Source organism: Mus caroli, unplaced genomic scaffold, assembly GCF_978045245.1.
Source record: "Mus caroli unplaced genomic scaffold, Mus_caroli_1 scaffold_6, whole genome shotgun sequence".
Taxonomy (NCBI): Eukaryota; Metazoa; Chordata; class Mammalia; order Rodentia; family Muridae; genus Mus; species Mus caroli.
In genome coordinates, this window is record NW_028227261.1 from 38,372,557 (window position 1) to 38,511,306 (window position 138,750).

At 49.0% G+C, this 138,750-nt stretch overlaps 6 protein-coding genes across 13 annotated transcripts; 3 read left to right on the top strand and 3 right to left on the bottom strand.

Moving 5' to 3' along the window:
- The first annotated feature begins 5,369 nt into the window (after positions 1-5,369).
- On the top strand, positions 5,370-19,139 carry Mpl (MPL proto-oncogene, thrombopoietin receptor). 3 transcript variants are annotated; one of them, XM_021160625.2, is made up of 12 exons: positions 5,370-5,448; positions 5,600-5,732; positions 5,986-6,164; positions 6,927-7,222; positions 7,587-7,749; positions 8,394-8,520; positions 13,584-13,765; positions 13,961-14,103; positions 16,035-16,194; positions 16,401-16,497; positions 18,460-18,547; positions 18,888-19,139. In XM_021160625.2, the coding sequence occupies exons 1-12, from the start codon at positions 5,370-5,372 to the stop codon at positions 19,137-19,139; spliced, it is 1,899 nt and encodes a 632-aa protein (XP_021016284.1). The 3 variants fall into 3 exon arrangements, with proteins under 3 accessions (XP_021016284.1, XP_021016285.1, XP_021016286.1); XM_021160626.2 differs by having other exon boundaries at positions 6,927-7,198; XM_021160627.2 differs by having other exon boundaries at positions 7,107-7,222.
- A 5,038-nt stretch (positions 19,140-24,177) lies between these two features.
- Cdc20 (cell division cycle 20) lies at positions 24,178-28,655 on the top strand. Its single transcript, XM_021161602.3, has 10 exons — positions 24,178-24,599; positions 24,698-24,846; positions 24,934-25,030; positions 25,138-25,266; positions 25,361-25,557; positions 25,655-25,749; positions 25,825-26,053; positions 26,652-26,777; positions 27,951-28,068; positions 28,415-28,655. Exons 1-10 carry the CDS (start codon positions 24,419-24,421, stop codon positions 28,591-28,593), a joined length of 1,500 nt encoding a protein of 499 aa, XP_021017261.1. The 5' UTR covers positions 24,178-24,418; the 3' UTR covers positions 28,594-28,655.
- A 298-nt stretch (positions 28,656-28,953) lies between these two features.
- On the bottom strand, positions 28,954-33,500 carry Elovl1 (ELOVL fatty acid elongase 1). 5 transcript variants are annotated; one of them, XM_021161606.3, is made up of 9 exons: positions 33,372-33,492; positions 33,023-33,138; positions 31,017-31,076; positions 30,667-30,857; positions 30,431-30,511; positions 30,252-30,308; positions 30,060-30,165; positions 29,841-29,977; positions 28,954-29,670 (listed from the first exon to the last, which is right to left on the bottom strand). In XM_021161606.3, the coding sequence occupies exons 3-9, from the start codon at positions 31,060-31,062 to the stop codon at positions 29,449-29,451; spliced, it is 840 nt and encodes a 279-aa protein (XP_021017265.1). In that variant the 5' UTR covers positions 31,063-31,076; positions 33,023-33,138; positions 33,372-33,492; the 3' UTR covers positions 28,954-29,448. The 5 variants fall into 5 exon arrangements, with proteins under 5 accessions (XP_021017265.1, XP_021017262.1, XP_021017266.1 ...); XM_021161603.3 differs by lacking the exon at positions 33,023-33,138 and having other exon boundaries at positions 33,372-33,500; XM_021161607.3 differs by lacking the exons at positions 33,023-33,138; positions 33,372-33,492 and adding an exon at positions 32,926-33,014.
- A 12,303-nt stretch (positions 33,501-45,803) lies between these two features.
- On the bottom strand, positions 45,804-51,527 carry Med8 (mediator complex subunit 8). 2 transcript variants are annotated; one of them, XM_021159881.2, is made up of 7 exons: positions 51,470-51,527; positions 49,832-49,950; positions 49,029-49,173; positions 48,339-48,479; positions 48,085-48,166; positions 46,978-47,226; positions 45,804-46,185 (listed from the first exon to the last, which is right to left on the bottom strand). In XM_021159881.2, exons 1-7 carry the CDS (start codon positions 51,473-51,475, stop codon positions 46,121-46,123), a joined length of 807 nt encoding a protein of 268 aa, XP_021015540.1. In that variant the 5' UTR covers positions 51,476-51,527; the 3' UTR covers positions 45,804-46,120. The 2 variants fall into 2 exon arrangements, with proteins under 2 accessions (XP_021015540.1, XP_085695159.1); XM_085839033.1 differs by lacking the exon at positions 51,470-51,527 and having other exon boundaries at positions 49,832-49,956.
- A 78-nt stretch (positions 51,528-51,605) lies between these two features.
- On the top strand, positions 51,606-96,973 carry Szt2 (SZT2 subunit of KICSTOR complex). The gene is made up of 72 exons (XM_021159279.3): positions 51,606-51,693; positions 55,483-55,608; positions 57,239-57,412; positions 57,661-57,831; positions 61,070-61,201; positions 61,965-62,106; positions 62,512-62,618; positions 66,581-66,791; positions 66,995-67,165; positions 67,529-67,763; positions 67,905-68,034; positions 68,732-68,874; positions 69,080-69,232; positions 69,358-69,472; positions 69,651-69,865; positions 69,942-70,157; positions 70,492-70,570; positions 70,759-70,853; positions 71,087-71,255; positions 71,383-71,497; positions 71,595-71,708; positions 71,917-72,087; positions 72,229-72,323; positions 72,491-72,614; positions 72,724-72,888; positions 72,976-73,171; positions 73,403-73,518; positions 73,642-73,888; positions 74,602-74,743; positions 74,896-74,988; positions 75,113-75,191; positions 75,296-75,589; positions 75,767-75,908; positions 76,024-76,131; positions 76,375-76,438; positions 76,629-76,814; positions 77,143-77,310; positions 77,386-77,473; positions 77,591-77,662; positions 77,852-78,053; positions 79,091-79,190; positions 80,453-80,582; positions 82,159-82,311; positions 82,391-82,493; positions 82,587-82,692; positions 82,784-82,895; positions 83,841-83,959; positions 84,065-84,229; positions 84,435-84,519; positions 84,671-84,835; positions 84,939-85,106; positions 85,439-85,572; positions 86,193-86,359; positions 86,476-86,573; positions 86,656-86,788; positions 86,977-87,107; positions 87,226-87,326; positions 87,399-87,575; positions 87,749-88,016; positions 88,092-88,171; positions 88,254-88,379; positions 88,482-88,681; positions 90,551-90,641; positions 90,839-90,919; positions 91,014-91,088; positions 93,391-93,604; positions 93,929-94,082; positions 94,239-94,361; positions 94,465-94,870; positions 94,992-95,108; positions 96,030-96,098; positions 96,243-96,973. The coding sequence occupies exons 1-72, from the start codon at positions 51,667-51,669 to the stop codon at positions 96,384-96,386; spliced, it is 10,287 nt and encodes a 3,428-aa protein (XP_021014938.1). The 5' UTR covers positions 51,606-51,666; the 3' UTR covers positions 96,387-96,973.
- Hyi (hydroxypyruvate isomerase (putative)) lies at positions 96,972-99,691 on the bottom strand. Its single transcript, XM_021159278.3, has 8 exons — positions 99,441-99,691; positions 99,252-99,363; positions 97,986-98,100; positions 97,764-97,842; positions 97,627-97,676; positions 97,457-97,526; positions 97,219-97,353; positions 96,972-97,132 (listed from the first exon to the last, which is right to left on the bottom strand). The coding sequence occupies exons 1-8, from the start codon at positions 99,637-99,639 to the stop codon at positions 97,059-97,061; spliced, it is 834 nt and encodes a 277-aa protein (XP_021014937.1). The 5' UTR covers positions 99,640-99,691; the 3' UTR covers positions 96,972-97,058.
- Positions 99,692-138,750: the final 39,059 nt, after the last annotated feature.

Consider the following 138,750-nt stretch of genomic DNA (forward strand, 5'->3'; position numbering starts at 1 on the left):
TTCTTCTTCTTCTTCTTCTTCTTCTTCTTCTTCTTCTTCCATTCATGTGTATTTAGGGGGGTTGCACCAGAGGCCAGGTATCAGATGCCCCAGAACTACAGATAGTTGGTGAACCATGTGGGTAGTAGGATCTAAACCCTAGTCCTCTCCAAGAGCAGCAAATGCTCTTAACTGCTTACTCACTCTGTAGACCAGGCTGGCCTTGAACTCAGAAATCCGCCTGCCTCTGCCTCCCAAGTGCTGGGATTAAAGGTGTGTACCACCACTACCCGGCCCTGGCCCTCTTTTTTAAACAGCCTCATTATAAGTAGCTGGAACATAAGAAAACGACTCTCAAGAAGTAGGACTTGAGACCAGGTCTAGAAGCAGAAAGGACTCCTAGTAGTAGGCTGTTAAGTTGGGAAGGCTCTTTGACTGGAGAAGCCATAACAGTGGGGCTGGGGGCAGTCCTTGTTTTGGACTGGATTTAGGGACTAGAAAACAGCACCTTAAGAGGGAGAGATCCCAAGTATGGAAAGTGCACAGATGAGAAAGGCCTCGGGTTCTAGCACAGAAAGACAGGTTTAAAGACCATGTTGAGGTCTGAAAAAATTCTAAGCAAGGAAAGAATAAAAGGCTGTTTGAGCATCAGATTAGACACCATGTAAGGAGATACCATTTGTAGATTAGCAGAACGGCAAACTTGAAATGCCCTTGACAGGACTAGGGAGATGGCTCAGTGGATAAAACCCTTGCTGAGGACCCAAGTTCAGATCTCCAGAACCCATGCAAGAGCCCGGGCTGTTGTAGTCCCAGCATTTATGAAACAGAGGCAAGGGTTCCCTGGGGAAAGTTGCCTAGCTGGATTAGCTGAAATTGGCACGCTCGGGGTTTATCTAGAGATCCTGCTTAATAAATAAAATGGAGAGTGACCAAGGTAGATACCCAACATCAAGTTTGAGCCTCTCTATGTTCACATATGCAGCTGTACACAGAAGAACATGCATGCACATATGAACACAAGGCAAACAACAATTTGAAATCAATAAAATGACGAGAGGGGAAGATACAACGTTCTGATGTGCTAATATAAATGGACTCGTTGCAGGATGTCTGACAATGTTGGGAAACAGATGGAGAGATAGAGAATTCTGGAGCCTAGAGCTACCGACACTTAAGACTTTCTGATTTGATACAACTGCCCAAGGTTGGGAAATCTGGACCGATAGGGAAACAAAGAGGGCTCAGAATTACAAGAGCCAGTTCTCTTCCCAGCCCTCTATTTAATGGCATCTTTAGGAGCTTGATGTGCGGGTACACACTTGTGTGTGTACTTGGAACCAGGGAACAACAACAACAAAACAAAAATCAAACAACAACAACAATAATAACAAAAACAAAAAAGTGTCGTTCCTCACATGCTGTCACGGTTTTTATTGAGACAGGGTCTACCAGTGGCCTAGGACTTGCCAAGTAAGTTAGGTGGATCCCAGGGATCTGTTATCAATAAGTCTTTGGTACTGGCTTTACAAGCATGCACATATACCATCTCACCTCACTTTTTAAGAATCTCTCTATGTAGTCCTAAATGTCCTGGCATTCACTATGTAGACCAGGCTGGCCTCGAAGTCATACAGAACTTCCTGCCCCTGCCTTCCAAGTGCTGGGAATAAAGATGTGTATCACCCCGCCTGGCTAGACAAACCTTTTTTCACATGGAACCTAGGGCTCAACTCAGGTCTCCAGGCTTGCACAACAACCTCTTTACTCCATGAAGTATCTCCCCAGTTTGAATACCAGCGTCTGTAAGCCAAGTCTGCTGCTTTGGATTGGACCATGGGGTCTGCAGGACTTTTTAACCAAAGAAACCTGAACCACATGGCTTCTGCCCCCTGTGCCAGTTCCTGCTTGATTTTCTACAGAAATAAAGAACTGGAGACAGTAGCTCTTCCTAGTTGAATAAATGCAGAGGAAACTGAACAACGACAGGGACAGGTAGCTGAAACTCCTCGAATGCAGGAGCCAGAGGCACCCATCTTAGCCCTGTGACAGTCAGAAAGTCCCTGTGGACTCTGCTCAACCACTTCTGCACTGCCTCCCTTAGAAGTCGTAGAACTTGGTAGGAACTTGGATGCTGGAGTAGAGGGAGAAGGAAGATTTGAGAGTTGCCCTTGGGTTTCAGGCTCAGATGCCTAGCCCATGTAAGATGCAGAAGATAGGAGAAGATGGTCCACAGGGTATCTGAGGGTAATAGTTCTGCTTGGGACATGATGGACTTAAAGTTTCAAGGAGAGACAAACCAAGATAGATGTTTAATAAAAACTAAGCTTGATGAGGTCTCGGGTTTATAGAAGAGTCAAAAGCAGTGTGACTCAGACAACACGGAGGGCTAAGAATGGACGCATGGGAACTGCAAGACTTAAGAGAAAGAGAAGTCACCGGAGACTGTGGAGACAGTGCTACAGCAGACTTGAGGAAACGGAGAGAAGCTGCCACTGTGTACTAGGAGGAGGAGAATGGGTTGATGGCTGCAAACAGCTTGAGACTGAACAAGGTAGGGCAAGGGATACAGTAAGGTTGTCATGGCTGCTGAGAAAAGGAGGGAGGTAGAGTTCAAGGCTGCATGTGCCGGTCAGGCAGGACCTCACGGGCCACAAGGAGGCATTTGAGTTCTATTCTAAATGCTATGGGACGTTGTCCAGGGATGTTAGCGGGGATGAAGACACAGCGTTAAACAGACAGTGAGATGGAAAGAATATTGCCTTGAAAGTTTAGTGACCTGGCCCTGAACGCCAGATCCCGGGGTAGAAGGAGAGAACCAATTCTCGAAAGCTGACCTCTGACGTCCACATACACACTGTGACATGGGCACCCTTTATACTCATGTAAATAGAATAAGATATAAATTACTTTTTAAAAACATATGTGCCTGCTGTGCAGGATACAGGGGAGAGGATAGAAAGATGGGGCCAAAGAGCTAATGGAAGCCAGTGCAGTGACCGGAATGTAGAATAGAATGGGGATGGGGGTGGGGGGCTGGAGGGGATTAAAGTGCAGACTCAGGCCGCAGTACTTGCTAAGCAATTGGATGTAGGAAAGATAAGAGAAAGATAGCAGTTGAGGAGTACTAAGGCTTAGGGCTTGAACACTGAATAGGTAGAAGATGGGAAACAAAGGAGATGGGTTTAGGAAACCAGAATGCAAAATCCATCCTCTCTCTCTCTCTCTCTCTCTCTCTCTCTCTCTCTCTCTCTCATATGACTAGGTCTCTCTATGTAGCCCCGGCTGGCCTGAAGCTTGCTTGTAGAACAGGCTGGCTTGAACTCACAGAAATCCACCTGCCTCTCTCTCCCAAGTTCTGGGATTAAAGGTGTGAGCTATTACACCAGGCTCCCCACCCCCACCCCCTTTGATAAGGGTTCTTTCACTGTGTTGCCAAGGCCAATCTCAAATTCATGGGTCCAAGTGATCTTCCCTCTTCGGTCCCCACCCCCCTACCCCCAAGCAGCTGGGATTTGAGGAAAGCAAGCCCATGGAGCCTGGCCATTTGTTTTGTATTTAGCTTTTTGAGATAGGTTGTCCCTATGCAGCTGAGACTGGTCTAGAATTCCTTATGCAGTCTAAACTGGCCTCGAACTCACAATCCTCCGTGCTTTCCACCTTCTGTGAGCTGGGCTTTATGGGCATGCAGTGCAGCTTGGGAATCTTTTTTTTTTTTTTTTTTTTTGGTTTTTCGAGACAGGGTTTCTCTGTGTAGCCCTGGCTATCCTGGAACTCACTTTGTAGACCAGGCTGGCCTCGAACTCAGAAATCTGCCTGCCTCTGCCTCCCGAGTGCTGGGATTAAAGGTGTGCACCACCACCACCGCCTGGCAGGGAATCTTAAATATTAAACAGGCAAGTAGAGAAGCCACGTGAGCAGTTGACTACCCAAGTCTGGAGCCCAAGAGTGAAGTCATTACTCCCTTTGACGTCATCAGCATTACCTCATGCTAAAGCCTAGGGCTACACGAACACAGAAACTGTGTGTCCCCTCTCACTCGACTTGATTGAAGTCGGGTAGCTCTATATTTGGATAGAGGTTAGAGGGCATTTAAAGTGTGACCTCTGGTCTTTGTTACCTGAGAGTTAGTAGGACTACAGACCAGACTAGCTGACTCCCTACAACTGGCAAGGAAGTGGAGCCAGAATAAAAAAAAACGAAGACTGCAGAGAAGGCCTGAAAGATTTCTCTCTCCCCATGCTCAGTTCCTGGAATTCTGTTTGAGTCAATTACATCCCAAGAAGGAAGAAAGGAAGGTGACACTGAGGCCATTTAGTTTGCAAAGCCACCACTGGGAGCCCCAAGGAAGCTAAAGGGACAAATTTAAGGCCCCCACATACTCCTCCCTTCAACCAAGAGTCAGAGCTTTCAGAACCCGTATAGGAACCACTGGTCCAGCACAGCCAGGAGGAGGAGGCCTGGCTCCCATGAAGAGATCATATACCTACACACACACACACACACACACACACACACACACACACACACGCACACTGAAATGAAGCAGACACAGCCAAAGAGCTGAGACCCAGCACTCCTCATTCTGAGCGAGCCAGACAGAAACGCCGAAGGCTGTGCCTTTTGACTTTTACTCTGTCCTGAGTCATATGGGGAGTCTGGTAAGCATGCTTGTGTGAGTAGGTCTGGGAAGGGCTTGGGATCCTGCATTCAGTCTCTCTGCCACTGCTGTCTATGGAGCACACACCAAGGTTGCTGAAAATGTCCTGTGATGGACAGAGCATTCCTATCCAGGAACGTGTATCTGTTTATATCCAGAGCCCCAGAACCTGGTAAGCTGGAGAGAGCCACCATCAGGCACATCTGTGAGTGGGACAAGTGCTTCATGACAGGTCACTCCAGGAGCGTGGCATGACTGCTGAGCACTTGCGTTCTGAGGCTTGATCTCCTGAGCCTGTCGTTTTTTCTGGGCACGTGACCTTGAGCAACCTTTAAACCTCATCTTCCCAATAGAAATAAGACTACTGGACAGGCGTTTAGTCAATACATGTAGCGTGGTTAACACTGTTCTGACAGCCATATGCTCTTCCTCAGTAGTCCACACACCCACAGGGTGTCTCCATTTGATTCACAGGCGAATATATACCTCTGTGTCCCTGCCAACAGAAGGCTCATGGCTTCTCTTTCGAATTCCTCTCACCCTCCTGCCCATTCCCCCTCCTCTGGCCCCTGGCCCCAGTGTGGTCTGGATGGGCCCCAGAGGGGCAGAGACAGGGACAGGACGTGGGGCTGTATCTGACAGGAACCTGAGGGGCTGGCCCCCGGGGGGGATTGGGGCCCAGCTTCCTGAAGGGAGGATGGGCTAAGGCAGGCACACAGTGCCGGAGAAGATGCCCTCTTGGGCCCTCTTCATGGTCACCTCCTGCCTCCTCTTGGCCCTTCCAAACCAGGCACAAGTCACCAGCCAAGGTGAGGTGGATAGAGGGTGGATATTACCTATTCACAGGCAAAGGGAGCCCTGGGAGGGGATATAGGGTAAGAGACTCTCACTGGTTCCCTTCTTTTACCCAACAACATGACTGGAATGATCGAGAGCCCAACTCACCATCTCTGTTCTCAGATGTCTTCTTGCTGGCCTTGGGCACAGAGCCCCTGAACTGCTTCTCCCAAACATTTGAGGACCTCACCTGCTTCTGGGATGAGGAAGAGGCAGCACCCAGTGGGACATACCAGCTGCTGTATGCCTACCGAGGGTAGGTTCTGGGCTGTACCCCAATCCTCATTTATCTGTTCTTATATTTAGCTGAGTCACATTCTTAGCTTTCCTGTCTTTGGCCCTATCAGAGGATTCCTGTAAATGCATGCCCAATACATAGCCACCCTATAAATGGTCCCCCTCAAGCCCCTACCTCCAGCAGTGAGAAGAAAACAGCAATGATGGAGACAGAAATTGGGCATGGGTTCAGCCTGGGTTCTCAGGGCTGAACATGATGACTGTACCAACAGAGAGAAGCCCCGTGCATGCCCCCTGTATTCCCAGAGTGTGCCCACCTTTGGAACCCGATATGTATGCCAGTTTCCAGCCCAGGATGAAGTGCGCCTCTTCTTTCCCCTGCACCTCTGGGTGAAGAATGTGTCCCTCAACCAGACTTTGATCCAGCGGGTGCTGTTTGTGGATAGTGTGGGTAAGGGCATCTCTGCCACACTGCCTCTCTACCTGCTCAAGCTCCCAGAATCAGGCTTACCTGTAGTCTTTCAGGACAATGTGGGAACCCTTCTCTCTCAGGTTCCCAGAGGCACCTCAGAACCCAGCTTATCATTCCTCCTAGCCTTGGCATCCGGGACTAGACTTTTCCCCTAAATCATTTCACATCAAGGACAATTTGCTCCTCTCATTAACATATACATGTATTTACCCACCCAACTATCAGGTCGTTGACGTGTGCTGGGCGACAAGGAGACTGAGATGAAAAGAATGTGTGTTTAAGAAACCATTAAGAAACCAGCTGGAGAGATGGCTCAGCGGTTAAGAGCACTGACTGCTCTTCTGAAGGTCCTGAGTTCAAATCCCAGCATCCACATGGTGGCTCACAACCATCTGTAATGAGATCTGACACCCTCTTCTGGTGCATCTAAAGAGAGATGTACTTAAATAAATCAAAAAAAAAAAAAAAAAGAGAGAGAGAGAGAGAGAAAAGAGAAAGAAATGACTTTAGAAACTTCTCACACACACACTCACAAACATTACACATAGTGAGCTCATTATTATCAAGAGGATAGAAAGCAGGACAGGCAACCTCCTCCTCTTCCCTCCCTCCACGGAAATGAGAACGGCATCTTCGGGAGTTCAGAGTTGCTCTCTACGGCCTTCGGCACCTTCTCTGTAGCCCTTGGGTTGAACCATAGCTTGGCCCTTGGTGATTTGATGTGCCTTGTTTTGACCTCAGGCCTGCCAGCTCCCCCCAGGGTCATCAAGGCCAGGGGTGGGAGCCAACCAGGGGAACTTCAGATCCACTGGGAGGCCCCTGCTCCTGAAATCAGTGACTTCCTGAGGCATGAACTCCGCTATGGCCCCACGGATTCCAGCAACGCCACTGCCCCCTCCGTCATTCAGCTGCTCTCCACAGAAACCTGCTGCCCCACTTTGTGGATGCCGAACCCAGTCCCTGTTCTTGACCAGCCTCCGTGTGTTCATCCTACAACATCCCAGCATGGACCAGTGAGGACCTCCCCAGCTGCAGAAGTACCCTCCCCTTCTACTCTCCCCTAATACATCCCCTGGAAAAGAAAGGCCATACTTAGGGGACCCCAGACTGGGTTGGTTTGAAGAGTCAGTGTAGACTCTGACTAGCTTTCAGGAGCCCCATTTAGGGATCTCCCACTTAGGACTATTCACACCAAGGTAACTGAAGGCTTTCAGGCTTCCAAATTGGGACTTTGTAAGAACCCCTGAACACAACCTGAAACTCATCCACATGGGTCCTCGTCTATGTGCATACCTATCTGGCAAGGAGCTGAGTTTTGCACAGTGGTTCAAATGCTAGGTGTGTGGGCTATCCTAGCTGAGAAGCAGGCCTAGTTTCCCGTGCTGGGATTTTTCTCCCCAGGCTCCATCTCTGACAGTGAAGGGTGGAAGCTGTCTCGTCTCAGGCCTCCAGGCTGGCAAATCCTACTGGCTCCAGCTACGCAGCCAACCCGATGGGGTCTCCCTTCGTGGCTCCTGGGGACCATGGTCCTTCCCTGTGACTGTGGATCTTCCAGGAGATGCAGGTAGTAAAAGAATAAGAAAATTTTAAGGAAAGAAGGAAGGAAGGAAGGAAGGAAGGAAGGAAGGAAGGAAGAAAGAAAGAAAGAAAGAAAGAAAGAAAGAAAGAAAGAAAGAAAGAAAGGAGGAAGGAAGGAAGGAAGGAAGGAAGAAAGAAAGAAAGAAAGAAAGAAAGAAAGAAAGAAAGAAAGAAAGAAAGAAAGAAAGAAAGAAAGTAGAAAGAAAGAAAAGAAAAGAAAAAATGAGGGGCTGGTGAGATGGCTCAGCTGCTAAGTGCACTGGCTGCTCTTCCGGAGGTCATGAGTTCAATTCCCAGCAACCACATGGTGGTTCACAACCATTTATAGGGGGGAATCTGATGCCCTCTTCAAGCAGGCATATGTATATGCAGCACAGCACTCATACATTAAATAAATAAAATTTAAAAAAGAAAAAGAAAAAAGAGAAAAAAGGTCTCCATGGAGGCTTAGGTGGGATGCAGAATCCCTGGGAAGTGTGGTCATTTCTGATGACCTCAGACCTGTCATTGCGCAGGACAGCTATGTTCAGGAAGAGAACGGAGAATAGTTGGGGACATTCTGCTGTGGGGGGAGAGATGGTTTAGAGACTCCCCTGAGTAAGAACTCGTGGTCCTCTTCTTTGACCGCAGTGACAATTGGACTTCAGTGCTTTACCTTGGATCTGAAGATGGTCACCTGCCAGTGGCAGCAACAAGACCGCACTAGCGCCCAAGGCTTCTTCCGTCACAGAAGGACGAGGTGCTGCCCCACAGACAGGTAAGGCTGGAACAACGCTGACTATGTGAACTGCAGTGTGGCTGTGGTTCCTCTGTGCTTGCCTAGCCTGTCCTTTCCAGGCTCTAGCCTCTGGTCTCTCATGCTCCACTATTTCCACTGCCTCGGCCTCTTCGTTTCTGTTGGGGATGGCTTGGCTTCATCGGACTTAATCTGGACCTTTGGGAAAGTCTGGCAGGCATGTCCATGTAGAGCCCCAAGGCTACATGTGGCCAACAACAATGACTGTGCCCCAACACAAAATTGGAAACTTAAAACCTGCTGTTTTAAAACCCAACTGTGGAGCACACCTTTAATCCCAGCACTTGGGAGGCAGAGGCAGGCGGATTTCTGAGTTCAAGGCCAGCCTGGTCTACAAAGTGAGTTCCAGGACAGCCAGAGCTATACAGAGAAACCCTGTCTCAAAAAACCAAACCAAACAAACAAACAAACAAACAAACAAAACCCCACAAAACAAAACAAAAGCCCAACTGTGTGGCCAGGTGGTGGTGGTACACACCTTTAGTTCCAGCACTCGGGTGGCGGTGGCAGGTGGATCTCTGCAAGTTCAAGGCAAGCCTGGTTCCACAGAATGAGTTCCACAACAGCCAGGGCTGTTACATCAAGAAACCCTGTCCGGAAAAACAAAGACAAAAACAAGCCCCAAAACATGTACTTGCTTTGTGCAGGCATCAGTGGCGCATGTGTGCCACAGGGGTCAGAGGACAACTTGAGCAGGTTGGTTCTCCTTCCACCATGTGGGGGTTCTGGGGATCGAACTTCGTTTGCTTAAGCTTGGCAGCAAGTACCCTTTTTAGCCGAGCCATCTGCTGGCATGTTTATACATGCTTGTTGTGCTATGTGCGTCTCTGTTTTAAACACTAATCTTAGACTCAGTTTTAACCTTTACACCTCATGTGATTATTTCATTAGAAACCTTGAGTACAGCAGTACATGTCTATAGTCCCAGGACTAGGGAAGTAGAGGCAGAAGGAACAGAGGTCAACCCTAGCTACAGGGAAAGCGCACTGCTTGCCATGCAAGCCTAAGGATCAAATCCTTAGAATTCACACAAAGCTGGGCACAGTCAAAGGCATCTGTGATCCCAGTATTACAGCAGCAGGAGAGGATGGAGAGAAGGAAGCATCCTTGGACATTCAAGGGCTTCCAGGCTGTCACACTTAGAGAAAAAGGCCAGGAGATCCTGTCTCAAACAAGGTGGAAGTGAAGGACTAACACCTGAGGATGTCCTCTGACCTCTGTGAGCACTCACACACGTATAGATGTGCACACACACGTGCACACACATATACAAGGACACATATGGAAAAGAGAGCCTAAGTGGTGCCCGGGGGGTGGTGGTGACACCTTTAATCCTCATTCGAGAGGCAGAAGTAGATGAATCTCTGTGAGTTCCAGGCCAAACTGGTTTACAAATCAAGTTCCAGGATCACCGGGGCTGTTACAGTGAGAAACCCTGTCTCAAAAAAAAGGAAAAAAAAACTAAAACGAAACAAAACAAAAAAAAATAAGTCACTCTTAGGAGCTTTGTTATATTCTTCAGATTTTTCAATGTATTTACATATTTGCAAACAATATTTGTTTTTGTAAGGGTTTTACTGCTGTGAACAGACACCATGACCAAGTCAAGTCTTATAAGGACAACATTTAAATGGGGCTGGCTTATAGGTGCAGAGGTTTAGTCCATTATCATCAAGGCTGAAGCATGGCAGCATCCAGGCAGGCATGGTGCAGGAGGAGCTGAGAGTTCTATATCTTTGTCTTAAGGCTGTTAGCAGATACTGATTTTCAGGCAGCTAGGATGAGGGTCTTAAAGCTCACACCCACAGTGACACACCTACTCCAACAGGGCTGCACCTTCTAATAGTGCCACTCCCTGGGCTGAGCATACACAAACCATCACAATAGTTAATCTTTAAATATAAGTTATACAACACTATATCTGTATGTGCACATAATTTATTTGTTTATCTATGTAACTAACTCATTTTGAGACAGGGTCTCACTGTATAGCTCTGGCTGGCCTAGAACTTGCTACATAGAGTAGGCTAGCTTTGAACTCACAGAAATCCACCTGCCTCTGCCTCTGGAGTGCTGGAATTAACTCTGTCCAGCTTTGTTCTTGCTTTTTTTTCTGTGATGCTGAGGACAGAATCACAGCCTGGGTGAATGCTGTACCGCCAAGTATTCCCCACGAACCCTAAGCGGTTTGCTAACTTACCTTTTTGCTTAAACATTTTTTTGGAACTCAGTCCAAAAAAGAAGCCGTTCATTCTTTTGAATGTCTGAGCAGATTTTCATAATATGGAGGTCTGACTCTTGCATGGATTTAAGATGACAAAATCAGCTGGGCAGTGGTGGCTCACACCTTTAATCCCAGCACTTGGGAGGCAGAGGCAGGCGGATTTCTGATTGGGAGGCAGAGGCAGGCAGATTTCTGATTGGGAGGCAGAGGCAGGCAGATTTCTGAGTTTGAGGCTACAGAGTGAGTTCCAGGACAGCCAGGGCTACACAGAGAAACCTTGTCTCAGAAAACAGGAAAAAAAAATGACAAAATCAAATAGATCAGTTCTTTTTTTGTTTGTTTTGTTTTGTTTCCTTCCTTCCTTTCTGTCTTCCTTCCTTCCTTTCTGTCTTCCTTCCTTCCTTTCTTCTTCTTCTTCTTCTTCTTCTTCTTCTTCTTCTTCTTCTTCTTCTTCTTCTTCGTCTTCGTCTTCGTCTTCGTCTTCTTCTCCTTCTCCTTCTCCTTCTCCTTCTCCTTCTCCTTCTCCTTCTCCTTCTCCTTCTCTTTCTCCTTCTTCTTCTTTTTGAGACAGGGTTTCTCTGCGTAACAGAGTCCTGGCTGTCCTGGACTTGCTTTGTAGCTGGCTTCAAACTCACAGAGCTCCACCTGTCTCTGCCTCCAGAGTGCTGAGATTAAAGGTGTGGACCATCACCCACCATGTCCGGCTAAATCAGTTCTTTTATCCAGTTTTTCTCTTGCTCTATTTTACCATGAACGCAGCTCCCACACACACGTTGCCCCGTCTTCACTCCTTTCTATACCTTACAGGTATAGGAATCCTCAGAATAACCAGAAACGCTCCTGCTTTTCTGCCCCTTCAGTATCTCTTGCTGGGTGTGGCACACACCTGTGAGCCCAGTGCATGGGAGGCAGAGGCAGGCAGTTCAGAGGCAGCCAGATCTACACAGTGAGTTCCAAGCCAACTAGGGTACAGAGTGAAGAGTGTGTCTTCCCTGCAGCACCGCTTCCATTCCGTCTCCACCGTAGTCTCACTTTTATTACTTTGCACGTGGAAAATCCTGACAGTGTCCTAATGGCTTTCTCTGCTTCGCCCCTCCCCTCCCCCCCAAATCCTCTCTATATAGACAGCAATTAGAGGAGTCTTCTGTAGTACAATGTAATTATGACCCTTCCCTGTTTAAGATACTTGTAAGTTTTCCTAATTTATGAGATTACGTTCAAGCTCCTGCTTTAATCCTCATAGTTAAGAGACTGAGGCAGGAGGATCACCTCCAGCTCATGGCATGCCAGGGCTAGGTAGTGTGGGACCCTCTTACCTTCTCTCTTGCACAAAGGTCAGGCTTCTTAAGGAGGCTGTCTGTGACAGTCTGCAGTCCAGTTTACCATTTCCTAGCAGACCCTCGATCCTAAAACCATGTTCCATTCTGAGCCCTTTAGAATTTTCTCCCAAGCACAATACTCCCTTTTCATCTGCACAGCCTGTGCCTGGAACGGCCAATTGTCCCCCACCTAACTTACTTCGAGCTTGAGCCTCCGTCTATAGCACAGTCTCTAACACTGCCTCTCTCAACCAAGAGGCACTCTGTGACCCTCCCTCCTGGGTAGATACTCTGCTGAGATCATCCCAGTCAGTCGGTGTACAACACAGATAAACATGGCTGTTTGGTTTTGTGACTAGCAGGCCCCTTCGAGATGATATTTTCATCTATGTCCTCTCCAGGCCTGGCACAGTGCTTGGCACATGAGTCTGTGCGGTTTGTTGAATAAGTGGGTGGATGTGTAAGCACAAGAAGGATCATTTTAGGAATGACAAGTCACTGGGGCATTCAAGAGGAGGCATTTGGAAACCAGCCTGAGCCACATGAGACCCAGCCTCAAAAGGGGGGAGTGGGGCGTGATCCTGGAACACACCTTTAATCCCAACCATCAGAGGCAAGTGCATCTCAGATTCAAGGCCAGTCTGATGTACATAGCAAGTTCTAGGCAACCCAGAGCTATACTGTGAGACCCAGTCTTTTAAGGGTGTGGGGGAGGAGCAACATGGTCACAGCTTAAAATTTACTTTAACCCAGGCAATAACAGTGCTTTCCACTTTCCGTGGCAATGGAAAAGATCAAAATTGTGATATATTCTAGCTATTACCAGGTCAGTGTTCTTGGAAGCAATCACTGTAAGATGGCTGCAGAATGAGAAGAAACTTAAAAATATAAAGATGTTTGCATCTAGAAAGGTAAAAAATCTCTTTCATCTTGGAAAGAGTTTGCAGGTAGGTGTTACACCACTTCAGAGGAAGGGAACTAGAGCAGAGATAAACCATACCATTGGCCCCAGGTATGTACTGGTAGGCTGAGGTCAGAACTCTACAGCAGCCAGGCGTGGTGGCACACGCCTTTAATCCCAGCACTTGGGAGGCAGAGGCAGGTGGATTTCTGCATTCGAGGCCAGCCTGGTCTACAGAGTGAGTTCCAGGACAGCCAGGGCTATACAGAGAAACCCTGTCTCATGAAAAAAAAAAAAAAAAAAAAAAAAGCAAAGAAAGAAAAAGAAAAAAGAACTCTACAGACTTCGTTCTTTTAGTTCTATGACATCACCACCACCATCATTATCATCTAGTACACAAAGTAACGGGTTTCACCTACTAATTCAATACTGAATTATTTCCTCATAGCATGCGTGGACCTCATTCAGGCAAAGAAAGTCCTAGAGGCCCAAGGCACATAGGGAGGACTTCAGTCATGATCCATGTAGGACAGTGTCTGAGGTGAGCCTGATTCAGTGAGTCTCTCTGGGTGATTCTTAGGGACCCCACCTGGGAGAAATGTGAAGAGGAGGAACTGCGTCCAGGATCACAGCCCACTCTCGTCTCCCGCTGCCACTTCAAGTCACGAAATGACAGTGTTATTCACATCCTTGTAGAGGTGACCACAGCGCAAGGTGCCGTTCACAGCTACCTGGGCTCCCCTTTTTGGATCCACCAGGCTGGTAAGAACCTTCCTTCCATATTCCCACATAATTGCCAACGTCACCAAATCTAACTGGTAGGCTGAGACTTGAACTCTGTTCATGAATCATCATCATCATCATCATCACCTCTGACATTTCTGACCCATGGCCCTGGTGGCATGGTGCCTAATTCACTGTGGTGCATAACACAGTCCCTGTTGAAATCCCCTGCAGTGCTCCTTCCCACCCCGAGCCTGCACTGGAGGGAGGTCTCAAGTGGAAGGCTGGAGTTGGAGTGGCAGCACCAGTCATCTTGGGCAGCTCAAGAGACCTGCTACCAGCTCCGGTACACGGGAGAAGGCCGTGAGGATTGGAAGGTACTGTAAGGGAGCAGGTGTTCATGGGAAACTGCACACGGCATTCCCAGGTCAACACTGTCTCTGCTTCAACATCTGGGCGTGTACATCTATGCTTGTACATCCATTGTGTCAGCTGGGGCATGTGGCACCACTGACTGCTCTCCCTAAACTGTCCTCTCCCCTGGAGCTCAGTGGCATGGCACTCACCTGGCACACAAGAGTCTCCCCCCCCCCCTCCTCCATTCCATCCTGGAAGCATTAAATCAAGGTTTCCTTCCCTTTGCCTAGCGGATGGTGGCCTCCCCACCCCCTTCCCACCTCTTAGACTGAGTTAGCTCCCCTTTCCCTGTCTCTTCCTTCTCTACTCTTTCATGGGGTGTTGTTCTTGCCAGCACCCCATCCAAAAACCATCTCTCCTAGATAAACGTCTGCTCTGCCTAGGTAAGTGGTTCAACCCTGTGGTCTTAATGACTTAAACTATACACTAACAGCCCCAATTTTACCTTTCCACAAGGAAAGGGCTTTAAGAACCACATGCAAATTACCTAAAATTTGAAGTCTCCTCATTGGTGAAATGGGGAGAAAGTTATCGGTCTTGGAGTTAGATAAAAATTAAATATAATTTTTCTTTCTTTCTTTCTTTCTTTCTTTCTTTCTTTCTTTCTTTCTTTCTTTCTTTCTTTCTTTCTTTCTTTTAGCTGGGGAGATGGCTCAGTAGTTAAGAGTACTTGTTGCTTTTGCAGAGTACCCAGGCTCAGTTCCCAGCACCCACATGACAGCTTATAACCATCCATAACTCCAGGTTCAGGGATCTGAGGGCACCAGACACACGCCTGATTCATATACATATATGCAGACAAAACATATACATGGTAAATAAATCTAAAAACATTTCGTATATCAATTCCTAGCATACTTCCTGGCGTATAGAGATACTAATTACACAATTAAACAATGTTTTTATTCTCCGTTAACACACACACAAACACACACATCTTCCTGCCAGACAACCCAAGCAAACAGCTTCATTCCTAGACAGACCAGATACAATTATCTGAAATAAATTAATTTTCCTCCTGAGTTGTACTTTTTTACTATATATAGTTCATAAATATAGCATTAAATTTCCCTGTGTATACCATTCATGTAGCCAAATTGTCAATCACCCAGATGTATATATAACATATATAATCTCCCTTCACTCCTTCTGTCTATACACTGCATAGTAACCAAAGATGACGGCTGTCTTACCATTGCCATCAATCTGACTGACTGGAGTTAAACTTTATAAAGTAGACCCATTAGTATTCTCTTGGAGCTGACTTCTCAGCTCTGTCAGCGGCACCACAGCCACCTCTTACCCAATACCCAAGCCTAGAAACATTCTTGCTACCTTCTTTCCTTGTTCCTGCTATTTACCAATGGGTAATTTGCATAATGTGTTAACACTCCTCATTCCAAGTCTTCCCTTTGACCTTCTGTTCTCTTAGCGCACTAAAGCAGTATTGTTTCCTTGTGCTCCCTCTGTGCCTTGCACTAATTGTGATTTTTCTGCTTCCCTCTTTAGATGAAACGATGTATTTCACTTGTCTAGGACCTAGCTCAGTGTTTGGCATATCCTAAGCAACTGGAGTGTTTGCTAAGCGTATAATAGTATCCCTGCTCGCACAAAATAACGTCTGTGGTCCTGGTACCTAGCACAAATCTGGTGTCCTCTGCAGTATAGTACTTATGGCACGGTCTGTGTGTCTTTTAGAGTGTCCAAGGCCGGATTAGTGGGGATGGTTTGCGCTTGTAGCTGTATCCTCACATCTTGTGGAGGAATGCATAGCTATGTGAGCGAGCGACTGGCTGTGTGTATTCCTCGTGTGATCTTGATCTCAGGCAGAGCTTTCGATCATGCCAGCTCCAAGCCTGGGCTCAGACCCACTCCACGTTGCTCCTCTCAGGTGCTGGAGCCATCTCTCGGAGCCCGGGGAGGGACCCTAGAGCTGCGTCCCCGAGCTCGCTACAGCTTGCAGCTGCGTGCCAGGCTCAACGGCCCCACCTACCAAGGTCCCTGGAGCGCCTGGTCTCCTCCAGCTAGGGTGTCCACGGGCTCCGAGACTGGTGAGGATGGGCAGGGCTGAAGCTGGTCTACACTGCGTGGGGACCTGGTTACACTATAGGTGGGGCTCTGGGCAAGCCTCAGAACTCAGCGCAGCCCAGTGCAGTGTTGAGTTTACCGGATGCTGAGGGTGGAGCCAGGGCTAGAGCCAGCACGCCCCAGGGTGGAGCTGAGGGTCAGCCGTGGTCAGATGCTTTTTGTTTCCTAGCTTGGATCACCTTGGTGACTGCTTTGCTCCTGGTGCTGAGCCTCAGTGCCCTTCTGGGCCTACTGCTGCTAAAGTGGCAATTTCCTGCGCACTACAGGTACCGCCCTTCGAAAAGGATGGTGGGGTGTGGTCCGTGAGGACAGTGGCCTCTGAACAAGTATTCTAGGGTCACTTGCTGACACCGCTCTCTGGACCACAGAACATCCACACCTACCTCTTCAGCTGCTTCCTGCTCGCCTCTGGGAGTGGAGTTCTTCCACTGTAACCTGCCCACTCCTTGGACGCCTCCAATAGCCCCATCTCCTGGCTGCTCACTTAGTGACAGGGCTACTGTCCAACTTTGGCCCAAATCAGAGTTCTTGTGTCTCTCCATCCGCACACCATCCAGTTGGCTTTGAAACCTGGTCATTCCGACTCAGGCAAGCCGATCAAACAATGCTTTCTTTCTCTGGCCCCACACACTACCTGACTTTGAAACAGTGCCCCTTCTCTCTCTTCCTGGCGAGCTTCTCCAAACGCACATAATTCTATGGCGACTTGCCTACCTTCCCAGGATAGAACAAAATCTCAGCCTTGCCGAAGCCCTGAGTTACTCCAGTTGGGTTGTTTTTCTGCTCAGTGCCTTTGCACATAACGACCCTCCTGTGTGGAATATCCTCTTTGGCTGACTACACATTCATCTTTAAATAACTTTCTTCACTAAACTTAGCCTTTCCTGGCCTCCTCTCATTGGCTGCTCCTTTGTGTCCGAGTGGTGTTTTCCTGCACTAATCTATTTGGTGCAGGGTGCTGTACCTAGGGCTCCCACGTGCTAAGCACGCGCTTCACACACACACACACACACACACACCCGTCCTACGCTCCCAGCTCAGCTTTTCTCCCTTCGCCTGTCCTCCCCATCAGACCTTACTCTGCCATTTTTAAACCCTCAGCACAGTGTCTGCCAAGTAGAAGTCCCTTAAATAAGTTCCCTAATGAATGACTCACTTATGTGAGGGCTGAGGAGACATTATAAACCTGAGGAGAGAATCCATACCATCACAGTCCTTCACTTGGCACTGTCTGCTGAGTCTTGAGCTCAGAAGTCAAAAGTATAGAAGAGCGTGTTTTGGTTAGAGGCTAGGCCAAGCGACAGGACCCCGCTCCTGGACTCCACTCCACACCTCACTTTGAACATGGTTTTTTGTTTTGGGTTTTTTAAAGACAGGATCTTACTTGTAGCCCAGGCTGGCCTGGAAGTCTTTGTATAGTCCTGAATGACTTCAAAGTCACTGTAATCCCCATGCCTCAGCTCCACCCCCTGCCCCACCCTGAGTCCTAGGATTACAGGTATGAGCCATCACACCTGACTTTCTTTAAACTTTTAATCTGCCTTTGTATAAGAGCAGTCTAGAATGGAGCCTTTATTCAAAGGTAGCCATTTATCTGAAACCCCCCCCCCACCTTCCCACCCCAAAATGTTGATGGAGAAGAAGGAAGTGATGTTGCAAACTGGGCTATTTTCTACAATCAGAAAGGTCTCGGAGGAGGCCAGTCTCCTTTGGCTGAAGTCCTTCAACTTGCCAATAAATCTGCTGCCCAAGAGTTGGAAGTCTCCCCAGTATGCCTTCATTTGCACTCTTCACAGACAACCCCCTGCAGTAGCATCCAGAGCTAGACACAGCACTGGTTTTCTTTTTCACTCATTCAGTTTCCCAAGCACCTACTGTGGGCTCAATGCTGGGGTAACAGGAGTGGGACAACCTACTGTGGGTTCAGTGCTAGGGTAACGACTGGAACAACAGACAAGCTTTCGAATGGAACCTATGTTCTCATGGACTAGGGTAAAAACAAACGAATGTAACAATGAAAGACTCCAGCGCATGGGATAGTTAGCGATGGGGAACGAAGACATACTGTCTTTGGCAGAGTGGTCAGGCCAACCCACCTTGACTATGCCCCTGTCTCTTCACACTTATTCCTCTGCCTTACTGCCTCCCCTCCTGGCCCACTTTAGGGCCCTCCTTATTGGTCCCAACTCAATCCCGAGTCATGTTCCTCTCTCTTCCTTCTCTGATAGGAGACTGAGGCATGCTTTGTGGCCCTCGCTTCCAGACCTACACCGGGTCCTAGGCCAGTACCTCAGAGACACTGCAGCCCTAAATCCTGTGAGTACACCCTAACCCTCCCCTCCTCCAATCACCCACCACCAATGACTCTTATCCCCACAGTGCAACTTGCTCATGGTCTTTGCCTCCATATTTACTATCCCTAAGTGTTACTCCCTAACCTAATTTGTATTAAGCAAACCCAGCCCACTCTATACCCTAAGAACTCTAGCTATTTTATTTTATTTTATTTTATTTTATTTTATTTTATGAGATAGGGTTTCTCTGTGTAGCCCTGGCTGTCCCTGGACTAGTTAAATAGACCAGGCTGGCCTGCTCTGCGTCCCAGGAGCCTGAGCCACTCCTGGTTAATCTAGTTCCTTCTGCTCGTCTCTCTCAGTCTAAGGCCATGGTTACCGATAGCTGTGAAGAAGTGGAACCCAGCCTCCTGGAAATCCTCCCTAAGTCCTCAGAAAGCACTCCTTTACCTCTGTGTCCCTCCCAGCCTCAGATGGACTACAGAGGACTGCAACCTTGCCTGCGGACCATGCCCCTGTCTGTGTGTCCACCCATGACTGAGACGGGGTCCTGCTGCACCACACACATTGCCAACCACTCCTACCTACCGCTAAGCTATTGGCAGCAGCCCTGAAGGCAGTCCCCATGCTACTGCAGACCTACAGCTTCCTGCACACTACCTTACCCATCCTCAACACCATCCATTCTGTTGCCACCCCACTCCCCCTCAGGCTTTATAACACTGATCACTCCAGACGGCTGCTCACAAATCCAGAGCTCTGTCTCTGCAGCTGCTTGGCTCCTCTGGCTCTTTATTTTTATTTTTTTCTATATTTTAGACAGTGTTTTATTATATAACTCTGATGGCCTATAACTTGCTATGTAGAAACGGCTGGCCTCGAACTCACAGAGATCTGCCTGCTGTGACTAAAGGTGCCATTCCCTGTAGCTCCAAACACTTGGGGGGCGGGGAAAGTCTCTGTTTCCCCATCTCCTTCAGACTTTAAAGAGTTCTTCAGTGAGTCCCCTAGCTTGCTGTTAAGGGAACTGTGCAAGCCTTCTAATTATGAGACCCAGTGGGGTCTTGCTGTCATCTATTTATTCGATCTCTCTTGGCATCCTCCTCCACCCTGGGTTCCACAGTATCACCTTCCTTCCTGGTTCTGTTCCTGCCTCTCTGAGCATACTAGCAGCAAAAGAGCCAACTCTGGAGCTAGAACCAGGTTCTGGTGCTGTCATTCACACCTGCTAGCTGTGCAAACTTAGGCAAATAGCCTTTGAGCCTTTCCCTCTCATCTACGAAGTGTGGGTAATAACAGAACCCCACAGAGCAGTGTGAACAATTGAGAGCACACTGGCTGGGACAGTCAATGCTTAAAATGCCCCAGTTAATGTCCTAAGTATTTCTTCTCTTCCTATTCTGGCCTTTGATGCATGATGACCATCAGAAAGTTCTTATCTCCAGCCCAGACTTCTATAGATCCCACAGTGTTTTGTGTGGGTTTTAACATTTGTTTCTTGCTCCTGGGTAGTGAGTTGAAAGGCAAGGGTTAGGATCTGTCCTTACCCCCAGCACCTTCAATACTATTTCATGTATGATAGGTGGCAGACCTCCAATAAATATCGTCTGAATGAAACCTTTCTGAATGATGTTGCCTTGACTCCGTGCCCGCTTCCTTGACCTTGCATGCCACACTTTGCAGTGGTAAATGAACTCAAACCACTCAGGTTACAGAGTTCTCTGAGCCATTCAAACTGTCAATCATGTTACCATGTTTGGGTCTCTGCTAGCTCCAAATATACCCACTTTGTTAGGGTCTTGGCAGAGATGGACAGCACGAACTGGGTAAGTTGACTAGCTTAATACAGGACAGGACACATTCCCAAAGGTGAGGGTGAGATTTTTGGAAAGCCATCAAGGAACAGCATTGTGCCACAGAGCTTGTAAGGAAGCTGGGACCAACCTTAGACGTGAAGCAGTAAGGACGACCCATCAGACCTAGAGGGAAGAACTACAAGACAAGTTCACTTTCAGCAGGAGGGCGAATTAGTTCTGAGTCTCTTGGAATAGAGATTCTTTTAATGGCAGAGGATGAATTATGAATATGCCGTATGCCATCTGTTTGCTACCCCAGACCCACGTCACCCTTCTCTCCCGTGATGGACAGGGTTGACTCACAGACTCTGTATCAGAGGGTTCCTGAGAGCTTTGTTTCTGTTTGCATTCCATGGGAGGATAGTGTTAAATTGTGTCCCCTGTCTCCAAAATGTCGACTTTGAAATCTTAAATTCAAGTACCTCAACTGTGATTTTTTTTTTTAAAGCAGGGTTATTACATTCAAAATTAGTTAAAATGAGTCACTGTGGTTGGTACTCTTAGGGGGAAAGGGAGGATTTTAGACCTTGATGGGGAAAGGAGAAAGAAAGCCAAGTGAAGATAGTCAGAAACCAAGAACCACCATCAAACCACCAGAGAAGCACGGACTGGATCCTCCCTCAGAGTCCTCCAAGACAACCACCCTCTACCATTTTTGGTCTGGCACTTGTAGCCTCAGCATTGCGAGCCAATGGGTATCTGTCCTCTAGGGCACCCATCTTTTGGTACTTGGTTATGGCTCAGAGGCTGGGCTCACAAGTGAGCTCCCAGACTCCACATCTGGCTTGCTTTCTGCATGCCCTTTGAAACAAACCCCATGGGCTCATTGTCCTTATCCTCTCCCCCAAAGTCTCCAGTGACTCCATGTTCAGGTGGCCAGATCCCTTGTCTCTGTTATAGCTTAATTGTCAGGTTCACTTCTCTTTCTTTTAGTGGCAAGGTCTCGACTCTACATCCACCTCTGGCAAGGTCTCGACTCTACATCCACCTCTGGCTGACTGCTGGGCTTCAGGCATGCACACTTTCCAGTGCACATGTCTCCTGTAGCTGCATTGTCTTAAAAGTTCTCTCAGTCCAGAAGTTGAAAACCACTTGACAGGAACTTCCACTGTTCCCACAGTTCCTGGCAGATAAAAGCCAAACTCCATAGCTTAACATTAGGCTCCCCTTTTCTGTCTTCTGAGGTCCAGGAACTCACTAAGGAACTGGAGAACATTAAATCTCTAGTTTTCCAAGGCAATTAGAAATGGAAGAAAGAATGCCGGGCGTGGTGGCGCACACCTTTAATCCCAGCACTCAGGAGGCTGAGGCAGGCAAATTTCTGAGTTTGAGGCCAGCCTGGTCTACACAGTGAATTCTAGGACAGCCAGGACTATACAGAGAAACCCTGTCTCAAAAACCTTAAAAAAAAAAAAGAAGAAGAAGAAAGAAAGAAAGAAAGAAAGAAAGAAAGAAAGAAAGAAAAGAAAAGAAAAGAAAAGAAAAGAAAAGAAAAGAAAAGAAAAGAAAAGAAAAGAAAAGAAAAAAGAAATGGAAGAAAGACAAGTGCTTCAGAGCTAGAAACTACAGTGAGTGTGGCTAACAGCTGAAGACCCTGCCGTCATTAGAGGTCATTTTAGGCTAAGGACTGAGCGTCTTCCAACTCCTTACTAGGCAGCATATTGCTGTGACTACAATGCTGTGCCTTTGTTAACATCTCTTACCTCATTCGGACCCAATTTCTTTCTTTCTGTTTGTTTTTTTGAAATGGGGTCCCTCTATTACATAGCCCTACCTGTCCTGGAACTCACGGAGAACCACCTGCCACTGCCTCCCAAGTGTTGGGATTACGTAAAATTAAGGCAGTTTGCTTATCTGCCTTAAGAGATCAGTAAATTTGCCAGATGTGGTGACACACACCTTTAATCCCAGCACTCCGAATGCAGACGCATTTGAGTTCGAGGTCAGCCTGGTTTACACAGTGAGTTACAGGACAGCCAGGGCTACACAAAACCTTGTCTCAAAAAAAAAAAAAAAAAAAGTTCAAGGTCATCCTAAGCTACGTGGAGTTCAAAACCAGCCTGGCTACATGAGAGTGTGTTTCCAAAATATGTGTGTAAACTGTTTTAATGCAATAGTTAGCAGATGGTCAATTAGTAACACCCATTATTATTTGTATTAATGTTGTTTTACCTTTGTGCATATTCACTAAAGCCCTGGACTAAATGGGAGTCACCTAGATCCTAGATCCTTCTTTTTTCTTTTTTTCTTTTTTGTTTGTTTGTTTGTTTGTTTGTTTGTTTGTTTGTTTTTCGAGACAGGGTTTCTCTGTATAGCCCTGGCTGTCCTGGAACTCACTTTGTAGACCAGGCTAGCCTCAAACTCAGAGATCAACCTGCCTCTGCCTCCCAAGTGCTGGGATTAAAGGTGTGTGCCACCACTGCCTGGCGCTTTTTTTTTTTTTTTTAATGTTTTTTATTGTCACCAGAAGGAAGAGGTGTGCTGTGGGTGCAGAGATCAAAGGGCAACTTTTTTTTTTTAAGTGTGTTTGTGTTTTGCCTACATCTATGTACCTCATGCACACCTGATGCTAGCAGAGGCCAGGGAAGGCACTGGATCCCCTGGGACTACAGTAATAGATGCTTGAGAACCTATATTGGGCGCTGGGAACTGAACCCTAGGTAATCTGGAAGAGCATCTAGTGATAACAGCTAAGCCATCATCTCTCTAACCTCCCTTCCGCTTTAAAATTATTTTTATTGGGGAGGAGGGGTGTGTTTGTGTGCCATCTGTATGCTGGTTCCATAAGGAGGGCATCGATGCCCTGGAGCTGGAGTTAGAGGTAGTTGTGCGCTGCCTGACAAACCAAATTCTGGTCCCGTGGATGAACAAGAAGTTCTAACTGAGGCATCTCTCCAGGCTCCAGACCTGGATTCTTACCAACCTCTTTTTATGACCTTGGGCTAATTTCTTGCACTGCACCTTGATTTTTCTATCAGCATAACCAGGTTCTTGGCCCGGCGTGGTGGCACACGCCTTATATTCCACCGCATCGCTGAGATCCAGGGCAGTTTTTTTCTACAAGGTGAATTCCAGACCAGCCCGGACTGCATAGTGAGACCCTTGTCTGAAACAAACAAAATGGGTGTCGCTCTGGCAGGTTATGTACTACGGAGGTAAGGAGATCTCTAGGTCTCTGAAGAATCCAAAGTCCCACGGGAGTCCCGCCACAGGATGAGATGTCCCCAAGAACAGCCTAACCTAATCTTCACGACGAAAGGCTGGAATTCTGATCATTGTTTTGACACCCCCCTTCCTCTCACTTTGTGTTTGCTGAACCCCACACTGGCCCGCATACTTCCTTCCTAGCAGGGTTTCTGGCGTCCTCCCCATTCAGACCGCCACCTCCCCACCGTCTCTAACCAACTGGGTCCTCCGGATTGACTCACTCTCTCTCTCTCTCTCTCTCTCTCTCTCTCTCTGTGTGTGTGTGTGTGTGTGTGACACCTAAGTACCACACACAGGCTTCGATGTGACCTTTCAATGATTCCCAGTGCTCTAACTGCCGGGTCCAACCCAGAGAGATGCCCAGCGGAGAGCGGATCCCGAGGACTAACTGTGCGGGACCCGCCCCCGCGCTCCGATTCGGGCTCCGATTCGGGCTCCGATTCGGGCTGGGACGAAGGCTCCCAGAGATGGGTTCGGGACTTCCTTCCAAATGCTTGGTCGTCGCACTCTCGTGAGACTTGCTCCCGGAAGACCCGGCCCTCTTCAGTGTAGCGACCAATCGGCAAGGGCGACGGTTAAGACAGTTGGGTTTTGAAGGAGCCAATGAACGCTAGCAGCGGAGAGTTTAAGAACAACAGTCCGGCGTGCCCTTAGCTTGTCCGGAAAAGAACGCGTTCGGCAGTCGTACAGACGCGCTGCGAGGAGCCGGGGGTTTGTGTTCGGGAGAGCTGAGTACGGAGAGGGGCCGGGCTGGTGCGAGCTGTGGCAGGCGGAGCCCAGGAGCCCGGCGAGGATCGAGCTTGGTCGCCTCTCGCCCCGGTAGCCGTGCCATGGCGCAGTTCGTGTTCGAGAGCGATTTGCACTCACTGCTTCAACTGGATGCGCCCATCCCCAATGCCCCGGTTGCGCGCTGGCAGCGCAAAGCAAAGGAAGCCACAGGCCCAGCCCCCTCGCCCATGCGGGCCGCCAACAGATCACACAGCGCCGGCCGGACCCCAGGCCGAACTCCTGGTGAGTGGGTGGAGGGAGCTGGAATCGCTGAGAGTCCGTCTTCATGCGCCCTCCGGGAGCCTCATCGGGCTGTCTGACTTCTCTCTCCCTGCCCCCAGGCAAATCTAGTTCCAAGGTTCAGACCACCCCTAGCAAACCTGGAGGTGACCGCTTTATCCCCCAACGCAGTGCTTCTCAAATGGAGGTGGCCAGCTTCCTCTTAAGCAAGGAAAACCAGCCGGAAGACAGGGGGACACCCACCAAAAAGGTATGATTCCACAGGGGTCATGAGACTTGAGGTGTCTGTCCCCTGGCTGATACCGGTCTGCCTCCACTCACTTGCCCTGTATTTCAGGAGCATCAGAAAGCCTGGTCTCTCAACCTGAACGGTTTTGATGTGGAGGAAGCCAAGATCCTCAGGCTCAGCGGCAAACCTCAGAATGCCCCAGAAGGTAAGGAGTGACATCATGGAGGCTGGTGTCCGTCCTTCCTAAGTGGCTGCTTTTCCACATGTGGGTGGGTATCAGTTTCCAAGTCCAGACCCACTCTCTTGCCACAGGCTACCAGAACAGACTGAAAGTACTGTACAGTCAGAAAGCCACGCCTGGCTCCAGCAGGAAGGCTTGCAGATACATCCCTTCTCTGCCAGACAGGATCCTTGATGCCCCTGAAATCCGGAATGACTACTGTGAGTGCACTGTTGTCTTTGTGGATGGAGAAAGATGGCCTAGGAATGGACCAGTCCAACAAAGGACCTCATGTTTTCTTCCTTCCCTTGGCAGACCTGAATCTTGTAGATTGGAGCTCTGGAAATGTATTGGCTGTGGCACTGGACAACAGTGTGTACTTATGGAACGCTGGTTCTGGTGACATCCTGCAGTTGTTGCAAATGGAGCAGCCTGGGGACTACATATCCTCGGTGGCCTGGATCAAGGAGGGCAACTACCTAGCAGTGGGCACCAGCAATGCTGAGGTCCAGGTGAGCCTGCTTGCCTGTATTGTGGCTCTGTGGTCACTGGGCTCAGGGAGGAGCTTGCCCACCTTCCATCTGTGACCCTGTGGTCTTTCCTCTGCAGCTCTGGGATGTGCAGCAGCAGAAACGACTTCGAAACATGACCAGTCACTCCGCCCGAGTAAGCTCCCTCAGTTGGAACAGCTATATCCTGTCCAGGTTGGTGTTTTTCCCAGTCTATAGCAAAACCTTTCCGGTTTCTGCCATCTGGAACTAAATCTCTTTTCTTCTCAGTGGTTCCCGGTCTGGCCACATCCACCACCATGATGTTCGGGTAGCAGAACACCATGTGGCCACACTGAGTGGCCATAGCCAGGAAGTATGTGGGCTTCGCTGGGCCCCAGATGGACGACATCTGGCAAGTGGTGGCAATGATAACATTGTCAACGTGTGGCCTAGTGGTCCTGGAGAAAGTGGATGGGCTCCCCTGCAAACATTCACTCAACATCAAGGTGCTGTCAAGGTGAGAAAGCATTTGAGCTGAGGTTTATAGACACTCGGCTATAAACGAGGGACTACTAAGAGGAGAAGGCAAGGCGGGGTTGAGTTTAATTGTAACACTTAAGAGTTGAGAGATAGTTTTGTCCACTGAGTATTCATGATAGATGATGACTACTGTGCCCAGAGAGCTGGGTGCCTTCCAGCATCGTCACAATTATTGAAGCAGCTCCTGTCTTGGAGTTGTTTGAAAATTGTTATCACCTCTGATTGGCTAATAAAGAGCTGATCAGCTTGTAGCTGGGGAGGAGAGTTTAAGGTGGGTGGGAAGAGAGGCGAGGTCACCAGGAGGGAGTCTCCAGGAGACGGGGGAGGAGGAGCAGCCAGGGCGAGATGGAGATGTCAGGTTACAGGGCAGGTGCTGGGTGGTAGGCATCAGAGCTGGGCTAGAATAGATGAGAACCCTGCCCAGCTATAGAGCAAGAAGCTCTTTAATACATATTCCAGGTTTCTGTGCCATTTCAAGGGAAAGGAGGGCATGGAAAAGCTCAGTTCTTTTTTTACACGTAGGGCTGCTTCTGCCTCTCTGTTGACCTGACCCAGCCTTTATCCATTCCACCCAGGCTGTTGCATGGTGTCCCTGGCAGTCCAATATCCTGGCAACAGGAGGAGGAACCAGTGACCGGCACATTCGCATTTGGAACGTCTGCTCAGGGGCCTGTCTGAGTGCTGTGGATGTGCATTCCCAGGTAGTTTGTTGTGCTGGCTGCTGCTGGTGATTCATAGTTTAACCTATCCCAGGCAGAGGTGTGTTCCTCTATGTGACATTTCTGAACAGCCACTTCTACTCCAACTCTCTACCTGATCATTTCTAAATTTCTGACTCAGCCCTCATTGGCATTCCCATTCCCTAGTTTGGCTTCTCTCCAACCCTAGGTCCTCAAGAATCAACCTCCTCCGTAGGTCCTAATTAAGCTTGTCAGCTCACCTTGCCTTCCTGAGATGTACTGTGCTCCTCTTGTACTGTTTTAGATAGTAGAACCTGCTTAGAAATCTGAAAAGCCACCTAATCTTTCATCCTCCTCAGGATATTTCAGTGTTAGCTTGAAATACCATTCACATCTGTCCCTTCCTCAGTACTCCATTCATTCATTTACATCTGTCCCTTCCTCAGCACTCTCATTCATTCATTCATCCATCCATTTATTGAGGCAGGGTCTTGTGAGACAGAGTCTTGCCTTTGCTGGCCTCAGTCCTGCTTTTAGCATCCCAAGCGCTGAGGTTACCAGCGTGCACCACCATGCCCAGGCTCTCCCACACATTCTCTCTCTCTCCCACCCCCCTTCCAGTTTCTTCTATACAATCCGAGTGGTATCTTACTGTCCTTAAACCTGTGATGACTCCCACAACCTACAGCATAAGATCCAAATACATTAGATCCAGGCAGTGGTGGTGCACGCCTTTAATCCTAGCACTTGGGAGGCAGAGGCAGGTGGATCTCTGAGTTCCAGGACAGCTAGGGCTATACAGAGAAAGAAACCCTGTATCGGAAAAAAACAAAACAAAACAAAAAACCAAATGTATTAGAACATTTGAGGCTCTTGCTGCTGATATGCCTTGCTGTAAATACTCCAGTTTTCCCTATCTGCTCCCCTCACTTGGCCTTCACTGCAGGTGTGGGCTCTGAAGGCAGATGGTTGAAGTTGCACAAGGGAGCCACTTATGGGATGACTTTGGGTAACATGAAACTTCCCTTCTGGTGGATTCATCTTCATCACCACGGATGTTTGTCTCGGGGCTTCAGTGAGGACTGTGACCATTAAGTTAAATCTGCAGCACCGGACAGGGTGTCTAATACAAGAATGGACTCGGTTCTGAGTAACCCTGCCTGCCTCTCATGTCCGTGATGACCTTCTCCACAGGTGTGCTCCATCCTCTGGTCTCCCCACTATAAGGAGCTTATCTCCGGTCACGGCTTTGCCCAGAACCAGCTGGTTATCTGGAAGTATCCAACCATGGCCAAGGTGGCTGAGCTCAAAGGTAGGTGGCAATAGGAAGCCAGGCAGAAAGGCCACATAGTGTATGTTTCCATCGTTATGAAATATTGAGAATAAACAGACTGATTTGGCTTGCCTGGGGATCTGGCAAGGGTGGTGGGAGGGTGTGATTGCACAGGAATGGGTAGATGCAGAGTTAACAGGCTCACGGCTTAGATTTAGAATTTCGTGGTACTGGTTATAACAATGTACAACCTAACCTCGTAAATACAGTAACACCACTGAATTATAAAAGGGTGAGTGTATGGCATTCACATTTCATTTCAAGGTGACTATCAAAGTTAGAGGGAGGCCTGTGTGTATGCTCGAGTGCACTGCTCTCACCCTAGGTCACACAGCACGGGTCCTGGGTCTTACAATGAGTCCAGATGGGGCCACAGTGGCATCAGCAGCAGCTGATGAGACTCTACGGTTGTGGCGCTGCTTTGAGATGGACCCTGCCCTTCGGCGCGAGCGGGAAAAAGCCAGTGTAGCTAAAAGTAGCCTCATCCACCAAGGCATCCGTTGAACAAACCCATTTCCTTTCTTGTTTTTATTTTTTTCTAATAAAGTTCGTATCTTCCTTTCTTATGTCCTAGCATCCTTCCTACATGCTGCCCCTACTCTGACTAGAGCTAGACTTGGCAACCCCCCGCCCCTTTTTATATTATTTTTGTAGTTTGGGGAACCAAACCCAGAGCCTTGCCTACTGAGCTTCATTTTTCTTTTGAGACAGGGTGCAGGCTAACCTTGAGCTTGTGAGCTCCTACTTTGTACCCTCCCCAGGAGCTGGGATTACGGCATGCACTACTATCCATCCCTTTTGTTTGTAAACAAGCCACAGCTAAAGCTGTGTCCCGCACCTCATTTACACACACACACAATCTCAGTGGTTTCCTGTCACTTTAATTAAGACACAAGTGAGCGCACAGCCTGATTGCCAGGCCTGCTGCCTGCCCATTCTGACCTTTGACCCGAAGCTCATGCTTCCATGTGGAGTGAGAAGGGAGCCTGAGTCCACAGTGACAGATTATTGCTGACCTCTTCAGTGTGAGGAGAAAGGCCACAAGACCCGGGTGCGTGCCGGCCAGCCCTGAGTGTTCCTCTCCCGAGTTTAAGGCAGGGAGGGGGTAGTAAGTGTCCAGCCCTTTCAGCCTCCAGTTCTGGTGGCAGACAGCAGTGAGGCCACATCCCTGGAGCTGGCTGGGAGAAGGGATGGGAACAGTGGCCCCTGTAGACCAGCTGTGGGGAGGGGAAAGCCAGTCCGCCTGCTCAGTCCTGACCACAGAGCCCTGGTCACGGGTATGGCAGAGAGGACACTTGTGGATGCTGCCCAAGGTGCAGTCCTGAGGCACTTAGGTGGGCAATGTCTAGGCCATGCTTCTCAGTTGGCCTTGACCTTGGTGGTAGCTGGAGCTCCATTTTGCTGAACTGCACGGGGCAGCCGCTTCCCCTTGGTGTAAGAGTGATACCAGAAATTGGAGAACAGTATGAAGAAGATGGTGCCATACATCCAGATGAGGTGGATGATGATAGGGTACTGGTAGTTGCAGCTGGGCATGAAGTAGTATTGGCTGATGTGCAGTGAGACCAGGACAAACTGGATCTGGGATAGAAAAAGACAAGGGTCAGAAATAGGTTTGGGAGGGGAGGGAGTAGAAATAGTCAAAAGCTTAGGGTGGGGAAGGCAAGGATCAGAGGTGAAACTGGGTAGAAAGAAGAAGGAACTAAGTTAGAAACACTGGGGGTTGGCTTTGGGCCCAACAGGCTCCTCACCAGCTGAATGGCAGTCATATGTTTCTTCCACCAAAGGTAGGGCTGGGCCACAGGGCCAAGGGCAGACAATCCATAGTAGAGGTACATGACAACGTGTACAGAGGAGTTTATCATGGCATGGAAGGAGCCCATTCCTCCTATGATGGCAAACAAGATGGTCAGGAGATGAGCCTCTCCTCCCCATGGCCACCCTCTTCTCCAGCGGCCTTCACTGCTCACCTGGAGCAACTTTTATCCCCCACCACCAACTCCAGGGAAGCACCGAGTGATGGAAGACATGGAGGAAGGTCACTTGCCCGTCCTTCTTCCGGAGGACAAATATCACCTGGGGGAAGAATGGGGAGGCTGCATGCCCGTCCGCCCGTCCGTCCATCCTTCCCACTCCCAAGTTCTAGTAGCTATAACACTCACTGTGTCCATCAGCTCAATGACCTTGGAAAGCATGAAGAGCCAGGCCACTCGAACCATCTGTGAGAAGTCAAATCAATCTTACTAGTTACACGGTATCCAAAGAGCCTCTGCTACCTGGCCAACTCTGCTCTCCCTTATCTAGGTTGCTTATAATTATGGTTACCTAAGGCTCTACTTACCCGAAGTGCTTCAGGGCTATTGGAAAAGTCTATGGGGTCACAGCGCCAGGTGTAGGTACTCAGCCAACCAGACATCAGAAACTAAGAAAAGAGTGGATTAAACCCCCCGTTCTCTTCCAGCAACCCCTCCCCTTCGCTAACTGAACCTCTGCAACCGATAGTGCCATGCTCTGGCCCATGCCCTGTACCCTAACTCAACCTGCGACAGAAACTACAGCCTAGGCATTCCAGCCTACCTCATAGACAATGTAGAGGGAGAGTATCACCAGTGAGAAATTGTAGACAATCATGAAGCCTCGAAGTTGGAAGGGCTTCCGATTAGCCATGATTCGAGGCCCAAGTGAGAGGATGAAGTACACATAGGTCAGAAGGATGGATGTTATTAGCAAGGGGGACCCCATCAGAGGGTAGCTTTGGATCCGGGGATCTGTGAATAGGATGTCAAAGGAGTGAGGGTCACAGGGTTTAAGAACTTTCCCTGGTCTAGACATGAGTCAGGTCACAAGGAGTTCCTAAGGACATAACCCTAGATCCTGGGATCCCAGGGAAGAAGGGAAGGAAGGCAGTGCTATAGACAGCTGCTTACCTGCATGCTTCATCAGCTCGTGGTACGAGTTCACAACAGCCTCCATCCTGGTTAAGGACTCTAAGGAGGGATGGAGAGGAGGTATTAGGCAGGGGCCACTGCATGGCCCCCCATCACACATGTGGCCGGCAGGACAAGATACAGAATCAGACAACTGCTGCCTCACTGACAAAAGGATAGGGCTCTGAACCCAGCTCAGTGGTAAAGTATTTTCCCATCATACACAAGGCCCCAGGTCGAATCCTGGCCATGGTGAGTAGGAGTATACTGGGAGAAGAGACGGTCTGGAGCATCGGCTGCCTAAGCATCCTGCCTGCCTGGATGGAGCCGTTCCCACCTTTCCCCTCCACTCTCTTGAGAGCTTCCCTTCCCTGCCTTCCTCCTCCCCTCTGAGACCTGCCTTCCAGGTCTCCTGGAGCCCTTCTCCTCACAACACAGTTCATCTTCCCGGTGAACTTCCTCAACCTTTCTGGCAAGCAGTCTCATCTCTCAGCTTTGAGAGACACTCTTCTCTCCAGAGAATCTCCCCTTCAGCCAGTCCTCTCATACCCACTTCTCCCAGGTAAAGTCCCTCTGGCCCTTTTCCAAGACTCTCCTCTCGCCTCTGTCCCCTGCAGGGACTCCCACCTCCATGGTCCTGCCTCTGTCCTTTCTAGTACCTGAACAAACCTAGGGTTCCACTTCTCCCGTGGTGAACACCAGTGCCCCCGGGCTTCCCCTTTGCCTCCCAGGCTCTCACCTCCAGCCTCCTGCCTTCTTCCAGTGCTTCACCTCCAGCCTCTCTCCTCCCTTCTTCTCAGGGGCAAGTTCTGCCTCTCTCTCTTCCACTCCAGGAGCCTGGCTCTTTGAGACTCCTGCCCTGGCGGCTCCACCTGTCTGACTAGATCTTGTAGCAGCCCCGCCCTCCTCCCGCCCCCGCTACGTTGGGCATGGGGTGGAGGGTGGGTCCAGGCCACAGGTCAATGCCTAGAGGAGCAGGACCCACCAGAATTGAGAAAGCCAAGTGAGCCCCAGCCTCACCACCTCTGACCAACCAGATAAGTTTGTAGGTTCTCCAGAAACTTCTGGCCAGGACGTCTGGCCAAAGCCAGAACTGCTAAAAATCCACACCCAGCATTCTCTCCCAAACCAGCCATGAATTCTTAGTTTGTCCTACTTTAGAATGGGCATCACCCTTCCCTACCAGGGAGGGGTAAAGACACCAGTGGTATGTGAGGAGGTGGGGGAGTGGGGGAGGTCTCAGGAATCTTTCCCTCCTCTGGGAGGGAGCCTCATGGGCTAGGTCCCCTCCTCCTCAAAGTTGGAGGGAATGCCAAGGGAAAGTTAATAGGGAAACAAAAATTTAGCCTAGACCCAGGAGAGCCTAGGACTTTGTCCCAGAGGACTCCCGCAATTGCCTAACAAGCAGAGTGCTCCAGCTGTTCTCCATCAATCTCCTGCCTTGGGGCTTGAGTTCTACCATCCACATCCACGCTCTCACACAGTAATATGTACCTTCATCACACCGCTCTCAACCACCCCCAGAGACATGCATACCGTGCCAGGAGCTAGCCAGCATACAACCACACACAGTCCAGGCATATCTTGTTGACCACACCACCCAAACAGGCCTCCCTACTGGACTCGGACATGCCAGGCTCCTAAACTTCACACCTGTCAGGGATTGCATTAACCGCGGGATATACAGCTGACCAGGCATGGGTACATCTTCATCCACACCTCCCTCCTGCACACAGAGCTCTCTGGTGGGTGACACTCATTTCTTCCTACAGTTAGACTTTGGTTGGTGGCTTATGTTGGAGTGGGGCCTAGCACTTAGGCATGTGCTCTGACACATGTGAGCTTGCCAGTTCCTTATCTCTTCCCTCAACCACCTCCTCCAATTCACTCGCCCTTCACCACCACTTACACCGGGAGATACACAGTGACCCCGAGGGCAGGAGGGAGTCCAGACTTCTGAGGATCTCTCCCTAAGTTTGAGGGAAACCCGGGTGCGCACCACCCACCTCCGGCGGTGAAACAGAGCCAGTTCCCTTAAGATGGATGGAAAAGAAAAAGGGCACCGGCAAAGGGCAGGAAGAGGAAAGAGAGGAGGGGGCAAAGGGGGGAAGGCCAGGAGGTGCTGAAAAAGAACTAGGTGTGAGCAAATGGGGGTCAGGGGCCAAGGTGCCGGGGAGGGATCGTGTGGGCAGGCCCAGCCCCAGTGGCTGGGACCTCCCACCCACTCGCCCCAGGAACAGCCTCGCCCACAGCCTGGGCAGGGCAGGGCAGGGCAGGGCAGGCAGGGCAGGGCTAGCCTGGCCAGCCAGGCAGGGGGCGCTGACACGTGGGGAGCCATGGAAGGTACACACTCACCAGTGGGAACCAGGCGGGCAGCAGTGAAGGGTTCAAAGGGATCAGGTCCGGAGAGAAGTCCCCAGGGCCGCCTGCCGGCCACTTCCTCATCTGCTGGGCCGACTTTCTGTCACCAGAGGGGGAGGGGGCGGGCCGGGCGGGGGGCGCCTGCTGATTGGGCGGCTGGCCGAGGCAGGAGGGGCCGTCCAGCGCCTGCCTGGCCGCCAGGGCGGGAGCAGGGGCGGGTCGCCAGATCCCGGGGCAGGAAGCACACCCAGCCCCAGCTCTCCACCCCTTCCTTCGCATCTCTCAGCCTGTCCCGCCGATGACTATGGCTTGGCCCGCACCCAGCTTCTTCTTGAGGTTCAGCCTGCATGGCCCCATTCGTGGTCCTCTGTCCAGTCCAGCATGAGGACCCACTCATCTCCTGTCTGCTCTGTGACAGTCGCGGCTTATGATTACGGGAAATTTCCAGGGTTCAACTGTTCCCTCAAGGCTTTTCCTGGAAGAGGAGGGCCAGCTGTGCCTACTAAGGGCTGATTGGGGTGGCGGGAGGCTTTAGCGGGAGGCAGCAGTCGGCCACCACCATGCTTCTCAGAGCCTATAAACTTGGATGAGTCCTAGCTTTAGGAGCCACGGAGAGGATTTCCTGGAACGGAGACGGGAGAATACAAGTGGCCCCAGGCAAGAACTGTGAATCACTGTTTAAACTGGCCTTCAAGGTAGTGAAAGGGGGTGGGGGTGAGGGTAGCAAGTGAAATTGGCTGTGGTTCAATGTAATAGATCTTGGAGGCCAAATGAGACAGCCTGACTTTTATTCTAGAAGCAGAAGAAAACAAGAATTTTGAGGCAGCTCATCTCATCTGTCAGACATTTACTGGCCATCTACAGTGAGCAAAACCACATTAAGCTCTGCTCCCCACACTTATATAACTTATAACCCAGGTACAAGGTGCTAGAGAGACCAGGTGAGAGGAAAACAGCTGGTCTGAAGAGGTAACAGATGGGGCTGGGAAAGCCAGACAACGTTGCAGGGGTGGGGGGGGGGAGGAGCTAATTGTCAATTCAACACCACCACCCACCCACCCCAGCACCAGATAGTCCAACTATTGCATGGCATGAAATCTGTCTTTCCTATAAAGACTCAATTATAGCTTGGACAACTGGATGATGTAAGTAGGCAGAGAGTTGAGGAATTTAGAAGAGGCAGTGGCTAGGAAGGATAATAGGTTCATAATTGGTGGATGTGGCTACCTAGGCATTGATAAGAGATGAAAGCCAGAGTATAGTTTTCAGCATTCTTTAGATTACCTGTTAGCACCTACTCTTGACCAAAAAAAAAAAAAAAAAAAAAAAAAAAACCAGCAGAGAATTTACTTCCAAACGCAGCTTCTGTATCATTGTATACTAGACCCCCATGTCCCTGATATGTCATTCTCAAGCCATAGCCTGAACTTCAGCCATCAAATGCCAGCATCTTTCTCTCCAGTGAACATCTGTGGTGGATCCAAAAGCTCCCAGTGGAGCATTCGGAATGGTGTTTTGCATGTGTAATTAAGGCTTGTGAGATGAATGTTCACAAATTTACATACAAACATATCCATCTATGGGGCTGCCTCTGACTCTCAAGCCTTCATCATCATGAGATGCAGTCAGATCTCCACTCTGTAAACCACTCCTGCTTCTGACTAATGTATTTTCTGCACCTTTCCCAACTCCACGATCCTTTCGGCAGGAAACGTTCATATTTTAGTCATATCTCTTAACTCCAATTGGACCCATTATCTGTCATGCAGTTAACCCTACACGTTTTCTGACTTGCTGTTAAAAATAAATAGGACAATGGAAGGAAAGGAGAAACTAAGACCTGGAGAGGACAAGCGGGGAAAACAGGACATCTTTCGATTTCCCTTGAGAGTAGTGTTTATTGAGTTAACCAATACTTATTGAGGTCCTGACGGCTTTCATGTGTATTCAAACAGCTCTAAGGCCACACCTGACTCTGAAGTTCTGAGCTTAAATGTCCCAGTTAAGGTGTGTGTGATCGTGCATATATTTTAGGAGGTATGGAACCTTCTAAAAATGAGAACAAATCGTCCCTAGCTTATAGGCTTATTGTGAAGGTTAAGGCAATAGCCCGTGTAAAGTGCTTAGCAGTCTCTGTCTCAATATTAACAGTCAGGGTAAGAATCAGGCCATCACACAGAGGACATGTTTGTATGTGATTAAATGAGTATTCCTTTAACAAATCTTTCCTAAACAACGAGCAAATCTATAAACGGCTCTGAAAGCCCTACCGAGAGATTTGGGCCTACATCTCCCTTGTGAAAGCACACTGGCAAGATGACGACACTGTCCTAAAGTCAAACAAACAGGAAGCTTCAAGTGTGTGCATATTCATCTGGGCCACACTGAGAGATGACTGTGGCAAGGCCTCAATAAATGTTGGCTGACTACATGAGTGAACAAACTCAAAGACTCTATTCTTAACTTGGTCCTGACAGAAAGCATCTTCCAATACCTGATACAGCCCAGTCTGCCAAATGGCATCTCCACAGCTATGGAGTCTTCAAAGCACCCAGCCCAGGAGAGCAGACATACACATTAATGAACACACAGTCACATGTAGGTGAAGTTCCCTATGAAAGCTCTGGGGAGCGGGGAACCTAATCAGAGGAGTGTGTGTGTGTGGTTGTTCTTAAAGGCTTCTCCGAAATGATACCTGACACTCAGAAACACTTTCTAGCAGTCAGGGAGAGGCTTTTGAGACACACAGAGGCAATGTAATGGCTTAGAAGCAAAAGATGTGGTAGGTGCTGGAAACTCTTAAGTAGAGTTCTCTCCAGCTCAGAGCCACCCCAGCCTCCCCCAACCTTCCCCACTGTATGCTCCTGTGTGTGTATGTGTGTGTGCGTGCATTTTGAGACAAGATCTCACTATGCAGCCCAAGCTGCTTTCAAATTCCAGATCCTCCTGCCTCTGTCCTCGGTGCTTTGGATTACAGGCGTGTGTGACCATCCCCAGCCCAGCCTCTGTTTATAACTGCTGGCCCTGAATGCACACAGGAATCGCACACAGGAATCACTGGGGGGGGGGGGGGAGCTTTTAGACTCAGTGCTTGCCTCTCACTTCTAAATTGATACTAATGGTTGCTTTTAACAGGAAAGGGTGGGATCTTGTTTATAGGCTATATGGAAAGACAATGGGACCCATCAGAAACACACACACACACACACACACAGACTGGCTTTGGCTAAGGAAAACACGTCACAGGCTGAGATGTGTAGAAATGCAGTCTGTCAATAGGTTGGGATGACACTTAGAGAGTTTGATAAAGAAGATTATTTCTCTTCAGCAGCAGGCAAGGCACTCCCTGAGCCTGAGCCTGAGCCACAGCAAGATAAGAGGTTTTAGGAACTGATAAAAGTCTGGTAAACTGATGGCAGGCATCAGGCATGCTTCCTGGGCACAGAAGATGGCTCCACCCCCTGGGAACTGAGCAGGGTGGTGGTAGTCATCAGGGGTTTGGGTTCAGGGTTTTTGTTTTGTTTCTTTTATAAAGGAGGGGGGAATGCGTGTGTGAGTGTATGTGGAAGTTAGCAGCACCTATCTTTCCTGTTGGTACTAGGAATCAACCCCAAGAACTTTACCAACTGAGACATCTTCCTAGTGCTGCCTCCCCCTCCACCCCCTTTGATCTCACTTTATAGCTCAGGCTGGCCCAGAATTCTCTATTTTCCTGCCTCAGCATCCTGAGTACTAAAACTACAGGTATATACAAGCTCTCCTGTATCCCAGTGATGCTTAGGTTAGGAGGGTGGACATAAATGGGACCGTGTGAGATCTACAGGGATGCTACATGGAAGGCCTTGGAGGTGAGAAGGCAAGAAAACCAGACCAGAGCAGACTGACAAACTGAGGTACTGAACCCACAGGCTGGATAAGAATGAAATCCCAGCAGAGCGGGGAAGATGGCCCAGGCCAACAGTGGAAAGAACAGTAAACACAGAGGCCTGATGCAAGTTCTGCAACGTGGGTGGAGCATCAATGCAGTCTGGGACATCCCAAGGCTAAGGCGAGAAGGCATCTCAGGAACTCTTAATCCACAAACTGAGTACTGCAAATTCAGAAGAAAGGATGAGGCCCAAGGGTCTCTCTGTAGAGGTGGCACCGCACAAAGCAGGCCGTGGCAGGCTGTCCTTGCTGTCACTCCTCTTAAGGCATTCCTCCCCAACTATTCCTATGCCTTCTCTGACACCCCCCAGATCCAAGCTCCTGATAGCGTTGAATTCAGCAAGCCCAGAGTTCTTCCCTGCGATGGATCAGTGAAGCAGAAGGGAGAGGTACACAGGAAGGGAACAGCCTTGGAGGCCCTAAGGCATCTAAAAGCTACAGAGCACCCTTCCTTTTCTTTTGTGGGTTTGTATGTATAGATGTGCATGCATATGTATGGGTGCATGGACCTGTGGGTGCACACATAGAGGCAAGAGGGCAATGTCTAGGATCTTCTCCTATGGCTTTTTAAATTTTTTTAAAAAAATTTTTGACTACGTGTGTGTGTTTTGCTTCCACATGTATGTGTACCTCCAGGGACTAGAGTTACAGATAGTTATGAGATGTTATGTGGGTACCAGGAATCCATCCCAGCTCCTCTACAAAAGCAACAAATGCTTTCAACCTCTGAGCCAAATCTTTAGCCCTCTCTACATTTTTGAGAAGACTGTCTCACTGAACCTGGAGCTCACTGAGTGACTAAACTGCCCGACTAGCAAGATCCAGGGACCTTCCTGTGCCTGCTCCCCAACCTTGAAATTACATGTGGCTGTGGCGGTTAGAAATCTAAACTTGGACTGGAGAGATGGCTCAGTGGTAAGAGCACCAATTGCTCTTCTGAAGGTCCTGAGTTCAAATCCCAGCAACCACATGATGGCTCACAACCATCCGTAATGAGATCTGACACCCTCTTCTGGTGCATCTGAAGACAGCTACAGTGTACTTAAGATATAATAATAAATAAATCTTAAAAAAGAAAAAGAAAGAAATCCAAACTGAGATCCTGGCATAGGCACAGCTTGCACTCTGCCCGCTTTACCCACTGAGCTATGTCCTCCACCCCTCTCTCTTCCCTAAATTAAACTAGCTTAACTACAACGTTGCAATCCAAACGGTCTAATTAGGTAAACTGACTTCTCAGGAGGCAGAATAGGAGAATAATAGCATTTGCCTTAAGGACCTTGTATGCACTTGTAAGAAACTTGAACTGTAGCCTATAGAAAGTTATAGCTACTTAGAGGGTTAAACTTACATGTGCTTGGCTCAAAGTATCCTTTGAAATAAGTTCCTCATCACGGAGGTGGCAAGTGGGGCTCTTGAAAGTGGAATGTCTAAGGTTATACAAGGGGAAGTGTTTAGGCTACCATTTGAACTTATAAAGAATAAACTCCAATAAAAATAAAAATTGCCCTAATGGAACTGTGTCAAGTGTCCAGAAAAGACACACTAAAAGCTTTTCAGGACCAGCAACACTTGAACTGCAAAGATGGGTGAACAAAGACTAGAGGCAGGAAGGAGGATGACCCCTCTGAGTGGGCATAGCACGGAAGCCATGCGGCAACACGTACCCAATGGCCCAACAGCTGCGCTGAGAGCCTTTACAGCAAATGCAGAGACTGGTTGAGGATGCAGGAACCAATGTCTGAATGAATGTATGAAGGGAGAGGCAAGCACCCGACTACAGAGCTCTGGCTCTGATACACAGTAATTCAGCCCAGCCCAGCCTGTGCATTGTAAGCACAGGCCACTGAGGTTGGGTCTATTACAGCTGCCTGGAAGGGGATCTGAGGGTAGAGAGCCCTCTTTAGGAGGGGAGGACTGTGTGAGCTGTTAGCTGGTTCCGACAAAGAAGAGACACTATTTAGAAACAATGAAAAAGAAACTCTTAGGTGAGGGAGCTTGTTCCTGATACAATTTAAGACCAAACTGGGGCTTAAGAGAGGGCATAGGTGCAGGGCAGTGGTGCCCGCCATTAATACCAGCACTTGGGAGGCAGAGACAGGTGAATTTCTGAGTTCGAGGCCAGCCTGGCCTACAGAGTGAGTTCCAGGACAGCCAGGGCTACACAGAAAAACCCTGTCTCAAAAAACAAAAAAAAAAAAAAAAAAAAAAAAGAGAGAGAGAGCGCTGTTACATAGGTAACAGCTAAGAGGGGAAAATGTCACAAAGCTAGATACAAAGCTAACTCACAGTATCGCTAGCTCTGGACTGTTGCTAGGGAGTCCCTGGGAATGAAACCCATACACAGGGTGCCTCCAAGGACAGCTCCGAGGCATAAGCACAGGGGAGTGGCAGGAGGAGGAAGAGTTTATGGCCTCTTAGAGAGATTGGTCAATCATTTATTCAAGTAACTACTGGGAGCAGATTTCTAGCTAGGAATAGCTAAAATGGACCTCAGTTACTTCATACGACCACTACAAAAATGAAATCATAATAGAAAGAAGAGCAACACTTCCATAGGTGTTTATGATGGGCCACATGCAATGGAATGCTACCTTTCCAAGACCACACAGTTCTCAGGCGGAAAACTGCTCAGACTCTGACAGTTCAAGGTGCTGGAGCTGGAAGGACAATAGAGTGCAGGGGGAGCTAGAAGGCATTTGTACACGGCAAAGGCAGAGCGTAAGAGAGGAGGTAACTGGCATTACAAGATGGCAGAGATATTGAGTTGTGGACAGGCTGGGATACTGGAAGGCCTCACAGAGAGGTGACAGGGGAGCCCAACTTTGAAAGTTGATTTGGGGGCTGTAGAGATGGCTCAGTGGTTAAGAGCACTGACTGCTCTTCCAGAGGTCCTGAGTCCAATTCCCAGCAACCACATGGTGGCTCACAACCATCTATAATGGGATCTGATGCCTTTTTTCATATTGCAGACAGAGCTCTCATATATATAAATAAATATTTTTTTAAAAAATTGATTGGGAGTTTGGCATGGTGATCAGGGGGCTCAGGCAGGAGGATTGCCAAGAGTCCTAGGCCAGCCTAGGCTAGGTGAGACCCCGTTTAATCCCCTCTCACAGAAGAACTATCGTTAACTATCAGACGGAATGATAAAGCATAGCAGAAAAAATGGAGGCTCAAAAGAACTGGTCTCACTAGACAGTTTGTGTGGCTTTTGAAATGAGGTAGGTGCAAATCAATATAGCAGAGAAGCCAGAAGGCAGGCAACTCGGCCAAAGACCCTCACTTGCCTTTCCACAAAATGAGAGCTACTTTTAAAATAGCCCCACGGAGTCTGCCAGCTGAGTCTGAAGCCTTTCGGTCCATATGTCCTTGAAATCTTTTTCCTCCTAATAGTGGCTGTGTAGCTGGACCTGCTAGCACAGGTTGGTAATCCCAGGTTATTGGGAGGTTGAGGCAGGAGGATCCCAAGTTCAAAGCTGGAACCTGAGCTGTAAATTGAAGAGCATCCTGGGTAATTTAGTGAGACCCTGCCTCAAAATCAAAGTGAAAAGTGAGATGGGAACAGAGCTCCGTACAGAACAACTGCCTATCACACATAGAGGCTCTGAGCTCCACACAGAACACCTGCCTATCACACATAGAGGCTCTGAGCTCCACACAGAACACCTGCCTATCACACACAGAGGCTCCGAGCTTCCACATAGAACACCCACCTATCACACATAGAGGCTCTAGACTCAATTCCTACTGTGTCTCAGTTCTCAGCCCCCTTCTCTTACACACACACACACACACACAGAGAGAGAGAGAGAGAGAGAGAGAGAGAGAGAGAGAGAGAGAGAGAGAATGGATTGCATTTCATTTTAAATTACCCTCAAGTAAAATGAAGAGAGAGAGAGAGAGAGAATGGATTGCATTTCATTTTAAATTACCCTCAAGTAAAATGAAAATCCCAGAATGATTTTATCCTGTAGCCTTTATGCCTAGAATAATGTCCCTACCAACCTCCTAGAAATACAGGGAGCGAACTGTCAAAAAGATTTTAAGCAAGGGAGTAATTGGATCAGATCTGCAGTCTAGAGAGATCTAGCAGACTTTTGGTAGAGAAGCTGCAGTTTCCAGGTCTTGAAGAGGCAAGGAGTCTGTCTGAATAAGATTTTCACTGAGAGCAAGCTCAGAAGCTCAGCTGAGTGCGATTCACTGGGAGACAAACTGACAGAACTTGGTAGTGGACTGGTTAGAGGGGAGGTATATTCTCCCACATGGCAACATGTGGGAAACATAGTTTAGGGTGCTCCCTAAACTACAGGGCTTAGGTAATTAATGCCCAGGAAAACCAGAGGAAGAACAAGCATGGAGAGAGAAGAAAGACTGGATTTGGACAGCTAGACCCTGCATTAACTGTGAGTGGAACAGAACAGAGATAGCCAAACAGCAACCTGTAATTCAGCAGAGATCTTAGCTGAGAACAAAATGTATTTGAGTTGTGCACAAACACACACACACACAAAATGGTGGTCATATAGAAGGCAGGTAGCTTAAGACGGGGAAATAGACAAGCCGAGAGTAACAGCAATCAAGATGGCAGAAGTTCAGAAGTCCAAAAGCCGCTGAGAAGAAACAGCCAGTGAGGTGGAAGAGCAGGCAAGTTGCTGTAGAAGCCACTGCAGGGAAAGAGACTTGACACAGATGGTCAGTGTTGCTGAGTGCTACAGAGAGGTTAACATGAGAGCAGAGCCAGAGAAAGGGTGGCAGCGCCAAGAAAGGTTCCTACTATGCGAGACTCTTAAAACATCACTAACCAGGCTATGAAGACAGGTGCACTCCAGAGAAATTAGCATAAAGACTAAAAGATGGCCTCCATGCAGAGGGTGAGCAAAACACAGCAATCTGAAGGACCAGAAGCCAGCGACTTAGGGGGAGAGCAAGAGTGGTGGTAGAGAGTGGGGGAAGTAGAAAGGGGAGTCACCCAGGATGCTCTGTACTTGGTTCAGAATGTGAAGTTATGACCACACGGTGGGGGTGGGGGGTGTAGTTAAGATGCTTCCGTGTGCCCAGCCTAGATTCATCCCAGGAAAGCTAGAGCACAGGTATGTCAGGAAGAATGACTGGGACTGGACATCCAGAACCTATGGAACCAAATAGGCAGGAAATAGCAGAATTATACAAGGATAATTTTCTGGACTGAAAACAATCTTTCCACACATGTCCAGAGGATCTTGTCCAGAGGAGACAGATGTTTGTGAGTAGGAGGTTTTCATCTAATCCACAGTCACCTCAGCACCTCTTTGCTTTGTCTTCATGAGAATGTCATGAAAGTACCACACAGTGCCGGGGACATGGTCCATATGAAAGCTCATGGCCGTGGGAGGAGGCTAGGAGGAGCTCTTAGGGGTTTCAGGTATTTAGGAAACCTACCCTATACATGTAGTAGAGCTATGCAGTAAAGAAAAGCAAACAGGAGAGAAAACCTGTACAAGTGGGCTGGAGAGACTTAACGTCAGACTCTCCAGTAGAAAGATCACTGGGGTCATTCGGATGTGATGTAAGGGAGGCCCGAGGAACTCAACAGCCGTGGTGCACACCTGCCTCCTGGAAAGCATGTGTACCCAAGTCTCATTCTGAAGGCAGGTGACTCTTTTTTTTTTTTTTTTTGGTTTTTCGAGACAGGGTTTCTCGGTAGCCCTGGCTGTCCTGGAACTCATTCTGTAGACCAGGCTGGCCTCGAACTCAGAAATCCGCCTGCCTCTGCCTCCCAAGTGCTGGGATTAAAGGCATGCACCACCACGCCCGGCGACAGATGACTCTTAACAAGAGACCCTGTTAGAGGAACCCAGACTCTGCCTCAGTGACACAGGGGAGTCAGGAACAGATTGCTAATGAGATAAGTTTGTCCCGTGGAGTAGAGTGCAGGTTGATGTCCATGTGACAGGATGGAGCACCATGGCCTGCCACACAAGTCACTTCCCGCTCCTACCACTTTCCAAGCACTCGACCCGTCCACTCTCGGCTTTGAGGAAAGAGTCACATCAAACTTCTGCAAGCTGGTGCTTAAGTGCACAGGGCAGGCCAGAAGAGGAAACACAACTCCTGCTTCCTGCTCATACAACTGGCCAGGGCTAAGCCACAAAAGGCTCTCCTGCCACTCATATCTGGAGCACATAGGAAAAAAAAAAGTCCAACCCTTAGTAGCTGCACTGGACATTCATCAGGAGCTGACCAGGGTGGGCGTTTGGAAGGATTCAGCCTCCGTCCTGCCTAGTGCTGGGATCAGCTCACACGGCTCCTGTGTCCACAGGACACAGAGAATACATTGTCCAGAAGGAGGATTATTCTGTACAAGAAACTCAGACAAAGGGGGAGGTTGTTTCCAGCTGCTTGGGGGAGGTGTGTAGGGGGTGGGAAACGGGCTCGGCCTCACATTGGGGCATTCCTACAGAGTTCAGCTTCTTCCTTTCAGCAGCAGGGTGAGAGGTGAGCAAGCAATCACATCCTCTCTAGCCTGTACCCAATGCTGGCACTCCAGAGAGCCACAAGGAACATTTGGGTATAAACTACCTATCTTAGCTGTTGCTCTCCAAAGGTACAGTTGAGTGTTGTGAGTCAGCTAAGTAGGCCAGCAATTCACACTGGAAGAAGAAAAAGAACAAGGTGACCAGGGCAATCAGTAATGACTGAATCCCAGCCTCAGGACAGCACTAGAGGGAAGAAGTCTTGGGCAACCTCTGTGGGACTTGACATTGATTCCATAAGCTTCCACCCTCAGTGGGATGAACCCCTGTGGGAAGCACTCGAAGGTTCACACTTGCTGCTTTCTCCACCCCAGAAACAAGCCTGGGAGACAATGGGAAAGACCTCTGTCCATCTAAGGGACCCCAATGCAGTAGAAAGTACAGTCCCTAAGCAGAAGACGGTCAGAGACAGGAATGCTGGAGAGCGCAAGTCATCTTTTTACAAACCCCAAATCTGCGCAAGTAAGCAGCTCTCGTTTTCACAGGCACCTCCACATAGTAGGGGTTCCAGATATGCTTTTCCATTGTGGGCAAACTGGTACAAGAGCCCCAAAGTGGGAGACGACAGATTTGTATGCTAAAGTTCTAAAGGGAGGGGGTGGTGGAAATGACAGCTACCAGAGCAACTGAGAGGTGTGGGTGCCACCCACCACTGAGGGTTTGCTTAAGGGCATGCCATGTAGGTGAGGGCCTGAATGTGCTCCTCCTGCGGAAGGAAGATATTCCTGTTCTTGGAGGACAGGGAGCCCATTTCAATAGTATGGTGGGAATGAAGTCAGTTCAGCTGGGACAGCAAAGACTCTTGGGATTGGTAACAGGGGGAGTAAAGAAGAGAAATCACCTGAAGATACCGAGAGTCTGAAAAAGTCCAGCTAGAGTTCTACTCAATACCTCAGGTAGCGTTGACATTTAGTGGGAAGGGATGAGATGTGGAAACAAACACCTGGATGGGCTGATGGGCCAGCCTATTCAAGTGGGGGAAAGGTTTGGCATTGCTTCAGAGCACAGGGCAGGACTCCCCTGGTGTGCTGTGCTGTGGTCAATTAGCTGTCAACACCATTCACATCTTCACAGACCAGCACGAGAGGACCACTTTTCCAGGCCTTTGCTGCCACAGCCTGGTAGAATGCTGTCAGACAGACCAAAGGCCAAAGCCCTAGTGTGTAACACAAGAGGATACAAACAGTGCAGCTGGAAGTCTTAGGGTTTTTAAAGAAAATTAAAGATAAGGGTCTACTTTAAGGAAAACAAATTAGAACTGCCTGGTAGATAGCTCATAAACTTTAGTCAGACAACCCTGAGCCAGGGAACATAATTTAAATATCTTTATTAAACAAAGAAACCCTTTGGCCCACTTCTGCTGACTCAATCTCTGCCCTTGCCCAGAAAAGAACGCTGAGAAAGGCAACAGGCCTGGCTGTCCAAAACTCCACTGTTCGTCAACTCTACAAAAGCAGGCAATATGAATGGGGCTGCTGCCCTTCCCACTTTCAATCCAGATCTTATCTGAGCCACACATTCAGTGAGATGGAAGAGGACAGAGACAGGGAGTCGTTACTGTGCAGACAAATGAACCCCAACCCACGGCACTGTAAAACACAACTGCCCTCCACGGAGGAAGACAGTATTCTCCGTGTTGTTGCCTGCCAGGGTCCCTCTTAAGAGCTCTCCCACCTGCTGGACCCTGGGCATCTTTAGCAGCACAGGAGGGTAAAAGACAGGCATGTTTACCTATTTCCCAGGGAATTGCTGAGCTGGTCTCAACACACCTGGAAGTGGACAGTGTTCTCCAGAAACCTCCTCACCTGTAGCTTTTAGGGCCAGCAGGCTGTACCTGGGCAGGAGGACCTGCAGAGACAGTATGCCCCCAACACATACAGGCCACCACAGATAACTTGATCCTGGGCCCATTGGCTCACTGTTGTCATGGAGACGAACCAAATCACAATAAGTTCTGCATATAGGACAAGGAATGGCAGGGTCGAAAGGTAGGAAACTATCATTTATTCAAGACCCAGAATTGCATACACCATGCTAAGTGTTTTACATTCATTTTTTCATTTTAATCCTCACAACAACCCTATGAGGTAGGTATTATCAACATTTACAAATGAGAACACAGGCTCAGAAATATTAGATCACTTTCCCAAGTTCGAATGGCTATTCACAGTGGAGCTATCTGTCTCTTGCTGAAAGCCTGTGTTCTTTTTACTGTACCCATCTAAATAAGCCTTGAGCAAAAAATCATTTCATTGCTCAACTCAGCACAGATCACCTGAGAGTGGAGGCTGCCGTCCACACTCACCGCTGGTACGGGTGCATTGACGCCGACTTGATGTTGGTTTTTATTCCACTTGGCATTTTCCCTAAAAATAACACAAAGAAAGATCTGAAGCAAGGTAAACTTTCACAATAAGTCAGAAATGTAGCCTTTCAGTCTATCTCAGAACCTCTGTGGCCTCTGACTCTGGATGACAGAGATTACAACAGGCTGTGGTTCTTCCTGGTTCCCTGAATGAAGACATCTAGGGAAAGGGGATGATTTGAAAGAAAAGAGGAGGGGTCTGAACAGCCTTCTCCCCTAGGATGGTCTTCTGCTCATCTACTTCCAGAAAGGACAGGTAAGCCGTGTGGCCCCCATTTAATAATGTCCCAGGGAAAGGGTACTATGTTCTCAGTTGTTTCAGATGTACCTCTCCCTAGACAGCCTGCCCGCAGGGCTTTGCAGCTGCTTCCATGAACCCCACCAGACTACTCTCACAGGAAATAAAAACGAGCGTGAGAGAGAGCAGGGAGCTAGGGCCAGGGTGCAGGGAAGGACCCATGAAGGTCCGCAGAACTGCCAGCTTGTTAATCTGGGATTATCTACCAAACGGTCTTGACTAAGGGCTGGCCTCTCATTTCGCTAACACACTGACACTCAGAATCAACAGGACAGGTGAGGCAAAGTCTGCGATGGACGTAAACAGCCACACCAGCCGCTGCTACTCAGGGTCCTTCATCATGCTCTGGTACATGTTGCAGAGCTTTCAACTGTTTTCGAGGTGACAAAGCAAAGGAGGCAAATCTCCAGGTCTAAGGGGAGGGTGCGGATGAAGGAGGCTTAGATGATTTAGCTCCTTCCCACGCTCCTGTGCACTCAGTCCATGTCACTTTACCTGGTTGACCTGCCTGAGCCATCTGGACTCCACTGAGCATTGGCTGCTGCTGGTTTGGAGCACCTGGCATCTGAACCTGCGGTAATCCTGAGGCCCCTGCAAGGATTGTACCAGCTCCTGGCTGACCAGGTTGGCCAGGACCACTGCTACCTGAAGGTCGCCAATTAGATAGCCCCTTCCCAAAGGCAACGGCTGCTACTAAGGCATTGGTGTCTCCAGGGTTGAAAGTCTGCTTGTTTGGCCGGAGACCTGTAAAAAAAAAAAAAAAAAGCAAGAGCCCTCAGGTGTGTGTCCAGCTCTGGACTAAATCCATTATAATTATGACTGCAGCAATATCTAGAATCCCCCTAGCCCCATCAAAGAGCTAAAAGTCCCCAAACCTATCTTAACTTTTTTTTTTTTTTTTTTTTTGGTTTTTCGAGTCAGGGTTTCTTTGTATAGCCCTGGCTGTCCTGGAACTCACTTTGTAGACCAGACTGGCCTCAAACTCAGACATCCACCTGCCTCTGCCTCCCGAGTGCTGAGATTAAAGGCGTGCGCCACCACGCCCGGCCTTAAACTTTTACTTTTTCTATTTCTTCTATGTGCTTTAAGGATAGTCTTAAAGATGAACTACTAACAGGAGACAAATCCCTTTCTCACCTGTTCATTCTTCTTCCCCCAGCGTGGCTCAGACCCCAAGGGGAAGAACAGGCACCATGAGAGCCTACACAAGTCATGGCACCAATGTGTTCTGGTTCTGAGAGGAAAGGTGTCCTCGTGCTCAGGAGCCGAAGACCACTACGCAGTCACAGGGCACAACAAACCTCACACTAGAGATTTACTGGGAAAGACACAAGAGGGTGGTGGCGGCCTCTGCTCAGAAGGGGAGCTGACTCTTCTTTTTTAAAGGAACTTCTTTTGTGTTGGTGGTCAGAGCACAACTTGTTGGCTCTCCCCCTCCACCATGTAGGTCCGTCCCAGACCTGGCAACAGGCACCTCTGCCCACTGAGCCATCTCTGCAGCCCCAGCAGTTCATTCTTATGTCCTTACTTCACTATTGGGCAGGCCATTGCTATTTAGTGATTTTACACAGCTCTCCTCTGTGTTGTCACATCCCTCCTTACCTCCGCTCTCTGATTCTCGTTCTTCTTTGCTGATTTTCTCTAAAAGGTTTGAGCACATTTTATTCAAGCTCTGGATCTGCTTCTGTAACACACATGAATTGATTAGTGATGAGCAATGATTCTGGGGAAGCATCTTCGTTGTGCTCTTCCAGGGGCAGCCTAGCTGTGAGCAACCCCACACCCCTATGCAGCCTTGGTAAAGTCTTGCTTATGAAGGATGAGGATGAGGTAGCAAGCCAGTGACTCAGTCCAACCTGAGCTGCATCAGCACCAATTCTGGCAGCATCTGTTGTCAGCTGCTTCTCCTGCTCTTCAACTTCAGGGTCAGGCTTGGTTCTCAAGTGGTCAGGGACGACCTCATGGCTGAAAACAGGCACTCGTCCTTCAGTTTGACGCTGTAATATAGATTGGATTCATCCTATTGTGCTATCCAAGTAGGCCAGTTCTAACCCCACTTCCCTTCCATCAGAAAATGCATTTCCAGACAACACAACCCGAGGTAGGGGTAGCTTTCTGAGACACTCTCTTTTCACTCACTCACTCCATCAGAACTAGGGTAAGCTAAATTCCACCCTCCACTACCACACTGATATTGTCTTTTAGTTGCTGTTTTGTTTTGGTCTTTTGTGAATCTCCACCTCCACCCCTATTCTGGGGACCCAGGACTTTGTGTCTGTTCTACCACTGAGCTAAATTCTCAACCCCACATTTTAAAGACTGCAACAAAGTCACAGGCAAGCAGGACAGACTTTTTTCTCTTTGCCTGACATAGATGTTGAAAAAGGAAGGTCGTGGACTTGGTGAGATGGGCCCTGATTCTCACTTCGTTATTTAAGGGGGACTCTCCTGACCCCAGAAGGATAAAAAGCAAGTCTTCCAGATGGCAGCCCTCACTTTTCATTGCCACACAGAGGATCCAGTCAACAAGAGACTGTGTATCTTACCATGAGGTCTTCATCTCGGTCTGGGGACAGCACCAGAGGGATGATGACCTGGTTTCGGAACAGTGGCGTCTTCTCATGCTTTAAGACCTTGTTCAGGGTGTTCAGCTGCCCAGAAAGCAATGCAAAGCTGTCCAGGACAGAGGGCCTGGAGGAGGTGAGAAGTCACCAGCATTACCTCTCCCTACAAAGTAATCGCTAAGAGTTCCTAACGCTGCAACACTCACACTCACCCCCAGAAGACTCGCAGCCCTACGGCTGGCATAGGCAAGAACCAGATTTGCTAGTAGAGATGGAATTGGGAAAGAGGAACACACTTTCAATTTTTGACATAGATGTAGAAAAAAAGGCAACCCATTGTTTGAATGGGTTTGGGAGCAGTGGAAACAGGAACTGTGGTTACATTGTAGTAAGTCTGTAAAGCCTCCTCCCTAATGTAGTAACAGACTCTATCATTCCAGAAGGCTGGATCTCAGATCCAGCCACATGTATGGAAGGAGATCCAGCATAAATGTAGCTATAATGGTCTTCCACTGAGGAAATGCCTCCTCACTAAAGAAGCCAAAGCGTAAGAATTAAAACCTAGAAACAACCTAGGTTGGGAAACTGGACATTTTTCTACTTCCTTGCCATGGAGGCCTTAAGCCAAACTAAACTTGTCAATGTTGGGCAACCTAGTTCTTTCCAAATCAAAAAGGATATTTGCAAGTTGATAAATGGGTACATCGCTGGAGATGTCCTGTCAGCTAGGGGGCTTGGCCCCACCACCCATGGATCCCTCCCCAGCTTGTCCTGGCAATCCTTACCAGGTCAGCCGGTCATACTCGTTTTCCAACTTGTAAATGAAACTCCCCAGTGAATTCTTCAGATCGGCCACTTGATTCAGCAGGGCATCTAATGATGCCTCAAGCTGCTTCTCCTCCCTCTGCATCAACAGTGTGTTTGGTTACTCAGATACAAGTGAGCGTGACACATTCAGAAAAGCTAAATTGTTTTCTATCTTGGTATCTGGGTTACAGATAAGCATCAACCCTTAGACCTTTCAACCTGTGCACCTGGCCTGAAGTCCTCCTACTAACTGATTCCTCTATAACCCTCCTACACTGTGGTCCTTCAAGAAGGGCATTGCACCAGACCTGGTTCTCTTCGGCTTGAAACCTCATGATTTCATTGTCTTTGTAACAAAACTGGCTTTGAACCCACTTAGCCCTGCACCTTTTCAATTCCATGCTCTTCTCCTCCCAGCTCTAAAACGCAGCCTCTCCCAGTAGACAACTCTCTTAGATTTGCAGTAGGGTTAATAGGAACGTGCTCGTGTTTCAGCACACTCTTCTTTTGTCAGTCCCTCTTCTGGAAAATAGATGTGGCCTGCCTACCACACTACTGCTTATTGTCACTGCGCTGCTTTCCTTGGGTGGATGAGAATCCCTCTTGTGTCACTCTGTGGTGTTGGCATTGCCACAGTTTTTGGGTTTTTTTTTTGTTTTTGTTTTTGTTTTTTTTTTCCAGGAAATTCAGTTCACCTCAGAAAGGTTTGCCATGATAGCAGGGGTGCTATCTGCACACACAGCCTAAATAATTGCCGAAGTTCATTATATCATGGGTGCCTCTGGTCATCCTCTTACTTGTGAGTGTAGCTACCATCAACAACACAATCTGGACAATCTCACACGTTGCCTCTCTGTAAGGCTTTCTCTGAATACCAACTCTGCAATCCCCTTCCCGGTCTCCCAACTGGCCGTTTATCCATAGCATTTGGTGCTTTGGAAAGTCAACGTGCATCTTTGTGCCAATATTCCCGTGTCTCTTTCATAATTCGGGTGACCCAACAGTGTAGGATTATCAGATGCAACAAGCCAAGTGAGTAATGAAAGACAAAGACGAGGAAACCTGCACATTGTTTCTGAGTGTTAGACAATTTTAAACGCTGAGGCGGCAGAGGGTTTCCGTTTGACTCTCTGCGGACTATTTACCCCACTTCTCCACCCTTAGCAACGAGGTACAAGCCGGGAAGAATGATGCAAAGCTGATTTGCAAACCTGAGTATGTGACTGAGGGGGTTGGACACCGGGTTCCACCCACAGCCTCGAATTACAAACAGCTTAGTTTTCATCCTTGGAGGCCCACGATCCCTTTAGCCTTCTGAAGCCTTATTACGCCTGTGTCCAACAGCCTAGATCGAGGCGTGGGGCAGCCCACTACTTTCCCGAGCCTTCCCAAATGCCACCACGATCCTTTTCCACGCTCAATCAAGTCCGCCTTTCCTCCCTGGGCCTCCGACCTTCTCACGTCAGCGGGCTCGATGCCCGCGCCTCCCGCAGCTGCCCTCGCTCTCTCTGGCTCCGCTGCCTTTCCTCTGCCCTCCGCTCACAGCCCCAACTCCCCGATGTCCTCAGCCCGCCCACCCTCCCGCCAGCGGCTACAAGGCCCAACCCGCTTCTCACCTGCATTGCCGCGGCCCGGCGGGCGCAACCACTTCCCTTTCCGGTTTCTCGCACGGCTTGCTGCGCTCACCAATCAGAAAACTCAAAACGGGACCATCCCAACAACTTCCGGTTCCTGCCCGGTACCGAGCTAGCCGGGTCAGAGGTCAGGAGTGGAGCAACCTCCCTGGCCCGGGCCGGCGCGGGAGGGCTGTGTGATGGCCTCGGAGCGCCCCGAGCCAGAGGTGAGGGATGGGCGGGCGCGGGGCCGAGGCCCGAGGGCAGGCGTGTGGCCGCCTTCACCCTCCGGAGCCTTGAGGAGGCCGTTGCTGTTTTGTTTACTCAGATGCCATCCTGATCTTCGTCGCCCATCCACAGACTTGTTAGCGATAGTGATGTTGATAAAAACTCGTGCTTTGGTTATTAGTTGGGGTTTTCATTGTGCCACGTCGAAGCTGACCGACTTTGCGGGGTTTTTGTATCTCATCAATTGGAATGCAATCAATAGCATGAGTTGATTTCGCTCTAGCGTTCGTGCTCTTGACAAAGCCCTGCAACCCTCGGGCCAGCCTTAACTTAGGACAGACCGTGCTTCCTTCTTTATAAAAGTATTTGTTCTGTGATGTGGCTTGGGGATCACAAGTTAAGTCAGAAAAGGCAGACGAGGCACCCCCCCCCCCAGATGCAAAGAACCCTATATGTATGTTTTGACATTCAGGCTCCAGCAGGGAATCTGGCAGTATTTATTGTCATGTACAGAGCAGACAACTGAAGTCAGAGCAGGTGAGGTGTCATGCCATGCAAAGATACCTTAGGACTACTCCTTCCAACCGAATTAGCGGATCCGAGAAGGTACCGAATTTGGCTAGCATGTCCAGGACCCCAGAGGAATAGCCTTGTAGGAGGGAAGGTTGATGCATGTGTGTAATGACACAAATAACAATGGCTACTTGTCGAATTCTTACTGTATGCCAGCCACAATTCTGAGCTCTTTACTGTTACCAGTTCTTTCAACCCTATAAGGCAAAACACCATTATCATCCCTCTTTTCAGGAAACTGAGGTGCCACTATTAAAAGAAGCATAGTTGCTGGGTGGGGTGGCGCACGCCTTTAATCCCAGCACTTGGGAGGCAGAGGCAGGCGGATTTCTGAGTTCGAGGCCAGCCTGGTCTACAACGTGAGTTCCAGGACAGCCAGAGCTACACAGAGAAACCCTGTCTCAAAAACCAAAAAAAAAAAAAAAAAAAAAAGAAGCATAGTTGTGCAGCTAATATTAGGGCTAGAACTCCCAAGTAGGTGAGCTAGCTCTACAGCTACAAGTTGTCCTCTGGCCTGCACACGCACGTTTGCCCCAAGGTGCTTTTAACGCTCTGACACGGGTGTAATCTTATGTATGTATAGTGTATGAGTACACACACCCGTGTATGGGGAGGATGTGATAAACTACACACATGAAAACCCTATGAGAGAATAGGGTAGAAACAGAATACCAAGAAGAAAAGGTGATGTTGAGAGAGGTTAGGCTCCCAAAAGAGAGAAACAAGTGCTGTTCTGCAGCCAGAATTGTGCTGAGGGTTAGGGTGGATACAGAGGGTAGAACAGAGCCTCCTTAGCTGTGGGGACTAAATGAACGTTGGATTATAATAGGTGTTGCAGAGGCGTAAGTGAAGTGTCACATTTAATGGGGTATTTAACCTCCTTCCACAAACGGGTGGAATGCAGGAAGTTTAAGTTCTCTTAGTATCTAATACAGATAGAATCCTCAGGAAATTGTCATTCTTGCTGTCCCTGTTCAGGAATGAAGAAACACGCAGAGCCAGCATTTGCCCCAAAGTGCCTTTAACACTGAAGGGCCTGGTTTTACCATAATGGTGGGTGAGGGAACTGAGACTGGGAGAGAGAGAAGGCTCAGCTCGAAGTTATGCCAGAGGTTAAGGTTTATCATGCTGACAGGCTTCAGATAGTTAGGAGACAGAGGTATCGATGTTATTTTGTGGGAAGACAGCACATGGTTTAGAAAAAGCTCAAGAGAATAATTTGTTCCTTAGTCTTAAAGAAGCAGGAACAAACTCCCGTGGAGGGGGGCGTGGCAACACAGTGCCTGGCATCACTATCCAGCTTGGCATCAGTGTATGTGGGCCTCAGCGTCGATTGTAATCAGTGATAGCCTTCCTACACCATTGTACTTCCCTTCCCCTCTAATGTCAGTATCCCTGCAAAGATCTCCTTATCTAGCGCTTACAATAAAGCCTGGATGACAGTTGGGTAACCTGCAAGATCACATGCTTAGCATGTACTCGAACACATCAGAATCCAGGTCTCTGACTCCAAGAGCCTGGCTTTGTCTTGTTTATCAGACTGCTTCAAAAGGTAGGCACATCAGACTCAAGGGAAGTCAGGATTGAAGCTCCATGTGAAGGTGAATGCTATGAAACACAACTAATTAAAAAATGTCTCAATCAGTCATACGGAAAAATCCCCAGGGGAGCGAGTTAGAATGGAGATTCTTGAGCTCTGTCAGCTCTGAATTCAGTTGGTCTCTGATGGTACCCAGGAATCAAATCATGCATTTTAATAAACGGCTCAGGGGATTCTGATGCAGCCGGCGCTCAGATCCCACTTTGAAAAACATTCTACCTGCTTAAATTATATTAAGCCAGCCCTCTGGTTCTGATGAAGTACATCTGAAATGTAAAACAGCTTAGGAGGTTTTGGAAATGGTCCCATCAAACAATCCGATAAATGGGAATTTTCCGAGAAGGCTAGGCCAACATTCCTGGGTTCAAGATGAATTCCATAAGAACTGACAGGTGAACCAGACTTCAACTGGGCCTTGGAAAAAGCGGTCATCCAAAACAGCTTTGAAAGCAAGAAAAAGGTAAAGAAGTGGAAGCCGTACATTGTGCAGCTCAATGCTCCAGTGCACTTTGAGTACTTCAGTAGCCAATGTCTGCCCTCCATCTGGGACGTCCAGCAGCAAGCTCTGATGGACCTTCCTCCCATCCTTCTAAGACCTTAGACAGGATCAGGTTACTTTGTGTCTTGCTGTCCTAAAACCACATCCTTAGCTGTTAGCACAATTACACAGTTTGTAATGATACAATAACTAGGGTGATTATTCAGTTTTTGTGAATGGTAGTAGGTAAGTTGGTCTACTGGGGGTACGAGCTTGGGGGGGAGGGTGGAAAAATCTGGGGGCGGGAGGGGGATCCAAAAGACTGCTGACCAAGTCGCAAAGCCTGTTAAGATTTACCACATTGACGAAATGACAGACTCCTTCCTTTATTGTCAGAGGATATGTCCCAAGTCACTGTTGGCAGGGGTTTGTATAGTGGAAAGTAAGGCTGCTGCCGACATTGCCAGGTGTGTGAGTGGGGACTGTGCCCCTCGGGAGCTGGATCTGAGACCCCACCTAGGAGGCCTCATTCCCTCAGGACTCTTACATTTACTCAGTGAAGGTTTTTTCAGTGTCTGCTGGGGGCCAGGCTGAGGCAGTAACAGCAAATGCTCATGTAGCAAACCGGAGACTTTCGGGGCCTCATATGAGTCAGTTTACCAAGCACAGGGGCACAAAACCCGGATAAAGCAGCTCGCCTACCTTAGGGAGCTTGTGGTTTGCAGGAGAAACTCACATAGTGTTTGTGGAAATGTGCTGCAAAAAGGTAAGTTCCCTGGGCTGGAGAGATGGCTCAGCAATTAAGAGCACTGGCTGCTCTTCCAGAGGCTCTGAGTTCAGTTCCCAGCAACCACATGGTGGCTCACAACCATTTATAATGGGATCTGACACCCTCTTTTGGTGTGTCTGAAGACAGCTACAATGTACTCACGTACATAAAATAAATAAATTTAAAAAAAAAAAGAAGAAGGTAAGTTCCCTTCCTCTACATGGTGTCTGTGTGGGGACACTTTACGTAATAGCAAGGGTAGACTTCATTTCTGCTGTCTTCCCCTCACTCTGGGTTCCTTGGGCAGCTCACTTGCATGGGATGTGTATATACTGGGAACTTGGCGACAGCTTTTCTTTTTCTTCCAGGTCGAAGAAGCTGGACAGGTGTTTCTGTTAATGAAGAAAGATTACCGAATCTCCCGAAATGTTCGCCTGGCTTGGTTCCTTAATCACCTGCATCAAACTGTTGAGGCCACGCCCCAAGAGCTCCTGGTACGTCCTGGTGGCTGGTGGGAAGTGAGGGCCTGGCCCAGTAGGACCTCTCTTGTAAGGCCGTTAAGGCTGGGAGGGGCAATGTTTTTGCCTGCAGAGTGTTTCCTTAAGGGAAGTTTGTTCATTCTTTTTATTACTATCATCTTTTATTATTTTAATTGTGTGTGTGTGTGGGTGGGTGTGTGGAAGTGGTGTGGGCATATGTGCAAAAAATGTGCAGCAGGGGTTATAGGCAATTGTAAGTTGCCTGATATGGGTGCTGGGAATCGAACTCAGGTCCTCAGGAAGAGCGTTATGTGCCCTTAACCATTCAGCCATTCCTCCAGTCCTTGTTCATTCTTTTTCTAGCTAGTGAGGCAGAGGATGTGTGGTTGGTTGATTGAAAATGGAGCCTGTGGAGGGTTGGATGTAGAAGGCAGTTCTAGGGAGCACTTTGTATGCAGGATCCCCTTGGGCCGCACAGCAGCACTTTGGGTAACTATTGAGATTGTGTTCATTTTACAGATGAGGATAACGAGGCTTAAAGAATTTAAGTGCTTTTTCTGCAGTCACAGCTACTACTTGGCCAAATTGGGATTCAGCGAAGAAAGAGAACTCTGCTCACTCTTCTTCTTTTAACTTTTTCTTAATGTGTCTGTCACGTGTGTAGGTGTCTGAGTGTCTATCACGTGTGTTTAGGTGTCTGAGTGTATCACGTGTGTAGGTGTCTGTGAGTGTCTGTCACATGTGTGTAGGTGTCTGTGAGTGTGTATCACATGTGTGTAGGTGTGAGTGTGTATCACATGTGTGTAGGTGTCTGTGAGTGTCTATCCCATGTGTGTAGGTGTCTGTGAGTGTGTATCACATGTGTGTAGGTGTCTGTGAGTGTGTATCACATGTGTGTAGGTGTTTGTGAGTGTGTATCACGTGTGTAGGTGTCTGTGAGTGTCTATCCCATGTGTGTAGGTGTCTGTGAGTGTCTATCCCATGTGTGTAGGTGTCTGTTGAGGTCAGAAGAGGGCATTGGATGCCCTGAAGCTGGAGTTAAGGTGGTCGTGAGCCTCCTGACTCCGGGTCCTCTTTGAGAGCTCAAGATTGCTTGCTTGCTTGCTTGCTTTCTCTCCTTCCTTCTTTCTTTCTCCTTTCTTTTTTAATTTTTAAAATATTCATTCTTATCATATATTACATCTTGATTTCAGTTTCCCCTCCTTCCTCTCCTCCTAGTCCCTCCCTCCTTCTCACCCAGATCCACTCCTCCTCTATATCCTTCTGAGAAGAGCAGGCCTCCCAGGGATATCAACCAAACACTGCAGAGCAAGTTACAATAAGACTGGGCACCTCCCCTCATATCAAGGCTGGACGAGGTAACCCAGTAGGAGGAAAAGGATCCCCAAAGCAGGCAACACGAGGCAGAGACAGCCCCTGCCCCCACTTAGAAGTCCCACCAGAAGACAACTACCCAACTATAACATATATACAGAGGGCCTAACTCAGACCCATATAGACTTCCTGATTGTCGGTTCAGTCTCTGAGCCCCTGTGAGTCCAGGTTAGTCAGTTCTGAGGATTTTCTGAGAGCACAGGCTTTCTGAACCACGGAGCCATCATCTCCCCTGCCCATGACCCTCTCTCTTTCTCTTCCATCTCGTCAGCTTCAGTCCGAGCAGGAGTTGGAAGTCCTCAGTGTTCTGCCCCCTGGATGGCAGCCAGATGAACCCGTGGTCCCAAGGCCATTTCTTCTTGTGCCCTCCACTCGAGTCACCTTCCTGGCCTGGCAGTATCGTTTTGTTATTGAGCTGGACCTCAGCCCATCGACTGGCATTGTGGTAAGTGGTTGGAGGGCAGTGGCAACGATGATGGACTGGGAGTGAGAAGGAGAGAGCTGGGAGACGTGGGAGTGAGCTCAGCCTTGTGGGGAAAAGACACACCTGGAAATGAGTGGTGAACACCCAAAAACAGATCCTGCTCCATATCCGCGGGGCACGGTTGGAGGTCCTGCCGACCCTGGAAACCTGCTTGGTTCTGTTCTTTGCTTTGGACACCCTTGTGAGAGCTCTCTCTTCATTCCCCTCAGGATGATTCTACGGGGGAGATCTTGTTTGATGAAGTTTTCCATGCTCTGTCCCGTTGTCTGGGTGGGCTGCTTCGGCCGTTTCGAGTACCTGGGTCCTGTATCAACTTCCAGCCTGAGATCTACGTGACAATCCAGGCCTATTCCTCCATCATTGGCCTGCAGTCCCACCAGGTAGTACATCTTCTCCCCAGGCTTGGACCTGCAGACTGAACTTCTGATAGCCTGTTGACACAAAGCCCTTACCCTGTCTCCCCTGTTTGTCCCCAGGTAGCAGGTCCTCAGTTTTGCTGCTGTGCCATCTAGCTGTCTGTTCCCCTTTCCCTCATTACAGAGTCCCATGGAGCTTAGGGTGACCTTGAGTTTTCGTGTAGCCAAAGATGACCTTGAACTTCTGATCCCACAGCTTCTGCTTCTCAAAGGCTTGGATTGCAGGCGTGAGCCACCCAGGGTCTCAAGAATGCTCAAATTATCAATCTTATCAATTGCACTCCAGCCAAGGCTCTGCCAGCTTCTTGGGCATGGTCGTATTTACTCCTGCAAGCGTCTCCCCTTGATAAGGGTTTGCTCCTCAGGACTTAGAAGACCTCTGGGTAGCTGACATTAGTTAAAGCTTCTCTGCTCAGCCTGCAAATGCCTTTGGTAACTGGCCCTTGCCTGTCTTCTCTGCTTTCACTCCCCCACCTCTTTCCCTACCCCTACCCTCACTCCTACACAACTCCATTAAATGCTGTCTGTCGTGGTGACTCCTGACCGTACGTAGTCCAGGACATAATCTATTAGGATACTTTTTTGACATTTGAGCTATTTCAATCGACAGAAGCATAATTTGTGTTAAAGACAGAGAAGGGTCATTTTCTGAGGGCCCTGTGTACTGTCAGGTGTAATGCTGACTGCATGCGTAATTAAAAGATTTCTCTCCTGGCAGTGCAGCCTATCACAAAGTTCTCCTTTTGGAAAACGTTCAAGTCTGTTACTGAAATACTTGGTTGTGGCTTAGATAAGCATTGACCCAATTTCTACATATCTGCTTTTTGTTTTGGTTTTTTTGTTTTGGTTTTTTGGTTTTTTGAGACAGGATTTCTCTGGCTGTCCTGGAACTCACTCTGTAGACCAGGCTGGCCTCGAACTGAGAAATCTGCCTGCCTCTGCCTCACAAGGGCTGGGATTAAAGGCGTACACCACCACTGCCCGGCTTCCATATCTGCTCTTAAGCACCCCAAACTCACTGAAACCGTCCCTCATGGCTATGGTGCCAGCCTCAACAATCAGCCTTTCTTTGAGAGCTAGATGCCAAGAGCAGCTAGCACCTAGAGGTCTGACACATATAACAGAGCAGTTGGTACTTGCCAGGTCTCAAGACAGGACTGTCAGCCTCTGCCCAAGGTTCAGGTGTCTCCCAGCACGGCCTCTAACTGGTGGTTATAGGCTGTATCTCCAGAAAGAGGACTGGCTTTGCAAAACTCCATTACCAAGTCAGGAAGAGTGTAGCGGTTAAGTAGGTACTCAAATAGTGTTCTTCCTGGTAAACACTGACCAGAGCCTGACCTCTGCCGTCCGTACCCAGGCTTAGTGCTTGGGGCACAGAGAAGTCAGGTTCTATCTCGGGCCTGATGGAGTGGTTACGCGCTTAGGAGAGGAGATATAGATTAAAGAAGAACATTTCAGCGGAGGACATTAAGGGCACTGACAGGTCCTGACACAGGTACTGTGAGAACACCAGTAGGGAACATCCAATAAAAAAAACCACCAGGGACAGGAATCTTTAAACAAAGCCATTATTAAACGGAATCTTTTCTTGTTTTGTTTTGTTTTTTGAGGTAGGATCTTGCTAAACAGACCTGGCTGGCCTGGCACTCTTCTTTTCTGCCTCTGGTTCAGCTTTCTAAATGCTAAGATTACGTGCATGTGCCATTCTGCTTGGCTCGCTTGTTTCTTCTTTAGTACTAAGGGTTGACCTCGGCCTCGCTCCTGCTGAACACTTGCTCTAACCCTGCACTGTAGCCCCAGCTCTTTTTATACTTTGTGTTTTGAGATAGAATCTGACTAGATTGCCATGCTGCCTCTGAGGTCACTCTGTACCTTAGACCTTACTTACAATTCTTCCGCCTCAGTCTTCCGAAAGCCACTGTTACCGTTTTGTAGAGTTTCTTTGTTGTCTAGTAAGTCGGTTAATCCTCCTTTCTTCATCAAAAGATCAGGAAAACATCAGTCCTTTCCAAGTAGATGGCTCATGTCCTATGGCTTATAATGTGCAGATTGTTCTATGTCAGAATAGGATTTTTAATGACAGTTCCTTTTTTGTGGAGTTATCTTTTGAATAAGGCCTCAGCCCAAGGTGACCCAGTACTCAGTATGTAGCCTGGGCTAGCCTCAAACTCCTGTTCATCTTGTCTTTGTCTTCCTGCTGGGGTTGTAGGTTTGCACCCCAGCTTCCAGCTGTCAGAACTTACTGTTTTATCCTGATGCATTTCAGTCTCCCATTGTCCTAAACAATAGGAGCACATTCTCATAGTTCTATGGTTCCAGTTTCTGACATTTCTCCTTCTCTGCCATCTCTGAGACCTGGAGAATGGTCGTCCCTAACCCCTTACCCCCAGTCAAGAACAGGGAGCCAAGAGACAGAAGGAGTTATTTGGCAGGAGGTCAGCGAAGGGTGAAAGCAAAAGGGATCCTGAGGGCCACCGTGGGGACTACAGGCCCATATGCGGGATACTCAGTGGTTAAAGAAGGAAAGGCCCTCAGAGAAGGAGTGAGGCATAAAAGGTTCAAAGTGGAAAGATCGCCCTGGGAAAAAGGACAGGAAGAATCTTGAAGAGAGACAAATGTACATGGGTGTGCCCCTGGAGCAGCCTTCAAGGGTGATGACATCACAGGCGTGGACAGTAGCTATCCTCTAGGTCAGTGGGGGATCCTAGTGGCTGGCTAACTTTCTCTCTAAGGAATACTGTGAGTTATCTACTAAGAGTAAAGGAAGGACCTTAAGCAGAGAAAGGGTCTAGAATAGCTGGTATGTGAAGTACATTTAGGAAGAAAACATTAGTTGGAATAAGAAAGGCTGCCAGGCAGGGGAGAAATTTACAGATAGCATTCCAACATGAAAGGCACTAGAAAATCCTATCACTGCCTTAGAGAAAGGGGTGAGGGAACCCAGGCCAGAGGAATAGACATAGGGACATTGTGATCCTAGATTAAGGTGGGTAGTGACCTGAAACTCCTGAGCAGGGCTGCAGTGCTCCTGGGTTGGGTGCAGCAGCAGACTCCCAGAGGAGGTGAAATGGGCTTGGAGTTAAACTTTGGGTACCTTTTGGATGAGAAGTCAAGACTCCCTAGCACAGAGAATGTGCAGAAGAGAGGTATAATGTCCAGTGCTCTGCCCACCCCATCTCCACCTTTCCCTTGTTCTTCTCAGGTTCTGGTGCAAGGCTGCCTTTTGGACCCTTCCCAGCGGGAGGCATTCCTGCAGCAGGTATATGAGCAGCTCTGCCTCTTTGAGGATAAGGTGGCCACCATGCTGCAACAGCAGTATGAGCCCCAGGGCCAGGTAAGTGGGAAACAAGGGGCAGAAGCCATTGAGAGGATACCTAAGAGTAGGTGGCTAAGTGAACCAAGGATGGAGTGCTATGCACAGTCAAGGCAGGCTCCCTGCTGGACAGGGACAGCTCACATCCAAGCCCTACATCCCAGATTCACACTGGGAGAAATGAAGGCATTTGCCTGTGAGGTTTTTTTGTTTGTTTGTTTGTCTTTTTTACTTCTCCAGTCCGGGAACTGAAAGAACACTGGCAGTTTTGATCTCTGTTTAGCATTTTTAAAGCGGTTTGGCTTGCTGGAGTGTCCTGCCTCATTACTTTGGAGACTATCAAAAGTGGCTGCGCAAATAGTGTGTGGTGACGACCTTGTGTTTGACTGGTTATGAAATACTTCAGAGCACTGATGGGGAAATGTGGAGAGGCTGCCTCGGCAGAGTCTGATACTTCACCTGGTGCCTGACTCTCTTCCTGTCTGCGGCTTGGCATCTTAACACATGCTGGGCATGAGGACACAGCAGAACTCAGCTGCACTATAGGGGACTGGGGGCACTGAGGCCTACATCTGTCTGACCTGGGTGTACCAGGCTCTAAGTTGCAGTTTGAGGGCTGGGTGTGGACTCAATGGCCAACTGTGCCTGGTATATATAAGACCCAAGGTTCAGTGTCCTGTGCCAAACAAGAGAGACAGAGAGAAAGACTGTAGGAAATCTGATTTTGGCTGTAGATGGGGCAACATTACTCTCTGTCCCATTCTTTTCTGTAATTTTGGGCCAGGCAGAAGACCAGTCCCCAGAATCAGGGGAGTCCTTGGGCCGGAAGGTAGGAGTCTCCATGGTGACAGCTGATCTTGGGCTGGTCAGTATGATTCGTCAGGGCATCTTGGCGCTGCAGTTACTGCCCTCAAATTCTAGTGCAGGTCAGTAGAAGATATATTGGTATATATGGGGAAATGGGTTCAGTCAGGGTAGAGGGTTGTTAGCAAAGCCTGAAGTTTCCCTGGGAAACTAGTGAGTCCCGAGTAGGTCCCTAGTGGGCCCCAGGGAAGAAGTCCTGTTTTCTTGTTTGCAAACCATAAGCCCTTACTCATGCGGAGTCCCTGTATATTCAGCACCGTCCACCCTTAGAGACCCTGACTGGAAGGACCTCATCTGGGAAATCTGGTGTAGGAACATCTAGGGGAGAGGCAGGAAGAAAGGGGAAGGAGTCTGGAAAGTGTGTGGAGGGCAGACACTGAGGTTTTCAGGGCACTGTGGGTTGGGCCTCTCTGTGACTTTGGTGGAGCCATTGTCTCCAGGGCTATCTATCTCATTTCCTGTCTCAGGTATCATTGTGATCACAGACGGGGTGACCAGTGTCCCTGATGTTGCTGTGTGTGAGACACTGCTGAACCAGCTCCGCAGTGGCACTGTGGCGTGCTCTTTTGTGCAGGTGAGGACTTTGCAGGAAGGAGGAGTGGGCATGGGGCAACTCACTAAGTCAGGAATGGCCGGTTATTTTCTTACAGGCAGGAGTGACAATGGTGACATGGTGTCCTGGGGAGAAGGTGCCAGGTCTAGATCAGGGTAGGTGATAGCTATGGGAGAAGACTTTCGTTTTGTTCTCTTTTCTTAACACGTCGTTGGGGAAAGCATGGAAACTTTGAAATCTGAGTCAGTCCTACTCCCATCTGCCCACTTAGTTACTGCTTTAGTTGCAAGGGTCAGAAAACCCAGGTCAGACTAGTTTAACCATGTAGGAAAGGAAGGCCTGTTCACAGGATCACCACTCTAATTTGGATGGATGGACTGCAGGGCAGGGAGCAAGAGCTTTGGGAAGCAAGGGTAGGCATAAGCAGGGCAGGAAAACCCAATCCTGACGTGTAAATAGGTTTAAGTTGAATTCACTGGTGGTGATGTGGAGGAGGGCTGGGCTTCTGTTCTGCTCTCTGTGGGGTAAAGACAAGAGGACAAATTCAGATTTTCACGTGTGTTAGAATGACTTATGGCTCAATGCTGCATCGCAGTGAAATCCATCGTCTGGAATTAGACTGCCAGGACTGAATCTCGGAACTGCTTATTAGCTCTGTGACATAGGGCACACTGCTTTCTCCCCAGGTGAGATTTATCTGTCAAAGGAGATAGTAAGACAGGCGAGATGTAAGACAGGCGAGATGGAACATTTAAAGCGCATACGCATGCACATTCTTGGGTGACAAATGGCTGCTCTTTGGATCCACAGATCTTGGTACTCTGGAAGAAACAGTATCTGAGTGGTGGGCATTTTAGATGTGTCAGACTGCACATACTGACTGAGAAGAGAGGATTGTCTCAGAAGACCAGCAAGGATGGAGGGCTGGTCTGGAGAGGGCCGTGCCAGAGAAGTCGGAAGTTTGGAAGGAACGGGTAGTGACCCTAATGAGAAGCAGCAGAGGGAAAAGTAGGATGAGGAATGCAAAGTGCCCTTTGGTCAGGAAGTCACATGGAATGCTTAAGAGCCTTTTTAGTGCAGAGGCTGTGAGGGAAATGCGTGTTACAGAGGGAACGAGCTATGGACAAATGTTGATGTGAGAGGTTTGGCCTAACTGAGGGGCAGGAGAGGAGAATAGCCAGACAGACGTAAAAGTGGACAAAAGCATGTTCTTTCTGTCTGGTTTAGTTTGCTTTTTAAGGTAGACACTTAAACATTGTTCTTTTAATTTATTTATTTGGAGTATGTTTGTCGCACGGTGATAGGTCTCATGTTGTTGCCATACAAGTAGATATGTCCTTTGTCTTAGCCACATTCAGTCTTTTTGGGGGGGCGGGGGGTTCGAAACAGGGTTTCTCTGTATAGCCCTGGCTGTCCTGGAACTCACTTTGTAGACCAGGCTGACCTCGAACTCAGAAATCCGCCTGCCTCTGCCTCCCAAGTGCTGGGATTAAAGGCGTGCGCCACCACACCCGGCTGCCACATTCAGTCTTATACCTCACCTTTCTTCAGCCTCTCACTCCTCCCTTGTTCCTCCAGAGTCACTTGTTATCAGAGATTCGCAAATGCTTTTATTTATCTGCATAAAATCTAGGATTCACAAAATGAGAGGAATGAAATATTTGTCTTTCTGAGTCTGGCTTTTATTTTACTTAATGTGAAATTACCTTCAGGCACATCAGTTCTTCCTACAAGCAACATAATTCCTTATGATTGACTGACGCTCCACTGTGGAGACTGGAAAGATGAACTGCTCAGCAGCTAAGAGGACCTCGGTTCAACTCCCAGCACCCAGCTAGCTTACAACTGTCTGTGACTTCATTCCAAGGATCTCTGACATCCTCACACAGACACATGTTACATTCAGGCACAACACTGATACACACTTTAAAAACAAACAAAAACCTCCCTCATGTAGCTAGGCCACGCTGTCTTTATTCATCTTTTCTTGGACATCTAGGCTGATTGTCTAACTTGGCTTTTGTGAATATGGCTGTCATAAACGTAGATATACAAGTGTCTCTTAGAGTCTTTTGGGCACATATCCAGGAGTTATCTAGCTGGGTCATATGGAGGTTACTCTTTTAGTTTTGCGAAGCCCTTCCGTACTGATCTCCACAGTGGGTGAACTAATTTATGCTCCTGCCAGCAGTGTGCAAGACCCCTCTCCCAGCATCCTTACTGACATTTGAGCTTTTTCTGAACATAGCTATTGTAGCTTGGAGAGATGGGATCTCTATGTAGTTTTAATTGGCTTTTTTGTTCGCTTGTTCATAGTTCTAAGAGGTCATAGTTTCTAAAAAGGGCTTAAGAATTAGGGGGAAAGCTGGGCGTGGTGGCGCACACCTTTAATCCCAGCACTTGGGAGGCAGAGGCAGGCGGATTTCTGAGTTCGAGGCCACCCTGATCTACAGAGTGAGTTCCAGGACAGCCAGGGCTACACAGAGAAACCCTGTCTTGAAAAACCAAAAAAAAAAAAAGAGGGGGAAAACAGAAAAAGGACCTGATAGTGTAAGGTCCCAAACATGACAGGAAACGTTGGCTCTAGAAACTGGTTGGACTCTTCTTTACAAACAGATGTCAGTTTTTCTTTGAGACTGAAAGTTAGAAATTAAAGTGCAAGTGAGTTCTGCCGTTTCCCCTCAGCAGTAGCAGGTGACAGTGAATACGTAAGGATACGGTGAGGCAAGAGCTTCTCTGAGGACAGGCAGCCTACACAGCTCCCTCACTAAGCCACCAACACTGACATTATGATCTTTGTTGAGATTTGAGGTAAGATTAAACAAAATAGAGGCCAGATGTTTGACACTGGTCCTTTCTAGCCTGCTTGATTGTAAGGTCCAGGCTGGGTTGGGAAATAAGCGTCAGGAGAGTGTGGACAAACTTGGGAGTCACCAGCGGCTGAAGACCTGGCAGACTCTGTCAGTGAGGTCAAAGCACAGCAGGAAGAGGGTGGAAGGAAGCTAAAGGGATATTGTACTGTGGGATGTGGCAATTTGGAGATATGGCAAAATGCAGAGATGAATTCATTCCAAGTGAAGCCAAGGGCCGTCGTGTAGACAGCTGTAGATGCGTGGGGAAGGGATGAAGATAAGGAAGCGAATGGCCAGGAAACGAAATGAGTCACATGGACAGGTCTGCGGACATCCACTGCAGAGGTTGGGCAGTGAGTGTGGAGGCTTTCCAGGCCCTGAGTTTCACAGCTGTGTGACTTTGCTGTAGTGTGTGACAGCAGCCACAGACAAAATACAAAATGAATACGTGTGGCTGTCCCACAAACTCCACTAACAGAAAAATAGGTCTGGGCTGATTTGGGCTGTAGATTAGAAGTGAATGGGTCTATAGCCTTGTTGTTGGTATCACCAAAGCTTATTGTCAGTGCAGGCTCTCAGGCCTCACAGCAGACGTGTGTGTTAACACAATCCCAAAGGGTTTGTATGCACCTCAAAGATTAAGAAGCCTTTTGTTAGACCTATAATGACAAGAAGCCGGTGGAACCCTTAACAAAACCCATAGAGGGGCTGGTGAGATGGCTCAGTGGGTAAGAGCACCCGACTGCTCTTCCGAAGGTCCAGAGTTCAATTCCCAGCAACCACATGGTGGCTCACAACCATCTGTAAAGAGATCTGACTCCCTCTTCTGGAGTGTCTGAAGACAGCTACAGTGTACTTACATATAATCAATAAATAAATAAATCTTAAAAAAAAAACCCATAGAGAAGGCTAAAGAGTGTTTTTGACCTGGATGAAGGAGGGCTGAGTGTGGTGTGGCCAGCTGGCATTGATCTTAGAAAGGCTAAAGGATAGGTACAGGGTGGGGGGTCAATCCTGGGAGCACTGTGACCCACTTGCCCTCCGTGGTCTGGGAATTGCGAGCAGTAGATTCCCTCCTGTTCTTCTTTCCTGGCTCTCTGATGGAACAGGGTCTTCCCTTGCTCTCTCCAGGTGGGAGGAGTTTACTCCTACGATTGTAGCTTTGGTCACGTGCCTAACGTGGAATTGATGAAGTTCATCGCGATGGCAACATTTGGCTCCTACCTGTCCACTTGTCCTGAGCCTGAGCCAGGCAGCCTGGGTCTGACTGTGTACCACCGGGCGTTTCTGCTCTACTCCTTCCTGCGCAGTGGGGAAGCCCTGAACCCTGAGTACTACTGTGGTAAGGCCAGGCCCTGTGGATGGGACAAGGGCGGATGGCCCTTGGAGATGGCATGACCTTGGCTTTGGGAGGACTGGTGGTCTAACTGGGGCTGGCTTCTCTGGTTCTCTTTCTCCTAATAATCTCAGTGTAGCCCCTCCCCTGCACATACATCAGCTGACACATCTCCACTTTCACCTTCCCCATTCTCATGGGTCCTCTAGGTTCCCAACACCGCTTGTTTAACGAGCACCTGGTCTCTGCAAGCAGCAACCCTGCCCTGGCCTTGCGCAGAAAGAAGCACACTGAGAAGGAGGTGCCAGCTGACCTGGTCAGCACTGTGTCTGTCCGCCTCCGAGAGGGCTACAGTGTCCGAGAGGTGACCCTAGCCAAAGGTAAGGGTCGCCAGGTTCCACTGCAGCTTCACAGGTTGCTTTATGTGTTTACCTGCCAGATAGATGGGGGACATTAAAAAGTGCCCCCATGAGAGTCTCTGCTTGACATTTAAGACAAGTGAGCTCTGAGGTGCTTTCAAGGCTGAGTTCTCTTAGTGTATAGTTCCTAGGTTCATCTCCTGCCTGAGTAGACACCTGTGGGGTTGGTGGCCTGGGCTGTGCTTCTGAAATGTATGGGACGGTTTGGAGCTTTGGCCAGGCTCGAGTTCCATGACACAGGTCATGGAGTTCCATGACACATGAGGACTCTGGCCTGGAGTCCTGCTTCTTCTAAGCCTCCCTTGCCCTCCTGCTCTCCTGCAGGAGGGTCCCAGCTGGAGGTGAAGCTGGTGCTGCTGTGGAAACACAATATGCGCATTGAGTATGTGGCTGTGGCACCCTGGCCCCTGGAGCCTGAGGGTCCTCGAGGGACCAGGGTGGAAGTGACAATGGAAGGCGGCTATGACATTTTACATGACGTGTCCTGTGCACTACGGCAGCCTATTCGCTCACTCTATCGCACTCACGTTATTCGCCGTTTCTGGAACACACTACAGAGGTAAGGCCACCAACAGATATGTGCATCTGGGGAAAGCGATCCAGTGTCCCAGGCTCGTGTCCAGGGCTCTCTGTACTCCCGAGGTTCCCTTCATCTGCCCCGGCAGTCTGCTGTAGCTCAAGCTTGGCCCTTGTTCTACAGCATTAACCAGACGGATCAGATGCTTGCCCACCTGCAGTCCTTCTCGTCGGTGCCGGAGCACTTCACGCTTCCAGACAGCACCAAGAGCGGAGTGCCGCTCTTCTACATCCCACCTGGCTCCAGCACCCCGGTGAGTGGGCCTGAAACTCTGGGTCCCTCTCACGCTTTCTTAGCCCAGACGCCAAATCCACCACTGTTCCTTCTCAAGTCTGAGGCACCCAAACCAGCTTTAGCCTTGAAAGCATCTCTTCTTCCTGCATCCTAAGGCTCTGGGGAAACTGTTAATAGAAAGAGAGGCCACCCGAGCAGCCTACCCTAACAGATGGACATTTTGCAAGATGTCAGGTGATGGTATCCTAGCAGGCTGCTGTTGCCCTCGCATGTCTCTGTGTGGTGTACTCGGGCCCCCTCCTTCTACCCAGTACCTGTTTTTCAACTCCCGCCTTCCATGTGACTTGGATACTTCCTGAAGACTACAGCTTTCAAGTTCTGTGTTCTCTTACCTCAGTCTGCAGCTGATAACGTGGTGCAGTGAGCATGTGACCCACAGAAGTGTGCAGTGGCCTTGTCATTAGACTTTGCCAGCTCTCAGCCACTTTCCTGTAAAGTCAGCAATATAAGCTAGGCAGGTCCCATCCTCCTTCTGGCTCAGCTTTAAAGGGCTCTACAGTCCGTCCTGGCTCCGTCATCCTAATGAATCCTTCCTACTGAAAACCAGTTTGTGCCTTTGTCCCAGGCTGGCCTGACCCCTGAACTGCATCTGCCATAGCTATTTGCTGCATTGGTTTCGACAAACGTTTTTAGTAGGCTGGCCTTTCTGTCCCCAGGTGCTCTCCCTTCAGCACAGTGGCTCCGACTCATCCCATGCCCAGTTTGCTGCCTACTGGAAGCCAGTGCTGTCCATGGATGCTAACTCATGGCAGAGATGGCTGCACATGCATCGCCTGGTGCTAATCCTAGAGCATGACACGTGGGTACCCTCAGGCCCGGGACGGAGGAGCATGCTGGGGAGCAGGGCTGCTTAGGCCCGGGACGGAGGAGCATGCTGGGGAGCAGGGCTGCTTGGGAGAGTACCAGCTGTGGCCACGCCTTCTCGCTTGTCAGCTCCCAGGACCTCAGGGTCTAGAAGCGACTGGGGCTGGGCCATCTGATGTCACTCTCCCACCCTGTCCTAGGCCACTCCCTAAGCACTTGCATACCCCGGGCAGCAATGGACGCTACAGCACCATCCAGTGCAGGATCTCCCACTCCTCACTTACCTCGCTGCTTCGAGACTGGAGCAGCTTTGTGCTGGTTGAGGGCTATTCCTATGTCAAGCTGCTCTCCAGGTGGGCAGAGTGGTCTCTCCTCACCCGTCTCCACCCCTCACCCCAGTCTCTCCCTCCAACCCCAGACCGTCTTCCTCCTTCTGAAGCCCATTTACTATAGCTCACTTGCTTCCATTTCTCTCCAGTGCCCCAGACCAGCCCCCATCCTCCTTCTACATGGTCCGCATCATTTCCAAGACCCCTTGCATGGTTCTTCGCCTGGGGTTTCCAATTGGCACACCAGCCCAGGCCCGGCATAAGGTAAGCCCTGACTGGGGAGTTCTGGGGTACAATGAACTGTTTCTTCAGCCTTTGCAGCTCAGTGAGGAGAGGCGCCCAGAGGGACGTGAAAGGCCGAGTTCTTTCCGTGACTGGGGATCCCTTCTCCCAGACAAGGACGAGTTGGGAGGAGGGGAGTCTGACTATATTCTCCCCCCAGATTGTGTCGGGCTTGAAGGAAGAGATCCTGCGCCTCCGTTTCCCTCACCGGGTGCAAAGTAAGGAGCCGACACCCAAAGTGAAGCGGAAAGGGCTAGGGGGTGTGGGGGGCAGTTCGCCCTCCAAATCGCCCCCCACGCTGGGGCCACAGCAGGCCTTGTCTGACCGGCCCTGCCTCGTGGTTCTTCACAAGCCACTGGACAAGCTCCTCATCAGGTGGGTAAGACGGGGAGGTGGCCTCAGCGTGAGAGGCTGTGAGTAGGAGTCAACCAGGAGCCTCCCTCTTCCCCAGGTACGAGAAGCTACCCCTGGACTACAGGGCACCCTTCTTGCTGACACTGGAGCCACCAGGACCACTGCCCCTGGTGTCAGGCCGCTCGGCCTCATCCAGCCTCGCCTCGCTGTCGCGTTACCTCTACCATCGGCGCTGGCTGTGGAGTGTCCCATCAGGCCTCGCCCCAACACTGCCCCTCAGCGCCACCGCCCAGCTCCTCTCTGTCCTCACTGAGTACGTCTCCAGGCCTGCAGGGCAGCTCAGCTAGGGCTGGGAGAGAGCGCGTGTAGGCTCTGCGTTTGGACAGCGGCCTAAGCCAGACAATTCCCATCTCCAAGTACTGATACAGTACAGAGGTCATGCTGTTACCCTCCCACTCCCTACTCCCCCAGCTCTGCCAGCTTTGGCCTCCGGTCCTATTTAGACCTGATACTCTCTAGGGAACAAATTTGCAAATTTGAGCTTGCCTCCAGCAGGCCAGGTTGCATGATGGCTTCTGGGAGGTGCACTGAACTAAATTTCTCTTTCCTCATCTTTGTGCTTCTGTCCTGTTTTTCGGGGGCTGCAGAGTCCGGCTCTCTGAGGGGTTCCACTTCGCCTGTAGCGGGGAAGGTATCATCAACATGGTGTTGGAGCTCCCAGTTCAGGTGTGTACCAGCCTTCTGAAACCTACCTCGGGGCCATCAGAACCCTGGGACGCTTGCCTCTCAGCTGGGTGCTGACTACTAGAAACTGCCTCACCTGATGCAGGGACCAAGGCCTCAGGCCAGAGTGAGGAGCTGTCCCGGCCTCTTCACTGCCTGGGTTTTGCCCAGGATCTCCCATTTGTCCACAGAATGAACCACTGGGGCAGGCTGCAGCTGAAGAGAAGCATACGTGTGTTGTCCAGTACATCCTCTTTCCCCCCCACTCTACCTCCACTAAAGACAGGTGAGGCCATGACCTCTTCATAGCTCCCCTCCCCCAGGGTCACCTAAATGTCTGGCTACCGTGCTATATGACCTCTATCCCAGACCAGAGCAGGGAGCTGCTGGCTTTAGATGATCATGTTGGGTAGATGCTGGTCTGCACAGGCCATGTCGCTATCCTGGATGCCGGCCTTCTCATCCTCCCTGCCACAAGCTGTCACTGGACTTCTAGGCTTAGAAGCCCTCTTCTTCTAGCTTCTCAACAGATGATGACAATGATGTGGAGGTAGAGGCCTTAGAGGGGGACTCAGAGCTCAATCTAGTCACCGAAGTGTGGGTGGAGCCTCAGTATGGCCGTGTGGGGCCTGGCCCTGAAAACTGGAAACACCTACAGGATTTGACCTACTCTGAGATTCCTCAAGCTGTGAGTTACCCCAGAACAGTCCCCTGCCTCCTATCAGAATATCCCTTGCTTAGGGACTGTCATCCTTTGAGACCAGCAGTGGGACCTAGGATAGAATGACTCCTGTCATCTGGTGTTCCTTCCCTAGCTCCACCCACGGGATGCTGCCTGCATAGGCTCCCTGCTGACCTTTGAATACCTGATACAGCTGTGCCAGAGCAAGGAGTGGGGTCCTCTGCCCCCAGAGCCACGGCTCTCAGATGGTCAGTGGCGAGGGTATGTGTAGCAGGGTAGTGCGATGGGAGAAAGCAGCCACACGTAGGTAATCCGGTGTCGCTGTGTCCTATTCTTTCCTCCTAGGGCTGGACCAACGAGGAGACACCTGTGTCCATGAGATCCCGTTCCACTTTGACCTACTAGGGTTGTTGCCGCAGTGCCAGCAACTGCAGATGTTTTTCCTCCTGCTTTCCAGAGGTGGGTATACTTGGAAGCTGCTCACCCTCCCCTAAGGGGCAAGCAAACGTGGGCATCTCAGAAGACAGAAAGGCCAGCGAGCACAGTGAGCGAGAGTGAGAGGGTGGGTGGAGGCCGAGGCTGAAAGAAGGGCTTTGCTAGTCAGGGTGGAGCCGGGGGCACTGGGCGGCAGCAGACTCGTTGCTGAGACAGAGTGTGTGTCGGGCAGAGCCAGAGGGTGTGCCTCTCGCCGAGGGGCCCTGTCCCACCAACGACATGGTGCTGTGCCTGCTGCACAGCTGCCTGGGACAGGAGCTCAGTGACCGGGAGATCCCACTGACCCCCGCTGACCAGGCCGCCTTCTTGAATGAGGTCCTGCGGCGGAGCTGCCGTGACCCAGGTGAGCTCCCCTCCGCTTCCCCAATGCTACGCTTCAGCCCTCCCCTGCCCCGCGGTGATTTCCATCCTTCCCACCCTTTCACCTCCAAGCCCTGCCTCTTTGCTGGCCCTGTCCTTTTCCACCATCTCTGCCCCCTTGTAGGTCCAGAAGGTCCTCCAGTCGGGGGCCATGCAGTCGCTAAGGATCGAGCAAGCAATAGCACTCAGGCCTCTGGAGACTCCACCCTTCCTAGCCAGGTCAGCACCGCTGCCTTGCCCTGCGCACTTTCGGTGTGGTCATCCTTCTGTCAGCACACACCTGTGCCCAGGTCGCCATCATCCCCTCATACTTAGTCTGGTGAAGAAGGGACTGAGACTTGGACTGTTCCCTTGTGGATTGCTCTTGTTCTCTGTTGGTCTCACAGAGTGTAGTGACTCCTGGAGTTCTCAGGTCTTCCATTTCTGCCCAGCCCCCTCAGTGGCACTGCTATGCAAGGCTTCTGGGTCCTCAGCACGTGTTCCTGACTTTTCTCCCAGCTACCTTCTCAGGTACCAGTAGCTGACCTTCTTCACTAACCCCTCTGACACAAACCCTTGAGCTCCTCCCCCAGTCCACCAGAGAGCACTGATAGGCAGGTGCCCCTCTTCTCCTCCGCAGACATCCAACATCTGACTGCTTACGGCCTGGAGGGTTCCTTTCAAGAGGAAATAAAACCCAAGCTTGGGGATTGGAGTGGAGCTCCAAGCCTGAAAGACCCAGAAGCAACAGGGACTAAGGCTACAGAGTCCCAAGTCCCCACCCTCAGTGTGACCCTTGCTAGTGGTAAGGCTGCTGCCCAAAGTCACTGAAGCACAGGGTGGGGTTGAGAAGCCACGAAGAATGTGAAGACATAAATACCTTTCCTCACAGACAGTGCCCGGGATCCAGGAGAGCCAAGCACACCCTCCTGCCAAGACTTGGCAGCTAACAAGTCTCCCCAGACAGAGGGTGCTGACGGCCCCCGGACCCGGTGTCCTGTCTACATCTATAGCTGTTCCCTGGAAGCACTGAGGGAACAAATGGTTGGCTTACAGCCTCCACAAGCACCACGAGATCTCATATTCCGGTAGGTATGCTTCATTTAGACTCTTGGCTCTGCCCATCCAAGGCTTGGGTACACATTCAGGTCAGTCAGGGGCTTTGCTTCCTGGCTGTGTACCCCCAGCAAGCCATCAGACATCCCTAATCCTGAGTGTATTTGCTAAGAGTCTGTGCACTCTCTGGAGCTTGAATGCCTGATGAGGCCAAGGCATCATTTAGGGGGTCCACCAAGGCCTGTTGTTCCTCACATTCCCAGGGCTCAGTACCTGGACCACCCCTCCTCATCCTCAGCCTGGATGGAGCCCAGATACAAGGAGGCAGCCACGCACTGTGCCTTGCTGCAGGAGCACGCACAGCGGTGCTTTGTCCGCGGTGAGCAGAACTACCATGCAGGGAAGGGATGGGACTCTGGGGTGGAACTATAGGGGACACAGGCTTGGGGACTGGAAGGACACTTACGGAGGTGATCCTCATGACCCATTCTGCTTCCATTAGGGCTGTTCCGAAGCTTGCAACAAGCACAGAGCGTGACCTGCCAGGATCTGCTGACAGCCGTCGATGCCTGTGAGGAGCTACTACAAGAAGTAGACATCACCTCTTTTCTGCTTGCACTATGTGGCCATACTTGGGGTTTGCCTCATGCACCCCCAAGCCCTGGGCCTCTCAGTCCAGGGCCCTTCAGCAGTAGCATCGAAGAAGGACCGGAACCCCGGGAACGAGCTATCCTAGTTTCTGAGTCCAGGTTAGGATTGTTCTTGAAGGTTGTTGAGCAGGGTGGTAAGAGACACATGGACCAAGTTCCTACAAGCAAGACTTTTCAGTCCAGAGGAAGTACACCGAGAAGCAGTGGTACCTTGTCACTGGCTTCCTTTCCAGTGTTGTCCCGTTTGGCTTTGGTAGCAGTCTCTCTCCCAGGCATATCCCACCTCTCCTAATTTAATATGTTCTAATTAGCTGAGTTAGGGCTAGCCCATTCTCAGGAGTGAACACAGACATTCTTCTGATATCTTCCATATTAATCATATGAGTTCCCCAACTGATGGGAGTGTGTCGTTCATCGCTGAGTCCCCACAGTGGCTCCATACAGGAAAGGACAAAGGCAGGACGGTAGAGGCTCTGTTAGCTTCTGCAGTGTTGCTGCTGAGGAAAAAACAGCTAGAAAAGCGAGGGTCCCAATGGCTCCACCCCAGTGATTTCTCTCGAGGCCCAGATCTCCTGCACTCTCCAAGTGAACACACATTCTCTCTAACAAGCTTTGCTGCTTCTGTTCTCCTTGTATGCTGAGTGGGGCCACCCTTACTGTAAGAAATGTGTAGGGCAGAGCCCGAAGCCAGAGTGGGTTGGCTCCCATGGTCACCTCCCAGGCTCTGTTCTGACTCCTTGTAGATAACAACAGATGGGGGCTGCTCTGGGGCTTGGCCGTCCTTAACCCTGATGTGCTCCTTCCAACCCCAGTATAGAGACAGAGGACCTAAGTGAGCCTGAGTTTCAGAGCACCCGTGTCTCTGGGAATTTAGACCCTGGTCCGGAAATTTCTCTGACAGATGTCTGCCAGCTCAGAGGAGAGGCCCATGATGCCCTTCACAGCCTCATCCAGGTGGGAACTGGGAGGGGAACGGAAGCGGGTGGAGTCCTGCTTAGGCCACCCGCAGATTCTCCCCCGGGCTGAGGATGGTCACTTGTCCTGGTCTAGAGAAAAGAGCAGGGTCCTTTCAGGGATGACTGACCTCATGGCCTCTTCCTGAACAGGAGAAGTTCCTGGAGATCAGCCGTCTGCACTTCCGCACCGTTGCCTCCAACCCCCACTACTTCTTCTATTGCCCGCCGTCCAGCAGGCGAGAGGTGAGAAGTTCCTTCTAACCTTCCGCATACCCAACCCAGAGCCTCTCAGAATCCTTTTCAGTCTTGCTTCCCTGGTGCCTGGATGGCCTGCTTTGGTCACCTGTCTGCCCCACTTCCCCCTCAGGATGAGGGACCCCGAGACACTGTGGACAGAAAAATCAGTGACCTGGAGTTTTCAGAAGCCGAGCTTGTGGGCGAGGAAGGTGTGTGAGCCTTGGAACTGGTCAAACTGGGCTGGCTGTTTCCAGCCAGGATTCAGTGCTCCCTACTGCTGCCCTCTCCTGTTAAGCACATCTTACACCTCTAGGGGACACATCTGCCTGCTGTGTGGTCACGGAAAGCGATCCAGAGCTGGAGGTGGAATACCGGGAGAGCCGAGAACCAGACCTGGGGCCCGCTGGGCTAGACTCCGCATCACTGTCAGATGCAGACACTGTGAACCCCGATGAGGACTCCTTCAGTATCTTAGGGGGCGACTCCCCCACTGGGCCCGACAGCCTCATGCATGACCTGCCACCTCTCTTCTTACACCTCACATGCTCCGTGCGGTTGCGCGGGCAGCACAGCTCAGTGCCTGTGTGCAGCCTGCCCACCTGCCTGGGTGAGTTTAGGGGAGCCATGAGGAAGGCCAAAGGTCCCCATATGTCCTGTTTGCCTGCCAGCCCTTGGGGACAGGGGAGATGGGAGAGCCTAGGAGAATGACTTGGTACCATCCAGAACTTGGAAGCTATACTTTTTCCAGGGTCCTCAGAAACCCCCAATTTTACCTCTCTCACAGGTCAAGTGCTTTCCAGTCTGGAGGGACCCCCGATTGGAGGCCGAGTCCCACTGAGGGACCTCAGTGTCACTCTTGATGTCTTTGTGTTGACCTTACCCCTGGAAGTGGAACTACCTCCAGCCTCGGACCCTCAACACCACCGGTATGGCAGCAGGCTTGGCAGGTTCTGGGGCTTTGGGAAACACGAGACCTTGGGAGACTCTAAGAGGATAGTGGCTCCTGGCCTGGCCTTTGACTTTTGCTCCTACCCTGTCTAGGTCAACATCCGAGAGCAGTGCTTCATTCCCACGGTCCCCGGGGCAGCCCTCGTCTTTAAGGTCAGATGATGGCCTTGGACCCCCGCTGCCACCCCCAGAAGAAGAGAGGTACATCCTTTATATGTGTGCATGTGTGTATGATTATTTTGTGTTCATTATTGTATTTGTTTACATTTCAAATGTATCCCCCTTCTCAGTCCCCCATCCATGAGCCCGCTACCTCCTCCCCCGCCCCTTCACCTCTAAGAGGATGCTCCATCACCCACCCATCCTTACTTCCCTCTCAGTTTCTCCACTCCCTCTTGGTTTTCATTCTTGGGAAACTAGTTTATAAACCTTTCCTCCATTTAGGCACCCAGGACTGTCCAGTTTGGCCATGCCCCATAGACTGGCTATTGAGAGCACAATGAACGAGGTAAGTCTTCTCTCCCTCAGCGTAAGCAGTAGCCCCCCAGTGCTGTAGCTGACGCCCGCTCAGCCATGCATATGAGATGACGGACGGAAGCCTCTTGCAGTCTGTAGGGCAGACTGGCTTCTAGCATCTTGTGGTTTGGGTTGGGTGATGCCCCACTAAGCAAGGGCTCACACCTGCAGTCTGGTTGTAGATCCGCTGGCTGTTAGAAGACGAGATGGTAGGGGCACTCCGGAGAGGGGGCATCCCTCAGAGCCCTGCCCTGCACCGAGCGGCTGCCCACATTCATAGCTCTTCTGGACGCCCTACCTGCCTCCGCCAAGCTCCCCCTCTGAGTTTTGTGTTTGGGCCAGAGCGCTCTCTCACACAGTTCAAGGAGGTAATAAACTGCCCTCAGGACACTCCATGGTTCCCTGGGGCTCCATCTTTTCTTGGAACCCCGAAAGAAAAGCCCTCTCTTCATTTGAATCCATAGAAGTTTTCCTCCTGTATGCCCTTGCTGTCTCTGCCCTGCCCCCATTTGCCTGATAGCACGTTTCTGTGGATGGTAGCCCTACTTCCCACCTTGGTATTGGGCCTGCTGAACTTTGACAAAGCCACTCAACCTTTTCTGCCTCAGCAGTCTTGGGCTCCCATCGGCCTCTGTGGGGAGTCACAGTGTCAGAGGAGAAATCCCTCCTGACCTATGGTCTCCGCTCCTTTCCTAGGAGTTCCGGCGCCTTCATCTCCCTGGCCACGTTCTCCTCGAGGACCCTGACAGTGGCTTCTTCTTTGTGGCAGCTGGCCAACAACCAGGTGGACTCCATGGGGAGTCCCCTTCAGCAGCCTGGGCTTGGCACAACCATGACGACAGGGCTGAAGATGCTGAAGGGGAGGTATATCTGACCTGGAGACCAAGAGATGTGGCAGTTGTCATATGGCTATATCTCAGTCTGATTCCTATTTTTCAGGTCCTGACAGCCAGCCCCCAAGTCCCTGGCTCCCTAGAGGATTCTGAAGGCACCCCCCTCATCAGCCTTCCCAGCCTTTCACAGGGAGGTAAGAGAAGATGGGCAGCATAGTCTGGGGCCATAGCTGTCTCTCTCAGCTTCCCTTTCTCCTGGCAGACCCTACACAGGATCCAGAGACACACCAAGCATTCCCTTCTCTATACAGGAAGTCAGCCTGGGCCTAGTCGGGGACTAAGCCTCATGTCCAGTCAAGGCAGTGTGGACTCAGACCACCTTGGTAAGCTCAGGGTTGGGACGGAGGGCCCCCAAGTTGATGGCAGCTGGGCTTAGGGCTACACAGGGAAAGGTCTAGGTAGGGGGTCAGAGGGGACCTACTTAAGGGAGTCTGTCAAGCTTGACACCCTTGTGATTCAGATGACTTGGGCTCAGCTAAGAGTGAGGTTGAATGTCAGCACATTTGACACAGGTTATGACGGTGGCAGCAGTGGCTCAGACAGTGAGGGTCCCGGTGAGACTCTTGGAGAGAAAGCCCTCTTCACTCTGCGGACTCCACCTGGACCAGCACCTCCACAGCCTTCACTCCCTGTCCTTCCTGGGCCCTCCCTGCCTGACTTCTGGCTCATCGTCAGGATTCTGCAGGATCGTGTGGAAGTGTATGCACATGCCCGGTAGGTAGAAGCCAGTCCTGTACCCCCACGCTGGCAGCTTCGTGTGCATAGTTACACAGCACCTCTCTCCAGGGTGACTGCAAATACCTACAGCCTGGCATGGTGACTTGTGCCTTTAACTCTGCACCGGGAAGACGGGTAGGAGGAGATCAGCTTGGTCTCCATTGTATGTTCAGGGCACCAGGGCTATAGTGAAACCCTGTCAGAGAGAGAGAGACAGACAGACAGACAGACAGACTCGCTCTTCTCTAGGAAAAGCACAGCACCCTTGGTTTTGGTTGGTTGGTTGTTGGTTGGTTGGTTTTATAACACAGAGCTGGCCCGGAACTCAGTATGTAGACCAGTCTGGCTTTAAACTCATAGAGATCTGCCTGCCTTTGCCTTATGAATGCTGGGAGTAAAGGAGTGTGCCTTCATGCCCAGCTCTCTGGACTTTCTGAGCGGGGATGAAAAGCTAATGGGGATTAGGACTTCTATCTGAGCCTTAAGAGCATCAGGTTTATAGCAACTTGAAGGCCTTACGTTCATAAAAGCTTTAGAAAAGTAAGAGTAGTAAACAGTGGCTGCTGTTTAACAAGTGCACAGAGCATGTAGGTGCCTGTCTAGCATGTGCAGGGATCAGCTTGTCTAGTTGACCTGGTATTACCTGTCACATCATATCAGCTCCACATAGTATCTCCCTAATAGTGTGAGTGAGTGAAGAAACACTGCCCACAGTCACAGTAAGTGACAGAGAGTGACACAGCTGGGCATCTGCTTAAATACTCTGTTTTTAGAGGTGATACAAGGGAAGGACACCATCTTGACTATGGAGAAGCATGCTAGTGATAGGAGCTGGCAAGGCAAGCACAGCCTAAGCTTCCCAGCCCGCTGGGAATCTCTGCTTCTCTTTCCCATAAGCTCACTTCCTCGGGACATTTGTAGCTCCTTTATATAGTTTCCTTTGGCCCCCAGCTCCGTGGCCTTCCCTCCAATGTAGGACACCTAAAACTGCCTCCCTCTGCAGTTCTCTCATGTTCTCTGTCCTTTCCGCCTAGGAGCCTGAGTCGTGAGGATGGTGGCCCAGGCGCTGAGTGTCGCCACCTGCAGCAACTCCTAGTGAGGCGTGTTGGGGAAATCTGCAGAGAGGTCAACCAGGTAAGTCAGCCTGGGATGGGGACGGAGCACTGAGGCTGAGAGGAGGGGGAAGGAGAGTCTAGGAACCAAATTTTGAGAGTTTGCGTGGTCTGTCCCAGACTTAACAGTGACAGAGACCTTTTCTATGACACCCCAGTTCTGGAAGCTGTTATTCCCACAGCTCCTTACAAACCGAAGGGCTCTCATTCCCTGCCAGTGACGGTTGAGGAGCTTCCCGTCCTTACACTGGGAAGCCAGTGCAGGCAGACACAGGGCCCCTGGCTGTGGTGCTTGTGGAGGAGAGGCCAGACAGGCATTGAACAACTAAAGTGCCAGCCGTGAGGAATTCTCCAGTGGAAAGGAGGCTGCTGGGAGAGCACGTGGCGGGGCTCTGATCCCAACTGTCTGGGAACACGTCTTGGTTAAAGCAGTGTCAAGTAGAGAACCGAAGGCTAGTGAGCAGATTCTGATGAGGAGCAGAGACTTGCTGGGTTGGCTCTGAGCTCTGTTAAGTAGGATGTTGTTCCCTCGTGACCAGCACCATGCTTGCTGGTGTCCTTCAAGATTGGTGGTGGGTTTTTGTTTGGTTTGGTTTTGTATTTTCCCTTTTACAAATTCAGAATTTCTTTTTTTTTTTTAAAGGATTTATTTATTTATTATATCTAAGTACACTGTAGCAATCCTCAGATGCACCAGAAGAGGGCATCAGATTTCATTACGGATGGTTGTGAGCCACCATGTGGTTGCTGGGATTTAATCTCAGGATCTTCAGAAGAGCAGTCAGTGCTCTTAACCGCTGAGCCAACTCTCCAGCCCAAATTCAGAATTTCTGACTCCTCAAGCTACCGGTCCCTGTCTGGCCCATCATTCTCCGAGCCAGCGTCCCCTGTCCAGTCCAAACACCGTTTCACCTTCTTCCCAGGACAGACTGAACAGTGTCTGAAGCCATGCACTCTGGGTCCCCTTGACAAGAAATCTGTTCCTTAGCTTTCACTTGACAGTGCCTAGGAGTAACCTTTTCACACTACCAGGGTAGACTCTTCTCCCGATCGTAGCAGGCCAGGCTGATGCAGTATCAAAGCAGACTGTCTTTCCTGCCTCCCAGTCCTCGATACATCCATGTACTTTCATTTCTGATACACTGTACTTTAAGTAGCCCAGGTTGGGCTCCTGATGTTTTATTTGACTTCAGACCTCAGTGATGGTGGGCATTCTCTGTGGCCTGACCATCACCCACTTACTAGAAAGTATTTCAGTTTTCTGACACTTTCTCCTTTTCCTAGCGACTGCTCCTTCAAGACCTTCACGACAGTCATGTGTGTAACTCCCTTCTGGTGGCCGAGAGCGAAGAAGATCTGTGGCGCAGCGAGACGCCTTTCCATTCCCGTCAGCGGGCAGTCCTGCCCAGTGATGGTACGGTCATAGCCAGGAGGCAGCCTCGCTGTTTGTCCTCTGTCCACTCCTTGTGTGAGAAGCAAGACTGGAAAGATAAGGAGCCCTGCACTTGGCTGCTGCTAGGTCACCGCTGACTTTAAGAGAGCGGTTTTAGCAGAGGGAAGGAACAGAAGCCAGATGACAAGGCAGAGTGAGGATAGAGTTGGAGCGGGCAGAACTGCTCTTTCAGCTAGGTCAGCAGAGAAAATGGATAGTGACTGAAGGCAGATAGAGGCGAGGAAAGCCGCCTACATAAAGGACAGTACTGAGCGTGCCTCTGTTCAGTAAGGGGAAAGCCTGTAAAGACGGAAAGGATGAAGAATACTGCAGAAAAGAGATGGTTAGCTCTAGGCTGTGACCTGGCTTCATAACGGCTGGCCTTTGCCTGGCTTTGCCTTGATACCTAAAACATTGACCTTAACCCAGCAGTGGAGTAGACTGGAGAAGAGTGTGAGAGAGTGGGAAGTTGCCAGCCTGTTCCACAGGGAAGAGTCAGAGGGGAAGAGCCTGAGACACTGTAGCAAGGTTGCTCTTCTGAACATCCCTCCAGACAGGCAGACACAGGGCCCCTTTGGGATTCCTATAGTTTCTGGTCATGAGAAGAAAACATACTAATCTAATAGGGGAAGTAATTGAAGTCTCAACCTTTGGACTCCCTTCTTTTGCACCCAGTGACTGAGTCTTGTGCTGTGGTGGTCAAAAAAAAAAAAGGATAAAACCAGAGATTCCCTATTTTTAATAGTCTCAAACATTTTTACCATTGTTAGAGGAGTATTTCTCTCAGCACACTGTATAAAAGGAGAAATCCCATAGTTATCAGCCTGCTGTAGTTTTGAAGGCAGTTTCTGCACATTGAGAATGAACAAGATAACCGAGCACTGCCACCTCAGGACTCACAGCGTCCTGGCACATGCAGTGGTCAGAGCCTGGGCACAGCTCTTCCCAGTTTTAGTCTCCATAGTCTCTGAAGCCTGTAGGAGCTGCGCTTGGAGCCAGAGTGTAGATAGTGTCTCTTAGGCCGCCTGTATGCAGTGTTTCTGAGAAGTCACACTGCTCCCTCACCCTTCAGAAGGTTCCTCATTGACCAGGAAGCATGACAAGGATCAGATGAGGCACTGGACTGTGTCCGTGGCCTTAATTACTACTATACCAGCCTTTGGGGCATCTTTTCTTCAGAGCACAGGAGGCTGCGCCCACTCTGCAGCTAATGAGCACAGACACCCATAGCCTGTTTCTTTTAATGAGCTACTGCTACGGCTTTGGTGAAGACAGTATTTTACAGGGCGACTGGCATATGCTGTGATAAGACAGAGCCCCTAGGTACTGGCTTTAGGATTGCCTTTCTTGACACCTCTCCTTAACTCCTTCAGAGTGTCCTTAAGATAGTCCCAAAAGCCTCTGTACCACAACCTGGCTCCTCAGATTAAACCTGAGCCTAGTACATTGGCCTTTAGGAGATAGATAGTCACGGATGAGGAGGCAGGAGTAGGAAGTCTGGGTTAAGGAGGCAGAGGCCTGGGATATCCTGGGGGTTACCCATGCTGCCCCTCTGCAGATTACGCTGCTGATGAGAGCTGTGCTCCTCGAGGATACCTAGCAGCCACCATGCAGTTTGTCCCAGGACATTTCTCCTGTGACGTTGTATGGGGAACTGTGATCCGAGTCCATTCACGTCTCAAGATGGGACCCAGCATGGGGGTCTCTCGGGGTATGTGATTGGCATGCCAGGACAGATGGGAGCGGGAGATGTCGGGAAAGAGATTTTCTTACTCATGTAACTTCTGCAGCTATCCAGGCCCTGCGCTCTGTGCTCAATGCCTTCTCTGTAGTGAACCGGAAGAATATGTTTGTTTATCAAGAGCGAGCAACGAAGGCCGTGTACTACCTTCGGTATGTGGACCCTGCAAAGATGTGGTAAAGCTTGAGTCAGGGATGGATGGCATGGGAGGAGACGTATCCAGTGACCTTGCCTTTCTTTTCTAGGCTGCTGGAGACTTCTTGCAGTGACCGACCGTGGGAAGGGGATACCCAGCCCCCATCCCTAGCTCTATCCCGAAGTCAAGAACCCATCTCCTCTGAGGATTCCGTGGCACGTCTCACCATTCCACCACATGTTGCTCTCACGCACCCCTCGGGATTTTGTTCTTGGAGCTAGACCCTGACCACTGTTGTCCCCGTAGGCTCCTCGTTCTCCACTGGACATGGCTTCCAGCCGCAATTCAGATGCTGTGCGCCCTGTGGGCCAAGTGGACAGACATATCCAGCTGCTGGTCCATGGCGTAGGACAGGCAGGTAAGGCTTCTGAGATCTGCTTCTCTTGTAGCCATCTAGTCTGCCCTGGCTTCCTCCTCCAGTGCTGGCTGTGTTCTGGGCTTGAGCAGGAGCTGGGTGAGACAAGATAGCCTGATTGAGGTACAGTGTGGGGAGAGGAGCCAGACAGTCAGAGCACAGCTGCTTGGTCCTGACCTGAGACCAGAGGTGTACTGGGTGAAGTGTATAGGATCAGTGAGGAGGCGACCCTGAGGTACCCTGGGGGATCCAGGTAGTGTGTACCAGAGCTCAGACTAAAGCTATTACATATTGTCGGAGTTTCGTTCTGTCACTGTGAGAAAACACTAACCAAAAGCAACTTAGGAAAGTTTATTTCAGCTTGCAGGTTATATCATCAGTGGAAGTCAGGACAGGAGCGCAACAGTGACTTAAGGCAGCAAGCATGGAGGGACACTGGTGCTGGTGCACGTTCGGGCTCCTGCTTAGCTAACATTCTTATAGAGCCTGCCATCACCTTCCCACTGTGCTGCCCACAGTGTTCCGGGTCTTCCTGAATCAACTACTAATCAAGCCAAACCTCCTACAGATATTCTCACAAGCCCGGCTGACCTGGGCAGTGCTCAACTGACTTCCTTCTCAGATGACTCTCGGCTGTGTCAAGTAGTCGGTTAAAGCCGAGTAGGGCACATAGCTTCCCTTTTAGTAGTTGTAACACAACTCTGAGATTGGAGATGTTAAAATCACCATTTTTATATAAGGGCTTTGAGGATTTTAGGTAAAATTCATGTGTCAAAATCACGTTGAGTAGCCTGACGAAGCGAAAGCTTTGTGCGGGTTCCCTTTTATCTGGAATGCATAGCTATGTTCAGTCCTGTAGTTGTGATCGATCAGGGGCTTCAGGCCTGGACTGAAGATGGCTGAATCCTCTAACAGTCTCCCCCACCTTTCTAACACGGCTCTCTCAAGGTCCTGAAATCACAGATGAGTTAGTGCGGGTTCTGCGCCGGCGGCTGGACGAGGCCACCCTGGACATCATCACAGTCATGCTGGTTCGGAATTGCAAGCTGACCCCGGCCGACGTAGAGGTCAGCTGCCTGTCTGACACCAGCATCCTTTTCAGACTCAGCCACAGGTGCTGGGGACATCTAGGATAGAATCCGTGGCTTCAGCTCTGTCTCTTTTAACTGCAGTTCATCCAACCTCCCGGGAGTCTCCCCTCAGAGGTGCTGCATCTGGTCTTGCCTCCGTCCTGCAGACCCTGGCTTCCTGCCCTGGCCTGGTACCTCCGCCAGAACTTACTCACCTTCCTGCACTCCCCCAAGTACACAGACAGCAATAGCCGGAACCACTTCCAAGTGAGACTGCTGTCACCTGCCCACACTCATGTGTCCCCTTCCCCTCCACACCCAGGCTGGGACTTTCCTCAGGATCCTTGCATCTGTGGCTGTGCCCGTGAGCCTGTGTACACCCCTGCCCGTGTCTTCTGAGCCCCATGAACACCTGTCCCCTCCTCCCTGCTGTCGCCCTGTGTCTTGGTGCTCACAGCTGTTCTCTCTCCAGCATCCACTCCCAGCACAGGGTGGCCTCCCCGACTTGGACATCTACTTGTATAATAAACCTGGTGGACAGGGCACTGGTGGCAAAGGTAAATTGCAGGGCTTAGGCCTGTGGCACTATAGCAGGTGCAAGCAAGGCGTCTTTTTACCTCCAGGCTAGAGAGCCTTGTTGCTGAGGAGGCCCAGGAGAGGGCTGTGTGCAAGTGCTAAGGCTGAGTCTTCCAATGGCTTTCCTCACAGGGGTTGCCTGCATCACTCTAGCCTTTGTGGAAGAAGGAGGAACCCCCATCTCACTGGCATCATGGCCCCCCTCTTCTCCGGGGCCCCCAGACCCACTACGAGAAGAAGAATTTGAGCAGCTGACTCAGGTCACTCGCTGCCCAAACACATTGGACAGTTGTTCAGGTAAGACAGCCTGTGGGGCTGGAGTGTTCCCTCAGTGCTGTGAAGGCACAGGCGGCAGTTAGGGTGGACCGCAACCACAGGTGACCTCCACTTTCCCCTCCAGCTCAGGATGGGTCCCCACAGCTTCGACTGGACGTGTGGGAAAAGGGGAACATTAGCATAGTACAACTGGAGGAGAAGCTCCGGGCTGCTGCTCGCCAGGCCCTGGCCGACGCCATCATGGAGCTGCGGCTGCTGCCAGCCTCACTGTGTGCAGAAGACATCCCTCCAGGTATGCCAATCAAGAACCTAGCTCCTGGGGCCAGTGAAAGTCAGCACTCAGGCAGGATCCTGTGCTGGGCAAGGGTGCACCCATGAGGTTCGTAGACAGAAGCAGGGTGCCCCATCAGAAATACTCATTCAGCTGCCCCTTCCCCTCCCCAGCACATACACCTGAGGAGGGGCTAGCCTTAGAACTCATCTCGCAAGCATGTGCAGCTGTGCACGGTCAAGTTTCATACACCCACTAGCAGAATAGGTGTTGAGACACTTGTGCGGGGTTTGGAGTGAGCCTTTCTATAGAGGGGATCCATGATGGGAGCCTGCAGTGTTTGGTGTCCACAGGAAGTCTTAAGAGCGGACCATTGGATACCAAGAGCCCTGCCTGCCGAGCCAACACCTTTCCCTGTACCCCTGTCTCCGGGGAGCCTGTGACTCCACCTAGCAAAGCTGGCCGCCGCAGCTTCTGGGATATGCTGGTAATGGAAGGGATGGTGAAGTGGCTTCCGTCTAACTGCTGCTCCAGCCCTCTCCCGCTACAGCCTTTTCATGTGTCTTTTCAGATAAAACCCACTCTGTCCTTTGGGTAGGAGTTTGCAAAACATAGCAAGCAGTGGTCCTCAACTTTCCTATAGAGCTGTGATCCTTCAGTGCAGTTCCTCATGTTGTGATGACCCCCAACCATACAATTATTTTCATTGCTACTTCATAACTGTAATTATGCTACTGTTATGAATCGTAATATAAATATCTCTTTTCCAATGGTCTTTAGGTGACCCATGTGAAGGGTCATTTGACACATCCCCTCTGAGGTAGAGACCACAGGTTGAGAACTGCTGATATAGAGATTCCAAGCTTCCCAAATACCTTTACTTCCATGTTTCTAAATGAGAGCCCTCTAAACAATAACACTTTACCCATGAGGAAGATGAGGATCAGGAAATTTAGTAACCTGCTCAGGACTAGTTAGCCTCCAGGACTGAGTTATCAGGACCTGGAGCGGGCGTCTAACTCCTTGAGGCTCATTTCTGCTCCCCAGAGCTTCCATCTCTCCTTCCTTTTCCTAATAACCTGTCCTCACTTCCTGCATTGTTGCTAGAGTAAAACAGAAGCTGGAGATTTGGGCTCCCCCAAAACAACTGATGATATTGTCCTGGATCGGCCAGAAGATACTCGGGGTCGGAGACGTCATAAAACCGAGAACGTTCGGACCCCAGGTGGATCTGAGCGGGCACCGGGCCCAGATTCTGGAGCCCAGAGACAAAGGTATATGTGTGGTGTGCTGTCCTGTTAGGGCATAGCCACATGTAAAGTCCCTGGTGGGTGCTTGCTAGCTGTATGTGTCTGTGAGTGTAGTATTCTAACTCCTCCTCTGTCTTTAGACGCCGGACAACACAGCTAGAGGAGGGTGAGGTGGGGACCCTGCACCCCGTGTTTGCTCGTGTCATTCAGCGCTGGATGGGATTCATGGTTCAGATTGGTGAGAGCCTCGTCCCTCACCTCTTCCTCAGTCCTTGACCTGCTTTTCATGCTGTGGCCTTGAAGTGAGTTCTGTCTTCCAGGTTGTGCCTCAGTGTCCAGGAGCTCCACCCACATGGTATCCCGGTTCCTCCTTCCATCCATCCTGTCAGAGTTCACCACTCTGGTCATCTCAATGGCTGGAGACACCAGTGTCCGTGTCTTTGAGCAGCATTTGTGAGTTTGCAATTTGGAGGACTGAAAGACTCTGGCCTTCCCAGAGTCCTAAAAGCTGGCAACTACAGGAAGCTAAGTCAGTGGGGCCTGGGCTAGGAGAGGTGGGCACAAGGCTCAGGAGGGGCAGGAAGGACCAGAAAACAGGGCCAGGAATTGTTGCCTTTCTATGCACGCCTTCCTCCCAACAGAGGTTCTGAGCCAGATGTCTTCAGCCCTTGTTCCCCAGGGCAGCTGGGCCCGGCCCCCCGCCCAGCAGCTCAGCGGCACCTTCTTCTTCTGGGAAGGAACTTCGCACAGTGGAGGAGACCAACCCAGCAGGGTGAGGAGATAGATGGTTGGCTCCAGTGACTGCTGGGTAGTTGTCGCAGACCCTGCAGAGAGAAGGTGGGATCGGGTTCTGCCTACAGCCCCTCAGTGTCCCCCTCCCTTCCCTGTAGCTGCCAAAGCTGTGCAGCGCTTTGAGTCAGGAGGAGACGGAAGCCCAGGGAGAAGCGCTCCCCGGCAAAGGCTTTTGCTGCTAGAGGTTACAGATAAGAAGGTAAGTGTGGGGTCAAGGGCTGGGACGGGGAGGAGTTCTGTGACCTCCCTGACCCTGACCTCTGATCTCTAGCTACAGCTGCTGACTTATAACTGGGCTCCAGACCTGGGTGCAGCATTGGGCCGAGCTCTGATCCGCCTTGTCCAGTGGCAGAATGCGCGAGCCCACCTCATCTCCTGCCTGCTCAGCCAGAAGCTCGGTCTCTTCCACCACTGTGGCCAGTTGGACTTTCCCATGCGCGATGGGAAGGTACCTATTATTGCCCAGCTCCTACTCATAGCTCTGGCCACTGAGTGGCCAGCTAAAGAAACAAGGAAAGGGAGACAGGCTCAGAACAGAAGTAGTTGGAGAGGAAGCCCCGATGTGGCGAAGGGCTCAAGGTCAAAGGGCTTGTGCCTGGTGTGATCCTCCATCCCTTTCAGGAGCCAAACCCATTCCTGCTGCCGACCATGGAAGTGGAGACCCTCATCCGGAATGCAAGCCCTCCACTGAGTCGCGAACAGGGCCGGCTGAGTGGCTCCTCTCGTGGGGGAGGTCCCCTTTCCTTGGACACATTTCCCTTTGATGAAGCTCTGAGGGACATCACAGCTGCTCGCCCCAGCTCCACAGGTGGTCCTGCGCCCAGACCTCCAGATCCTGTGACCTACCACGGGCAGCAGTTCTTAGAAATTAAGATGACAGAGCGAAAAGGTGAGGAATGTGGGCCAGGCAGCAGGGAGGGAAAATTCTGCGAAGACCAGAGTGTGACATGCCTCCCATCCCCAGAGCTGGAGCGTCAGATGAAGATGGAGAACCTGTTTGTAACCTGGCAGCAGCGTTCTGCACCAGCGAGCATGCCCATCAGTGTGAGTAGTCCCCTCTGCATCCTGCACAAAGCTCTCTGGCCTGTCTGGGCCACTGTGCCAGAGCTTCCTGCCCTGTGTCCAGGCTGGGGAGCTGGAGACCCTGAAGCAGTCATCCCGCTTGGTGCATTACTGCGCGACAGCTCTACTCTTTGACCCAGCCGCCTGGCTGCATGGACCCCCAGAGACTTGTGCATCCTCTGAAGGGCAGGTGAGGCTCAAGCGTTCTCCAAGGCCTGTCCCCAACGGTAGCCTGCACTCCATCCCTCCAGGGTTCTCATTAGATAATGAGCCTTAATTTCCACTTCTGCAGCGACGACCACGCCCTGAGTCAGGGTCTGGAAGCCGAGAGGTTCCCACAAGCTGTGAATCCTTGGATGTGCCTCCTCCAGGAGCCCGAGAGGAGCCATGGCTGAAGGAGCTGAGCTTGGCCTTCCTGCAGCAATACGTGCAGTATCTGCAGAGCATTGGCTTTGTGCTGGTGCCACTCCGGCCCCCCTCGCCTGCCCGCAGGTGAGCCTGCTCCTCCTTCCCTGCACGCTTCTCCACCTCCAGTGAGGCCCCACAGCCTTCCCTTCTTATGGCTCCTTCAGCTGCCGAGGCATTGTGCATGTTCATCACTGGCACACATATATAAAGCTCTTAGACACTTTTCATGTAGCCCTCCTGCATGTCCTACAAACCTTACGTGGTTTGTAGAACTTGCAAGCACACACACAGACAGTATATTCTTAGCAAGCTGTGCCCACCCACACCTCATTTGTTTACATGCCTGCATAAATCCATACATGCAGATCTCACATATGCTCCTAAACTTTTCAGTTTGGGTCTTGTCAATTCCTGTCTTGGTCTTTGTGCTGACCTCTTCACCTCGGTCTGTTTTCACCAAGGGCCTCTGCAGTCATCCTACCTGTCCTTCTGACCATGGTCTGTTCTAGTCATACTCAGCTCTCTGGCTATTACTGACAACCTGAGTCCTGCAAGAAGCCAGTTCTCTGTCTCCACATTGCCATCAACCCTAAGCCTGGCAATTCAGTAACAGCCTTTCTTGTCTTAGGCTTGATTCAGAGCCTGTGTTCTTTGTTTAATTGCATTCATTCTCATTCTCTGTGTGTGTGTGTGTGTGTACACAAAGACTAGCATGACCTCTTTTTACTGTGTAGACCTTGATAATTCATTCAGGGGTGCTTAGTCTGACTTAATGAGCTTGCATGCTGACAGAAATACTGACCACACACATTGAGCTGGTATTTCCAGTTCAGAAAGTGGAGTTTGAGCAGATGCAGGAAGTGTGAGAAAACGAACGGTACTTACGTACAGCCGCTGGTGTGATCCATCTTGCCTTCAGATGGCCATTGAGGAAAAGTGACACTACTTCTTAAATATTATGTTTTCCAGAACATAATTTAAAGTCAAGCATTCTATCCTCACCAGTTTTAGTGATCTCTGAATCAAATGGCACTTCCCTGAGGGTTAAATGGAACATTTCTTCTATCTGACAGCCACTTCCATGACCTGGAGTGGTGCCCACTGCTGTGGTAGATAGGACTGGAGTGCAGGTGTTGTGATTGGTGTACTGAGTTTACTGATCCCGTCAGACATTGTTAACGTCAGGAACCTAAAGGACCCCACACACTGGCTCGAGGCTGGTGAGCCCCTGAATGTGCCCCCCTTTCCTGGCACTCTAGTTACCTCCCACCAGCCTGAGCCTGGCATTGCAGCTCTTTCATGCAGCTCATGGGACCCGCCAGCCCTTCCAGGCCTTTGAAAGTCCTTCTCTACTTTTCATTCTCTTTGGTTCTGAGTTAAGAACTAGAAGGGGCTGAGAGACAGCCCAGCGGTTAAGAGTAGCTGCTGCCTTCCACAGGGCCTAGTCTCACCCACCTCTAACTCCAGCTCTTGGGACCTAACACCCCCTTGACCTCCACACTTGTATTCAGACATGTCACATACACACACTCACATAGACACACATACAAACACAGAAGTAAAAAAAAAAATTAGAGATAAAGAACAGAGGGGCTGTCGTCCCCCAATTAAAACAAGACTGCTTTTCTGTCCAGAGAACTATCCTCACAGGGCGTCCAGCATCTCCTAGTAAAATTTCAGGCATGTCCCCTCTCCCTCTGCTCTGCAGACCTCTCTTCCACGTACCAGTGAATAATGCCTGGCCTGTTGCCACCCCTACACCCACCCCTGAACACAGCTGACTTACCAGACCTGGACTACAGCCCCAGCCATGTTTCCTGGGGAACCCTGAGCAAACCCACCCTCAGGCCTGACTCTTGCCTGTCAAGCAGTGTCATGTGAAATGGCCTGGGCCAGAGCCCTTCAGCCCTCGCCAGCCTCACTCAGCCTCTTGTCTCTCTTCCTTCTCTACAGTACCAGCCGGCTACGGGCTATGGCTATTCTTGGAACAGAGGGTCGAGGCTCCTTCTCCTGCCCCAAAGCCAAGGCTGAGGGGAGCCCAAAGGTAACTCCTTCTCACATGATGGTGACGTCAGCAGTGACCTATCTGAGTTAGGTTCTCTCCATACCCAAAGCCATTGACCCTGACATACACTGACCTGCTGCTCCTAGACTGTCATTATAAGCCAGTCCTAAAGGACCCTTGCCGTGTTGGTTCCAGGCTGGTGAGCCCCAGCCCGTGTCTCCTTTTCCTTTCTTCAGAGCACCAGTACTCCGGTCACCACCTACCACCTGCAGCGGGCACTGCCTGGGGGCATCATCCTCATGGAGCTGACCTTCCAGGTGAGATGGGGAAGCTCAGGGGGTGGGGGGGGGGGGGGGAGCTCTTCCTGCTTGCCTCTCACACCGTCCTCACCTCGGCTCACCTTCTCCTCAGGGCTGTTACTTCTGTGTCAAACAGTTTGCTCTGGAATGTTCCCGAATCCCAATGGGACAAGCCGTCAACTCGCAGGTATGTGGTGGGGACAGGGTAATATGGAGTGGACAGCTCAGACACAGCCACTGCCTCCCCGTTGTGTGGTGGGCACTAGGGTTTCATGACCCTTGTAGTGGGCACTAGAGCCTGGTGATGGGTTGGGTGCTGACCGGACTGTTGTTTTGTCTCATCCTGGGAGCTCCAAAGCTACACTCAATTGTAGCGTTAAGGTAAGCCAGTACAGAGATGGGCTCCACCCTGTGCCAGCACCATATACCATTACATATAGCGCAGTGCCCTTACAATGTGTCACATCAGTGCCATGCAAGACCTGGTCTGATGCAAACAGGGCAGTTGGCATTGTCTGTGTAGTCACCAGCACTGGCTCTTACTCATTATTATGTCCTTGTCAGTCTGCCTCAAGGCAGGCCCTTGATACCCTGAAGGGCCAAGCATTCAACATTGTGTGGTTAGTTAAGGAGCAAGTAAGGCCAGCAGCCTGAAGCTCTGCCTCGCTCACTTTGGCTTCTCAAGTTGCCAGCAGTGTCACAATAGGGCCTAAAACCTGGTAAGCTTACTCACACCTCTGAAAGATAGAGGATCTAGTGGGACCCAGTGCCATCAAAACCGCCTCCTCTCCATTGTGGGGAACTCCCATACCAGGATGATTCAAATCTAGCCCCAGATGGTTGCCTTTGTTTTGAACATCGAGCATACATACATACATACATGGTCACAGTTTGCCACAGGATAATACAACCCTAAAGAGCATCGTGGCTTCGTGTGCAGGACCTACCTGGACCAAAAGGGAGCTGTGGGTAGTGGGCCGTCCTCACTCACACTGTAGTGTGAGATTGGAGTGCTTCGTCCCAGCTTCCTTTGACTTCCTGTTACCTGATTTCCAGGGTCTGCCTAGGCTTGCTCTGCCCCTCCTTCTCTAAGTTTCTAGTCCACTTCTTTTCCTCCTGTCTCCATCTCCCAGCTGCTGGGACTTACATGCTGCTCAAGTGTCTAAACTGCTGTAAGATGTCATCGTTCATTAAATGGCCATCGTATGTACTGAGAGGAGAAAGCAGGTTTTTTTCTAGGCAGATGGTGAGTCTGAAGGTGACATAAATGTTGCCCTGCAACACAAAGCCCATCAGTGGAAGACTTGGGTGAAATCCAGTTTCCTGAGATACGATCTCACCCCTGTCTGGTCTCATCGCACTGCCCCTGACTGAGATCTGTGCACTCTCTCTAAGGTGGATGAGGAAGCTGACGCCACAGAGAGACACTGGTTTACCAAGGCCTTGTAGCTAGTCTGTCTCCTTGTGATGTTGGTTTTCGTTTCTACCAACTCCTGAGGCTCCCACGGTGCCCAGGTGGAGCCTGCCATTTGCGTACCACACACACTGTTGTCAACACTGTTGGTGGAGGACCATCGAGAGACGGGCATGGTCTTCATCTCTGCCTCTCCCCCTTTCTCTGTTCCTTCTACTGTCCTCAGTCATCAGCCAGACAGTCACGTAGACTCAACAGAGGCTCAGCCTGACCTGGCCCTGCTGTTCTATAGGAAGCTTTACAGTGAACAGTGGGAGTTAGGCTCCATGTCAGGCAGATCAGCATCAAAGGCAGAGGGCACACAGGTATGAAGTGCGGGGCCAGAGTCTTGTCCTTGGGAAAAGCAGGTGATGAAAGCCAGATTTCCTTGACTCCCACCTGATTTTCTGATTCTGTATTCTCTAGTGAGCTTTGTAATTCCTCATTCACCCCTGTCCTGTCTGTCATCCCTGGACTGTCTGTCACCCCTGTCTGTCATCCCCTGTCCTGTCCCTCACCCTGGACTATCCCTCATCCCCTGGACTGTCCGTCACCCCTGTCTGTCATCCCTGGACTGTCCATCATCCCTGGACTGTCCCTCATCCCCTGGACTGTCCGTCACCCCTGTCTGTCATTCCTGGACTGTCCATCACCCCTGGACTGTCCATCTTCCTGTATCCAACTACTATACTGTAAGCTTCTTGAAGGCAAGGCAGTGTGTCTGTTCCCCTGTACTTATAATGACCACTGGTAAATACATGGTAGACCATCTATGTCAGACTCAAATGCAATAGTAACAAGGGTTATCTCCCCTAATGGCCCTGGTTCCAAATAAACAGGAAAGTCCAGCACCGTATTACAGAGTGTAAGAGGAAGGTTCCCCATAGAAGCTGTGCTTGCTGGCTGAGGGAGTTCTGCTGGGCCCACAACAACAGGAAGCAGTACCAAGCTTCCTCTCTGCCCAGGAAGAAAGAAGTATTAACTGGGCAGCCTGTGTTCCCACAGCCTAACCCTGCCTCCTGCCGTTCCTCCCCAGCTCTCCCTGCTGTTCACAGAGGAATGTGACAAGGTCCGTGATCTGATGCATGTGCACTCCTTCAGCTATGACTTCCACCTGCGCCTCGTGCACCAGCACGTGCTTGGTGCCCACCTGGCACTGCGGCACGGCTACCACCTCACCACCTTCCTGCAGCACTTCCTGGCCCACCACCCTGATGGACCCCACTTTGGTCGTAATCACATTTACCAAGGTCAGTGCCCAAGGGCAAGCCAGTAAGGCTATAGTAGAACAGCCAAACGGCCAGGACTGACCGGGAATCGCTCGTTTCCCTGTACCATGTCCATGCTTTCAGTCTTCAACTGTCCTAGGTTCCTCACGGTTGGTCATAGCAGAATTAGGGCTCTGTGTCCCACGTCATCCTGCCCTCTATTTATCCCATCTCACAACATTCCATGGGGACTTGGGGGGGGGGTCCCCAGGAAAGCAAAATCTCAGTATTCCTATCCCCTGCCCCACCAGCTCAGGTTGTGTCTCCCAGGCTCAGTGTCTGTCTTTCCTGTAACTTGCCTCATAGGGACGCTGGAGCTTCCCACCCCACTCATTGCTGCCCACCAGCTGTACAACTATGTGGCTGACCATGCCAGTTCTTACCACATGAAACCACTGCGAATGGCCCGGCCCGGTGGCCCGGAACATAATGAATATGCCCTGGTGTCAGCATGGCACAGGTAAGACTAGGAGGCAGCGCCCAGCTCCTCCTGGTAGGGCTGAGGGCGGGGAGCTGCACTTAGAGTAGGGAGATAATGTGTTTTATGGAGCACAGGGGTTGGGACTGGTTTCAGTTGAGCCTCAGAGGCGGCATATCTCCCACCCTGACTACATAGCTCTGGCTCCTATCTGGACTCAGAAGGGCTTCGGCATCAGGACGACTTTGATGTGTCTCTGCTTGTCTGTCACTCTGCTGCACCCTTCGAGGAGCAAGGAGAGGCTGAGCGACATGTGCTGAGGTCAGAACTTTTACCTTGTATGTACCCACTCCTCAGATTCTCTATTCCTACCCTTGAGTCTATGGCTGTGACACTCTCCCACTCTCCTCCTTCTACTCTCCAGGCTTCAGTTCTTCGTGGTGCTCACCAGCCAACGAGAACTTTTCCCAAGACTCACTGCTGACATGCGCAGATTCCGGAAACCCTCCAGGCTTCCCCTTGAGCCAGAGGCTCCTGGGAGCTTGGTTGGTAGCCCTGGGGAAGCCTCAGGGATGATGCTGGCCCAAGGGCCAGCTCCTCTGTTCCCACCACTGGCTGCAGAAGTGGGTATGGCCCGGGCACGGCTGGCTCAGCTGGTTAGGTTGGCTGGTGGGCACTGCCGGCGGGATACCCTCTGGAAGCGCCTGTTCTTGCTGGAGCCACCAGGGCCTGACCGGCTTAGGCTTGGAGGGCGCCTGGCCCTGGCAGAGCTGGAGGAGCTCTTAGAGGCAGTCCACGCCAAGTCCATTGCGGACATTGACCCTCAGCTGGTAAGAGACCTGCCTCCTCAGGGTGAGCATTGCTTCCAGCAGTGCCTTAGTGGCCGGGTTGGAGGGAAGGCATCTGGGGTGACTCTGGAGTGGTGGGCTCAGGGCTGTGACCCCTCCCCAGGACTGTTTCCTCTCCATGACGGTCTCCTGGTACCAGAGCCTCATCAAGGTTCTCCTGAGCCGATTCCCCCAGAGCTGCCGCCATTTTCAGAGCCCAGACTTGGGAACCCAGTACCTGGTGAGTCCCATTGGCCCCACTCTGAAAGGAACACCAGCAGACATCCTCACCTGACATAACAGAGCCGCTGAGGGAGTGCAGCCTTAACAAACAAGCTCTGCTTTACAGTGGTGCCTTGCTGGAGTTAGACCACACCGACTGCCATTGAAACCTTTGGGCACTGGGTAGGGAGCCTGGGTACATGCTTGCTGGGACGTGGCACTCAGACCACTGTAACACACATGCTCATCCTCCACCACTGACTTGGCAATATCCCCAGGAGGCCTGAGCACCCTGGTGTGAAGGCACAACTGAAGGCCAGGGAGAGAGATGGCTCCAGCAGTGGGTGATGAGTGTGTATGAGAATCTAGAGGCCAAAGAGTGGGTACAGCTGTGCTTAGGGAGAGGATTCAAGAAGACTGAGTGAGAGAGTAGGCATGGTGAGCCTGGCACAAGATGTATCTGTGGCATGCCCCAGTCATCCAGAGAAGCCAGGCTGCAGTTGGGGCAGGCACCAGCGATGGAGCACTGAAGCTAGAGTGGCGGGGGATGAGTGCTTGGGACAGGTTGAGTCTGTGGCCCATGAGGTTTGTGGACATCTGGGATGGAGAGAGCTATAGACCACGGCCACATTACTAGATGATACAGAAGCCCTGAGGAGAAATAACCCAGAGCTGAGTGCTAGCTGGCAGCTGGCATCAGGAGGCAGTGGGAGACCTAGAACTGCCCGTCACTGACTGGCTTTACTATCATGGTCTAGAAGGTTCTGACAGACAGGTTGAGGGAGGCCCAGTGTGGCAATACCATCCTGAGTGAGCCAGGCTTGCAGATAGGATCAGGCACAGTGACAGGAGGCGGCCTCACCCTCTTGCCTCCATAAGGATCCTTCCAGGACTCACGCCCACTTAGGCGAGGCGAGCCTCACCCCCTCTGTTGTTGCAGGTTGTGCTGAATCAGAAGTTCACTGACTGCTTTGTCTTGGTGTTTCTGGACTCACACTTGGGAAAGACGGTGAGAACAGAGGGCACGGGGTTTCCTGGAGGCTGTACCCCAAGTCCTCCACCTCAGCCTTGTAAGGCTGGGCTGCCAGCCTCTGCACCCAGCCTCTGTCCTTTCCACGGCCTTTCACCGCTTCACTTGTCATGTTCCCCACAGTCTCTGACGGTGGTTTTCCGAGAGCCCTTCCCGGTGCAGCCCCAGGACAGTGAGAGCCCTCCTGCCCAGCTGGTCTCTACCTACCACCACTTGGAGTCTGTCATCAACACAGCCTGTTTCACCCTCTGGACCCGCCTTCTCTGAGAAGTGGACCAGTGACTCTGTTGATTGAATCATGGATCTATAAGCTTGCCCACTTGAGGCAGGACAGACTGACACTTAGGAACCCCAGGGTAAACTCAGGCACAGAGTGACACTAAAGGACTGTGAGTATGTCTGGGAGAAGTGCTGCTACAGCCTGGCAACAGGAACATAGCTGCTGAACAGCCTGGACTTGCCTCAGGCCCCTGGGCCTGTGCAGAAGAGGATGCCTCCTTCCTACACACCTGGTGGAATGCCAGGGAATGTCACATAATCTGACAAGCTCTCACCTCTAAGAGCTCTGCCACTTGGCCATCACTGTTGGACATTACCATTGAGATAGACTTGGTTCCGATCTTGACTCGGCCTGTCAAGCACCTGTGACCAGTCTTACCTCCTCCCGTCCCCACTGGACCTTTGGTTCCTCATCTGTGGATAAGGAGGGCTCAGAAGTCTCCTGTGTCCACAGCAACCCTGGAGGATTTGAGCTTGAGCTGTGTGTCCCTTCTCAGTGGGAGGGAATTAACCTGGAGACATTGAAGCATTAGACACTATGTGTCCCCCACCCCTGTAATATACACATATGAGAACGCTCAGTGTGATTTTAATTCAGAGGAGGGGACTCCGGACACTAGCACACTGCCCCAGGGCAGCATGCAGGTGCTGTGCAGAACCTTACTGGCCAGTCTGTGGGTGGCCCCGCCTGTCCCAGTATGAACGTAGCCAACTCAGACCCTCCACTGTGTCTCCTGCAGTAAAAGAGAGACAATGCCATCTTAACCCATAGGGAAAGAACCACCCCTGTCCAACATCTGCCCCTCCAGTGTCCCCTCACCTCGAGGCCGATACTCGCAACCCACAAATCCTTGGTAGCCCTCATCTTCTAGCAGCTGGAACAGGTAAGCAAAGTCCAGCTCTCCAGAGCTGCCTGGCTCCCCGCGGTCTGGGACCTGGGCTACTTGCACATGCCCTGGGGACAGAAGGGGAGAGGCATGGGACAGCACAGGGTGGAAAAGATGGCAGACTAAGGAAGAACATCAGACCAGGATGGAGCACAAGAGGGAAGCCCTCACCAACAGTGGGCAGAAACTCCCTGATGTTTCCTGTGAGATTCCCATCCATGATCTGCCAGTGGAATATGTCCTGGGGAGGAGAGTGTCAATTAGGACCCTCCAGTGTCCTCCCCAATCCTTCCCAGCCTGGGAAACATGGCCTCCTGCAGAGGCACCCATCTCCCACTCACCATCTGCAACTGCAGATTGGGTCTCCCAACCTTCTGCAAGATGGTTGCCGCTAGGGGGAAAGCCGGGGAGACAGCCATGAGACTTAGGAACGTGTGGACCAAAGAGGACTAGAAGGTGGCATAGGACTAGATCCTACCTTGCCGGGGCGTGTCCAGGAAATACCGGGGATCTGTGATGCGGGTGTTGATGGGCTCCAGCAGTCCCACGAGGTTCTCCTAGAACCACAGTGGACACTGTCAAGGGCTCCTCCCCACATCTGTCCCAGTCTGTCACTGGGCAGTGACTGCATCTGTTCCTCTTTGTCCCCACTGTGTACCTCCTGTCTCCCCAACACATTAGGTATGCTTCCATCTCTTACCTGAGCCAGAACGCCAGCTGCATGCTTCAGGTTCTCCACAAAAACCGTCTCCATCTCCCCCTTGACTGCAGCCCGGTCAGCCCCTTGGGGTACTCGGCCAGCCATCAGGTGGATCCTGTGGAGAGGGTGATAGAAGAGGGCTCCTGCCTCCCTGTGCATCTCTTTTTAGATGCCCTTTAACTATCCCAGCCTCACCCAGACTCCCAGGCCTTCTGGCCAGTGATGTTTAGGTATCCCAGCAGCCTTCTGCACTTCTGTGTCAGGCCAAGGCAAGTGGCCCAGGCCTTCTTCCCATCTACCCATCACTTACTCCTGTACTCTTAACCCCTCCCTTCCCATGTTCCTTCTCAGCCCATAAGCATGCTTGAGGCTTTTTTTTTTTTAATGTATTTGTGTATGAGTGTTTTACCTGCATGTCTGTATGTGTACCATGTGTGCCAGGTGCCCTTGGGGTCAGAAGGCATTGGATGTCCTGTTACTGAATATATAGATGGTTGAGTTGCCATGACGGTACTGGCAACCCAATCCAGGTCTTCTTCAAGAGCTATAAATGCTCTTAACTGCTGAGCCATCTCTCTAGCCTCCCAGCCCCGAGGCTCACCTTTTTAAATGATTTTGATCCTTGCCCTTCCTTAACCCTACTTCCTCTCCCTACACTGAGCAGCAATGAGCCTGCCTCTTGCTAGGGTTGCTTCCTGGTGTTGATGGGCTCCAGCAGTCCCCTGAGGTTCTCCTGGAACCATGCTGGAGGTTCCCAAGGGCTCCTCCCTCCCCACATCTGTCCACTTCTTGTCTCTGTTCCTAACCGCCAGCAGGTATTCAAGCCCTTGGAACTCAGTATTTACCACCTCCAGCCTCATTAACTCAGCTGGACACAACAACCCTCCTCTTGCCAGGGCCACAGCCTCCTTGCTAGAATAGCGTACCTCTCCCTATAAAGTGGATGTGTGGGCCTGCCAGATTCCTGCATCACTATCTACAAACAGCTTTCTCCTAGTAGGGGTTAGGTGCCCGCCCTACCACGCCTCCACCCCTGCCCCTGCTTTCTGGACCTTATTAGCTCCCTCACCAGACCACCCCCCCACCCCTGCTCTCAGCACGGGTTCCCGATATGAGAAGGGCATGACAGCAGCATGGCATTCGGAATGACACTAACAGATGAAATACAAAAAGCAGTCTGTAAAGGCCCTGGCCCACAAGTGGTGTCTCTGCTCACAGCTTTCCCCCGACCGGGACCTATAGGCAAGGGTGGGCAGGGCGGGGTACCTGGGGCAGCCCAGAGCCTTGGCGTACAGCACAGCCTGCTCCAGCCCCTCTCGGAAGGCCGCCTGTCTCCCGGGGACGGCCCCCAGCCCCATCTCCCCCTTCTCATGGTCTCCTGTGGAGAGAACCAGCGTCGTCAGCGTGGGCCTGGCTCCCCGCAGCCCTTGCGGCTCTCCCGCCCCGAGCGCACACCCCGCGGCGTGTTGATGAGCACCAGCCGCAGTCCCGCAGTCTGCGCCGCGCTCGCCAGCGCCTCGGGGGACTCGGTGTACGGCCAGGCCACCTCGGCCGCTTCGAAGCCCGCACGGCCCGCGGCGTGCAGCCGCTCGGAGAGCCCGGGAAGCTCTGGGAACAGCCAGGAGACGTTGGCCGAAAAGCGGAGCGGAGCCATGCGAGCGGAAGGCGGCGGCGAGGGAGCGGCCTGGGTCAGGAAGCAAGGCCAGCGGCGAGGGGCGGAGCCAGGCCGCCCCATCCCTGTTCAAATAAAGGGAGGTGGGCCTGCGATCTAAGCCTGGTGGAGAGGTGATAGCTGTTCTTTAAGTAACACCCGAAAGCTGGGTACAAACAGCTTTATTTGAATTCAAGTCTCGCACATATTCTGGCCCAGAACTACGGCCGATATCCTCCTGCCCCAACCTCCCTATGTGGGATTACTACCTCCGCCACACTTAGATCTTTATGCCAGTGGCTCTCACACTGCCCGCCCATTGATTTTCCCTTACGGACTAAACACTAAGCGCGCATTTTTTTTTTTCCTCAGAAAATTCGTATCGTGTCGTATAAAGTTTTATGGCCTATCTTTTTTCAAATGACGACCTATTAGCATTCCCCCGTGTTCTTCAATACTCTTCAAAGTCATGCCAATCGCTGCTTATTGTTGAACTCCACACTTAGACAACCCATAATTATCATCTCGCTGTGGCTGGTGTGTATGCTGTGAGACCACGTTAAAACACTCTGGGTCCCCACCTCTGCACCTTTTTCTTAGATTCCCTTTTTAATGATGTCCATCACAGTGCTTGCCAGTTCTGGATATTTGTCATAAAAGAAACTGCTGTACCAGGTTAACTGGGCTAAGCAGCTGGGGGCGTGGCGGTCTACGCCTCCAGTGATGGGGTCATAGGAGGATACCCAAGGGCAGCCAACCAGGCCAATCAAAATTGGCTTAGTTTTGTCAGGCGACTAGGTCTGTGGAAACTATAAAAGATAGATAGATAGACCGAACAAAGGTAGATCTCAGAAGAGTATAACGGAGTCTTTATAAGTAAAGGGCCCGGTTGACCCGGGCAGCTGCTCTATAGCTGGTTATTTATCTCACCTGTAAAGCATCTTGTGTTTCTTGAAACAAATTTGAACAAATCTTTCATTTACAAAAACACAGATTTCAAATATACATAAAATGTATTCCAAAAAAAAAGGAAACAGGCTTAAATTCTTTCCTTTTTATGTCTGTGGGTGTCTTGCCTGCCTGTATGTCTGTGCACCACACTTGTGCAGTGCCAATGGGGCCAGAAGAGGGCATCGGATCTCCTGGATATAGCTGCCCTGTAGGTGCTGTGAACTGAGACTTGGGTCCTGTAGAAGAGCAGGCAGTTCCAGTGGGGCTGTCTCCTGCACTCTTTAAATTCCTAATAGCAATGATATAGTGCTTTCTGAAAGGTATATTTATAAGGATTGTGTACACCTCTGATCCCGAATACTGAGGAGACTGAGACAGGGTCACTGTGAGTTTAAGGCCAGCCTAAGGAATGTAGGAAGACCTTGTCTGAGAAAAAGAAAGGAAGCTGGGTGGTGGTGGCACAAGCCTTTAATCCCAGCACCTCCAAGGTAGACAGATATCTGTGATTCGAGGCCAGCCTGGTCTACAGAACTAGTTCTAGGACAGCCAAGGCTAAACAAAGGAACCCTGTTTCAGAAACCCAAACCAACCAAACAAGAAAAGAAAAGAAAAAGAAAGAAATTTTAAAATGTAAATTTACCCCTCCATAAGTAGAATTCATCACTTGTGATGTACACAGGACTATGAATGTCTCAGTGTGCACAGGCAGATCCTACCATGGGACCAGATGAGGCTGAGCTCTACCCTCAAGTTTTAGCGCTCATCCATTAACTAACTATTCACAGGTCGTTGCTATCATAATGAAGCCAGTCTACTCGCTGAGCGCTGCAGATGCCCCCAGCCAGCTTCCACTGCTCTGCTCGGCTCCATCTCAGGACATCCAGCTCAGGACCAGGCTCATCCCATCCTCAAGCCTCGAGCTTGGGGGTTCCACCCCTGCGGTTCTGCCTCAGACCCACCAGCTCACCGGTGCATCACCTGATTTCTTGCCCGTTTTCAGTTGAATTTTCTCTTGGACCTTTGGCTTGTTTGGCACATGTCTCTTGGCTAGAGTCCGATCAGGTTGTGGCCTCTTAACTAAGTTTAGCTTGTTAATCAATCAGCAGGTTTACAATCCAGAGTGACACCCGAGGGAAGACATCTTTATTAGCTCTTCGCTGTAAATCTCTCACTTGTACCAAGGCAATTGTAATTAAGTCCTAGTCGCATCTCCACCTCCTGAGTTCTGAATCAGGAACTAAATGTTCTAACCCACAGTGAGCCACACCCTCTTCATATTCCTTTATGGCAGCAGAGAGAGTTTTATGAACTAGGTGGACATGACTTGCAACTCCTCTCCACTCCCTTATGGCTTTCAATAAAATAAATACATATGGAGCACAATGTTCATGAAAATAATTCTCCCCCCCCCCTTTTTCCATGCTAGGGTTAGAACCCAGATCCCTGTACATGGAACACATGCTTTTTCACCAAACTACACCCCAGCCTACAAAGTATTTTCTTCACTCATAACTTGGTCATCTATAGTTTCTAGCACTTTATCACAGGCATCATACTAAATTATTATGCCAAGTTTTAACTTTTGCCCAGAGAATTTGCATAGGAGTAATGTTTCATTGTGGGATCAACAACCTGGATTAGCTAATGGATGAGAGCTAAAGTTCAAGGCAGAGTCCAGAGTCTCATCTGGTCATGTGATAGCATCCATCTGTGCAGTGTTGAAACCTTCTGCAGTCCTGTGTACAACACAAGTGAACCCTCAGTGAGATCCAGCTGATACATTCCAGATCGGCAAAAATGAAAGTCCATGGCAAATAGCCGATAGGATTTAGAACAACTGGCAAGCTTCCCCAATGCCGGTGCGAACGGAAATCACTCTAACCGCTTTGGAAAACAATTTGGCATGATCTCTCAAAGCTGATACGCCCTGGATCCAGCAGTTCCTCATTCAGGTGTATTCCCTGAAGGAACATTTGCACAAGTGTGGCAGGAATAAGCCTCGTGATATTCATAACCACACAGCTTACCCAGCAAAAGCCTAACACGGGCCAAGCATCCACAGACACACACGGATGAGTTGTAGTACCGTTACCGTGTCCCACAGAGAGGGAAAGGCAAAGCTGGTAGCTCAGGTTCGAAATTGAGTTTCCTCTCGTACTGGAGCAAGTGAAGTTTGGCTCAAATTGAAAACATTAAGGTGATGGTATTTAAAAATCTCAGAAACATCATTTTGAGAGAAATATGTATGGTGTGCTTCATTTTTATTTTGTCAAAGATTTTTGTCTGATTTATATGCATGTGTCAGCAGGGAGGTGTGCACTCGAGTGTGGGTGCCTGTACTTTTAGACTCGCTGGAACAGGACATGGATACCGGGAACGAATTTCTTCTGTAGTGGGATCCTGGGGTTGAACTTAGGTCCAGGCTTGTGCAGCAAGCCTCTTACCCACTAAGCCTTGTCACCAGCCCTGTTTCCATTTATACAAAGGCAGAGAAGCCACCACCACATGAGGAGATACAAACATCTCTGGGTTTTGTTTTGTTTCTGAGACAGGGTTTCTCTGTATAGCCCTGGCTATCCTGGAACTCACTCTGTAGACCAGGCTGGCCTCAAACTAAGAAATCTGCCTGCCTCTGCCTCCCAAGTGCTGGGATTAAAGACGCGCGCCACCACTGCCTGGCTAACATCTCTGTTTTTAAAAATGTGAATAGCAATCACAGAGCATGATTGTGTCTGGAGGGGAGAGAAAAAGATGGTACTGGAGACCCGGGAAGTCACAGACATCCCTTCCCTTAAACTGGGTGGGACAGCCATGTATGCTAATTATGTCTCGCTTCTTTATCGCTTACATATGTTTTGTAGGCACCAATTTTGTGTATCAGTTTCATATTTAATAAAAACAGAACTTTAAGACCTTCTGCGCGCATGCCTACCACCTGCTAGCATATTCTGCGCTAACATTTCATCGTCTCAAAGCTTTGCTACAGACCCGGCTTCCTTGCACCGTTTGTATAGTTTGGGCTACAATTACTGTTTTTCAGATTGTTACTGCTCAGGATGGTGGTCTGAAGACATGATAGGTGCCACAGTAATTGTCTTCTGACAAGGCTGGGCCAGTATAATATTGTTATAGATGTTTCCTCCTTCTCCCTCTAAAAAAAGACACACACACACACACACACACACACAGAGTGCACACGTGTGGAGACAGCCAGCCCAGGAGAGTAACACTAGTGTCAGAGAGAAGAGACAAAGAAAAACAAAGTACTGCATCTGTGTCGCAGAGGCTCTGTTAGGGAATCAACCAGGTTGCCTTTCTTGTTTCCTCTTAACTTTTTCAAAAAAAAAAAAAAAAAAAAACAAGATTTCCCAGAACTAACCTGCTGCTTACCCTCCCAGCCTCCAGCACTGTGTATACTTCAATAAATATCTGAGTCTATCAGTAAAAAGCATTGTTGTGTGTTGTCTGAATGAGAATGGCCCCTATAGGTTCATATATCTGAGCACTTGGTCCCCAGTATGGTGGAAGTGTTTGGGAAGGATTAGGAGGTGTGGCCTTGTTGCAGGAGGTGGGGCCTTGTTGGAGGAGGTGTGGCCTTGCTGGAGGAGGTGTGGCCTTGTTGGAGGATATGTATCACTACAACCTGGCTTTGAGACTTCAAAAGTTTCAAGCCATTCCCAGTGTCCTTCTCTCTGACCCATTCTTGTGGATGAAGAAGTGAGCCTTCAGCTACTACTCCAGCGCCATGCCTGCCTGCCTATTGCCGTGTTTCTCACTATGATGGCTGTGGGCTTTCCTCTGAAACTGAGTACCCCAAATAAACTCTTCCTTCAGTATGTAAAGACCTAACCTTAGGGCACCAGGATTTATATCATTTCAAGAATCTTTATAATTCAAATTACTAGCAGTAAATGGCTGGGTGGCCCCTACAGTGATGTAAAGATTCCAGTGCCTAACAGGGCATCTCTGTCTTTCAAAGTCATAGATTATGCCAGCGATTTTAGTTCACTCTCCTCATTAAGCTCTTTATTATCTTGTCCTGTACAAGAACATTTTCATCTCTCTTTCGCTTTCTTTATCTGAGCTGTTAGTTTCCTATCATTTGGTACAATATGCTCAAGCCAGAGCCTCTATATCACGTGTATATTTCCACACTCGGCCATGTATTCTGTTACAGCTGCCTCCATTTAGGAAGATCCCATTCAATTGTCACTCTGCTGGTATTTTTTTGAGCCATTGAGCCTGCATTTCTAACTCCTCAGGATTTAACTTTCTGACTATTCTCAATTTTACCAGTAATAGTCCATATCACATAGACTCATGTCAGCTCGGAACAGCGTCAAAAAGGAATGGAAATCTTGGGTAAAATTTCTTTCATGGACTCCTATTGTATCCAAGCATTTACACAGGAATATCCATGATGCATCTACATTTGGGACCCTGTAACTAAAATGTCAGCACATTTAAACAGAATAATCTCTCACACACCATACATTGAATAATAGCATCATTATACAAAATAGAATTGAATCACTTTACAAAATTTGCACTTGCATAAGCAATTATCTATATTCTCAGAAGAATATTACAATATTTGCTATTCCACGTTACACGTGTTCCTCTTTCAAAGGGGTTCCTGTAGCTGGCCCTTTATCCTTGCTTTCTAATCTGTTACTGGGTGGCTGGATCGCATCCAGAAACCCTTATTTCCCTCTCTTGCATATGCATCCTTAATAGCAAACAAAGGCTCTTGGCAGCCTAATGGAATGTTAACTAATTGCGTGTCGTCATGCAAACTCTAAACTCAGCAGTAGCCCCCATGTACATATGGTTTAAAATATGATACCAGTAGAATGTTTTTAAGGTGGTTAGGGTTTTGGGATTGGTTGGCTTTTTGAGACAGGGTTTCCCTGTGTAGCCTAAGCTGTCCCAGAACTCCCTCTGTAGACCAGGCAAGCCTTGAACTCAGAGATCCTTTGCCTCTGCCTCCTAAGTGCTGGGGTTGAAGGACCATGTGCTCCCATGCCTGGCTTTGTTAGTCTTTTATTAAATTGTTTTAATTTTATGTTTATGGGTGTTTTGCCTGCATGTATGTCTGTATGCACCACTTGTATGACTGGTGCCTTCGAAGACCAGAACAGGGTGTTAGATCCCCTGGAGGTAGAGTTGCAGATAGATGGCTGTGAGCTGTCACACAAGTGCTGGGAAGCAAAGCTGATCTTCTGAAAGAGCAGCCAGTTCCCTTAACCACTGAGCCATCTCTCCAGCCCCTCTACCTTATATTTTGAGATAGAGTCTATCAGCTGTATCTCATGGATTCTGCTGGCGGCTAACAAGCCTCAGGAACCTTCCTTCTTGTTTCCAGCTCCCCGACCTGGGACGATAGATACTCTAATTTTTATGTAGATGCCGGGAATCCAAACTCATTTTACTGACTGAGCCTTCGCCTACCTCCTTTCAAAACTTTTGAAGTCAAGTCTCTGATTATTACTGGAGTTGAATAACGACATCATTTCCACATTTTTTAGCCATTAATATTTTCTCTTCATGGCTAGGGGGTAGAGTGTTTGCCAGCCTGTGTAAGACCCTGCATTGCTCCCCATGATTTGCTCAGTCTGCTATCTCCAATCCAGGGGTGGCCCCACCCACAATGGGTTGGGTCTTCCTGTCACTAAGTAAATGCCCAGGCTTGCCTATAGCCCAATCTTTTGGAGGTACTTTTTTTGTTTGTTTGCTTGTTTGTTTGTTTGGTTTGGTTTTTTGAGACAGGGTTTCTCTGTGTAGCCCTGGCTGTCCTGGAACTCACTCTGTAGACCAGGCTGGCCTCGAACTCAGAAATCTCCCGAGTGCTGGGATTAAAGGCGTGCGCCACCACTGCCCGGCTTGGAGGCACTGTCTTAACTGAGGCTCCTTTCTCTCCAGTGACTTTAGCTTATGTCAAGTTGACATAAAACTATCTGCACAGAATTCTTCCAAAATAAGTCTTTCCATCTCCTCCAACCCTCCACCCCGTCCCCTCTCCTTGGTCTTCCCCTGGGCCTGAGACTGATTCAACTGGCTGCTGGTGACTTTAGCGTATAGTTGCAAGGTAGAAGCTATGGCTCAAGAGTTAAGAGCACTTGGTTGTTTTTGCAGAAGATCCAGGTTCATTCTCAGCAACCATATGGGAGATCAAACCATCTGAATCTCCAGTTCAGGGAGTTCAAATGCTCTCTTCCGGCCTCCATGGGCACCAGACACACATGGGGTACACATACATATATGTAGGCACGACACTCACACACATACTCTTTTCAAAGAGTGTAGTTGCTCCACCCGGGTCTTTGCCTCAGTGAGAAACATGAATTCTGTGTTATTTCTTCACACCAAAGGTGTCACAGGGACAAGGCCTCTCAGGGATGACCTCGGAGTCCCATGTTAGTAAACACGCTTACCACCAGACCTATGCCATATTGTCCAGTATCAGTTCTGATGGTAATAAAAGCAATATTGGCATCTCCATCTGCCGTGGTCCTGTGTCTGTCTCCTAATAGGATCTTACAGCAGTCAGAGCCCAAACAGAAAACAGATGGCATATTCAAATTAGGATCATTCCCAGAGTTTCATAATGGGACTATTTGTGAAGGTGTGGGCAGGAGGCAGGGGAGTAGACATAAGATCCTGTAGCAACCTAGGGCCTCCAGGCCTAAAAAAGTGCCAGAGGCAGTGTTGAAATCCAGGAGAAAAAAAAAAAATCCTGTGAGGAGATCTAAGAGGACAAGAGACCCTCAGGCCAAGGACACAGGTGGCTTGAGGCAAGCCTACAGGGAGGAAGCCTGGGGAAAGGATGGTTCTGGCCCAGGCTTATGGGTCATGCCAGTTACGAGGAAACTGTGTGGCTTCTGCACACCAGGTGCCAAGGAAGACCGTATTTAGGACACTTCCTGGGCCTCTCTCTAAAGTCCTGGTCAGTGGGACACTGACAGTCCAATAATGTCAAGACCGCCAACTCTCAGACCTCTCAAGTGTGAATCTTTGGATTATCCTGCTTCCTCCATGATTCCACGCTCGCTTCCTAGTTAGATAGAACCAGGAGAGCAAGGGTTAAGAAAACCTCTTGATGGGGCTCGGGAGAGCACCTTCTGGTCTTGCCTAGGACATGGGTTTTGTTCCATGGTGAGTCCCTCACACCACTAACACCCCCAGCTTCAGGGGGTCTAGCATTCTCTTTTAGATTTCATGGGCACCTACATCCACACATGTTACAAGCACATAAATATACACATAAACACTGGTTATTTGGGGGTGATGAGAGGGTTTCTCTGTGTAATAGTTCTGGCTGTTCTGAAGTCTATTGGAAGACCAGGCTGATAGCGTTCTCCTCTTACCTCTATCCGTATACACCCTCACTCTTCCCTGGGGGAGAGTCCATGTCTTCAATGAGAGGGACCCACATGTCTCCCTGTCTGCCATTTTAGCAGGCACCCTCAATCTTGCAGAATCACTTCTAAAACCTCACAGAGAAATTCATGTTCCTCAAACAAGGAAGTGCCAAACAGTGAGGAAGGATGTGGCAGGCAGGGCTCTGGGAGAGCCTCCTCCACATCTCTGTTCCCCTAAATGGCTGCACCTTCTCTCAGTTCCTCAGTCAAGCACTAAACAAGCTGCCTAGGTGAAGGGATTTCTGCCAACACAAAAAAGGTCCCAAATCAGTTATCGGGAGATGAACCTGGGTAGGTCCAGGGTAAGCAGGTAAGTCCTTCCTGGCAACCAGGATCATCCTGGCCAGAGAACCTAGAAGGGCGATAAGTGAACAATTCTCCATTGGTGGCTGTGAAGATGGCACGTGACAAGGAATGTGGGCAGAGTCTAAGAGCTGTCTCACAACCAGAACAGACTGAGGACCAGCTGGCTGCCTCCTAGCCACAGGGAATTGAATTCTGCTCCACTGTTTGAGCTTGAAGGAAGACTGAGCTCTGGGTGGGAACACAGCTCATCCATAGCCTTGGTTGGCTTTTGGTGATTGATTGATTGATTGATTGATTTTTCAGTCTTTTGAGATCCTGAGCAGAGAATCCAGACATCCATGCCATACCTGGTCTTCTGGCCTGTAGAACTGTAATAGAACAGTTGCCTGTTGCTTTTAGGTGCTAAATGTATAATTATCTATGAAAAAGCATCAGAAACAAATACAGGAGGTAGACAAGAAAAATGACATCGTCCCTATTCTGTAGCTGGTAACAGGGTCCAAGTTGGTGACAGCACCTTCACAGGCTGCTCAACAGCTGCTTTCATGATGGGGGTTGTGGCAAGAGAGGGAGGAGGGAGGAGGTTTACACAGCACAATGGCTCCCAAACACTTGCTGACATTTGTGAACCACTCACTCACTGCAGTAGGGTAGGGTTTTTCCAACTGCAGAACTCGCTTAAATCCCATGGGGAGATTTTCGCATGATGTTCATCAAAGTCTGGGGTGGACCCAAGACTCCTCATTGTCTAACCCATTCTAATGCTGTCAGCCTTTCTAAGAGGGTGGGGGGGGGGCATGGTTCTCAGTAATGACAGAAAAGAGGTGATGTCTAAAGACTCAAGAAGATGAAAGCAAGAATGGATATATCATGTCTGTGGTTCTCAATCTATGTATGAACCAGGATCAGCTGTAAGGTTTAAGATGTAAATTTCTGAGCACCACTCCCTCGGTTTCAAGTGTGATAGCACTGATGGGGCCTGAGTCTGCACGTATAAAATCCCTTAAGTGACTCTTGATTGTTGGTCCAGGGACCACACCTGGAGAGCCAGCTGTCAGGCATCACACACGTGTTTGCATTAAGTACTTGCACCTGCGGAGTTCTGTAGTGCAAGTGTGTGTGTGTGTGTGTGTGTGTGTGTGTGGTATATGTGCATGTGTGGATGTGTGCATGTATGTGCAGGCATACATTCAGATGTGTGCATATGAATTGAATTGCGGGCCAGAGGGCAATGTTGGGTATGTGCCTCAATCACTCTCCACATTTTTTAATTACACGTGTTTGTTTATTTATTTAGTGGGGGTTGGGCGTGCAGCCCTGCATATGTGGACGTTAGAAAGGAGAAAGCTGACAGGAACTGGTCTGTCCTTTCACCACGCGAGTTCCAGGAATCAGACACGGTTCATCAAGCTTGGCCAAATGCGTCTTCACCGACTGAGCCATCCTACCGACCTCCTCCACCTTATTTCTGAGGCAAGGTCTCTCACTAAACCTGGAGCACATCTGTCTCACTAGCTGGCTGGCCAATAAGCTCCAGACATCTGTCTCTCTCTGTCCCCAAGCCCCAGGGAAGGGGCTGGGGAGGTTACAGACACAAGGAGCTAGCACGCATGCGTGGTAGGTCTCTGAACTCAGGTCCTCCTGCTTGTGTGCGGACATCTCCTCTGCCCCAGTTTTGAACACTGTAAGCACGGAGTCAGCGTACACACATGTAGTCCTCAGCGTGGTCCTGATAGTGGCAAGAGATAAAGGGACAGAAGCTGAGGTGAGGAAGCCTCAGCTTCTTAGGCAATTGCATTGGGTACAATGATCCTATGGCTTTTAGCCAGAGGAAAGCTGGGTCCATCAAAATAAAAGTTCAAAATCCTCAGCCCCATTACATCTTATATCTTTCTCGGGAGCATCCTGTCTTCCCTCCCCATACCTCAGAGTCCCACCTCTCCCACCAATGACCTTGTCTTGCTGTGGGAGACTTGCCTGCCGAGACTATTGATTTACTAGATGCTGCAAATCCATAGGCCCTGCAATCAGCACCTACCCTTGGTTTGCAAGCATCCTTATCTGCCTTGCAATCGCCAGACATCAAGGCATCCTTTGAGGATGCCAGGAAGCATTTCAGCATGACAACTTGACAACTTCCCCTATGTGAACTTCATAGAAACCTTTGGGTTCTACCGTTCAGTAACCATGCTGGTTACCAGAGCAAGTAAGTGCTGGTCTGCTGTGGCCCTCACCCTCGCTGCCTCTCATCACATGCCCCCACCACTGCTAAGCAGAGCTGTGACCATGCGATGCGCCACACACACGGCCAAGGCCCCATTTCCTAATGTTCCCCCAGCAGTAGCGCAGCCTTCCTCAGAATACACAGCCACCATGTTTCCGACCCCACCCTAGAGACTGTTTCCAGATTCCACAATGGTCACCTCCGTCTGCGTCCAAACAGGAAGAAAGAGGATACAGTATGGAAATTAATACAACTCCTAGAAGGTTTTATGAAGGGACTGTTTACGAAGGCTTGCACAGGGTACAAGGGAACCCACAAGGGACAGTGCAGTTACTCAGAGCTAATAACCATAGCATTATTAATACTCCAGGCCTGAAGGGACGAGGAGAGAGAGCAGTTTTCAAAATCCACATGGAAATTAGAAAGAAGCAGTGGGTTTGTCTGATGACACGGCCAGCCCACGTGGACTGTGTGTGAGTCTGTACTGCTGAGCCCAGAGAGGAGCCACAGGCAAGGAATGCCTTGGCCCCGGCAGAGAACAAGAAAAAGGGGGTGGAGGGCAGATATGGAGCGGTGGCTGTCTGAACTCTTTCTTGCACACTCACCGTTCATCCCCCTTGGGTCTAACCTTACTCTTTGCCCTGTTTTGCTAGCCTTCTTCCAATCGTTTGTTTCTCCATCGCTGTCTCCGTTTGGGGCTAGTTGCTTTTCATTATTAGCCCTATTGTGTTAGTCACACCGCAGTGACAAAAACCTGAGAAGGGAAAGTGGCTTACTAGAGAAAGGCTATTTTGGTTCGAGTATTTCAGTAGCTGGTCAGCAGGTAACACTGTGGGCCTGAGGTGAGACTGAACACGGACCGAAGAATGCGGTGAAGCCGAGCAGTTTACCTTGTGGTGGACAGGAAACAGGATGTCTGTGCTGGGAGCTGCTGGGACTACCTTTGTCCTGTTGTACCTGTGAGAATGGAACCCCTGCTCAGCACTTCCCAACCCCACCCCCCACCCCACCCCCGCCCTCCCGTCCGCCCCTCCCCACACAAGCTGGGAAACCCCATCTGCCCTCCTTCCCCCAACCCCAACCTCACAAAGAATACTCCCTTGCTTGTTTGGAGAAGACGCCAAGCTAACAGCTAACATGTCATCACCCATCAAGAGGGCTTGCCCAAGGCTCAGGCTTTTACCTTCTATGGGCATAATCCCAGCTCCTAGCTCACGGGCCATTAAAACCCCTGCTTTAGCCCAGGCTTGTGGCTTCAGTGACCTCCACCTGTGAGGTAGGTGACCCACCTGAGAGCTGCCTCCTAATAATCCTGCTCCTATCTACTTCTACTCTGGTCTAATGTGGCCTATATCTGTATCACCAAGGAAGAGAAAAGGCCAGTCACAACCTTGGTTCTGTCCTGGCCCCTGACTATGGGACAGTGTTGCTCACGTTCAAGGCTGACCATTCCCTCTCAGTTGCTGTACGCCATGGCAACCTTCTCTGGGTCTGCCCTCACAGATGCACCCACAAGGGTGCCTTAATCTCTTAGGTATGTCTGAATCCAATCCAATTGTCAGCCAAAATTAACCATCATATCCATTATTTTGACATTCTTTCTTTATTCAGTGATTTCTATAGACAGATGATTGGATAGAGAAATAGATATGAATACATATCTGACACATGCACTTATGTGTATGCATAGGCTAAAGTACATGGTTTTTTCTTATTCTGTCCACTAAGAGCCTAGAAGAATTGATACATTAATGTTAGTGCAAATCTCAAAGAAAAAAAATAGCCCCTTGAGGAACAGATGACCTGGGACATAGGAGAGATGAGACCTGGGGCATAGGAGAGATGAGATCTGGGGCATAGGAGAGATGAGATCTGGGGCATAGGAGAGACGAGACCTGGGGCATAGGAGAGATGAGACCTGGGACATAGGAGAGATGAGACCTGGGGCATAGGAGAGATGAGACCTTGTCTCCAAACATCAAAGAACAAGCAGACAAACAAACAAGGAAAGCCGAGCTGCAACCACTACTTTTCTGTAGTGACTTACAGAAAAGAAATGTCTTTAAAAATAACTCCAAGCCAGTTGGAGCGGTGCACACCTTCAATCCCAGCACTTGAGAGGTAGAGGCAGGCAGATTATGTTCCTCCGTGCCTGTGGTCTCAGTGCTTGGTACACTGAGTTAAAGGCTGGCCAGCCTGAGCCGCACAGTTATAAACCCAGGTAGAAAAGAAATCACCATGGCAGGGATGAGAGAAATGAGTAAGTGGGACCATCAGTGAGGAAGGAGAAGTCTCTCTCACAGCAGTTCCGAATGATTGATGTAGGTGCTGTGCCCCAAAGGAGCCACTAAGTAAATCTCTACTCATTTAAGTATGGCCTGGCCATCGTGACTCTTTCAAAGGAATATCGTAAGGGAAATAGGAAAGGGAATAATGTCACAGTGAAGAACCTGGCAAATACTATCTCGGATGAAGTGAATGTCAACAGAGATAGGTGATATGGTAATGTCCCCCTTGATGCTCGGTGATGAAATTAGAACTTTTTTTTTACATACCGATTTTCCCTCAGAAGCAGATCATCTGTCTCCAGTGCATGCAGGGGCAGGGGGGGAGGGGATCCATAATAATTCCATTCTGATCTGGACAAAGATATCAGACAAATCTGAACTGAGGGACAGCCTATAAAACACACCAACAGTGCTCCTCAGGACGGCAAGGATGTAAAACTGAGGAGAGCATGCATGAAAAGCTGTCATAGCCAAGGGGAGCCTGAGGAGACACAAGTGAATGTACTAGAGGATCTTAGATCAGGTCTCAGACAGGAGAAGACATTGGTGAGAGTTGAATGAATATAAAATACAAGCTTTAGGTAATAATGTAACCACGTCTACAATCCAAAGGAACTGGGAGGTGGGAGGATCAGGAATTCAGGGTCATTCACAGCCACGTGGGTGGCAAGTTCAAGACCGGGCTATGTAATGTTTCCTCAATAAATAAATAAATAATAAACACAACAGGGGACTAAAGAGCTGGCTCAATGGTTAGGAACACTTGCTGGTCTTGCAGAGGACCCAGGGTCAGTGCCTAGCATCAATATCAGGTGGCTCCCCATCACCCGTAGCTCCAGCCGCAGATCCGACGCCTCTGACCTCTGAGGGCATAGGAACTCATGTACACATGCTCACACATACAGAAATAAGTCATGTCATAAAATAAATCTTCTTTGAAATGTCAACATTGAAGCTTTTCTGTCCTGGTGGTGCACACCTTTAATCTCAGCACTCTGGAGGCATGTGGATCTGAGTTCAGGACCAGCCTGGTGTACACAGTGGGCTCCCGACTCAAAATGTGTCAGTGTTGGTTCATGATGTGCAGTAAAAGGTAAGATGTCCATGAAGTAAGTCTCAGAGGGAGCCACGGGAGCGCTCCATACCGTCGCCTCAACTTGTCTGCAATTCTAAAACTAATCTACAATTAAAAGACTATTTAAATATATATATGAATGCTGGGCTCACTACCTAGATGGACATTTTTATTGTGTCTCAAACAATAAAGGACTTTAGCATTGTTTTCTTCCGTTTCTCTCCCTACTGCTCTCTGTATAATTCTTCTCACCTATGTTTTTGTCTGTGTCTAACTTAAGTTCCACAAAGCCCTGTTTATTAAGTTGTTTTTTTTATTTTTTGTATTTTTGTAGATCGCCGTTGCGGGTGATGGCGTGTGTGCATGTCGGTCAGGAGACAACCTCGTGGAGCTGATTCTCTCCTCCACCTTTATGTGGCTTCCAAGGATTGAACTCAGGTCGCCAGGCTTGCACAACGGTCACTTTACTGACTCAAGATTTTTCTCACGATGTAGTCCCGGCTGATCTGGAACTCCCTATGTAGAACAAACTGGCTTCGAACTTGAGACACTCCTCCTCCCCCCCCCCCCCCCCCGCCCACCTCTTGCCTCCTGAGTGCTGCTGGCCTTACAGGAGGGCATCATCACATGCAGTTTCGTCCTTGTTGTTTTGAGTTTTCATGGCAGGGTCTCAAGCATCCCAAGCTGACCTTGAATTCACTATGTACCAAGGATGACCTTGAACTTGTGATTCCCCAGCCTCCACCTCCTGAGTACTGGGATTATAGTCACCCACCGAGACAACCAGATTTAGGCACTGTTGAGAATCAAACTCAGGGCCTCGTACATACCAGGTAAGGATTCTATCCACAGAGCTACAACTCAGCCCCAGCTTGCGGTATTTAAACAGTTTATCTAAACACGCGCTTGTGTGAAGTGAGTGCATAGACTCACATATGGTAGGTGTAAGAGTGGATATCTGTATACAGTTCTCATCCTTCCCAGCCCTTTACATTTTCTCCTGCATCATTATGATGTAGTCTAGAATTTTAACTTTACCTTAAGTAGCCTCCCTCCCTCCCTCCTTCCTGCCCAACTCTCTGTCTGTCCGTGTATCTCTCTGTGTCTCTCTATCTCTCTTCCTCTCTGACTCTGTCTCCCCCGACTCCCTTCCCTCTCTTCTCATTATGTTTCACTATGTTGCTTAAACTGGCCTTGAGTTCCTGAGTTCAAGCAACCCTCCCGCCTTCACTCCCTCAGTACCATGAGTGGACAGATGTGGCGGTTTGAATACATATTGCTCCCACAGACTCAGGTTTGAGTTTGACTCACAGGGAGGAGTGGCACTGTTAGGAGGTGTGGCCTTGTTGGAGTAGGTGTGGCCTTTTTGGAGGAAGTGTGTCACTGTGGGGGCGGGCTTTGAGGTCTTGTATGCTCAAGCTATGCCCAGTGTACACAGTCTACTTCAGCAGATCAAATGTGGAGCTCTCAGTTCTTTCTCCAGTACCATGTCTGTCTGTTTGCCTGCTTGAACCATGCTTCTCCAACTAAATGCTGTCCTTTACTACAAAAGGGTTGCCGTGGCTAGGCAGTGGTGGCGCCCACCTTGAACTGCTGCCTTAGAGCTGCATCCCCAGCGCTGAGGAGGCAGAGGCAGGTGGATCTCTGTGAGTTCTAGGCCAGCCTGGTCTACAGAGGGAGTTCTAGGACAGTCGGGGCTACACAGAGAAGCCTGTTTCAAAGAACCAAAACCCAAACAATATAAATAAATAAATAAATAAATAAAAATTAAAGTTTCCCTGGTCATGGTATCTCTTCACAGTAATAGAAATCAAACAGAGACAGCAGGCATGTGCCACCATGTCCAGATTGAAACCTCCCTGAATAGCTTTGTGGGAGATTTTTTTTTTTTTTTTTTTTGAGACAGGGTTTCTCTGTGTAGCCCTGGCTGTCCTGGAACTCACTTTGTAGACCAGACTGGCCTCGAACTCAGAAATCTGCCTGCCTCTGCCTCCCGAGTGCTGGGATTAAAGGGATGAGCCACCACACCCGGCTGTGGGAGATCTTGTGGTGATAATTTTCTCCACTTTTGTTTGTTGGGAAATGCTTCCATTTACATTATTTACACTGGATTGAGATTCTGGATCGGCAGCTTCGGTTGTCCTTGCCATCCACAGTTTCTGTTGAGGAACCAGACGTGAGCCTCAGTGTCTCCGTGTGAAAGTCACAAGTCCCTGCCCTTCTTCAGCCATTAGAAAAAGGCTTGTGTGTGTGTGTGTGTGTGCATGTATGTGTGTGTGCCATATGTGAACAGATGCCCACAGAGTCCAGAAGATGGCATGGGATCTCCTGTTGCTAGAGTCACAAGAAGTTGTAATCTCCCTAAGTTGGGAGGTGGGAACTGAACCCCAGTCCTCTGCCTCTAGAAGATCAGCAAGTGCTCCTAACCATGGATCCAATGCTCAGACCCTGTTACACACACACACACACACACACACACACACACACACACTAAATAAATGTGCAAAAAATATTTTAAGTGTGCATCTTGTAACTATGGTTACCTACCTGCACAAGACTGGCACAAAACTGTGCTCTTCAACATGCCTTCACAGATCGGGGTGGGGATCGGGGTGTTATGAGACCCCCACCTCCCTGAGGAGCTTGGCTGTTAATCGTGGCAGGGGTAGGAGAGTCGATTTTCTTCAGTGCTGTAGCCATTGTTAAACTGACCGTGCTCCAGTAAAGCCCCTACCCATCTCGTATGAGTAACTCTAATTAAACTTAGTGGGTCTGAAACAGAAAAGAAGTGTGTGCAGAAAGGGGACCGTTTAGTAAGAACGGGGTCAGCAGGAAGTGGGGGGATGGCGAAAGGGGAGGGGGGTGAACCACAGTACGTTGCATATGGATACAAAAGTGTCAAAAACAATGTTCAATTAAAAAAATAATTTAAGGGCTGGTGAGATGGCTCAGTGGGTAAGAGCACCCGACTGCTCTTCCAAAGGTCCAGAGTTCAAATCCCAGCAACCACATGGTGGCTCACAACCATCCGCAACGAGACCTGGCGCCCTGGAGTGTCTGAAGACAGCTACAGTGTACTTACATATAATAAATAAATAAATCTTTTAAAAAAATTTAATAAAGACTGTTTTAAAATATCATGGCCTAAGTTGACCACTTAAAAGAAAATAAACAGGTTTTTAAAAAGACGAATATGAACGCATGTTCTTTGGAAGTTTATTAGTGGGAACTGAGGCCTCTATGAAAAACGTGTTCTGTTGAAAATCTGTTTGATTTTGCTGGCAAATGGGGGCACTCCAAACTAAGAATCATGTTAAATTTTAGGCTTAAGAGATTACAAAAGCGCAGTAATAACATATCATTTGCAAGTGAGTGCAGGCCTGCGGCTGGGAGACAGGCTCTCCGCTGCCTTTTCTGCTGCCTGGCACCTCTCTAGCCCCTCACTTCTCTAGTCTGTCCTCAGCCAACTTTGTGAATGGGTTCCAACCCGACCTCCCTGCCCCCATAGGACTCAGACTCCAACTCTGTTCTTTGCCCTCTGCCTGGCCACAGGGACAGTCAGGTGTCCCTTGGCCACACCAGCTTTAGCTGGAATTTTCCTGGTATAGAAGTCTCTCCTTGTTTCTGATAATTTCCCTTCCTTTCCTGACAACATTACCATGCCTTTAAAAAGAAAGATGCTTTTTGTATTTCATCCAGCATTTTAAGTACTCTATACTGGGAGAGGTTCTACAGACAGCTATCGCTGGAAATAGACTACAGTCAGCCTTCGTGAGGGGTTGGCTCTGAGACCACCTAAGGATGCCAAAATCCACGGATGTTCAAGCCCCTTATATAAATGGCACAGTATTTGCATATAACCTACACATACCTTAATTCCTCTCCAAATTGCTTATAATCCCTATTACAATGTAAGTGCTGCATGAATAGCTGTTACTAAGTGCTATTTGGAGAGCAAAGAGAAGGAAAGGTGTTGGGGCAGGCATATCTCCTTCCCAAGTATTGACAAGCCCAAGGTGGTCGGACTCAGACATGCAGTTTGGATGAGCTAACTGTATTTATTTATTGTTGCCATTGCTTTGGGATTTTCTGTGTGTGCGTGCATGTGTGTGTGTGAGTGTGAGTGTGTGTACATGTGTGTGAGCATGTGTGTGAGTGCAATATGCATGTATGTGAGTGTGTGTGAGCATGTATGGGAATGTGTGTGTACATGCATATGCATAAGTGTGTGTGTGTGTGTGTGTGTGTGTGAGTGTGTGTGTACATGTGCACACACACACTTCTGTCCTAGTGGGTGCATTCATGCCACTGGTGCCTGTAGAGGTCAAAGGACAACTTCAGGAATCCGTTTTCTACTTTCACCTCATTTGGATTTGATGGTTAGTTGTTTGTTTAAAATTTTAAATTGTATGTGTGTCAATGCTCTGCCTGCATGTCTGTTAACACACTGTGTGCATGCCTGGTTCTGAGGAGGCCGGAAGACGACATTGGATCTCCCAGAACTAGAGTTACAGATGGTTGTGAGCCACCATGTGGGTGCTGAGAATCAAACCATCTGCAAGAGCAATGAGAACTCTAAACTACTGAGCCATCTCTGCAGCCCTGTTTGTTGTTGACGACGATGATAATGAGAGCTACTTCTTATTTTACTCTATTATTATCATCATTATTATTAGTCTCTCATGTATTACATGGCAGTTTCCCCTTCTTTTCCTCCCCCAAGTCTCTCTTCCCCAATCTCTTAGATCCACCCCACCTCTGCCTTCCCTCAGAAAAGAGCAGACCACTCAGGGACATCAACCAAACACTGCATAACAAGCTACAGCAAGAGCAGGCACACACCATCACATCAAGGCTGGATTAGGCAACCCAGTGGGAGGAACGGGATCCCACAAGGAAGCAACAGAGCCAGGGACAGCCCCCTCCTTCCTCCCCCACCCCCTCCACCACTATTAGAAATCCCACAAGAACACCGAGCTACTCAGCCATAACATAGATGCAGAGGACATAGGTCAGACCCATGCAGGTTCCCTGATCTCTTCGAGCCCCTGAGTCCCTGTCAGATGATTCTGTGGACTGTGTTCTCAAGGTGTCCCTGACCCCTCTGGTTCCTCTGATCCTTCCTGCCTCTCTTCCACAGGACTCCCTGAGCTCCACCTAATGTTAGTTGCTGGATGAAGTCTCTCTGGTCTCTTTCATGATGATTCTGCTAGTCTCTGGTCCCAAAATAATCGGCAGGCAGGACAAACTAGGTTTTGTGGCTAGGTTTGTGTCTCAATCCCTCTACTTGAGGCCTTGCCTGGTTATAGGAGATGGGCGGTTCAAGCTCCATGTCCCTCATTATGAGGAGTCTTGCTAGGGTTACTCCCGTACACTCCATGGAGTTCCCATCTCACTAGGCTTCCACCTTACCCCAGAAATGTCCCCCAATTCCAGCACAGCCAGACCAATTTTTGTTTTGTTTTGTTTTGATGTTGTTTCTGCCATCCTTAAGGGCAGTGGTCCAGCAAGCTTTAAGATTATTCTCCTGCCTCTTTCTCTTCCCGTGTCATCCATAGGCATGCTGGGATCACGGCTCTGTGCCACCACATCCATCTGTTTTTACAGATTCAGTGACTGGAACTCAAGTCATCAGACAAGCACTTTGACCACTCAGCCGTGTCACTGGCGTTGAATTTGTTTTTATTTACTTACTATTTATTTGGTGGCACAGGGATAAGGATGGGGAGGGGGTGGCAGAGCAGTGCAGGTACTGAGGAAGCCAGAAAGTCCACTTTTCCTGCAGCTCCAGTTACAAGCTGTTGTGAGCCACCCACCACGCACACTGAGAACTGAACTCAGCTCATCTCCAAGAGTAGCCGGGGCTCTTAGCCACACAGGCACCTCCCCAGCCCCTGGAGTTTGGTTTTAATGTCTGAGGCAGGGGCCCCACCGTTCTGCTACTGTTTTTATTCCTTCCTCTTCCTCAGCAGAGATACCTTAAATCAGCTTTTAAAACGTCTCCCCGAATGATTTTTGGTTTTTTTCCCTCCTTGTCGACTGGATCTAAAAGAATAGTAAAACCTGCTTGGAGATGAAATATCCCTAAAATAATCCTCTTGGCCAGTTTGTAGCTGTTGGCTCTTTGCTTCTCTGTATTGCTTTATAACTAAATTAACAGGCACTCAAAATCTGTATAGCAAAGTTCCTTTTCTAGCAATTCCATTTGATCAGAGGCAGAAGCGAGCGAGACGTCTCCTAATCTACACATGATGCAAACAGAGGCAACAGCATTTTTCATTAAACATTTTATAACTTTGGGAGAAGACAGAATCCATTAGTTGTGTTCATATGTGGTGTTTCTGTGTATGTGTGATTGTATGTGTTTGTGTGCATGGTTGTGTGGGTGATTGTGTGTGTTTGTGTGCAAGGTTGTATGTGTATATGGTTGTGTATGTGGTTGTATGTGTATGTAGTTGTGTAAGTGGTTGTGTGTGTCTGTGGTTGTGTGTGTATGTGTGCATCTATGGTTGTGTGTGTCTGTGGTTGTTTGTGTATGTGTGTGGTAGAGAGGTCAGCATCAAGTGTCTTCACCTATCATTATCTCCATTACTTTGGAGATCAGAGTCTCTCACTGAACTGACACTTACTGATTCAAGCTCCAGGGTCAGCCATCTCCAGCCATCCCTGTCTTGGCTTCCCTAGTTCTTAGGATTACAGGCGTGGACCCCATTCCTGGCTCAGGTCCTCAGACAGGCGCAGCAATCACTCTTCATCTCCCCAGGTCCCCATAACTTTGGATTCTTAAAACCTAAAGTCATTCAGGACCAGAGAGGATAGTGATGATTTAAGAACCAAGTCAACGGTGTGTCAACCAAATTCACACTGAAGGGAAAAACAAAAAACAAACAACAACAACAAAAACCTTGTTGCCAAAGCTGTTTACCACAAGTTTTTCATAAATTTTAGTATGGAATGAATTACATACTGCTCAGCCCCCACTCAGACAGACAGACAGACACTAAAAGGAAACATCTGTTATGATTTTCATAACATACATTTATATTTTCAATCATGTTAAATCGTTCCTTGGAAAGCACGATTGAGAAAACAGTAATTTCTGAAGCCCTACAAATGCAGGCTTTTGTTTGATTATCTCTTGATCAAGCTAAAAATATCAAAGAAGACCTCGAGACGTGAACTCGCTATTCAGCAGATCAATTTCACCCGGAAGGGAAGAAGTAGGGAAAAGGTAAACGCAGTTTTACAGACGAATTCTTTTTCTTTCTCCTTTAATCAGTGAATTAAACTCTTGGGGGAAAAGACTCGTCAGTTCTTCCTTTGTGGCACAATTTATAGACATGAGAGCATTTGAATGTTAATGAGTTTTGACGAAAACATACGTTCTAGTGATTAGCATAATCAATAGTAAGCTAGGTGTGGTGACACACACCTTTGAGCTCAGCTCGAGGAGGGCAAAGCAGGCAGATCTCTGTAAGGTCAATGCCAGCCTGATTTATGTGGAGTTCCAGACCAGCCAAGGCTGTATAGTCAAATGCTATCTCAATTTTTATTTGTTTTATTTTTATTTATTTATTTATTTGGTTTTTTGAGACAAGGTTTCTTTGTATAGCCCTGGCTGTCCTGGAACTCACTTTGTACACCAGGCTGGCCTCGAACTCAGAAATCTGCCTGCCTCTGCCTCCTGAGTGCTGGGATTAAAGGCGTGCGCCACCACGCCTGGCTCTTGTTTTATTTTTAAGTAATTCCACCACACACGACAGTTTGCTTATGCTCTATCCCAGACCCCACCAACCCTGCGGATAGCTGTGATCACAGTTCCCATTTCTAACCCCTCAGCCTAACTTCAAGATTTATACTAGGACTCAAGGAAGGGCGTTAGTAAATATCTCAGGCCTCTTCGGTCAGAAACAATTACTCTCACTTCCCCTCCCCCTCCCTTCTCCTCTTTTACAGCCCTTAAAAATGAGAAAATCTGCAGAGGCAGTGGCAGGCAGATCTTTGTAAGTTTGAGATCAACCTGGTCTACACAGCAAGTTCCAGGACAGCAGGCAGTCAGGGCTATGGAATAGAAAGATCTTGAAAAACAAAACAAAACAAAGCAAAAACAATAATAACAAAAGAAATAGATAAGAATAAAATTGCGCTGAAGAGATGCCTCGGTGTTTAGGAGCAGTTACTTGACGGGTACAGGTTCCATTCCCAGAACCCACACGGTGACTCAGTCACACCAGCTGTAATTCTTGCCCCAGGGGATCCAATGCCCTCTTCTGACCTCCTTGGGTAACTGGCACACACATACAGGCAACAAACTCATACATATAAAAATTTTAAATTTAACTAAAAATTAATGTATTTGTTTTTAACAGGAAACGCTTTTGCATTTTAAAAAAATTTTATTTGGATTTTACAATTACGTGGGGTAACCCCTAATCTACTTTTTAAAAAAAATATTGGATATTTTCTTTATTTACATTTCAAACGTTATTCCTCTCCCCCCTGCCCCCAACCTCCATCCCATAACCCCTCCCCCCTTTTTTATTGGGTGCTTTGCTTTCATGTGTATCTGTGCACCACATGCATGCTTTATCCGGAAAGGCCAGAAGATGGCGCTAGATCCTCCCCAGAACTGGAGTCTGCAATACTGGGAGCTGTGACATGGGTGAATTGAACCTGGATCCTCGGGAAAAGCAGGCAGTACATTTAACCACTGAGCCATTTCTCCAGTTCCAGCCATAACGTTTTCTTGTTGTTGGTTTTTAATATGAGGCTCAGAGTGTAGCTCAGGAATGTAGAACTTGTCCAGCACAGGCAAAGTCCTATACTAGAAACCGTTATTACTCGACTCAGTGGCGTATGAAACCAGCACCGGGACTGATGAGATGGTAAAGTGGCAAAAGTGCTTGCTGTACAAGTGAGGACAGGAGTCAGACACCCAGCTCTTCTTTCAGAGCTGTATTTGTTTGTTGGTTTGGTTTGGTTTTCCTCTGTGGTGGTGGTGGTGGTGTTTTTGAGACAGGGCATCCCTGTTTAGCCCTGGCTGTCCTGGAACTCATTCTGTTGACAAGGCTGGTCTCGAACCCATAGAGACCCAACTCCCTTTGCCTCCTGAGAGCTGCTAGGATTAAAAGGATTAAAAGCGTGCATGGCGTCAGACTTTTTTTTTTTTTTTTTTTGCAGAGAAGGGTTTCTCTGTGTAGGCCTAACTGTCCTGGAACTTGATCTGTACACAGATTGGCCTCAAACTCAAGAGATCTACCTGTCTCTGCCTCCCAACGGCAGGGATTAAAGGTGTGGGCCACCACACCCTGCTCCCCAGTTTGACTTAAGTGTACACAGGTGTGATTATCTTTGTATTTATCCAGCTAGAAAATTTCTGAGGTAAATGGATCTGGGGTTAGTATAAAATTAAAATAAAATTTAAAGCATTTTGGGGCAAAACTTCTTTAAATAGGCTTCAGACATTCTGTCCCATCCTACTTCCCTCTGTGGGTTCCAGTTGCACGGATGTCAGCTCTTGACCTTAGCTCACACTTCTCTGATGAGCTTTAACCTCTGTGTTTTCTCCCCCACCCCCACCCCACCCCCACCTCCGCTTTAGTTTAGATCAGACTGTATTGTTATATTCCATGATCTTTTATTTGTGTGTATCTAATATGCTTGATTTTTGTACTAATTTTCATAGATTCCTAGCAATTGGACATATCCATGGAGGTCACTTGACATTTGAATACATGCCTGCATCGTGCGACGGTCAGATCAGAGTGTGGGATGTATCTGTGTCCTCAAGGACCTATCATTTATTTGTTAAAACGCCTGAAATCTTCTCTACTAGCTAAAGTGAAATCTATAATCATATGTCCATCACAGCAATTAGAGTGTGCTTTAGGCCATTGGATATTTTTCATCTGATTCGCCTGTATCCCTACGCTTGTTAACCACCAGTGCCCCATTCCTCTCCCATACCCTTTTCCAGGGCCTGAGTAACTGCCACTGTTGGGATGCAGGAATCGCCACTCAGACCAAACACTGATCTCAGTTAAGCAAGAATGGTTTATTAAATGCACACCATAAAAAAGGGCTGCAGTCCTAGTGTGCTCTCTGGGCAGATTCTTTTCATAGGAAAAACCAGGTTCACAAGTTTAAATGAATGGACAGGAGGTAACAGTTGGCAAAGTGTTATCAGCTAACCTTTAGGCTACTTGGTCCTGAGTAAGGTAAGGGTGGTGGTGAACAGGGCATTTCAGAACACTGAGATAACAGAGTTTGAGTATTATAATCATAACTTTTGGCTTATTAGTATAGTGTCATTCTTCAGTGTCAGCCACAAAAACCACAGTGAGCTCATTACGTACGTGCAGGAAGGGCTGCCCGGTGGTCAGCTCTGACTCAAGCCGTTTTAGACAGAACACTTCATACTGACCTTTGATTTGATGGGTCCTATGTAAAGCTTTGTGGAATTCCTTAAAATTAGCAAACTTCATCCAGAACATACAGAACAAAACAAGGTATACAGTCAGCATGTCCTTGAGTCAAGTCACTTCTCTGTGTCAATGACTGGCAGGCATGTTACAGCGACTTTATGAAATAGCTGGCGAGCATGCCACAAAATCGCTGCAGCTATTCTGGGGTTGGGGGCAGTGTCAGACCATAACTGCTACCAGACCATAACTGCTGTGCTTTGTGGGTTTGTTTTTGTCTTTGTGTGTATGGGTGTTTGCCTGCATGTATGTCTGTGCAACATTAACATTAGCATGCATAGTGCCCATGGGAGCCAGAATTGAGACATCAGATGCACTGGGACTGGAGTTACAGACAGATATGAGCTATCATGTGGTTGCTGAGAATCTAATCCTGGACCTTTGGAAGAGCAGCTAGTGCTCTTCCAAAACTGATACACCAACTCTCCAGCCCCTCTTTTGTCTTGTTTTTGAGACAGGGTGTCCTGTAGCCTGGGCTAGCCCCAAACTATGTAGTCAAAGATGATCTTAGACTCTTGAGCCTTCTGCTTCTGCCGTCTAAATGCTGAGAATACAGTCATGCACAGCACACCCCGGTCAATTTGTTTGTTCTTAATAGTTCATAGTCTATTAGTGTTTAGCTTCTTTAAAGGCAAAGTTCATTTATTTACAGCATTTTGTTAAGATTGAAACAGTTGTCCCTGTGTACCTCCAGGGCATCCATCGTCTAGAAGCCACAGCCATCACTGGTCACATTCAAGCTGCTTTCACACACACACACACACACACACACACACACACACACACACACGCACCCACACGCACATGCACACTTGTTTATGTTATAGTGACTTCAGCATCTTTCTTCCCCAACCTGCACTGCACCACAGCTCCAGCATCTGCATTTGTCGAGTCCGTGGGATTCAGTGGGATGTGCGTGAAGCATGGAGATGAGGTGTACACATGGAAGTCACAGGAAGTTGTTGAGTGTACTGTTTCATCATGCTCTGCCTTAGTCCTTGAGACGAGGCCGGTTCTTGAAACTAGAGCTAGACTGGCAGCCAGCAAGCTGCTGAGGTCCTCCTGTCTTCCCGCACTACAGCTCTGGAGCTGCCGGAACGCACACATCCAACTTTTTATCTCCTTTATGTTTATTTTATGTGTAGGGGTGTTTTGCCTACATGTATGTCATATTTGTGCAATGGCCAAGGAGCCCAGAACAGCCATCAGATCCTGGGTACTGGGGTTAGAGATGGCTGTGAGACACCATGTGGATGCTGGTAATCAAACCTGGGTCGTCTGGAAGAGCATCCAAGGCTCCTAAGCACTGAGCCATCTCTCTAGTCTCTCTCTCTCTCTCTCTCTCTCTCACACACACACACATACACACACACACACACACACACATATTTGACAACAGGTCTCTCACTGAACCTGGGGCTTATCATTTCAGCTAGACTACTGGCTAGCAAGTCCCTGGGATTTGGGATCTGCCTGGGTCTGCCACTGCCCCCAAGCCCACCAACGCTGGGATTACAGGCTCTATGCTACCCTGTCTGCCTTTTACATAGGTTCTGGGAAGGTCAAACTCAGGTCACCATGGTTGCACGGCCAACACTTTACCCACTAAGCTGTCTCCCCAGCCCAAATCTTAAAATTTGGTGAAGTCCAATTTGCCTATTTCTTATCTGGTTGCTTTTTCTTTAGGTGGTATATCTAATAAGCTCTTGCTTAAAGCAGGCTCATAAAGATTTAGCTGTATATTTTTTCTAGGCATTCTATAGTTTTGACTCTCATATTTAAATCTGGTCCATTTTGAGTTGATATTTGTACAAGGTGTCCAATGGGAGGTCTCAACTCTTTTCTTTCCAGGTGGGTGGATAATTACCCATCATTGTTTGTCAAAGGAGTGTTCTTTCTTAACATCTTTGCTGAGAACCAACTGACCACAGAACCTCCATTTTATCCTAGCATTTATTCTATATTTTTTAAACATTTGTTTATTATTATATGTAAGTACACTGTAGCTGTCTTCAGACACTCCAGAAGAGGGCGTCAGGTCTCATTACGGATGGTTGTGAGCCACCATGTGGTTGCTGGGATTTGAACTCAGGACCTTTGGAAGAGTAGTCAGTGCTCTTATTCGCTGAACCATCTCACCAGCCCCTAGCATTTATTCTAAATGGCTACCTCTGTGCTGTGCCATACTGTGCCAATTACTATAGCTTTCCAGTATATTTTGATTAAAAAAAAAAAAAAACATGGCTTGTGACATAGCTATTGAATAAACTCTGAACCTGCAAAGGTACAAATATGTCCATCTATGTTAATGCCATAGCTTGATCATAATACTTGACCAGGGAACTCTCTATAAAGAATTTAATGGCACAGCTGATTTACACGTAGAGAAATAGCTGTGAAACTTGTGCATGGAAGGATATCCAGTAGCTACCTACTCCAAGGTTTGTTTTACACACACACTGGAGAGGCAGATTCTGTAGAGACAGGCAAACAGAGATGACCTTGAAAAGGGCCACTTTGACATTTCTGTGGTCCAATCTCTCTTCCTCACCTCATTCAATGCCTCATTTCCCTTCAGTGAAGGGGTTTGTATCGGTTCTCTCTGGTCTAAAGTCCTGAGATCCCATTGTGTTGCTCACAGTGACACAGCTGGCCCAGGGCAAAGCGCGAGCCAAGAATGTGTGACAGCTAAACATTTTACTGTTTCCGGGAAGATGAAGCATAAAATAGACAGACCACAGTATTAACCACAACAAAACCCTTGGGCCAAGAAACAGGGCATGGAAATGCTCGAGTGTCATGTTTACAGAGCAGAGCTAACATTTCCAGTAGAATAGCTCTCGGACTAAAGTTGCTTCTCAGTGCAAGATACCTCCTTAACCCAAAATTGCTTTTTACCCCAAGATCGCTCCCTAGTCCAAAGGCTATTGGGATCCTGGGAAAGCTTCTCCCTGAAGGTGTAAGGTCAGAGAAGCTGCTCAAGAAACAGAACAACGATAAACTGTTTTGTGGCATGAAAGAGCTTCCCTCCGGCAGGTCCAGTCGTAGAAACAGGGTAGCCCAAGTGTGGAAAGCCACAGAGAGCCACCTTTATGCTGCTTCTCCGGCACAGAGCTGTAGGGGTGCTGTAGGGGTAGTCAAGGAGAGGCTGGGTCTAGGCAGCTACTTTTAAATGAGTTCCTTCATTTTTGTTTTTATTTTATTTACTACTTGTGGAGTGTGTGTGTGTGTTCCAATTGGCACGTGCCATGGTATGCATGTGAAGAACAGCTTTTAGGAGTGCGTCGATCATGAGTTCCAAGCATCTGAACTTTCTTTTTTTTAAAGATTTATTTATTGATTACATGTAAGTACACTGTAGTTGTCTTCAGACACTCCAGAAGAGGGAGTCAGATCTCGTTACGGATGGTTGTGAGCCACCATGTGGTTGCTGAGATTTGAACTCCGGACCTTTGGAAGAGCAGTCGGGTGCTCTTACCCACTGAGCCATCTCACCAGCCCGCATCTGAACTTCCATCATTAGGCTTCAGAACACCTTGGCTGGCTGAGCCAACTGGCTTGCCCTAACTCTGAGGATTTTTTTTTTTTTTATGGTGAGGGACATGCCTCACTATTCCACACATCTCTAGAAATCCTCTGTATTGCAATAGCTTGAATGCAGAACTTGATTCTCACAACAGCTTCATACCTCACAGGGAAGACAGCTAAGGCCCAACATGATGAAGGACTTCCCTGGAGAGACAGCTTAAAGAAGCTAGCCCTGAGGTGTGGCATCTGGCTGTATAACCTAGACCATACTGCTCCATGGCCTCTGCTGACAGACACTAGCTTTTGAAGGCACTGAGACAGTCAGTCAAGAAGGCTGAATCCTAAGAAGTCACGTAATATGTGTTCTTGTTTTTCTGTAATTAAAGTTGTCAAAAAAAAAAAAAAAAAAGGCTGAATCCTGACCCCGTAAGGTGCCCTGTCTGCTGTGTCCTGCTCGGTCCTCACGGCAGAGAGGAGGTGAGGCTGGGTTAGAGTCCAGTCTGAACCATTCCTGGAAATGGTCTTCCTGGGCCACTCCAGATTCAAGGGACTCAGCTTTCTACAGGAAAGTGAGAAGAGAGGACCGTTGGCTGTTTGTCTGTCTGCTGAATGACACATTTATGCTCTCCTTAAAGTAACAAGAGAAGGAGCCCTCTCCACCATCCCCCCCATCCCCTATCCTCCACCTCTCCCACCCCTCCTCCAATACACTGGAATAAAGGAACAGTATTCCAAGAGGCCCCGACAAAGGACTTGGTAGAGATCTTTGTCACATTGTAACAAAAGTATGGTGGAAATCTCTGAAAAAAGGCTTGGGTCTTAGCTCAGTGGTAGAGCCTTAGCCAGCATGCATGAGTTCCCTGGATTTAGTTGCCAGTACAACAAAAAAGAAAGAGGAAGAAGGAAGGAAGGAAGGAAGGGAAGGGGAGGGGGAGGGAGGGAGGGAGGAAGGGTAGGAAGAAAGGAGGAAGACATATGCAAAGGAAAGTTGCCCATCTCTGATATTTCTGCTGGCGATTGCAGGCTCCGTCGCTTTAGGTCTGAGGCAAGGCTGACTATCGGGATGCTGAGACCCTGTGTACAGGCATGTCCCAAAGCAGCTCATGTCAGGGTGGCCAGGAAGCCCACGGAGAGCTTTTGCTGGATATTCTGAAATCATTAAGTGGGAGCTCTCCAACTTGGTCCTTCTCCAAGATGATTGGCTACTGGGATCCTTTTTAGGATAAGAGCTGGAGCGATGGCTCAGAGGCTGGGAGTGCTGGCTGCTCTTCCAGAGGTCCTGAGTTCAATTCCCAGCAACCACATGGTGGCTCACAACCATCTGTCATGAGATCTGGTGCCCTCTTCTGGCACAGGCATACATGCAGGCAGAATGCTGTATGCATAATAAATAAATATGTTGTTTTATTAAAAAGGACAAATAAATAAATCTTAGGATAATCATGCCAATTTCTGAAGAAGAGATACTTAGAATTTTGATAGGGATTCGATGGATTAAATTTAGAGACTAGTGAGATCTTAATATTGGGTTTTTCCAACCACAGAAACAGTATCTTCCTATTGACTTGGATGCCTTCCTCTCAATAATATTTTGTCAATATAGAAGTCGTGGACATCTTTTGTCAAATCTATATGAATTATTCATTTTGATTCTACTGAAGAAAGAATGGTTTGCTTTTTTAAGGATTTACTTTGATATATATTTTATGTGTACAAGTAGTGTTTTGCCTGCATGTATGTACATACACCACATTCGTGCCTAGTGCCCACAGAGGCCAGAAGAGTGTGCTGACCCCTGGAAGTGGAGTTACAAATGGTTGTGAATGGGGCTGGAGAGATGGCTCAGTGGTTAAGAGCACTGACTGCTCTTCCGAAGGTCCTGAGTTCAAAAATCTCAGCAACCACATGGTGACTCACAACCATCCATAACAAGATCTGACGCCCTCTCCTCGGTGTCTGAAGACAGCTACAGTGTACTTACATATAGTAGATGAATGGATCTCTGGGCCAGAGCCAGCAGGGTCAGAAAGAAAAAAACCAAACCAAACCAAAACAAAAAACCCCAAATTGTTGTGATTCCCCCTTGTGGGTGCTAGAAATCCAACCCAGGCCCTCAAGTGCTCTTCACCATTGAGCCATCCCTCCAACCCCTAGAATTGTTTTTTAAATTCCATTTTCAGAAATCATCACTAACATAGAAAGAGCTGATGTGGGCCCCGTGAGAGGCTCAGCTAGCACTTGCTGCTCTTGCAGAGGACACAGGCCAAGTTCCTAGCACCCACATTAGGTGGCTCCCAACTGCCCATTACTCCAGCTCCAAGGGCTCCAGAGCCCTCTGCTGCCTCCACAGGCACCGATGCAGTATGCACTCAAACAGACACATGCACATAAATAAATAGATATTTTAAAAACTATTGACGATTTTCTATTCATGCCTATGAGATGTATTGGCTCTGTAGGATTTTGTTTTTGTTTTGTTGGTTTGTTTGTTTGCTTGCTTGCTTGCTTGTTTTCTTGATAACTTTGTTTGGTACCAGAAGACCTGGGTTCTATTCCAGCACCCACATGACAGCTCATAATTGTCTACAACTCCAGTCAGTCCCAAGGAATCTGATGCCCTCTCTAAGCACTGCACACATGTGGCACACAGACATCCATTCAGGCAAACATTCACACGCATAAAATAAAATAAATAAAATCTCAAAAAAAAAAAAAAGTGTCCGACAGAATTTACTAGTGAGTCGACCTGTATTTGGTCTTTCCTTCTTTCCTCCCTGCCTCCCTTCCCCTTTTGAAGTGCTGGGGATTGACCCCGGGGCCTCACTCCTATAGATATGGAGGCACTCTACCACAGAGCTACACACCCAGAATAACCCATCACATCCATGGAGATACAATGTTTATAGAACTCCATTATAATCTTTTCATTTCTATTTGTTTCACTCTCACACCCAATTTTAGTGATTTGAATCTTAACCAGTTTTGTTGATCTTTTTATCTTTAATTTAAAGTTATTTATTTCTGTTGAGTTTAGATTATTTTATGTGTATGGCTATTTTTTCTGTATATATGTCTGTGTACTGTATGTGTGCCTGATGCCTAAGGAAGTCATAATAGGCTGTCAGATCCCTAGAACTGGAGTTACAGACAGTTATGAGCTGCCATGTGAGTACTGGGAATTGAACCTGGGCCCTCTTCAAGAGCATTCAGTTCTCTTAACAACCTCTAACCCTCAAATCATGTGTGTATGTATGCATGTGTGTATATATATATATACACACATTGTTATTTTTCTATTCTGTATTTTACTTCTGCTTTAATTTTTGTGATTTTTTTCCCCCTCAGGCTTCGGTTTTAATTTTATCTCCATTTTATAGATTTTCTTTGCTTTTCAAGACGAGGTTTCTTTACATAGTCCTGGCTGTCCTGGAACTCACTCTGTAGACCAGGATGGCCTCAAACTCACAGAGATCCACTTGCCTCTGCCTCCTGAGTGCTGGGATTAAAGATATGAGCCACCACCATCTGGGTTTTTTTACAGATTTTTTTTAAGGTTGAAGTTTAGCATGTTAACTTCTAGTTGTTCTTCTTATTTAATGTATGCTTTTAAATTTTGCCCTTGGGAGGAGAAGCAGGCAGATCTCTAGGCAAACCTGGTCCACATAGTAAGTTATAGCCCAGCCAGGGAAACATAGTAAAATCCTGTCTCAAACTTTTTTTAAAAAGAAAAGAAAAAAAGAAAAAAAAAAAAACCTACAAATTTCCCAGTGGGGATTGCTTTTCTTCTTTTACGGTTTTAATGTGAAAGGCCTGGGGGTTTTGGGTTTTGGATTTTTGTCTTGTTTTGTTTTTCAACAATAAGATGGTGTGTGTTTGCATTTGTTTTTATTTTATGTCTGGACCCTCCACAAGAGCAGGCACTCTCTGAGCCACTGAACCGCCTCTACCCAGGACTGTGTTCCTTCTAATCCCTAAATCCCAGGGAGTTGTTGTTGTTGTTGTCGTCACTGTTGCTTTTCATTTCCCATAATGCAGTTTACAGCTTCCTCTCTGCATTCTCCCCTGGTCTGTTGGTTAACTATGAGTGTGGCCTCCACGCTCAGCGTTGGTGAACCCCACATCCTTTGGATAATGACTCTCCTAGCTCCATCTCTCTGTGGTCGGAGAACTTGCACAGTTAGAGCTCCACCCTTGAACATTTATGGAGACTTGTTTTATGGCCTGTCACGTGGTCTGGCCTGAGTTCACGAGCACTGGAAGAAATGTGTTTTATTGGGTAGCATGCTCTACACACATCTGTTAGGTCAAGTTTGTTATAGCGTGGCTTAATCTACTTGCTCACTGATCCTCCACCTAAGTGTCAGGTTTTGGGAGTTTCAGACTGTCTTCAGAGACACTCGCTGTTTCTTCTGTCCATTTTCTTGTTTATGTCCCCTAGCGGTTTTTATTCTGATTGTTAGGCTTTTGAGCTTCAGAATTTAGTGAGATCTTATGAAAATATCTGCTTTTTTATTGTTGTTCTATAGACAGCAGGACAACATTTCTCTTTCCTTTAGTTTTGTAGACATGGTTTCCTTTGAATGCTACTTTAAATTAAAATTTAAAGTCTTTGCCTAGGAAACCCGTCATCAGGGCTTCCTCTGAGACAATTTCTATTTATTCCTTTATTCTGATACTTATTTTTATTTCTTTGTGTCTTACTTAGGGTTTTACTGCTATGGACAGACACCATGACCAAGGCAAGTCTTATAAGGACAACATGTAATTGGGGCTGCCTTACAGGTTCAGAGGTTCAGTCCAGTTTCATCACGGCAAGAACATGACAGCATCCAGGCAGGTATGTTGCAAGAGGAGCTGAGAGTTCTACATTTTCATCTGAAGGCTGCTAGGAGAAGACTGACTTCCAGACAGCAGCTAGGACTAGGGTATTAAACCCACACCCACACTGACACACCTACTCAAACAAGACCACACCTACTCAAACAAGACCCACTCCAACAGGGCCACACCTTCTAATAGTACCACTCCTTGGGCCATGCATATTCAAACCATCACACTTTGCTTCTCTTATAAATTTGGGGCAAAAATGGGCTTTTTTAGACTAAAATGTGGTGACCTAGAAATCTGGTTCCTCTCGCCTGCTTCTGTTAGGGGCACTGCTGTTTATCGCTCAATTACTTAGTAGCTTCTCTGAACTAATTCTATAAAATCTGTATTCATCAACATACATGGCCAATGGAATATCTGTTCAGTGATTTCAATGGTCAGCTAATGCTTTTGGTGAGAAATTTTCTTCAATAGCTAGAGCCCAGAGATTCCAGTCTGCCAAAGATTAGCTGACCACCAAAATACTGGATAAAGATAGCATTTATTTCTATATGTGTAAGTGTTTGGCCTACATATACTGTATACACCACATATAGGCCTGATGCCCTAAGAGGGCTGTCGACCCCTTAGAACTGGAGTTATAGGCAATTGTGAGCTATGATGTGGTGCTGGAACCCAAAGCCAGGTCCTCTAAAAGAACTCCAATTACTCTTAACCACTGAGCCACCCCTCCTGCCCAGGTCTGTTTCATTTATTTGTTTATTTATTTATTTACATCCTAAATGCTGCTCACCCTCCTGGTCCTCCCATACACAGGGTCCCTCTTCCCATCCCCGCTTCTCCTCTGAGAGAGTGGAGTCCTTCCTAGGTATCCCCCCACCCTGGTGAATCAAGTCTCTGCAGGATAAAACACATCCTTTCCCACTGAGGCCATTCTTAACGGAGCTTCAAGTCATCCGTTGCTACCCACAGAACCACCGGAGAGAAGATACAGTTTTCCCTATGATCCACTGGATATTTGTTTGGAGCCTAGACTCTTCCTTCCTGGCACTCTGTCCACTGGAAACCATGGCCTATTTCCTGCCAGCGGCTCTACATCTGGATCTGGAGCCCCAAACTTCAACTCTCAGAGAAGTAGGGCTGAGGTTTCCATCCCTTTCCTCCCAGCAGGCCTTGGGCTTCAGCACAGCTCAGTTCACCTTCTGCTCAAAGACCAAGCCTCCCCATCAAGGACATATGTATGAAGAGTCTTGCTTTTATAAAGCCACAAAAGCTTCCTTTTCACCCTTCTCTTAGGACAAGGGATGCCTACCTAACAACTACTGCCATAAATAATGGACCCCACTGGCCTTGCCCTTCCTGAGTGGAGGAGGGATGTTTCAAGGGGAAATCTCGTTGTTGTTGTTGTTTTTCGAGACAGGGTTTCTCTGTGTAGCCCTGGCTGTCCTGGAACTCACTTTGTTGACCAGGCTGGCCTCGAACTCAGAAATCCACCTGCCTCTGCCTCCCAAGTGTTGGGATTAAAGGCGTGCGCCACCGCGCCCGGCTTCAAAGCAGAGGGCGGCAGCGGCTCCCCGAGTTCTGCATATGGATGCTCTGTAATTTAATTGATTGTTCCTCCACTTTGGGATATTTGTTTCCCTCCTTTTTTTATTATTATAAATAATTCTGCAATGAGTGCCTTGGTATGGGCTCAAGATATTTCTGAAGAACAGACTCTTGAACGCAGAATGGTTGGGTCAAAGAGCATATGTATTTAAATGTAAACCATCTCTTAAGTCCAACATCACTTTCCTGAATTTTATTCCCTGGAGTATGTCCACTTTCTCAGTCTGTCACCGTCACTGAACGCTAAGAATCATTTTTTCCGGTGTTGATGTTAGCATCATCTCAACTTCCAAAGCTCTGATTACAAGCAAGGTTGAGCAAGTTTTTGTGTTTATTGACTGTTTTTCTTCTCCTGTGAGCTGACTATTCATAACCCTTGCTTACTTTGTGAGTAGTTTGTCATATCCTTACCACACATGTGCTCTTTTAAGTTTATGCCAAGGTGTTTTGAGACTGTGGTTGTAAACTGATTACTGCGGACAAATGGAAAAGCTATAGGTTCTAGAAAGCTGGTCTCCTCTCTGGCACCCTTCCTGACATTTGTCGTGATTTTTAATAGTTTTGCAGTTGATTATTTTTGTTTGCTGAGAGAGCCAACACATCATTTGCAAATCGTGTTTTATTGTGACTACGGATGTGTTTGGACTTACTCCTTCTGCCTTGTTCCGCATTTCTATTGAGCATTGTTCTAGTTTCTGACGGAAAGCAACCCGGGGAGGAGAGTGTTTATTTTCATCATATTCTTCGAGGAGGCTGTGGCCCAGCATTGAAGGAAGTCAAGGCCAGAACTCATGCAAGAATCTGGGACAGAACTCTGGGGATGGATGCTCCTTTTGGCGTGTTTATCTTGCCTTCTCACAGCCCAGGTCCACCTGCTGAGGGAGTGGAACCTCCACTCACCCTTAGTGGGCTGGCTCCTCCTACAGCAATTAATATTCAAGACAACCCCTCCCAGACACGCCCACTGACCAACCCGGAAAGGCAATTACTTGATTGACACTTCTTTTTCTGCCAGCTTGAGGCTGCAGAGAGTTGATGGTTAACGCCAACCAGTCTGGACAGCTGCTTTCTGGGTTCTTTTCCAACATTCCTCTTCCTGCTTGGTGATGTGTCTCTCCTTTCCTCTCTCTCGCGCTCCTCCCACCCCGATTGTTGTTGTATCTCAGGCGTGTGCTGTGTTTCTGACCTATGCTTCTATTCCCTTCTTGGTTCTTCTGCGATTCCACACTTCAGCCCCAGGCTTTTGATGGTTAGCCATATATATTTTGTTAGCTATCAAAAGTCATCTTTTTTGTCAATGTCAAGAATCAGACAACCCCCCCCCAAACGCTGCTACATTGTTAATACACATCTGAACTCCATGCATCTCGTTTCCCCTGTTAATTGAAATCCCTTGAGAATTTAGCACTCTTATTTTTGAAAAAAAATATTTTTTCACATTGCACCTTTATTACAAAGAGATTCCTTATCTTCTGCCCTCTGCTGCGAATACCGTTCTGTTTTCCTTTGTCATCGCTCATGACTTAAAAGGCAGGGGTGCTGTTTTCAATTCTGCTACTGATCGACTTTTGTATTTACCAAACCTGAACAAAAAAACCTTTACTTCTCTTAACTGGAGGTTAGGAACAGTCAGTAGCTCCCCACCCCCCCCCCCTGCCCCCCGAGCTGATGTCTCACATCTGTCTGTGGAGGACGGTCACCGGGCCACACTCTCAGCCTTTTTAAATGTCCAGTGGGTTTATAAACTCACCTTATATTTCAATCACAGTACTCTTTGTCAAAGCACAGATAGTTGTTGTTGCTGCCGTTCAGTTCCTATATTTTGTTGGTCTCGGTGCCTGCCCCCAGTCTTTTCTATTATCATGTTATAATTCCAAGTTCTTAGTTTTAATTCATCTCTTAGACAGCTGAAGTATATCTTCAAGCTGTTTGCTTGGGGGATACACCCAGGTGGTACCGTTTCAGCACCCTCCTCTGTAGATGTGGGATATATTTCTGGTGTTTTCCCACATGAATGACAAGTTATCGGGCAAGACTTCTGTTGGCGTCTTTCTCACTCTGAGCTCCCAGAACGGGAGAACCATTGCTCCTTTACTCTCAGTGCTTAGACAGGGCAAGGCAGCCAGGCATGGTGGCCCACGCCTTTTAATCCCAGCAGTTGAGAGGCAGAGGCAGGTGGATCTCTGTGAACTTCAAGGCTGGCCTGGTCTACAGAACAAGTTCTAGGAGAGCCAGGACTATGTAGTGAGAAGCTGGCTTGGAAAACCCAAAACAAAGAAATAAATAAAACAAAAAGTTATGGAAAAGCTTAAGTCCAGCCTCAAGTCCCCCCTTTGTAATCTAGTTCCATGTGTGGATCCAGGCAACACTTTCCCCTTCCTTCACAAACCAAACATTTATCTCACTGGTGAGCTATGTCCCTCCTCCTTTGACTAATGATGCTAAGTATCTTTTAACCACGGGTCCTTCTCTCTATTTGCCATTACCAGGTCAACAAAATGGTTTTCAGCTTGCCTCCGTGTTCTCGCTCAGCTCCTTTCCTTGATTTACTGCTTCTATTGGTGACTCTTAGAGGCTTTACTGATGAGAGCATTGACATTGCTCTGCAGGGACCCAGGCTCCTTAGTGTGCCACCAAAGCCCCAGGCTTGTCCTTGCCTCCAGCTTCATCTACCACCATGCTCTCTCTGGTTCCTGATGATCCAGCTACACTCACTGGCCACCCTTTACTGCTTCTTCTAGGGGAGTTCACTCCTGCTTTCTGGGCCCTGGGCAACTCCCCTGGATTCTTCAGCTCTCAGCGTAACTGTTGCCTCCTCAAGAAAGCCCTCTCTGATGCTCCAGTAAGTCTATATTCTAGCTCCTAAAGGGTTTTTTGTTTGTTTGTTTGTTTGTTTGAGACAGGGTCTCTCTCTGAAGTCCTGGCTGTCCTGAACCTCTCAAAGTCACCATGCCCGGCAGCTGGGGGAGGGGGGTGTTTTTGTTTTCGAGACAGGGTTTCTCTGTATAGCCCTGGCTGTCCTGGAACTCACTCTGTAGACCAAAGCTGGCCTCGAACTCAGAAATCCACCTGCCTCTGCCTCTGCCTCCCAAGTGCTGGGATTAAAGGCGTGCGCCACCACCTCCTGGCACTCTTTTCACTTTTAAGATTTCTTTATAGCGGGGTAGTGGTGGCACATGCCTTTAATCTGAGCCCTCTGGAGGCAGAGACAGGCCAACCTCTAAGTTGGAGGGCAGCCTGGTCTACTAAGTGAGTTCCAGGATAGCTAAGGCTACATAGCAAAACCCTGTCTCATGGGTTTATATTTAGGGGTCTGGAGGGTTGGTTCCGTGGTTAGGGGCACTTACTTGTTGGCCTTGCAGAGAACCCAGGTTTGGTTGCTAGCACCCACATAGTGACTCACAACCATCTGTGATGTAGCACCCCACTCTGAAGGGTATCAGGTACGTGCCTGCTCTACATAGCAAGCTCCCTGCCAGCTAGGGCTACAGAGTGAGACTCTGTCTCAAAAACCAACAAACAAAAATTCTTTTTAGCCATGCATATGTATGTGTGCCTGTGTGCCTGTGTGGGATGTGTGCCCATGGCTTTGGCTGTGTGAAGAGGCTAGAGATGGCAGATCCCTCTGGAGCTGGAGTTACAGGTGGTTGTGAGCTACCTGCTGTCAGTATCTAAGACTTAGGCTCATTAGAGAGCAACATGTGCTCTAAACAGCTGGGCCATTTCTCTAGCCCTGACCCTAAATATTTATCTTCCATTCATTGTTTACAACATGTATTTATTGAGTGGCTACTAAGTGTACCAGGCACTGTTCTAGAGGATCTGTCAACAAAAGTGACTAAGGTTCCTGGCCTCCTGGAAGTTTAATTTTACAAAAATGCTTCTGTAGCACTTCTTGGATTAATTATTAGATTAATTGATTGTGAAATTATTTTCACCCTGATTCCGTCTGTGACAGGAAGGACCAAATCCTTTTTCTTTTTCTTTTTCTTTTTTGTAATGCTGCTTATGGAAGCCAGGAGCTCTTGCAGAATAGTCAACTGCTCTGCCGCTGAGCCACACCGCCCGCCAGCTGATTACTCTTGTAATTCTAGTATGCAGGTCAGCGAGTACCTGGTAGACAGTGCGCACTCGATATGTGCCTAATAGGTGAGTTGATGCTTTTTGTAGAAGCCAAGACTTCTTTCAACTTGCAATCCATCTCAAATAAAATCCAGCAACAAACAAACAAACAAATAAATAAGTGTGGAGTGGTTTTCCGAGATGGCTGGCTGGGTAGCCTGTGGGCAAGTGTGGCATCACACACAGCTGGATCCTGAATCTCCCCGCTGACAGAGCTACCGGTGCACCCCTCTGAGTGTTGATCTTGTTCTTTCCAGCTCTAGATGGATTTCCTCCATGTTGC

Coding starts and splice junctions, on each gene's coding strand:
- Mpl (XM_021160625.2), top strand. CDS start 5,370: ATGCCCTCTTGGGCCCTCTTCATGGTCACCTCCTGCCTCCTCTTGGCC. Junction 7,223..7,586: donor GGACCTCCCCAGCTGCAGAA/GTACCCTCCCCT, acceptor TTTTCTCCCCAG/GCTCCATCTCTGACAGTGAA. Junction 16,498..18,459: donor CAATTTCCTGCGCACTACAG/GTACCGCCCTTC, acceptor CTTCTCTGATAG/GAGACTGAGGCATGCTTTGT.
- Cdc20 (XM_021161602.3), top strand. CDS start 24,419: ATGGCGCAGTTCGTGTTCGAGAGCGATTTGCACTCACTGCTTCAACTG. Junction 25,031..25,137: donor ACCTCAGAATGCCCCAGAAG/GTAAGGAGTGAC, acceptor CTCTTGCCACAG/GCTACCAGAACAGACTGAAA. Junction 25,750..25,824: donor AACAGCTATATCCTGTCCAG/GTTGGTGTTTTT, acceptor TTTTCTTCTCAG/TGGTTCCCGGTCTGGCCACA.
- Elovl1 (XM_021161603.3), bottom strand. CDS start 31,062: ATGGAGGCTGTTGTGAACTCGTACCACGAGCTGATGAAGCATGCAG. Junction 30,512..30,666: donor CCCTCTACATTGTCTATGAG/GTAGGCTGGAAT, acceptor CTCTTTTCTTAG/TTTCTGATGTCTGGTTGGCT. Junction 30,309..30,430: donor ATAGCCCTGAAGCACTTCGG/GTAAGTAGAGCC, acceptor GACTTCTCACAG/ATGGTTCGAGTGGCCTGGCT.
- Med8 (XM_021159881.2), bottom strand. Junction 48,480..49,028: donor ACCGAGATGAAGACCTCATG/GTAAGATACACA, acceptor TCTATATTACAG/CGTCAAACTGAAGGACGAGT. Junction 47,227..48,084: donor ACGAGAATCAGAGAGCGGAG/GTAAGGAGGGAT, acceptor TTTTTTTTACAG/GTCTCCGGCCAAACAAGCAG.
- Szt2 (XM_021159279.3), top strand. CDS start 51,667: ATGGCCTCGGAGCGCCCCGAGCCAGAG. Junction 61,202..61,964: donor AGTATGAGCCCCAGGGCCAG/GTAAGTGGGAAA, acceptor ATTTTGGGCCAG/GCAGAAGACCAGTCCCCAGA. Junction 80,583..82,158: donor GGCAGTCCTGCCCAGTGATG/GTACGGTCATAG, acceptor GCCCCTCTGCAG/ATTACGCTGCTGATGAGAGC.
- Hyi (XM_021159278.3), bottom strand. CDS start 99,639: ATGGCTCCGCTCCGCTTTTCGGCCAACGTCTCCTGGCTGTTCCCAGAG. Junction 97,843..97,985: donor CAGCTGGCGTTCTGGCTCAG/GTAAGAGATGGA, acceptor CTGTGGTTCTAG/GAGAACCTCGTGGGACTGCT. Junction 97,133..97,218: donor TTGCGAGTATCGGCCTCGAG/GTGAGGGGACAC, acceptor CTTTTACTGCAG/GAGACACAGTGGAGGGTCTG.